This window comes from Bufo bufo, chromosome 8, assembly GCF_905171765.1.
Source record: "Bufo bufo chromosome 8, aBufBuf1.1, whole genome shotgun sequence".
Taxonomy (NCBI): domain Eukaryota; kingdom Metazoa; phylum Chordata; class Amphibia; order Anura; family Bufonidae; genus Bufo; species Bufo bufo.
Window position 1 is genome coordinate 4,774,608 of NC_053396.1, and position 138,877 is coordinate 4,913,484.

Genomic DNA, 138,877 nt, shown 5'->3' on the forward strand with positions numbered 1-138,877 from the left:
AGTGGTGGCTGCATAATCTATATACAGTGAGCTCTCCCTAGTGGTGGCTGTATAACCTGCATGTAGTGAGCTCCCTCTAGTGGAGGCTGTATAATCTGTATGTAGTGAGCTCCCCCTAGTGGTGGCTGTATAATCTATATACAGTGAGCTCCCTCTAGTGGTGGCTGTAAAATCTGTATGTAGTGAGCTCCCCCTAGTGGTGACTGTATAATCTGTATGTAGTGAGCTCCCTCTAGTGGTGGCTGTATGATCTGTATGTAGTGAGCTCCCTCTAGTGGTGGCTGTATAATCTGTATGTAGTGAGCTCCCTCTAGTGGTGGCTGTATAATCTGTATGTAGTGAGCTCCCCTAGTGGTGGCTGTATAATCTGTATGTAGTGAGCTCCCTCTACTGGTGGCTGTATAATCTGTATGCAGTGAGCTCCCTCTAGTGGTGACTGTATAATCTGTATGTAGTGAGCTCCCTCTAGTGGTGACTGTATAATCTGTATGTAGTGATCTCCCTCTAGTGGTGGCTGTATAATCTGTATGTAGTGAGCTCCCTCTAGTGGTGGCTGTATAATCTGTATGTAGTGAGCTCCCTCTAGTGGTAGCTGTATAATCTGTATGTAGTGAGCTCCCTCTAGTGGTAGCTGTATAATCTGTATGTAGTGAGCTCCCTCTTTTGGTGGCTGTATAATCTGTATGTAGTGAGCTCCCCCTAGTGGTGGCTGTATAATCTGTATGTAGTGAGCTCCCTCTAGTGGTGGCTGTATAATCTGTATGTAGTGAGCTCCCTCTAGTGGTGGCTGTATAATCTGTATGTAGTGAGCTCCCTCTAGTGGTGGCTGTATAATCTGTATGTAGTGAGCTCCCTCTTCCATTGACTGGAAGAATATGAGAATGGCTAAAATAATAAGTATGTGCCCCCCCCCCCCCCCCCCCCCATCCCCGCCGGAGGATGTGTGTTACACTCGGCCACCATTCCTATGTGTAGACCCGGGTCCACCTGGAGGAGGCTGTAATTTATGGATCTGATCGGCTCATTGGTTGCAGCTCTTCTTTCCAGTGTATCTGGGATCAGACCAAGAATCTTGTAAGATCTTTGCTTGTGATCTCAGAATCCATCCCATGTCTCATTGATAAGACACAATTAGAGCCCCTCTACCCTGTGGCCTCTCTATCCAACCCTTTAAACCAGAGGACCTGCAAGGGCTAAGAAGAGGTGGGGACCCCTTGCTAAGTGAAGGTGACCCCTTGGTGTCTGCTGCTTAGGTCTAGGCTGGCTCCCCCACATGGAATACATGGCAGTGAGGAACCTAAGGGCCACCTGCGTCCAATACATTTCCTAATTGTGTATGTGCCTGTACTGGGGGGGGGTCTAGATTGTAAGCTCTTCTGGTGACAGGGTTTGGAGCTGCAGGTATATCGCCAACCTTCCGGCACGACGACCATAAATTTTACTATTTTGGATTTTTTTTTTAATTTCCTTTGAAATTTATGGTGAACAATGTGACGAGTGAAGATGGAGCCTGTAACAATGTAACAAGTCAGGGAGCGAGCACTTACCTTGTATCTGTCGGGAGGCCTCGTAACCGCTGTGCAGGGTTCGGCCACCGTGTCTGACCGTTCCTCTCATTCTACCTCATATATAAGGGTCCAGAGACGTCACGCCGCAGAGCCTTAATGGGGGCATGAGAGGCGGACATTCCTCATGCTAGGATCCCATTGCCGGTCAGGATGGTTACAGTCGCCACCATGCACATTGCGCCGCTGATTTGTAACAATGTGAAGATTAATAGTTGTAGATAATCGAGCGGCTTATTAACTCCATCATCATAGTCACTACTTGACGGGGTCATAATCTGCACAACAGCATTAACCCTTAGGTGACTGCCCACCTGATATACCTGCAACACTGCCTGGTCGTATGTAGTGATCACATGCGTACGTAAGGGGCTCAACTGCTGTATCCCTCGTGTAAACCTCATATTGTCACAGTGGGGAGAGGGGGAAAACTCCCCACCGAACACCGTAAGTACGTGGGAGTTGAAACTAGGCCAGGACACTGGGGAAAGGGAGCAGGGAACCTCCTAATGCATCCCTAAACCTCGCCCTGACTCCGAACCGTATGAGCAAGCCCAGATGGTAGGAGGGCTCATACACAGAAACCTCGGGCCCTACTAACCCTAAAGATCCCTGGAATAGAGTCAGGACCAGAGACGACCGGTTCCTCCAAAACACGGATGAACAGAAGTCTCCCACTGTCCTAGCTGCAGGGAAATTGGAAGACAGTGAAAAGCAACTTGTTCGGCAGGTAAGAACCCAGAACAACTAGCACTTACCTGCCGCAGCAACACACCAGAAACTGCCTGGACCCCCATGCGAACCGGATACATGACGGCACCAGGCAGAGTTGCTCACTGACTTGTGGTTCCCCCTCCGGGGAACCCAGGAACCCTCTCACCGAAGGCACAGACAGACAGGGGAACGTCTAACATCCATGCAGGACAATACACACCAACGACAGTCCAGACATGGAACAACAACTAGACATACAACAGACCCTGAACATAAACCACACCAAACATATACTAGGGTAGAATACATAGAAACATAGGGAAGACACTGATGTCAAACTAGGTGGCCCTCACACTGGACAGATGGAATATCCAGGACAGGAGCATAACTCCAGCACACACCAAGGCTGGAGTACAACTAAACTCCAGGCTACCAGCCACAGGCAATATAAGCACCTAGTGACCTCACCCAGCCAGGTAGTTAACCCCACAAGCCCCAGACAGGGTAGGGGAACAAACCTTAACCACCTCCGGACCGCCTAACGCAGGATCGCGTTCCGGAGGTGGCAGCGCTGCGCAGAGTCACGCATATACGCGTCATCTCGCGAGACTTCCTGTGAACGTGCGCGCGTTCACAGAATCGGAAGGTAAGCGAGTGGATCTCCAGCCTGCCAGCGGCGATCGTTCGATGGCAGGCTGGAGATGTTATTTTTTTTAACCCCTAACAGGTATGTTAGACGCTGTTTTGATAACAGCGTCTAATATACCTGCTACCTGGTCCTCTGGTGGTCCCATTTGTTTGGATCGACCACCAGAGGACACAGGTAGCTCAGTTAAGTAGCACCAAACACCACTACACTACACTACACCCCCCCCTGTCACTTATTAACCCCTTATGAACCCCTGATCACCCCATATAGACTCCCTGATCACCCCCCTGTCATTGATCACCCCCCTGTCATTGATCACCCCCTTGTAAGGCTCTATTCAGATGTCCGTATGATTTTTACGGATCCACTGATAGATGGATCGGATCCGCAAAACGCATACGGACGTCTGAATGGAGCCTTACAGGGGGGTGATCAATGACGGGGGTGATCACCCCATATAGACTCCCTGATCACCCCCCTGTCATTGATCACCCCCCTGTCATTGATCACCCCCCTTTCATTGATCACCCCCCTGTAAGGCTCCATTCAGACATTTTTTTGGCCCAAGTTAGCTGAAATTGTTTTTTTTTTTTTTTCTTACAAAGTCTCATATTCCACTAACTTGTGTCAAAAAATAAAATCTCACATGAACTCACCATACCCCTCACGGAATCCAAATGCGTAAAAAATTTTAGGCATTTATATTCCAGACTTCTTCTCACGCTTTAGGGCCCCTAGAATGCCAGGGCAGTATAAATACCCCACATGTGACCCCATTTCGGAAAGAAGACACCCCCAGATATTCCGTGAGGGGCATATTGAGTCCATGAAAGATTGAAATTTTTGTCCCAAGTTAGCGGAAAGGGAGACTTTGTGAGAAAAAAAAAATATATCAATTTCCGCTAACTTGTGCCAAAAAAAAAAAAATTCGATGAACTCGCCATGCCCCTCATTGAATACCTTGGGGTGTCTTCTTTCCAAAATGGGGTCACATGTGGGGTATTTATACTGCCCTGGCATTCTAGGGGCCCTAAAGCGTGAGAAGAAGTCTGGGATCCAAATGTCTAAAAATACCCCCATAAAATGAATGTGGGCCCCTTTGCGCATCTAGGCTGCAAAAAAGTGTCACACATCTGGTATCGCCGTACTCAGGAGAAGTTGGGGAATGTGTTTTGGGGTGTCATTTTACATATACCCATGCTGGGTGAGAGAAATATCTTGGTCAAATGCCAACTTTGTATAAAAAAATGGGAAAAGTTGTCTTTTGCCGAGATATTTCTCTCACCCAGCATGAGTATATGTAAAAAGACACCCCAAAACACATTCCCCAACTTCTCCTGAATACGGCGATACCAGATGTGTGACACTTTTTTGCAGCCTAGGTGGGCAAAGGGGCCCACATTCCAAAGAGCACCTTTAGGATTTCACAGGTCATTTACCTACTTACCACACATTAGGGCCCCTGGAAAATGCCAGGGCAGTATAACTACCCAACAAGTGACCCCATTTTGGAAAGAAGACACCCCAAGGTATTCCGTGTGGGGCATGGCGAGTTCCTAGAATTTTATATTTTTTGTCACAAGTTAGCGGAAAATGATGATTTTTTTTTTTTACCCAAACCATTTTTTTTTACCCAAACATTTCTTTTTTATCAAAGACATGTAAAACAATAAATTTAGAGAAAAATTTATATATGGATGTCGTTTTTTTTGCAAAATTTTACAACTGAAAGTGAAAAATGTCATTTTTTTTGCAAAAAAATCGTTAAATTTCGATTAATAACGATTAATAACAAAAAAAGTAAAAATGGCAGCAGCAATGAAATACCACCAAATGAAAGCTCTATTAGTGAGAAGAAAAGGAGGTAAAATTCATTTGGGTGGTAAGTTGTATGACCGAGCAATAAACGGTGAAAGTAGTGTAGGTCAGAAGTGTAAAAAGTAGCCTGGTCATTAAGGGTGTTTAAGCTAGGGGAGCTGAGGGGGTTAAAGGAGAAGTGCACACACATGCTGCATAAACTACATGCACGGGAAACGTGTCACGGCAAACAACACAGAGACCGAGACACAGCCGTGACACACATATATTTGTATTTTAGCATGATCAGACTCATCTCCTGAAATACTCTGTGCTGCTGAGTATACACCATTGTAGCTCAGAAGTTGCCCAGTGAGACGTCTCCCTGAGCTGTCCCTTTAATGATCAGGCACAGCGCTCCTGAGTCACTCTGCCTGACCCTAGCGGAAACTGTGCGCCCTTAGAATTACAGCTGCTCCATTCTCTACACCCCCCCCCCCCCCCCCCCTCACGTCTCAATGATCAGCGCAACATGGGGGGCCGGGGCAAGGCTGGAGAGGTGAATGATCGCCCAGGTTTACAGTTTTAACTCTTCACTGCCCTCTACCAGGAATTATAACATTTCTGTTTGCATAGCCTAGACCAGGGATGCTCAACCTGCGGTCCTCCAGAGTGTTGCAAAACGACAACTCCCAGTATGCCTGGACAGCCTTAAGCTATTAGGGCATGCTGGGAGTTGTAGTTTTGCAACAGCTGGAGGGCCGCAGGTTGAGCATATCCCTGGTCTAGACCACCATATATGCTCACATTTACCCCTTCACTGCCCTACTCCGCTATAAATGCTGACATTACTCACCTCACTGCACTGGACCAACAGGGATTCTTACATTAACTGCTTCACTGCCCTACACCACCAGAGATGCTATAATTAACCCCTTCACTGCTACAGACCATCAATTATACTTCACTTAACCTCTTTACTGCCCTAGACCACCATATATATCCCATGTGGGGGGGCCTGACACTGGTGTAAATCACCGAAGGGTTCAGGTACTATACGAAATGAGGAGAAAGGACAAGGTCAGGACAGGCTGAGTACAAACATATCCAAGAAACAATACATCGGAATACAGTAGTTGTGCTGGCACCCGCTCATCTGGTGTAAACTGGAATAGGTTGTTGTGTTTAAAATTGTATTTATTTATACTTTTGGCATAAAAACAATTTGATAGACTGGTTAAATGCTTATATCGTTGATATCCAGGTGTTGTGAGCAGGCTGGATATATATATACTGCAGCTGGGGAAATAGCTGAATACACAAGAATATAAAGGATGCAATCGTATATATCTGATTGGAAGACTATCTTGGTAGAGATTCCAAGAACTAAAGTGCTATATGTAGACTGGATGCACTAAAGTGCTGCATGGACTAGAATCTAGATGTATAAAGTGCTAGATGTGGGCTGGGTGTCAGCTATTAATGTAAAAGTGCTAGTGCAAGCTGGATACACTAAGGTGCTAGATGTGGGCTGGGTGCATCATTTGGATGCATCGTTTACCTAGTGGTTTTCCTGGTTTTAAGCACCTATGCCTATTGAGCAATCTATCATTGCGTATTTTTAGATACTATTGTTTACTTTTATATACCGGTTCACTGTATTTTATATATATATTCAGCGCACACTGAACATCGTTTATATCTTATTTGTCCACAGTACTGAATATATTTAGCATATTTGTGGCTATACACCGAGCCGGCATATAGCACTTATCACACTTACCTATTTGCTGCCCCCAATAGTTAGCATTCTAATACATACCAATATATCCAGCACCTTAGTGTATCCAGCCTACAACCAACACTTTAGCATATAGCTCGCACTAGCACTTTAGTGTATCCAGCTTGCACTAGCACCTTAGTGTATCCAGCTTGCACTAACACTTTAGTGTATCCAGCTTGCACTAGCACCTTAGTGTATCCAGCTTGCACCAGCACTTTAGTGTATCCAGCTTGCACTAGCACTTTAGTGTATCCAGCTTGCACTAGCACTTTAGTGTACCCAGCTTGCACTAGCACTTTAGTGTATCCAGCTTGCACTAGCACCTTAGTGTATCCAGCTTGCACTAGCACCTTAGTGTATCCAGCTTGCACCAGCACTTTAGTGTATCCAGCTTGCACCAGCACTTTTACATTAATAGCTGGCACCCAGCCCACATCTAGCACTTTATACATCTAGATTCTAGTCCATGCAGCACTTTAGTGTATCCAGCTTGCACTAGCACCTTAGTGTATCCAGCTTGCACCAGCACTTTAGTGTATCCAGCTTGCACTAGCACTTTAGTGTATCCAGCTTGCACTAACACTTTAGTGTATCCAGCTTGCACTAGCACCTTAGTGTATCCAGCTTGCACCAGCACTTTAGTGTATCCAGCTTGCACTAGCACTTTAGTGTATCCAGCTTGCACTAGCACCTTAGTGTATCCAGCTTGCACTAGCACCTTAGTGTATCCAGCTTGCACCAGCACTTTTACATTATAGCTCACTAACAGCATCCATTGTACCCAGCCCTCATCTAGCACTATTGTATATCCAGTTCATACAGCACTTTAGTTCTTGCAATCTACCAAGACAGCTCTCCATACCGGATATACACACTGTGGGCCAGATTTATCATTAGCTCAAGACAGAATAATGGAGTGAAAAAGTCCCAAAAAAGTCCCAAACGCTAAAACTGCGCACAAATTTGCGACTTTTTTCTGCTCTGCACTATGCTCGCCAGTTTTCTGAAAGTGGGCGTGTTTTCTTATGTAAATGAATCTCTAGACAGATTTACTATTGGGACTATTTAAAAAAGTCGCAAAAAAGTCGCAAAAAAGTCCCAATTTCACTCCAGTGAAGACCATGCTTATCTTATGAGACTTTTTAATAGAACATGCGACTTTTTCATAAAAACGTGCGACTTTTTCGTAAAGATGTGCGACTTTTGTAAAGCTGCTTACTGACGGATAAACTGCTACCGTCAAACCACATTTATTACAGTCTTAAAGGGCCGATCATAAATCTGACTTGGCTAAAACTGACTTTAGCCATATGTTAAAGTGGAGTGAGCTGTCAGAGGAATGATAAATCTGGCCCTGTATCTGCAAGTTGGCCTAGATACTTTAGTGTATCCAGCTTGCACTAGCACCTTAGTGTATCCAGCTTGCACCAGCACTTTTACATTAATAGCTGGCACCCAGCCCACATCTAGCACTTTATACATCTAGATTCTAGTCCATGCAGCACTTTAGTGCATCCAGTCTACATATAGCACTTTAGTTCTTGGAATCTCTACCAAGATAGTCTTCCAATCAGATATATACGATTGCATCCTTTATATTCTTGTGTATTCAGCTATTTCCCCAGCTGCAGTATATATATATCCAGCCTGCTCACAACACCTGGATATCAACGATATAAGCATTTAACCAGTCTATCAAATTGTTTTTATGCCAAAAGTATAAATAAATACAATTTTGAACACAACAACCTATTCCAGTTTATACAGAGATACTGTAATTAACCTCTTACCTGCTAAACACCACCAGTTATACCGGCATTAACCCCTTCACTGCCCTAGACGACTAACCTCCTCACTGTCCTATATCACAATATATACTGACATTATTGCTTGACTGCCCCAGACAACCAGGGAATCTTACATTAACCCCCTTAATAGCCTAGACCACCAAAAAAAATGCAATTAACCCCTTCACTGTTACAGACGACCAGTTATACAGACGGACCTCTAAAGCCAAGACATTCCGTAGAGATGCTCAGGACTCCGAGAACAATAGAGTCTATAGGTGGCGTTCTAGAGGGGACGATGGTAGGTCCAGAACGGCATCCTTCTCCTCTACCCTCACAACAGGTGGTGAGTCAGTAACATCATCTCAATCACAGAACCGTCGTCACCCCTTCAGAAGAAGGAACCGACACAGAGGCCGGACTACAACCGGAAGGATCTCGGGAACAATCATCTCTTAAGGCAACCAACCTTTATCAGACTGATGTTCTGAATCCTGGTCTTACTTTTCCCCCTTCTGTCAATTTTGATTGTTTTACAGCAGTAAAAGATCTACATTTATTTGCCTGAAAACTTTTTTTTTTTCAAGAAGATTTTTTTTAAAACAAAGACCTTAACACTTGTGAGGAACTTGGAGGAACTAGAGACATCGGATAGAGGTTCCCGAAGTCTCTTGTTTCCCAAAATCGACGCGCTTCCCGCCTTTCATCTCCTAAATATAGATGCATTTGTTCAGCTAATTACCAAAGAGTTCCAAAAAATGAATCCCACAAATGCCACCTTTATCTGCACTTTCAGGGAGAGAAGGTCCATCCAGGAACTGAAAAAGATGAGACACGATAATGTCAGGATTGGGGACCTTGTGCGAAGCGGCTTGTAAATGTATTGATTTTATTTTGAAGCCGATGTCACCGCCAGTTCTGTGAGAAGGTCTGTTAGACGTTCTTCTCTACCTCTTGTATGACGTTCTTTGTTTTGGTTTCACTTTGTCATCTCCTTTCCTTCTCCCAGCTGTCACCTATTTACACTAATTGTCTCCCTTTATGTTCCCTCCCATACTGCCTCACTTTGCGGTTTATACTTCTTCCTGGATGAGTTGTTCACTGCTGGAGGCTGCTACTGCTGATTCCTCAGATAAGTCTTTTTCCTTTATTTGTGTTTCCTTGCTGGCTTGATTCTAGGTGACCCTGACTCCGTCCGTATTAAGTGCAGGGAGCCGGTGGTCGTGTCCCCTCACTATTATAGGGTTTTCAGGTGTCACACAGTATTAGGTACGTGGGCATGCAATCGTCTACCATAAAGACCTTTGCATGGGCTGAGCAGTCAGGGAGAGCTCTAGGGGTTTTATAGGGCTCACCCATATGCTCCTTAGTTCGTGATCAAGCCAGTCGGATGTTTATTTATAAGTTCCAGCTTTCTGCAACACCATCCGTGACAGCCGCTGGTGGAGCAGTTACCCTTATACCTAAAGGATGCCACAGATACGTCACGAAGACTCAATGGATCTCAGCTGGAACCTGACATGTTCATTGCCCCCTGTGATGGAGAAGCCCTATGTACCAGTATACCACATCCGGATGGGATGGAGGCAGCACGATTCTTCTTGATGATGTCGGATAAAGATCAAGTTTATTTTGGAAATAGTTCATTTTGTGTTGACCCACCATGATATTTGGTTTTGGGAGATGTTCTACCTACAGCTCCAGGGAATATAAAATGGGCGCCGTCCTTCGCTAATCTCTTCCTGGGGCTGTGGGAGCGGACGATCTTCCAGACATTGACAGGGTTCAGATGTGGACACTCTATATTGAGGATATGATCATCATACGGCAAGACCGACAGATTCTGTCAGTTTGTGGAGAACTTTAATAATCTTAATTTTAAACTCACTTACAAGATTGGATTGGAGGGACCGAACTTGATTTTCTCGACATCGAGATTCTGGTTGATGATGAGGGCGAGATCTCTGCAGATTTACACAGGAAAGAGACTTTCGCCAATGCATTACTCCATGCGAGGTCTTCTCACCTGATTAACAACATGCCCATGTTCCTTAGGCTGAGGTGGACATGCTCCACTGAAGAATCTTTTGAGAGACAGTCCCGTAATCTACAGCAAAGATTGAAAGAAAGCGGTTACATCATTAAGGCTGGATATAGAAGAGCACGTGGAACCAGAAGAGATGATCTACTAATACACAACGTGATCAAGGTGACGATGAGGTGGGATTTATCTCTACTTATAACCCCCAATGGAGAATGATGAGACTAGCCTTGGCAAAACATTGGGAATTTCTCCGCCTAGACCCAACCCTTGAAAAGATCCTGCCTGCAGCTCCATCTATAACCTGTAGAAGATCCAGAAATCTGAAGGACATTCTTGTCAAGAGTTATTATCCTGGTGGACGTCTGGAAAAAGCCTTTGGCTTAATGGGCCCACGGTGGGGTAGTTTAGGAAGAAACTGCTTGCCCAGAAAGAGGTAAAAGGTGGATCTACAGTTTGGATAATGTCACCCCCAATGGACTTGATGAGAACCTCAGTTATATGCCATTTTTATTATAATATTCTTCTAGGTTGGTTCTAATTACTTTTACCTATTTTTAATATTTTGTTGTGTATATTGATCTATACTTTCCACCTGGATTTTTCTGAGACTGTGAAAGGATCCATATGAAATTGGAAGATCAGATTCCCATCATGGCGCCTGCCCGTGACTATAGAATATAATTTTTCAGCACACACACACTACTCAGGAAAAGTTCAGATATTTGTCTTGTGTGAAATTTCAGGATGAACCTAAAATGCCCTCTAACCTTTACAGGAGAACTTAATGTGACCTTCTCTAACCTTCTGAATGCACATGCCCAACTGTTCAATGTTTCAGGACTTTTTACACAACTTGCTTAACGGCAAAATTCACAACAGGTGTTTGATCCGTGAATCGCCCAATAAATTTCCTGGTTCAGTTAGAATTGGTATTAAACAGTGCTCCTCATCATGCTGCTCACATTCTGACATCATGAGACCAAGACGACACCTAACAATTGATGAACAGTACCTCGCCATTGTGAGGCTTCAAGCAGGATGTTCTCAGACGGAAGTGGCCCCTGAGCTTAGAGTGTCATCAGCAGGTTGCATCAGACATACAGAGACTGGAAGAGTCACAGAAAGGCAGAGAAGTGGACGTCCTCTGGCCACATCCTACACTGATGACCGCTTTTTTGTGAACAATGCCCTGCGGAACCTGATGATGAATGCCACACAACTCCAGGCACATTTAAGGGTGATCTCCTGGACGGATGTCAGCTGTATTTTATGTATTCTTTATCACGTTAGGTGTCAGTTGTATTAATAAAGATGTCTTTATATTATCTTTTGTTAGGTGTATTTTTTGGGGTTCTACCATTGGTGATACACCTTCTTTTTTACCTTAAAGAAGAACTCCAGCAAAAATGTTATTCTCCGACCTGTTAGAAAGTTACATGATGTAATCTGCATTGAAGGTAATCTTCTTACCAGTGTCTGTATTTGTGAGTTATAACCTCCCTTCTGATCCTCAGCCGTGTCATGTGACCAACTCTCTGATCTCCACCTGACACAGGACAGAAAGTCAGTTACTTCTCTATTCGTTCCCATGAGTGACTGACATTGAGGCTCCCATAGGAATACATAGAGAGACTGACTTCCTTTCCAGACATAAGATGCTGTGGTATTTGGATGGTCAGAGTGCTGGTCACATGACACAGCTGAGGATCAGAAGGGAGGTTATAATATAACTCGCAAATATAGACACTGGTAAGAAGATTACATTCACCACATATTACATCATGTACATTTCTAACATGTCAGATAATACAAATTGCGTCCACTGTTTAAATAACAGTGGACGCAATTTGGTTTGAGTTGCTAATTGCCCCTTCAGTGCCGTAGACCACCCGTTACACTGACATCAGCCCTTCACTGCCCTAAACCATCAGAGATACTAACAACCCCCTGATTGCTTAGATCACCAGTGTACTGACATTACTTTCACTGCTGACCACTGACCTCGGCGGTCTCATCAGATAACGCACATGTCTCAGGAACAATGGAAGTGACGTCATCGCTGCAGGGACCGGAGAGGAGGGACATTTAAAAGGTGAGCAAGGTTTCTTTGTTTGATTTATACTATCCCCTTCTCAGTGTCAATTTTTGAAAAAAATCTCTGAAAACCCTTACTGCCCTAGACCACCACTATACAGAGCTGAGGCCGGTCTAGTCTTTGGTGGAGCATTGAGAAGAGCAATGACCTTGGTGATTGACCTCACCTGACCTGCATCACCATCCACATCAGTGTCTACATCCAGCCCAGGATACGTGTGAGCAGTTCCAAGTCCTGCGACTGTTATACATGCAATTCTCTGTTACAATAATGTGCAGAGCAGCAGAGAGGACCCCATGTGACGCCACATGTGCATAGTCCACTTTCAGTCGTCTCAGCAGCTTCTATATTAACTCGGAGGCCGCGGTATTGATTAGATTTAGAGCACAACGCTGCGTCCGATATTAGTAATTCAAGACAGTTCTAGTTCTCACATTGATCCGGCAACATTCAAACCTTCCACTGATTCATCTCTGCTGCATCACCGACCACAGGACCGAGAGACGGCCACAAACTAGAAGAAGGAAACTGCGGCAATTCCAGGTAAGACAGCTCTCCTACATTACATCTATATTGTCATCCACAGGGGGCAGTATTATAGTAGTTATATCCTTGTACATAGGAGCAGTATTATAGTAGTTATATTCTTGTACATAGGAGGCAGTATTATAGTAGTTATATTCTTGTACATAGGAGCAGTATTATAGTAGTTATATTCTTGTACATAGGAGCAGTATTATAGTAGTTATATTCTTGTACATAGGAGGCAGTATTATAGTAGTTATATTCTTGTACATAGGAGCAGTGTTATAGTAGTTATATTCTTGTACATAGGAGCAGTATTATAGTAGTTATATTCTTGTACATAGGAGGCAGTATTATAGTAGTTATATTCTTGTACATAGGAGGCAGTATTATAGTAGTTATATTCTTGTACATAGGAGCAGTATTATAGTAGTTATATTCCTGTACATAGGAGCAGTATTATAGTAGTTATATTCTTGTACATAGGAGCAGTATTATAGTAGTTATATTCTTGTACATAGGAGCAGTATTATAGTAGTTATATTCTTGTACATAGGAAGCAGTATTATAGTAGTTATATTCTTGTACATAGGAGCAGTATTATAGTAGTTATATTCTTGTACATAGGAGGCAGTATTATAGTAGTTATATTCTTGTACATAGGAGCAGTATTATAGTAGTTATATTCTTGTACATAGGAGGCAGTATTATAGTAGTTATATTCTTGTACATAGGAGCAGTATTATAGTAGTTATATTCTTGTACATAGGAGGCAGTATTATAGTAGTTATATTCTTGTACATAGGAGGCAGTATTATACTAGTTATATTCTTGTACATAGGAGCAGTATTATAGTAGTTATATTCTTGTACATAGGAGCAGTATTATAGTAGTTATATTCTTGTACATAGGAGGCAGTATTATAGTAGTTATATTCTTGTACATAGGAGCAGTATTATAGTAGTTATATTCTTGTACATAGGAAGCAGTATTATAGTAGTTATATTCTTTGTCAATTGTCTTTTTATTGAAAAGCATATCAAAAGAGATGTTTACATACATTGATGCACAAATCAGAGTTATTACAGACAAGTCTAAAGCGTACTTTGACAGTATAGTGCATAGTATACATATGACATATATAAAGTGCATGTCTTCAGAGCAAGGTCATCTAGAACCAACTAATTGACATTTGGTGTGTGACCTGATGTAGGTAGGTCAAACAAACATATAAAAAGGGGGGGAGGGTGGGGGATGGGGGGGGGGGGGTGTCCTTAGAACTGGACAGATACGGTCTGAGGCTGTTAAGATAACCTTCGATGATTCCAAAGGGAGGAAGAAGGTTTAGCACCCTCCATTCTCACTAATGTGTCGTTCCTGTCTGGGGGGACATTTTCAAAGTTGTTTGTCTGTTGAAAATTGTTTAAGATGTTGGTGTACCATTCGCATATCTATATGTAATCCATGGGGCCCATAGCTTTTTGTGCTTCTCATGTGCCCTAAGTTCCCAACCCGCTAGCTCTTCCATACGATGAACGTGATCTAGTTTGCTTAACCACTGAGAGGTGGTGGGGGGTTCTTTACTCAGCCACTTTTGGGGGATAAGTAGACGGGCAGCTTGAATCAAGTGTATAACAAGTTTGTTCCTTGATGGCGATAGTTCTTTTGTTGGAAGCCATAAAAGAACCAACTCTGGGGTTAATGTCAGGTTAGTGTTTAGAATTTCATTAATGGTCCGAGAGACGTCATCCCAGTATCCTCTTATTTTAGAACAGGACCAAAAAATGTGTAGAAGAGTGCCACTCTCTTCCCCACACCTCCAACACCTGTCATGATCACTCAGACCACTAAGAAATAGTTGTTTAGGGGTGAGGTACCACTGTGTGAGGACCTTATATGAGTGCTCTTGGATCTTCACGCAGCGGGAGAAGCCATGCGAGTGTGCGTGCATACGGAGAATATCTGTCTCCGAAAAGGTAACCTTAAGGTCATTAGCCCAGGTGTGGACATATTGTGGAGTAATGCGACGTTGTGGTGAGATCAAGGCCAAATATATAGTGGATATCAATTTGCGTTGAGGGGAAGGGGGGGTTGCTAATTTTTCAAACCATGTCGGGGTCATTACACATGACTTCTGAGTAGTTAGTTGTTTCCCAGCAGATTTTATAGTTATTAGGTCTAGAAAGTTAAATGTACTCCAGGCTAAGCTAAGGGGATGTTGATCCGGTAAAGTGCCGTTTACCTTTCCTATAAAGTCAGCTGTGGAGAAATCTCTTAATCTGTGCCAAATCTGCGAGACCTGAGATCCTGGAGGCTGAATCGAGTGTGGTATGAGATCTGCTGGCATTATACTAGGGGGGTTCTGTAGGAGCCCATGTGTCTTGTTGAGCTGTTTAATGACTAGGCTAGTGCCCTTTAAGAGGACATGTGAATGGAGTGATGCATTTGCCTGACCCCATAGTGCTGCTTTCTGTGGTTGGGTGAGCTGCATTAGTTCCAGTTCCGTGCCCAATGTGCGGTAGACAGGGGAATGAAGCTGCAACCACCTTTTCAGGTGTATGGCCCTGTAATATGTTTGGACATCCGGCAGTGCTATACCTCCATGACCACGCCCCAGTATCAGCCTCTGGTGAGGAGCCCTAGCCTTCTTGCCGCCCCATAGGTAAGTCATAAAAAGCCTGCGAATCCTTGTAAAATATGAGTTAGGTAAAAATATTGGCAACATCTGTAGTACGTACATAATTTTTGGGAGGACAAACGCTTTTAGTATATTCTTCCTTCCCATCCAAGAGGAATAAGGGAGGCGTAGCGATTGGAGCAGGTTTTGGACCTCTGATATTAGGGGAGTATAATTAAGCCGGAATAAATCTTCCGTGCAGGCGGAAATCCTAACTCCTAGGTAGGAAACACAGGAGGACTGCCATTTAAATGGTGTATTTGATTTCAAAATGGCTATGGAGCTCGCCGGAGCATTAACGTTTAAAGCTTCTGACTTGGTATAATTCATTTTGTAGTTTGATAGCCTACCGTACTCTTTAAACAGTGTCAAAAGATGCGGGAAGGCCTCGACCGGGTTAGAAACCATGATCAGTAGATCGTCAGCATATGCCACGTTAATGTATTCTATGGCGTCATTTTCTGTTTTCACACCACGTATATTTACATGGTCTCTAATGGCCTGAAGAAGGGTCTCCATGACCAATATATATAAGGCAGGAGATAGGGGGCAGCCCTGACGTGTCCCGTTGCGAATAGGGAAGGATGGGGACAATGTGCCATTGACCCTGATTCTAGCACTCGGATCCTTGTACAATGACATGACTGCCTCCTGAAATCTCGTCGGGATTCCAAACCTCAGTAGAGTCCTCCTCATAAAGTCCCAGCTCACCCGGTCGAAGGCCTTCTCCGCATCCACACTGAGCAGCGCCAAGGGGAGGTTTTTCTTTTTGGCCCACTGTATTGCTGTGATTAACCTACAGGAATTATGATTCCCTTCCCTCCCTGGAACAAAACCAGATTGGTCAGGGTGGATAAGTTTAGGAAGTAGATTTCCCAGACGTGTCGCCAGAAGTTTGGCCCATATTTTTATATCTACGTTAAGTAACGAGATTGGCCTAAAACTACCGCAGAGAAGGGGATCTTTCCCCGGTTTGGGGAGGATGGTTACCGTGGCCTCCAGTGATTGTTTATGAAGGGTTTCACCATTTAGGAGTGCATTGCACCACGTTACCAGGTGGGGTATTAATATATCTGAGAATTTTTTATAATAGCCCACTGGAAAGCCATCTGGGCCAGGACTTTTACCCATGGGCATAGAGGCTAGTAACTTTTTCACTTCTAGTTCAGTGACTGACTCTAATAAGGTGTCACTTTCTTGGGAGGTTATCTGGGGTAGATTGAGGCCTTTCAAAAACAAGTCTGTTGCTTCTGGTATTGATGGATCTGGGTGATTAGGGTCTGACAGGCCGTATAGTTGCTTATAGAATTTTTGAAACTCTTCTGCAATGTCAGCTGTTTTATGCAGCATATTTCCAGTACTGGATTTGATATTGGGTATGAACATGGACTCTTTCCTTTGTTTAATAAGGGAGGACGTCAGTTTAGAACCTTTATCCCCGTGTGAGTAGTGTTTAAATTGGGCATATTGATAAGCCTTTGCGTTTTGAATGTTTAAATGGTCTTTTAGTTGTGATCTTAGCTGGGTCAGTTCAGTCTGGACTTTTATTGCTCTAGACCGTTTATGGACCGCTTCTTTATCTGCTATCTGAACCAAGAGATCGTGTAGGATCTTTTGTTTCTCTTTTTTAACCCTACTACCTAAGGCTATTAACTCTCCCCGGATAACCACCTTGTGCGTCTCCCACAGTGTCGTCTGGGGCATACCTGGTGTCGCATTATCTATAAAGAAGTCCTTTAATTTTTGCTCCAGGATTGAGGTATCTGCTTGTCTATCTAGCAGCGTCTCGTTTAAGCGCCACTGTCTAACTGAGGCAGGCAAGCTGGAAAATCTAAGGGCAGCAGAGACTGGGGCGTGGTCAGAGACGGACACAACACCTATGTCAGCCGAGTCCACCATATCCACGGCATTGCTTGACAGTAGGATATAGTCTAATCTTTTATATGATTTGTGTGGGGCCGAGAAGAAGGTGAAGTCCCTAGTATCTGGGTGGGCTAGTCGCCAGACGTCCAGCAGATTCATGTCTGATATGTACCTATTGATGCACCCCAGTGCTGATTGGGTCAATTGGGAGGAGCCGTCAGAAGCATCAATCAAAGGATTCAGTGTGACATTGAGGTCTCCCCCAATCAATCTAATCCCCTCTGCAAACAGATCTAGTTTACTTAGTGTGATCTTGATCCATTGTTTCTGGCCACGGTTAGGGCTGTATAAACTAGCGAGTGTAACCTTTTGTGTACCTATGAGGCCTTTCACGAATATGAAGCGGCCCTCAGGGTCCGTCAGGGTAGATATCAATGTAAATGGTACTTTTCTAGAAATTGCAATACCCACTCCTCTTTTTGCTTTCTCAAAGGCACTGAAATACCAGTGTTGGAAGTATGGGTTCTGAATTTTAGGTACATTTGTTTCTCTAAAATGCAGCTCCTGAAAGAAGCAAATATCTGTATTGTTCTTTTTTAGCAGACGGATGACCTGAGAGCGCTTTTGTGGGGTGTTAAAGCCCCTTACATTATACGTTGTACATTTAATTGACGACATCATTGAGAAAATGGGGTGACTTTGGAACCGGAGAACTCCAGTTATTCACATCGACCGTATCTAGGGAGTGAACAAGTAACATCACAACTAAAGTTTCTGTCAACATGACAAGTATAACAGTGCAATGACTCCCATGCCAGCGACACTGCAGCAGGTCACTTAGCTGCAGTGAAGCGGGCATGAGCCGCCATTTAATCAGGCACATGTACCAGGTCTGTGCCAAGATAACCCTGGTAGGTAGGGGGGGTACAAAGTGGGACCATATCTTCATAATGGTGTCCACATTGCGCCACCTGCTGAACTGGTGCGGGATAGCACCTTACATATTATGGTCTAGGTTGAATGCAGTAAAATAACATTGCAAAGCAGAATGTCTGCTCTGCAGATTACAACAAGAACGGGAACAATTCAGGACTCATGACAGACAGGTATACTTGCAGACTTAAGATGTGATATAATCAAGTAAGAACCTGTCCCTCTATGATGTCTGTGGAGAACTTCATCTGAGGTAAGATAACTCCTCTGTATAGTCTCTAGGACTTCAAGTGTCTCTTGATCTGTGCTGGTTCCTCTTCTTCTGTGGAGCTTTAAGCCATCCTGAGGCCTCTGGGAGATCTGGCAGCTGTGTTCCAATCTCAGCAGACGGCAGCCATGATGGTACATCTAGTGGATCTGTTTGCAGCAGCTCCCAGGCCGCCTGGAGATCTTGTGGCAGGCGAATGGTGCAGCGCTTCCCATCTACAGCAAATGTGAGGCCGAAGGGGAATAGCCATTTATATGGCACCTTGTGATGGCGCAGATGGTCAGTGAGGGGCCGCAGCGCCCTCCTTTTATTCAATGTGGAGGATGCCAGGTCCTGGTAGATGGAGATTTTAGCCCCCTCATATATGATCTCCTTCATATTTCTGGCAGCCTGCATTAGGGCAGCAGTGTCCACATACCTCAGGAGACCGCATACCACATCCCTGGGGTTCTCTCTCTCTTTTGGCTTCGGCCTGAGCGCTCTATGGATTCTTTCTATTTGAATCTCGGCCGCTCTGGAGCTTCCCAGGAGCAGGGAGAAGATGGCGCCGGCAGCTTCTGGTAAGCCTTCATGTGGGGTGCTTTCAGGCAGGCCGCGGATCCGGAGGTTTTTCCTCCTATTCCGGTTCTCCTGGTCTTCTATGAGGGAGTATGCTGTGTCCAGAGAGGCTGCCAGAGCCATGGTGTGATTGCTTGCAGCTCTGATGTAATTCGAGATGGACGCCTGGTTACTTTCCAGTGTTTCCACCCTCGTGCCGATATGCTTCAGGTCAGCTTTAATCTCCTGCAGATCCTGAATCACTGGGGCCAGGGCTGCTGATAAAGCCTGCTGCAGGAACTGCCTGGATATCGGGGCAGCACTTTGTGATGTGGGGCCTGCTGTATGCTCTGCAGCAGCTTCATCTTCTCCCTCCGAATCCCTGCCCCAGTCATCTAGTTCCGGCAGCACCATCTTAGGACCGGCCGGCACAGGAGCTGTGGTTTTCTTGTTGAGATATTTATCCATGTCGGAGGCACCGCGCTCCGGTTTGCTGACTTCAGGTTTCTCTCTGGGTATATATCTACCGACTTTTCCCATTCTTGAGCAAATTAGACCGCTGAATTTACCAGTTAGCAGAGTGGTAAGGAGGAGAGCTCTCCTACATGTGTCCTGCTAGATCTGCAGCCAGGCTCCGCCCCTAGTAGTTATATTCTTGTACATAGGAGCAGTATTATAGTAGTTATATTCTTGTACATAGGAGGCAGTATTATAGTAGTTATATTCTTGTACATAGGAGCAGTATTATAGCAGTTATATTCTTGTACATAGGAGCAGTATTATAGCAGTTATATTCTTGTACATAGGAGGCAGTATTATAGTAGTTATATTCTTGTACATAGGAGCAGTATTATAGTAGTTATATTCTTGTACATAGGAGCAGTATTATAGTAGTTATATTCTTGTACATAGGAGCAGTATTATAGTAGTTATATTCTTGTACATAGGAGCAGTATTATAGCAGTTATATTCTTGTACATAGGAGGCAGTATTATAGTAGTTATATTCCTGTACATAGGAGCAGTATTATAGTAGTTATATTCCTGTACATAGGAGCAGTATTATAGTAGTTATATTCCTGTACATAGGAGCAGTATTATAGTAGTTATATTCCTGTACATAGGAGCAGTATTATAGTAGTTATATTCTTGTACATAGGAGGCAGTATTATAGTAGTTATATTCTTGTACATAGGAGCAGTATTATAGTAGTTATATCCTTGTACATAGGAGCAGTATTATAGTAGTTATATTCTTGTGCATAGGAGCAGTATTATAGTAGTTATATTCTTGTACATAGGAGGCAGTATTATAGTAGTTATATTCTTGTACATAGGAGGCAGTATTATAGTAGTTATATTCTTGTACATAGAAGCAGTATTATAGCAGTTATATTCTTGTACATAGGAGCAGTATTATAGTAGTTATATTCTTGTACATAAGAGCAGTATTATAGTAGTTATATTCTTGTACATAGGAGGCAGTATTATAGTAGTTATATTATTGTACATATTAGCAGTATTATAGTACTTATATTCTTTCACATAGGAGGCAGTATTATAGTAGTTATATTCTTGTACATAGGAGCAGTATTATAGTAGATATATTCTTGTACATAGGAGCAGTATTATAGTAGTTATATTCTTGTACATAGGAGCAGCATTATAGTAGTTATATTCTTGTATATAGGAGCAGTATTATAGTAGTTATATTCTTGTACATAGGAGGCAGTATTATAGTAGTTATATTCTTGTACATAGGAGCAGTATTATAGTAGTTATATTCTTGTACATAGGAGCAGTATTATAGTAGTTATATTCTTGTACATAGGAGCAGTATTATAGTAGTTATATTCCTGTACATAGGAGGCAGTATTATAGTAGTTATATTCTTGTACATAGGAGGCAGTATTATAGTAGTTATATTCTTGTACATAGGAGCAGTATTATAGTAGTTATATTCTTGTACATAGGAGCAGTATTATAGTAATTATAGTCTTGTACATAGGAGGCAGTATTATAGTAGTTATATTCTTGTACATAGGAGGCAGTATTATAGTAATTATAGTCTTGTACATAGGAGGCAGTATTATAGTAGTTATATTCTTGTACATAGGAGGCAGTATTATAGTAATTATAGTCTTGTACATAGGAGGCAGTATTATAGTAGTTATATTCTTGTACATAGGAGGCAGTATTATAGTAGTTATATTCTTGTACATAGGAGGCAGTATTATAGTAGTTATATTCTTGTACATAGGAGCAGTATTATAGTAGTTATATTCTTGTACATAGGAGGCAGTATTATAGTAGTTATATTCTTGTACATAGGAGCAGTATTATAGTAGTTATATTCTTGTACATAGGAGCAGTATTATAGTAATTATAGTCTTGTACATAGGAGCAGTATTATAGTCGTTATATTCTTGTACATAGGAGCAGTATTATAGTAATTATAGTCTTGTACATAGGAGGCAGTATTATAGTAGTTATATTCTTGTACATAGGAGGCAGTATTATAGTAATTATAGTCTTGTACATAGGAGGCAGTATTATAGTAGTTATATTCTTGTACATAGGAGGCAGTATTATAGTAGTTATATTCTTGTACATAGGAGGCAGTATTATAGTAGTTATATTCTTGTACATAGGAGCAGTATTATAGTAGTTATATTCTTGTACATAGGAGCAGTATTATAGTAGTTATATTCTTGTACATAGGAGCAGTATTATAGCAGTTATATTCTTGTACATAGGAGCAGTATTATAGTAGTTATATTCTTGTACATAGGAGCAGTATTATAGTAGTTATATTCTTGTACATAGGAGCAGTATTATAGCAGTTATATTCTTGTACATAGGAGCAGTATTATAGCAGTTATATTCTTGTACATAGGAGCAGTATTATAGCAGTTATATTCTTGTACATAGGAGCAGTATTATAGTAGTTATATTCTTGTCCATAGGAGGCAGTATTATAGTAGTTATATTCTTGTACATAGGAGCAGTATTATAGTAGTTATATTCTTGTACATAGGAACAGTATTATAGTAGTTATATTCTTGTACATAGGAGGCAGTATTATAGTAGTTATATTCTTGTACATAGGAGCAGTATTATAGTAGTTATATTCTTGTACATAGGAACAGTATTATAGTAGTTATATTCTTGTACATAGGAGCAGTATTATAGTAGTTATATTCTTGTACATAGGAGCAGTATTACAGTAGTTATATTCTTATACATAGGAGCAGTATTATAGTAGTTATAGTCTTGTACATAGGAACAGTATTATAGTAGTTATATTCTTGTACATAGGAGCAGTATTATAGTAGTTATATTCCCGTACATAGGAGCAGTATTATAGTAGTTATATTCCTGTACATAGGAGCAGTATTATAGTAGTTATATTCTTGTACATAGGAGCAGTATTATAGTAGTTATATTCTTGTACATAGGAGCAGTATTATAGTAGTTATATTCTTGTACATAGGAGCAGTATTATAGTAGTTATATTCTTATACATAGGAGCAGTATTATAGTAGTTATAGTCTTGTACATAGGAGCAGTATTATAGTAGTTATATTCTTGTACATAGGAGCAGTATTATAGTAGTTATATTCCCGTACATAGGAGCAGTATTATAGTAGTTATATTCTTGTACATAGGAGCAGTATTATAGTAGTTATATTCTTGTACATAGGAGCAGTATTATAGTAGTTATATTCTTGTACATAGGAGCAGTATTATAGTAGTTATATTCTTGTACATAGGAGCAGTATTATAGTAGTTATATTCTTGTACATAGGAGCAGTATTATAGTAGTTATATTCTTGTACATAGGAGGCAGTATTATAGTAGTTATATTCTTGTACATAGGAGCAGTATTATAGTAGTTATATTACTGTACATAGGAGGCAGTATTATAGTAGTTATATTCCTGTACATAGGAGCAGTATTATAGTAGTTATATTCTTGTACATAGGAGCAGTATTATAGTAGTTATATTCTTGTACATAGGAGCAGTATTATAGTAGTTATATTCTTGTACATAGGAGCAGTATTATAGTAGTTATATTCTTGTACATAGGAGCAGTATTATAGTAGATATATTCTAGTACATAGGAGCAGTATTATAGTAGTTATATTCCTGTACATAGGAGCAGTATTATAGTAGTTATATTCTTGTACATAGTAGGCAGTATTATAGTAGTTATATTCTTGTACATAGGAGCAGTATTATAGTAGATATATTCTAGTACATAGGAGGCAGTATTATAGTAGTTATATTCTTGTACATTGTGGGGCTGTATTATAGTAGTTATATTCTTGTACATTGTGGGGCAGTATTATAGTAGTTATATTCTTGTACATAGGAGCAGTATTATAGTAGTTATATTCTTGTACATAGTAGGCAGTATTATAGTAGTTATATTCTTGTACATAGGGGCAGTATTATAGTAGTTATATTCTTGTACATAGGGGCAGTATTATAGTAGTTATATTCTTGTACATAGGAGCAGTATTATAGTAGTTATATTCTTGTACATAGTAGGCAGTATTATAGTAGTTATATTCTTGTACATTGTGGGGCAGTATTATAGTAGTTATATTCTTGTACATAGGAGCAGTATTATAGTAGTTATATTCTTGTACATAGGAGCAGTATTATAGTAGTTATATTCCTGTACATAGGAGCAGTATTATAGTAGTTATATTCTTGTACATAGGGGCAGTATTATAGTAGTTATATTCTTGTACATAGGAGCAGTATTATAGTAGTTATATTCTTGTACATAGGAGGCAGTATTATAGTAGTTATATTCTTGTACATAGGAGCAGTATTATAGTAGTTATATTCTTGTACATAGGAGCAGTATTATAGTAGTTATATTCTTGTACATAGGAGCAGTATTATAGTAGTTATATTCTTGTACATAGGAGCAGTATTATAGTAGTTATATTCTTGTACATAGGAGCAGTATTATAGTAGTTATATTCTTGTACATAGGAGCAGTATTATAGTAGTTATATTCCTGTACATAGGAGCAGTATTATAGTAGTTATATTCTTGTACATAGTAGGCAGTATTATAGTAGTTATATTCTTGTACATTGTGGGGCTGTATTATAGTAGTTATATTCTTGTACATTGTGGGGCAGTATTATAGTAGTTATATTCTTGTACATAGGGGCAGTATTATAGTAGTTATATTCTTGTACATTGTGGGGCTGTATTATAGTGACCTCACTCCTATTATGCGGCTTTTATTCCTGTGTTGGTTCTTTTCATGGCGCTGTCAGTATTTCTTTGGAGGCTGGATCTTGTATAAGTGGCTCCTTGAACGCCTCTCTTCCACAATGAGAGACTCGGAGCCTTTTGTTTGCCTCATAAGTTTCTCTGAAGAGGATTCTTGGAGTTGGCAGCTAATCCACTCCAGATGGGAGCAGGTTGATGTCCCACGGTTTTACCACGGTGCTTCTCCCACGCTGGCTGACGCCCTCATTAGCTGATGGGAACGACTGTTACTGTAAATTGGGAAAGCCTCGGCTCTGCTCATTTACCTGTCTCTCATGCCCCTGGATGCTCTTAGCAGACTATATCCCGCCACCTTGTAAAAGTCTGTCACATCTTAATCTCCATTCACCACCAAAGCTGCGACCACCGTTCCGCGGGCTGACATGAATACTGGTATGTCACAATGGTGCAATAAGCGGAGTGTCTGTGTGCAGAGACCCCCCCCAGCAGAGGACGCTGTCACTGACGCTGCTCGGCACTGTACACACTGGGCAGAGGGACACAGAGCACACAGGACTCCAGGGATGGATTTTCTGTCAACATACCTTTAATTTGCACAAAAGCATTTTCTTTTCATCTAATTTCAGAAATTCTCGAAACATTGAAACGGCGTCGATAAAAAAAAACATAAACAGAAATATCTCTTCCGCCAAATGGATTTCCTACAGTTCATTGCACCTCCCCGAATAAATGGGTCCAATTCAAAAAGGACAAAGTTCTACTCCAACTGCACCTGGCCATTCTAGAAACTAAATTCTGCTCCAACTGCCCCTCAATCTCCAGGCCCGACCACTGACTTTCCCAATCTCGCCCAGCCCCATAGCAGATTCTAGCAAAGCACTGCCCTCGGCCCGGCCGCCGCTTTTCCCAGGACGCACTGCACCCCTTCCAGTAGTGCTGACTGGTAAACAAGTTTTATTTTAGAAACCAAATTCCACCCCACCCCCATCTCTAGACCTTGGCCCCATCTTCGCTGGCATTAGGCTACATGCACCGTTAAAAACGGACATTTTTAAAGGACGTTTATTTCACTGATGCCTTTCTGAGAAACAGACGTTAAAAACAGACCCATTCAGTTGTATGGGGGAGGGGGCAGTCTGTCAGCGAAAAACGGACAAGATCGAACATGCTCTATTTTTTTTAATCCGTTTTTCACGGACAGTCAAAAAAACGGCCGTGTGAATAACCCCATAGACTATCGTTGGTCTTGTACATCACATGTCCGTTTTTCACTGTCGTGTGCATGTAGCCTTCCTTGCACCATTCTAGGGTTTGCTGCTCCACCTGCAGATGAAGCCCCAGCACATACAGAATCCTGAAGGATGAGTGAAGACGGTGGCGGGCGGCGCGCCCTCCTCGGTCTCTGTCTCTCCAGCTCTGACGCTGTTCATTATCGCTCTCATCCTCCTCCATCTGCGTCTGTTCCCCCGTACGTCTCGTCTTGGTCTCTCTGCTCCATCTGTCTCCCTCCTTCCATCTGCATTTTAATTCTCTCTCAACCCCCTGTACCATAAACCCACCCTCTCCAGAATTATGTAGCCCCCCTACTCTCATTTGTAGCCCACTGACCTCATTCATAGACCCCACTCTGATTTGTGGCCCCCATTCTTATCTGTAGCCTCTTTGACCTCATTCATAGCTCCTCTGTAGCCCTATACTCTTCTTTATCCCCCCCCCCAATCAGATTTTTAGCCCCGACCTCATTTCTAGTCGACTTTATTTGTAGTCTTTCTGACCTCATTCATAGCCCCTCACTGTCATTTGTGGCCCCTCATTGTCATCCATGTGTAGCACCCCACTGTCATCCAAGCACCCCAACCCCAATTGTAGCACTACGGTCTAATCCGTAGCCCCTCACAGTCATCTGCAGCCCCTCACTCTCATCCGTAGCCCCTCACTCTCGTCCGCAGCCCCTCACTCTCGTCCGCAGCCCCTCACTCTCGTCCGCAGCCCCTCACTCTCGTCCGCAGCCCCTCACTCTCGTCCGCAGCCCCTCACTCTCGTCCGCAGCCCCTCACTCTCGTCCGCAGTCCCTCACTCTCGTCCGTAGCCCCTCACTCTCGTCCGTAGCCCCTCACACTAATCCGTAGCCCCTCACACTAATCCGCAGCCCCTCACTCTTATCCGCAGCCCCTCACTCTCGTCCGCAGACCCTCACTCTCGTCCGTAGCCCCTCACTCTCATCCGTAGCGCCTCACTCTCATCTAAAGCCCCTCACTCTCATCCGTAGCCCCTCACTCTCATCCGTAGCCCCTCACTCTCATCCGTAGCGCCTCACTCTCATCTAAAGACCCTCACTCTCATCCGTAGCCCCTCACTCTCATCCGTAGCCCCTCACTCTCATCCGTAGCCCCTCACTCTCATCCGTAGCCCCTCACTCTCATCCGTAGCCCCTCACTCTCATCCGTAGCCCCTCACTCTCATCCGTAGCCCCTCACTCTCGTCCGTAGCCCCTCACTCTCGTCCGCAGCCCCTCACTCTCATCCGCAGCCCCTCACTCTCATCCGCAGCCCCTCACTCTCCTCCGTAGCCCCTCACACTCGTCCGCAGCCCCTCACTCTCGTCCGAAGCGCCTTACTCTCATCTAAAGCCCCTCACTCTCATCCGTAGCCCCTCACTCCCCTCCGTAGCCCCTCACTCTCGTCCGTAGCGCCTTACTCTCATCCGTAGCCCCTCACTCTCATCCGTAGCCCCTCACTCTCATCCGTAGCGCCTCACTCTCATCTAAAGACCCTCACTCTCATCTAAAGCCCCTCACTCTCGTCCGTAGCCCCTCACTCTCGTCCGGAGCCCCTCACTCTCGTCCGCAGCCCCTCACTCTCGTCCGCAGCCCCTCACTCTCGTCCGCAGCCCCTCACTCTCATCCGCAGCCCCTCACACTCATCCGCAGCCCCTCACTCTCCTCCGTAACCCCTCACTCTCGTCCGCAGCCCCTCACTCTCGTCCGCAGCCCCTCACTCTCGTCCGTAGCCCCTCACACTAATCCGCAGCCCCTCACTCTCGTCCGCAGCCCCTCACTCTCATCCGTAGCCCCTCACTCTCATCCGTAGCCCCTCACTCTCATCCGTAGCCCCTCACTCTCGTCCGTAGCCCCTCACTCTCGTCCGTAGCCCCTCACTCTCATCCGTAGCCCCTCACTCTCATCCGCAGCCCCTCACTCTCATCCGCAGCCCCTCACACTCATCCGCAGCCCCTCACACTCATCCGCAGCCCCTCACACTCATCCGCAGCCCCTCACTCTCGTCCGTAGCCCCTCACTCTCGTCCGTAGCCCCTCACACTAATCCGCAGCCCCTCACTCTCGTCCGCAGCCCCTCACTCTCCTCCGTAGCCCCTCACTCTCCTCCGTAGCCCCTCATTCTCATCCCTAGCGCCTCACTCTCATCCGTATCCCCTCACTCTCATCCGTAGCGCCTCACTCTCATCCGTAGTGCCTCACTCTCATCTAAAGCCCCCATCCTCGTCGTAGCCCCCGACCTGCCATGCGTAGCAGTGGACTCTCATTTAGGTGCTCACGCTGAGTTCTGGCGCCTCATACATCTTCACGCTCATTTAAACAAGACATTGAAATCTAATTACTTCCCTTGTCAGGATTTGGTGGGGGGGGAACTTTCTTCGACGCCAGAGTGGGGGGGAGGGTCTTAATGAGAAGTGGTTAATGCGACTCTTTGGGCTTAACCAACCGGAGGAGGTCGCGCTTCATTAAGCCCCAGGTGAAATCTGCCTGGGTTCCTCTAATTTACACAACACTTGTTTACAACATCGGCCGCCACCGAGCAGAAGACGTGAAGGACGGCAGCGCGGATCCTGCTCGTTACCTGCAGTGCAGTCGTGAGGACAGTGAGACATCCATGGCTTTACTGAAGTCCCAGAAATATAACAGCTTTTTCCCAAAGGAGCAACTATCTGACGCCGAGACACCAGGGTTGCTTTATGTGATGTCTTTTTTTTTTTGTCTACACGTCCAACTCATCATCTGGTGAATGAACGTAGCGGAGGGAAGGCGGCTAAGGTTTAGCTGTGTAAATTGTGTCCTGTCTTTGGTAACTGAGCCTGTGCTGGTCCAGCTGTAGGCTTCGACTTCCTAATGTCCTCCTAGGAGATGTCTGGAGAAGCAAAAACATCTCAAGGCCCTGATGATGATGATGATGGGAAGTGACTGGTCTCTGTCAGTGCTGCTGATAGGCCAAAGCCAGGAGGATGAGGATTCTCGGGCTCGAGAAGGTCTACCGTCCATTTCAATTAAGGGCTGGTCTTGACGAGAACTTGACAAAGATTCTCAATTGTCCTTGTAGCCTTCTTATATTGATGGGTACCACGTCAAGCTGCTCAGTTCCTCACCAACAGAGACAGTATTGAAAAGTGTCAGTCAACTTTGTAAACTTGAAAAATGTTTAACTCTATGTTTTGGCCCCAATGGCTTCCTGGTCTCTACCCAACCAATCCCAATTTGCAGTTCTTTGGATGTCCTATTTGGACCCGTTCCAACGTCTCAATTTCAGATTCAAAAAGTTATCTTGTGCAAGTGTTGGAGGCAAAGACAACGTAAGAGAATATTGACAGTGCAGCGGTGATGAATCAGGGGTTATCACCAAGGTCAACGCTAGAGGAGATGTCCATCAAAGGATCCACAAAGTCACAGGAGATATTTAGCTAAGGATCCACAGTCAGGAGATGCCAGAACCACGCACAAGGAGTCATTCAGACTACTAACAATATCAAAGAACATTGCACCTAGGACGTTGAGGAGAGTGGTTTGTGCATGTAGGAGTCAAGTTGGGTCAACATTATTCAACATGGAAGAAGCCTTGAAGGTCTCTCATGGCAGAAAGTCCATCCTAAGGAGATGGCCAAGGAGATCCTCCAACCACAACTCTTTGGAAAGGAAATGGAGGCCAGTGTTGGAAAGTTCTGGCTGCCCAAAAAAAAGTGCCCCCCACCCAAAAAAAATTGGATAAGTCCATAACCCCCGGTAAAAAATGGAACAAAAGTACTAGTATACCAAGTCCAAAGAAGAGGCCATCACTTGTCTTCTCGGTGAGGACGGATCTTCATCTCTGTGAACTTGAGGGAATACTGCCAGCCAGTCCAAGACGACCACTCAATACCATCGGCATAGGAGGCGTGATGCCCACGGAGGTACTGCCCATTCAGGTTGGAGGTGTGGCAATTGCGGTACCACCAGGCCCCATGGTAGAAGCTTGCGCAGTTGTTCTCAGAGTGGTCATTGTCCAAGTCCTTGGTGGTGAATTTCATCCCCGTGTGTTTACCCAAGGAATCTCCTGAGGAGACAATGAGCATGGAGTCAATGGAGGAATGTCCCTTGGTGGGTGGTCTGACCACTTATGGAGGACTCACCTGCTGTTCCAGAGTAGTCTGACACCGTGAGCGGGTAGCCGTCGTCTTCTGGGTTCACGGAGTACAGGCCAATGCCAAACGTGTTGTACTGGGCATAGGCCGTGGAGTTCTCAAAGTCTGTCAAGTCAATGCGGAGCTGGTAATGTGTCTGCATGGTCAACAGGTGGAGCCGCTGGAGACCTAGGGTGGAAGGAGCAAGGCGTTAGTCAATAGCAAAACCATTACACCACTAATGGAGGGCCCATAGACCCAAAATGAAATTAGCTTTATATCCCCCTACGCTCTATTCAACTGCATTGCATGTGTGTCAGTCTACACTGAAGTTCTGGCATTCTATTCATGAGTGAGAGAGTGAATTAGCACTAAAAATCCATCCCAGTCCCAGTTGGGGATAATAAAGGAGTATTCCAGTATATTTACTCCCTCATTTATTGCCCTGCATGTGTGCCAGTCTACACTGAACTTTTGGCATTCTGTTCACAAGCCAGAGAGTAAACCCGGGCTATAAGTCCACCTGAGATAGGGTTAATACTACTGAAAGGAGTATTTCAGAACATTTACATTTCCCTGCTCTCACATTAGTCTACACTGAAGCTCTGGCATTCTATTCCTGACTCAGGAACCAGTACAGTGGGTTTTCTCTCTTCTGGAAGCTTCTGCTCTGTGTAACTTCTGCAGGTTCCTGGAAGATGTTCTCATTCTGTGGCCGTCGCTGTCTGCACAAAAGTCCCAGCGCGAGGGTCGGACTCCATTTTCCCCATCTTAATGAGGACATCAGGTGAACGCGGAATGTAAATGGAGGTGCCCTCCCGCCCACGGCCCCCATCCCCCTGCTACTGATTTCAATTAAGATTCTTTTACAGGGTCCAGAGAGGTTAGCGGAGAAATCCCAGAGCCGGCAGATCAGCGGACAACAATGGTGCCGCCATGAAACAGCCGCTTGTCTCCTGTCACTATGGATGGTGGAGGGCGAGAATACAGTCTATTGCCCCTGTTATCAGCCATTTCAGGGGAGAGGATGACTGTAGGACAGGAGAATACAGTCTATTGCCCCCTGTTATCAGCCATTTCAGGGGAGAGGATGACTGTAGGACAGGAGAATACAGTCTATTGCTCCCTGTTATCAGCCATTTCAGGGGAGAGGATGACTGTAGGACAGGAGAATACAGTCTATTGCCCCCTGTTATCAGCCATTTCAGGGGAGAGGATGACTGTAGGACAAGAGAATACAGTCTATTGCCCCCTGTTATCAGCCATTTCAGGGGAGAGGATGACTGTAGGACAGGAGAATACAGTCTATTGCTCCATGTTATCAGCCATTTCAGGGGAGAGGATGACTGTAGGACAGGAGAATACAGTCTATTGCCTCCTGTTATCAGCCATTTCAGGAGAGAGGATGACTGTAGGACAGGAGAATACAATCTATTGCCCCCTGTTATCAGACATTTCAGGGGAGAGGATGACTGTAGGACAGGAGAATACAGTCTATTGCTCCCTGTTATCAGCCATTTCAGGGGAGAGGATGACTGTAGGACAGGAGAATACAGTCTATTGCCTCCTGTTATCAGCCATTTCAGGGGAGAGGATGACTGTAGGACAGGAGAATACAGTCTATTGCCCCCTGTTATCAGACATTTCAGGGGAGAGGATGACTGTAGGACAGGAGAATACAGTCTATTGCTCCCTGTTATCAGCCATTTCAGAGGAGAGGATGACTGTAGGACAGGAGAATACAGTCTATTTCTCCCTGTTATCAGCCATTTCAGGGGAGAGGATGACTGTAGGAAAGGAGAATACAGTCTATTGCCCCCTGTTATCAGCCATTGCAGGGGGGAGGATGACTGTAGGACAGGAGAATACAGTCTATTGCCCCCTGTTATCAGCCAATTCAGAGGAGAGGATGACTGTAGGACAGGAGAATACAGTCTATTGCTCCCTGTTATTAGCCATTTCAGGGGAGAGGATGACTGTAGGACAGGAGAATACAGTCTATTGCCCCCTGTTATCAGTCATTTCAGGGGGGAGGATGACTGTAGGACAGGAGAATACAATCTATTGCCCCTGTTATCAGCCATTTCAGGGGAGAGGATGACTGTAGGACAGGAGAATACAGTCTATTGCCTCCTGTTATCAGACATTTCAGGGGAGAGGATGACTGTAGGACAGGAGAATACAGTCTATTGCCCCCTGTTATCAGCCATTTCAGGGGAGAGGATGACTGTAGGACAGGAGAATACAGTCTATTGCTCCCTGTTATCAGCCATTTCAGGGGAGAGGATGACTGTAGGACAGGAGAATACAGTCTATTGCCCCCTGTTATCAGCCATTTCAGGGGAGAGGATGACTGTAGGACAGGAGAATACAGTCTATTGCCCCTGTTATCAGCCATTTCAGGGGAGAGGATGACTGTAGGACAGGAGAATACAGTCTATTGCTCCCTGTTATCAGCCATTTAAGGGGGGAGGATGACTGTAGGACAGGAGAATACAGTCTATTGCCTCCTGTTATCAGCCATTTCAGGGGAGAGGATGACTGTAGGACAGGAGAATACAGTCTATTGCTCCCTGTTATCAGCCATTTCAGGGGAGAGGATGACTGTAGGAAAGGAGAATACAGTCTATTGCCCCCTGTTATCAGCCATTGCAGGGGGGAGGATGACTGTAGGACAGGAGAATACAGTCTATTTCCCCCTGTTATCAACCATTTCAGGGGAGAGGGTGACTGTAGGACAGGAGAATACAGTCTATTGCTCCCTGTTATCAGCCATTTCAGGGGAGAGGATGACTGTAGGACAGGAGAATACAGTCTATTGCCCCCTGTTATCAGCCATTTCAGGGGAGAGGATGACTGTAGGACAGGAGAATACAGTCTATTGCTCCCTGTTATCAGCTATTTCAGGGGGAGAGGACGACTGTAGGAAAGGAGAATACAGTCTATTGCCCCCTGTTATCAGCCATTGCAGGGGGGAGGATGACTGTAGGACAGGAGAATACAGTCTATTGCCCCCTGTTATCAGCCAATTCAGAGGAGAGGATGACTGTAGGACAGGAGAATACAGTCTATTGCTCCCTGTTATTAGCCATTTCAGGGGAGAGGATGACTGTAGGACAGGAGAATACAGTCTATTGCCCCCTGTTATCAGTCATTTCAGGGGGGAGGATGACTGTAGGACAGGAGAATACAATCTATTGCCCCTGTTATCAGCCATTTCAGGGGAGAGGATGACTGTAGGACAGGAGAATACAGTCTATTGCCCCCTGTTATCAACCATTTCAGGGGAGAGGATGACTGTAGGACAGGAGAATACAGTCTATTGCCCCCTGTTATCAGACATTTCAGGGGAGAGGATGACTGTAGGACAGGAGAATACAGTCTATTGCTCCCTGTTATCAGCCATTTCAGGGGAGAGGATGACTGTAGGAAAGGAGAATACAGTCTATTGCCCCCTGTTATCAGCCATTTCAGGGGAGAGGATGACTGTAGGACAGGAGAATACAATCTATTGCCCCTGTTATCAGCCATTTCAGGGGAGAGGATGACTGCAGGACAGGAGAATACAGTCTATTGCCCCCTGTTATCAGCCATTTCAGGGGAGAGGATGACTGTAGGACAGGAGAATACAGTCTATTGCCCCCTGTTATCAACCATTTCAGGGGAGAGGATGACTGTAGGAAAGGAGAATACAGTCTATTGCCCCCTGTTATCAGCCATTTCAGGGGAGAGGATGACTGTAGGACAGGAGAATACAATCTATTGCCCCCTGTTATCAGCCATTTCAGGGGAGAGGATGACTGTAGGACAGGAGAATACAGTCTATTGCCTCCTGTTATCAGCCATTTCAGGGGAGAGGATGACTGTAGGACAGGAGAATACAGTCTATTGCCCCCTGTTATCAGCCATTTCAGAGGAGAGGATGACTGTAGGACAGGAGAATACAGTCTATTGCTCCCTGTTATTAGCCATTTCAGGGGAGAGGATGACTGTTGGACAGGAGAATACAGTCTATTGCCCCCTGTTATCAGCCATTTCAGGGGGGAGGATGACTGTAGGACAGGAGAATACAATCTATTGCCCCCTGTTATCAGCCATTTCAGGGGAGAGGATGACTGTAGGACAGGAGAATACAATCTATTGCCTCCTGTTATCAGCCATTTCAGGGGAGAGGATGACTGTAGGACAGGAGAATACAGTCTATTGCTCCCTGTTATTAGCCATTTCAGGGAAGAGGATGACTGTAGGACAGGAGAATACAGTCTATTGCCCCCTGTTATCAGCCATTTCAGGGGGGAGGATGACTGTAGGACAGGAGAATACAATCTATTGCCCCCTGTTATAAGCCATTTCAGGGGAGAGGATGACTGTAGGACAGGAGAATACAGTCTATTGCCCCCTGTTATCAACCATTTCAGGGGAGAGGATGACTGTAGGAAAGGATAATACAGTCTATTGCCCCCTGTTATCAGCCATTTCAGGGGAGAGGATGACTGTAGGACAGGAGAATACAGTCTATTGCCCCCTGTTATCAGCCATTTCAGGGGGGAGGATGACTGTAGGACAGGAGAATACAGTCTATTGCTCCCTGTTATCAGCCATTTCAGGGGAGAGGATGACTGTAGGACAGGAGAATACAATCTATTGCCCCCTGTTATCAGCCATTTCAGGGGAGAGGATGACTGTAGGACAGGAGAATACAGTCTATTGCCCCCTGTTATCAGCCATTTCAGGGGAGAGGATGACTGTAGGACAGGAGAATACAGTCTATTGCTCCCTGTTATCAGCCATTTCAGGGGAGAGGATGACTGTAGGACAGGAGAATACAATCTATTGCCCCCTGTTATCAGCCATTTCAGGGGAGAGGATGACTGTAGGACAGGAGAATACAGTCTATTGCTCCCTGTTATTAGCCATTTCAGGGAGAGGATGACTGTAGGACAGGAGAATACAGTCTATAGCCCCCTGTTATCAGCCATTTCAGGGGAGAGGATGACTGTAGGACAGGAGAATACAGTCTATTGCTCCCTGTTATCAGCCATTTCAGGGGAGAGGATGACTGTAGGACAGGAGAATACAGTCTATTGCCCCCTGTTATCAGCCATTTCAGGGGAGAGGATGACTGTAGGACAGGAGAATACAGTCTATTGCCCCCTGTTATCAGACATTTCAGGGGAGAGGATGACTGTAGGACAGGAGAATACAGTCTATTGCTCCCTGTTATCAGCCATTTCAGGGGAGAGGATGACTGTAGGACAGGAGAATACAATCTATTGCCCCCTGTTATCAGCCATTTCAGGGGAGAGGATGACTGTAGGACAGGAGAATACAGTCTATTGCCCCCTGTTATCAGCCATTTCAGGGGAGAGGATGACTGTAGGACAGGAGAATACAGTCTATTGCCCCGTTATCAGCCATTTCAGGGGAGAGGATGACTGTAGGACAGGAGAATACAGTCTATTGGACCCTGTTATCAGCCATTTCAGGGGACAGGATGACTGTAGGACAGGAGAATACAGTCTATTGCTCCCTGTTATCAGCCATGCCCATCCACATATGCAACTGGTATCAGCCGCTCCACGCCATTATAAGTTCTTTAGTGTTCCCGTCCCTTTAACTATTGCCGATGGTCAGAGGTGAGAGTTGGATGTGATGCATCGTTGATCCTTACCGAGCCAATGTTCCCCCGTCAGCTTTCCAAATCCATCCCTGTACTGCTCCCACCCACGGAAGAAATTCACGGATCCGTCCTCTCGTCTCTGGAACACCTGGAAGGAGAGAGACAGTCGCATGTAACAAGAGGCATGAGGCACGCTCCACCTCCCAAAGGTGACTACTGAGCTGATTAGTCATTAGTTTATTAAACACATCAAGATAAAGGTGAAGGATGGGGGTTGTACTCCCCTGGGTGCTTCAGAATGGCTGATAACATAGAACAGTAGCTGCCGCCTGGTATCTATCTGCAGCTGCGGCCCTGGGTGACTTTAATGAGACCTCAGAAGGATGGACGGTGACGGCGAGGACAAAGCATATAATCGATCACATGACGGGATAAGCGTCGCGCGGCAGCCTGTTACGAGCGGTCTGTATTTGTCACGCATCGTCCCCGCTCCCCCGGGCGCCACACTCTGCTGGATTAATCTATAAAAAGTACGCAGGGAATTATGTATCAAAGATTTCTCGAAGCAAAGAGACTCTTCCATCCGTCAGAGAAAGCAATCTGGTGGCGGCGGCGGCGGCGGCGAACAGGGTCGTTCTTTTGATTTATCAGAGGCTGCGCTATGTGTTTAGCACCGGGGACAATGGAGATTACGTGTTGGGAGCTGAAAGGGTTAAAGGTTTATGGCACTTTAATGTGTCTGACATCGGCACTGGCCGCGTCCCTGAAGACTGTCGCGGCTTTGTGCGGGCAGGTGGGAGGCGATCAATCGCACAGGTGTCCGAGGATGGAGGCGGCGAGAGGAAAGCCCTGCTTAATCTGATCCGACCTTGTGCGGCTGAAGTAGGGCACGCTGAGGGTGCGTAACAGGGAAGACGGGGCAAGCGTGGCACTTAAAGGGCAACTCCAACCGCTAATTAGACACATTGTAGGCTCCGTCCTGATTTGTATTTGCAGATCTGTGCACCTATTTGAGATTAGAAGAGTCTGATGACATCATCGGGGCTGTTCACGCCCTCTATAGGAGTCCCTGGGAACTACTCCTGCAGAAGTGAGAGAGGTTCAGATGAAGGCACTGCGTGGGGCCGGCGGGGACTTGACTTGGCGTTTGATGTGATCGGTCGCGGCGGGCGAGGGGACGGCGCAGGGTCACGCTTGTCTGTGTGCTCCTCATTAAATATGAATCGTCCCCTGCAGCAAAATAAGATGGTCCGAGGACCGTGGCGCTAAAATATTCATACGCTCCTGAGCCGCCAGCGGACATGAACCCGGCCTCGATGTCCCAGGGCGTTAACCCCTCCTGCGCCAAAGAGCAGCACAATCCATATTTTCTACCTGTGGTTTTTCAGCCCCCGCTAAACGTTACCCCTCGTAAGGAAACAGTCACAGGGTAAGAAAAAACTTTTGGGAGTTTGCAAAAAGGTCCCTCGGGCCCCGTGTTCTACCTGCAGTAGGGCTCTCGACTCCACACTGGCTTTGTTCTATCTGCGTTACACTCATCAGGAGCTACACCCTGCAGTCTACTCTAGTCACATCCAAAGCTGCATTTACAGCTCTGCTGGCCGGGTTCTTGGAATCTGTCAACATTTTGAAGACAGGCGCAGTCTGAACTGATCTCACATCAGGGGCCATGACTTAGACCTGTTTTTTACCATTAGGATAATATATGGCAATCCTACGATTTGGGATGGCGGTGCGTTCAGTGGGGGCGTAAACGAAACGGCGAGCGGTTAAGATGGAGCGAGCTGTAATCCTCCTGTAAACTCTAAGATGGTGCCGGATTAGGCCCCACGTCGTGTAAACGGTTGGGTTTCAGCCATAGAGGAACAGGAGACTTGTCCAGAAGCCACTAAGAGTTATGCTGGGGTGGGGCAGATTTACTCGGGGGCGGGGCCTATCAATGACTGCTAGTTATAAGCAATCCTTATCACTACATGATCCAAAAACCTGCCATCACTATTGGCACCTGTACATTAAGGGGGTCTACCGGTTACCCTACTAAAGATGGCAGCCAATTAGTAGGATGGAAAATAACTTGCCCCTCCCATGAGGATCCTTTGAGCTGATCTATACAGCTAAAATAGGTCATATAACACTTTTAGCAGCCCTTTTAGTTTAGAGACTGGAAGAATCTTGAGTCTTGGTCGAAGCTGTTAAGCTGACGAATACTTACCTCCTGTTTGGCCCATAACAGCGCCCCCTAGTTCAGCCTTGAGGACGCGCACTTGATTGTGGTCAGTATAAGAATATTATATACTGTGTTTAGTGTATACATATCACGTTGAATGACTTGGATTATTTACTCACTGATCATGATTTACATGATATGCCTTCTACTCCAGTCACACCCAGAGCTGCAGTGAAATCCTGCTGGTTACCCCTGGCACTCTGTGCAGTTACACATTTGTTCTAGCTTAGTTGTGATTATAAATGCAGCTCAGGATATAACTGGAGTACAGCGGAACAGTGACTGCAGCTTTGGGTGTGACTGGAGTAAAAGAAATTAAGTAACTCGCCCCCTAAAATAAATGTTTGAGACTCACCGTCCAGCCCCCTCCGTCCGTCGTCATGTCGCAGTAGACCTGGAATCCGGTGGGATAGTGAATGGGGAAGATGGAATAGACGCCGTCCTCCTGCTGCCCGCTCATGAAGATGTCATAGCAGTCGCGCGGCTTGGAACCTGCGGGTAAAGGGGCGGCGTTATACCGTGCCAGGCAGAAAGCGATTGCGTCATCTCAGAGGCCGGTGCCGGATAATTCTCTGCCTGGTCAAATGCGCAGATTAACTCATAAAAAAAGTCCCTGGGAAAAGCTACAGCGCCGCGCAGGACTCCCCGCCAAGATTTATGATGCTGTCAAGATGGCAGAACTACCCGGAGTCGCAGTTTATGGCTTTACACTCCAGATGGGGAGCTGCGCTCTCATCTACAACATGAGCCACGGAAGGATCCAACCGGGCGCACACCGCACAACCACAGCTTACAGCATACGTGAGAAGGGAGTCGCTGCATCCTTGCCGTCACCTCCCTATTGCTACACTGTCTTCACTGCAGCTCTGTTCATGCACCAGGAAGCTCAGGATGAACTGCACTATAGGTCCCTGTCTGTGCTGGAGTCTGTAGACCCTGAGTATGGAAGCATAAAGGAGGTCTCACCATTGGTGCAGCCACGGGATCTGGAGCTCTTCGGTGGCGACCGGACGAGATCTCCCTTCCCACGGGATTTTCCATGGACCGAGTCTAGGACTTCACTCACGGAACTGACCAGCTGCGCCACGTGACTGTGACCTTCAGACAGAAGCTTGAGGAGGAAGGGAACAAATAGGACATGAGGGCGTGAGGAATTCTGCATTTTCCCCTACTCATCTACTGCCTGCCCTGTGTGTCAGTCAGTCTTCACTGCAAGTCTGGCATTCCATTCATGGCATCTATTCCCAGTACATAAAACGGCATGCGCAATTCACACCACAAGACGTTAGTGGGCTGCAGGCTCCGCCCTCTAACTCTAGGACAATCGCTGTCAAGCTCCACCCTAATGATGCTGTCTGTGCAAAGCTCCACCCTCATGACCAATGTCAGTTAAAAGCTTCACCCCTGCACACTGCCATGCTCCACCCTCATGACCAATGTCAGTTAATAGCTCCACCCCCGCACACTGTCATGCTCCACCCTCATAACAAATGTCAGTAATAAGCTCCACCCTCATGACCAATATCAGTTAATAGCTCCACCCCTGCACACTACTATGCTCCACCCTCATAACCAATGTGATTTAAATGCACCACTCCAGCACGCTGTCATGCTCCACCCTCATAACAATGTTAGCAATTAGCTCTACCCCTGCACACTGCCATGCTCCGCCTTCATGACCAGTATCAATTAAAAGCTCCACCCCTGCACACTGCCATGCCCCACCCTCATGACAATGTTAGTAAGTAGCTCCACCCCTGCACACTGCCACGCTCCACCCTCATGACAATGTTAGTAATTAGCTCCACCCCTGCACACTGCCATGCCCCACCTTCATGACAATGTTAGCAATTAGCTCCACCCCTGCACACTGCCATGCTCCACCCTCATGACAATGTTAGCAATTAGCTCCACCCCTGCACACTGCCACGCTCCACCCTCATGACAATGTTAGTAATTAGCTCCACCCCTGCACACTGCCATGCTCCACCCTCATGACAATGTTAGCAATTAGCTCCACCCCTGCACACTGCCATGCTCCGCCCTCATGACCAGTATCAATCAAAAGCTCCACCTCTGCACACTGCCATGCTCCGCCCTCATGGGATGTATTATTTCCACCCACATACTCTACCAGCACCAGACTCCGCCTTCATGACTGATGCCAGTGAATAGTTCCGCCCACACACAATTTGAGTGCCAAACTCCACCCCTGAGTAGCTCCATCCACGCAATGAACGTCTGGGTACAGGTTGGTGTCTAACAACTTTTTTTCCCACATTCCTGCTGCAGCTGACAGCAGCATCACGCCTGTAAAGACTTCATCAACCTGTATGGGGGCCCCCGGGCCCCCCTGGGTGCCTTCCTTGTCCTTGGCTGCCCAAGGTCTAATTGAAAATCCTTAATGATAAGCCCTTACTTGGCATTGGTCCTGAAGACTGTACTAAGAGCTTGTGTCAGACACTGGTTGGCATGACGGTGTGCAGCGTGCCAGCTTAGCCATGTGTTCTGCATGAAGCGGCGCCAGCGAGCAGATCCTGCCGCTTCTCATAACTTAAAGGGACATTGACCACCGGGATACAATTTGGCTTACATGATTTTGCTGCTCAAATTATTCAGAAATTAGCAAATAAAAACTTTTTGGGATTCATCAGAACTAAAGACATTAGTGATAAAGCTTGACTGTGGGGGATGGTATTTTCCTCCTGTCCTGACATCCCGCGCCCAGACCCCTTCAGACCCTGCCTACCTTCATAAAGGCTGCACCCACTTTATTTTCATTCACATTACATATATGAAAAGCCGGGTGACAACCCGTAACAGAGCTGAGGGCCGCCATGGGTGGAGGGGGGGGGGGGGGGGGGGGGGGGGTGTTACCTGTATGAGTCTCCCCTGCTCGCTCTGCAGCGCCCCAAGTTCAGACACCAGTCCATTCTGGCCTTTCCGCAGGCTCTCCCAGTCCGCCCGCTGCCGGGACACCTGTGATACCATCTGTGACACCTGGTCGGCCAGGCCCGCCAGCAGTGCCCGCTCCTTGCCCACCGCCGCTTTTATCTCCGAGTCATGGTCCGCCAGCGCGGACATCAGGGAGGACTGTAACCCGTCCAGGCGCGGCAGCGGGTCGGGGCAGTTGGGGTCGATAAATATATTGATGTGGGAGCTGTCTGCCCTCTCGATGGTGACCAGCGCGTTGGGGTCGTCCATGTTGGTGGTGATGACCGGCGGCGGTTCGGTGGATGGGGCGTGGTAGTGATTCATGAACAGGACGGCTCCGGTGACTGTGACCGCCAGCAGAACGGCCACGGACAACAGCACGGTGCACAGGATGTAACCACAGCTCGTCCTCTGCAAGACAAAGGGGACAGCAACACCTACCATCATACTCCACTCACATCCAAAGCTGCATTCACAATCCTGCTGGTTGCTCCTGGGAATCCAGTCCTTAGACAACCTCCTATAATTCATCACTACACTTTCCACAGTTCACCACTGCAAACACTGAACCAGCAGGGGGTGTGAAATCATGTGCATGACCTGCAGGAGGACATACAGCCTGGGTTTCGGGTGAAGGGCCCGGGGCCACACCATGCCCTTGCCATTGCACCTGCAAATGTATCTGCCCCAACCGCTATGGAGGGGGATGGATGGTGCTTACTAGGGGTGGAGCCAATGGTTTGGCATGTTAGTCTGGGGCAGTCCCTGTTTGGTGAAAGCCCGCCCCAGAGGATCCTGTAACATTGTGTTCATCTGATCATTCTGGAGCTTGTCTTGCTTGTTACATTGTTTCCAAAAGATTGGTGATGTCATTGGCTGTCAAAGAGGGCGGCAAAATACAGCAAAAAGTTGGCGTCTTGATGGGCCCTATCGCCATGTTCATGTGCGACCCCAATGTTGGGAAGGCAGTGTCAGTACATGAGCTGTCAGGGTCAGTGGGGGGCGCTCTCCTATGGCTCAGTATTTCGTGTGTGTATGATACAGCCTCAGGGGCTGTTCTCTGTACCGCGGGAAGATAATGTGATCTGCGGGGACTCACTGGAACGTATTAATAGCGATTTCCGCGTTCTATCCCGAGCCGCCAGCGACTCTCTATTGGGGGAGGGGGGGGGGATGTCTCAGCGCAGCAATTCCAATAATATTGGTTTTATATAACAGGCGAGGGGACGATCGGTAAATCGCAGCTTCAATATTTCTGCGCCATTTTTTATAAATATGAGCCACAATGTTGTGCTGCAGAATGGCGCTGGTCTGTGAAGAATCTGCCGCTGTCTGGCCACGCCCCTTTTGCATCTCAGTTAAAGTTTGCTGAAGGTCTGTCTGACGTACGGGTTTCATAAATATGGCGTCCATCACTTGCGCCATTTTATGCCTCTGTAATGAGGGCTGCTACTGAAAAACTGGAATTCTGACCGATTATAACATCATCACGGGATCCACCATAATTCCTGACAACCATGGATCTGACAGGTTGTCACAGCCCCACCCCCGCAGCTCTTGGACTCCATACAGTAACCGTACAGTAATCTCTATTCTTGGGAAGAATAACTCTGTGATGCAGAATTGGGGGGAGCAGTCCCAGTGGGGGTCTCTTGGAGAAATGAGAGTTGTCAGACAGGACAGTGGGGGCTTGTTTCCTAAAACACGGATCGCATACGGGCGGTGCGGCCGCCATGTGTCTCTGTGACATGTTTCATTAGTCGAGGAGTTGTCAGCGCGGAGCTGTCATGTCTGCCGCCTCTTCCTCATCTCCACATCAACAACTCTACACGCAGCCGCCGATGTCTCTGCATAACCCCCCCCATGCAGCAGCCAATGTCTCTGTGTGACTCCCCCACATGCAGCCGCCGATGTCTCTGCCTGACCCCCCCATGCAGCCGCCAATGTCTCTGCATAACCTCCCCCCCACATGCAGCCACCGATGTCTCTGCCTGACCCCCCATGCAGCAGCCAATATCTCTGCATAACCCCCCCCCCCACATGCAGCAGCCAATGTCTCTGTGTGACTCCCCCACATGCAGCCACCGATGTCTCTGCCTGACCCCCCCATGCAGCCGCCGATGTCTCTGCATAACCCCCCCCATGCAGCAGCCAATGTTTCTGTGTGACTCCCCCACATGCAGCCGCCGATGTCTCTGCCTGACCCCCCCATGCAGCCGCCAATGTCTCTGCATAACCTCCCCCCCACATGCAGCCACCGATGTCTCTGCCTGACCCCCCCATGCAGCCGCCAATATCTCTGCATAACCCCCCCCACATGCAGCAGCCAATGTCTGTGTGACTCCCCCACACGCAGCCACCGATGTCTCTGTCTGAACCCCCCATGCAGCCACCGATGTCTCTGTCTGAACCCCCCATGCAGCCGCCGATGTCTCTGTCTGAACCCCCCATGCAGCCGCCGATGTCTCTGTCTGAACCCCCCATGCAGCCGCCGATGTCTCTGTCTGAACCCCCCATGCAGCCGCCGATGTCTCTGCCTGACCCCCCATGCAGCAGCCAATGTCTCTGTGTGACTCCCCCACACGCAGCCAACGATGTCTCTGTCTGAACCCCACATGCAGCCACCGATGTCTCTGCCTGACCCCCCATGCAGCCGCGGATGTCTCTGCCTGACCCCCCATGCAGCAGCCAATGTCTCTGCATACCCCCCCCCCACATGCAGCAGCCAATGTCTCTGTGTGACTCCCCCACACGCAGCCACCGATGTCTCTGCCTGAACCCCCCCATGCAGCCACCGATGTCTCTGCCTGAACCCCCCATGCAGCCGCCGATGTCTCTGCCTGACCCCCAATGCAGCCGCCGATGTCTCTGCATAACCCCCCCCCCCACATGCAGCAGCCAATGTCTCTGTGTGACTCCCCCACACGCAGCCACCGATGTCTCTGTCTGAACCCCCCATGCAGCCGCCGATGTCTCTGCCTGAACCCCCATGCAGCCGCCGATGTCTCTGCCTGACCCCCAATGCAGCCGCCGATGTCTCTGCATAACCTCCCCCCCACATGCAGCCGCCGATGTCTCTGCCTGACCCCCAATGCAGCCGCCGATGTCTCTGCATAACCTCCCCCCCACATGCAGCAGCCAATGTCTCTGTGTGACTCCCCCACATGCAGCCACCGATGTCTCTGCCTGACCCCCTCATGCAGCCGCCGATGTCTCTGTCTGAACCCCCCCATGCAGCCACCGATGTCTCTGCCTGACCCCCCCCATGCAGCCGCCGATGTCTCTGTCTGAACCCCCCCCATGCAGCCGCCGATGTCTCTGTCTGAACCCCCCCCATGCAGCCGCCGATGTCTCTGTCTGAACCCCCCCATGCAGCCGCCGATGTCCCTGCACAATCCCCTCCCATCATCTAAATGTCTGCAGGTGACCCCCCCATCCCCGACACAAATGCCGCAAACAGATGCCGCAGTGAGTATACCCCGGGGGTCCTGTCCCGCATCATACATGCACGTGCCGCCATCTCCCTCCTCTGGCCTCTATATTGGGGCGCAGCGATGGCGCCCTGCTTCCTCCTCTCTCAGCTGCAGAGATGTAATTACTGTAATGAAGGACGGGATTTACTGTTCCGTGTGGTTTGTTTTTCACCGCTCGCCAATAATCCGCCAGGAAGTACGAGAGCGTCACTATGATGGGTATATGGCGGCGAGATGGAACTGTTCAGCAGAAAAGGATCCTGCTGCTGAGGATAGGTGTCAGGACAGCACAGTATGCTGTACATGGCGGTGTACCTGCCGAGCGGTCAGAGCGCAAGTGTCCACTGCCGAAAGTGACCACAGTGGGCATGTGAGCATAAGAGCTGGAGCAATGGAAGGCGGCCTGGTCTGAGGAATCACATTACATCATGTGGACGGCCGGGTGTGTGCGTCACTTACCTGGGGAACAGGTGGCACCAGGTGCACTATGGGAAGAAGGCGGCCTGGTCTGATGAATCAGGTTACATCATGTGGACGGCCGGGTGTGTGCGTCACTTACCTGGAGAAGAGATGGCACCAGGTGCACTATGGGAAGAAGGCGGCCTGGTCTGAGGAATCAGGTTACATCATGTGTATGGCTCGGTGTGTGTGCGTCACTTACCTGGAGAAGAGATGGCACCAGGTGCACTATGAGAAGAAGGCGGCCTGGTCTGAGGAATCACATTATGTCATGTGGACGACCGGGTGTGTGCATCACTTACCTGGAGAAGAGATGGCACCAGGTACACTAAGGGAAGAAGGCGGCCTGGTCTGAGGAATCACATTACATCATGTGGACGGCCGGGTGTGTGTGTCACTTACCTGGGGAACAGGTGGCACCAGGTGCACTATGGGAAGAAGGCGGCCTGGTCTGATGAATCAGGTTACATCATGTGGACGGCCGGGTGTGTGCGTCACTTACCTGGAGAAGAGATGGCACCAGGTGCACTATGGGAAGAAGGCGGCCTGGTCTGAGGAATCACATTACATCATGTGGACGGCCGGGTGTGTGCGTCACTTACCTGGTGAGGAGATGGCACCAGGTGCACTATAGGAAAAAGGCGGCCTGGTCTGATGAATCAGGTTACATCATGTGGACGGCCGGGTGTGTGCGTCACTTACCTGGAGAAGAGATGGCACCAGGTGCACTATGGGAAAAAGGCAGCCTGGTCTGAGGAATCACATTACATCATGTGGATGGCCAGGTGTGTGTGCCACTTACCTGGAGAAGAGATGGCACCAGGTGCACTATGAGAAGACAGCGGCCTGGTCTGAGGAATCACATTACATCATGTGGATGGCCGGGTGTGTGTGCCACTTACCTGGAGAAGAGATGGCACCAGGTGCACTATGGGAAGAAGGCGGCCTGGTCTGAGGAATCACGTTACATCATTTGGATGGCCCGGTGTGTGTGTGTCACTTACCTGGAGAAGAGATGGCACCAGGTGCACTATGAGAAGAAGGCGGCCTGGTCTGATGAATCAGGTTACATCATGTGGACGGCCGGGTGTGTGCGTCACTTACCTGGAGAAGAGATGGCACCAGGTGCACTATGGGAAGAAGGCGGTCTGGTCTGAGGAATCACATTACGTCATGTGGACGGCCGGGTGTGTGCGACTTTTACCTGGAGAAGGGATGGCACCAGGTGCACTATGGGAAGAAGGCGGCCTGGTCTGAGGAATCACATTACGTCATGTGGACGGCCGGGTGTGTGGGTCACTTACCTGGAGACGGGATGGCACCAGGTGCACTATGGGAAGTAGGCGGCCTGGTCTGATGAATCAGGTTACATCAAATTACCAGATCTCAATCCGTTTCTCATCTGCGGGATGTGCTGGATAAACATGGAGGCCGTACCTCACGGCTTCTGCTGCTCACGTCCTGGTGACTGATACCAGAGGACACTTGCGGTCAGAGGCTCTTTAAAGGGCTGGCGGCCATTGTGAGGCTCTCATCGTCTGGCGGGAATATTAATGTTGCCCGGTGCTGATGTTGTTGTGTTGTTGACTGACAGCGCGCGGTATAATATAGCAGATTATTATGGACGGATACACAGGGAAATGACCGCGCCGCACGGGGGAGAGGAGAACACCTACCGGGGGGATAAGTGACCTTGTGCAAATCACTGCGTCCTAACAACCTGCATCCATTTACTTACATTACACTTAAAGGGACAGGCCCCTATTTCCCCCAATGGAAGGATACAATGTATCAGTGCAGAAAGGATATTGCTACATATTGACTCCCGGCCGCCATGCTGAGGCAGCACGGCGCACTTATAAATAAACATGGGCGCAATCAATATGTCCAGGGAGGGCGATCAGTGGCTGTCCGTCATCCCCAACGTCGCCTATCTCCATGAAAGCTGAAGATCGTGGGTGGATCCTGCCTTCACCTGCACCTGGGAAAGCTGGGTGTCCACCGATACCGCACCCAACTTTCCAAAAACCCTGCATGCAGTACTACAATCCCCACTTTCCTCCACTGTATACTGTGACCTTCAGGGGCTTTGCAAAGCTGGGTGGCAACCCCTATGGGAGCTGTAGTGGCCATGCTGCACCCAGCTTTCCCAGACACAGATATAACTAAGGGCAGAAGAGAGCAACATGCTCAGTGGATGCTGGGGGTTGTAGTCAGTCGGTTCCATTTAGTACTGCAGTGGGTCCTGACAGCGGAGTCTTACATCAGAGGCGTTGGGGGGCCGGATTGTATAGACCCGCCATCGGCTTCCAGCGTCAGCAAGTTTCAAATCAGTTGAGTGGGTAAGTATTAATCAAAGCGCCAAACACGGGTGACGTGCGAACGCGGTGACGGTCTGCTCTGCGTAATGAGATGCAAAAATGTTATAACTAACACTTAAAGGAGAACTCCATCCTCAACACTGACCTCCACCATTAGCTCATTATCACTACATGCTACAGGTGCACTGGGTGGCGGTATTTATGCAGGTGACTGCTGAGACTTATGATGGCACCACATGACGTGGCGCCATTACGTGGGCACTATTATACTGTATGGTGCTATTATTATTACTCCTGCCCCAGGCACTTAGATAGCAGTGGACACTCTACAGATTATATGGAGGGGGTCTGATGTGCACACCCCGAAAGTTTGGTCAGGGCTGCTCCAAAGATGTCCTCTGCCCGAAACACAGATAATGGAGTCAATGTCACCGGCAGTCCCATGTAACATCACACATACTGTAGCCCTGTGGTGTTCGCTGAGCTCTGCTACATCTGCGGATTATTTCATATTCCGTTACATTGTATCTCACACACTCTGACTTTTTAATTGTTTTGCAGTTGGTGCCATATGGAGTGCGGCACGGGTGATATTTGGCGCACTGGAGCGTGGAGAGGAGGGGATGGCGCATTGTCAGTGAGAGCAATCCATCTGTCTGCTGGAAGGATCCATGACTGCTCTGTATATTGACCCATCCTCGTGCCCCCCTAGTACCCTGGCACCCTAAGGGTTAAATATTCCTTGAGGGTGGCAACCTGAGGTGCATTGAGGCCAAGGTCTCCATACTGGTACATATGGCCCCAGGACGGTTTGCTGTATAGTGTGAACCTCCCTGACGTGGGGCCCTGAGGGCGAAGGACCAAGTGTCCGAAATTGTGGTGACATACCGTGCCAGTAATTGTACCATACTGTTCATGTAATACACACATAATACTGCCATACAATAAATTTACAGTATAATACAGCCACACAGTGTACACATTATACAGCCATACAATACATATACAGTATAATACTGCCATACAGTGTACACACATATTACTGCCATATAATACATATATAATACAGCCATACAGTGTACACATTATACTGCCATATAATACATATATAATACAGCCATGCAGTGTACACATTATACTGCCATATATAACATAGAATACTGCCATACAGTGTACACACATTTTACCGCCATAGAATACATATAAAATTCTGCCATACAGAGAACACATAATACTGCCATACAATACATATATTATACTGCCATACAGTACAGGTACACATATATAATACTGCCATACAGTACACATATAATACTGCCCTACAGTACACATGTACACTGCGTGCAGAATTATTAGGCAAATGAGTATTTTGCCCACATCATCCTCTTTATGCATGTTGTCTTACTCCAAGCTGTATAGGCTCGAAAGCCTACTACCAATTAAGCATATTAGGTGATGTGCATCTCTGTAATGAGAAGGGGTGTGGTCTAATGACATCAACACCCTATATTAGGTGTGCATAATTATTAGGCAACTCCTTTGGCAAAATGGGTCAAAAGAAGGACTTGACAGGCTCAGAAAAGTCAAAAATAGTGAGATATCTTGCAGAGGGATGCAGCACTCTTAAAATTGCAAAGCTTCTGAAGCGTGATCATCGAACAATCAAGCGTTTCATTCAAAATAGTCAACAGGGTCGCAAGAAGCGCGTGGAAAAACCAAGGCGCAAAATAACTGCCCATGAACTGAGAAAAGTCAAGCGTGCAGCTGCCAAGATGCCACTTGCCACCAGTTTGGCCATATTTCAGAGCTGCAACATCACTGGAGTGCCCAAAAGCACAAGGTGTGCAATACTCAGAGACATGGCCAAGGTAAGAAAGGCTGAAAGACGACCACCACTGAACAAGACACACAAGCTGAAACGTCAAGACTGGGCCAAGAAATATCTCAAGACTGATTTTTCTAAGGTTTTATGGACTGATGAAAGGAGAGTGAGTCTTGATGGGCCAGATGGATGGGCCCGTGGCTGGATTGGTAAAGGGCAGAGAGCTCCAGTCCGACTCAGACGCCAGCAAGGTGGAGGTGGAGTACTGGTTTGGGCTGGTATCATCAAAGATGAGCTTGTGGGGCCTTTTCGGGTTGAGGATGGAGTCAAGCTCAACTCCCAGTCCTACTGCTAGTTTCTGGAAGACACCTTCTTCAAGCAGTGGTACAGGAAGAAGTCTGCATCCTTCAAGAAAAACATGATTTTCATGCAGGACAATGCTCCATCACACGCGTCCAAGTACTCCACAGCGTGGCTGGCAAGAAAGGGTATAAAAGAAGAAAATCTAATGACATGGCCTCCTTGTTCACCTGATCTGAACCCCATTGAGAACCTGTGGTCCATCATCAAATGTGAGATTTACAAGGAGGGAAAAACAGTACACCTCTCTGAACAGTGTCTGGGAGGCTGTGGTTGCTGCTGCACGCAATGTTGATGGTGAACAGATCAAAACACTGACAGAATCCATGGATGGCAGGCTTTTGAGTGTCCTTGCAAAGAAAGGTGGCTATATTGGTCACTGATTTGTTTTTGTTTTGTTTTTGAATGTCAGAAATGTATATTTGTGAATGTTGAGATGTTATATTGGTTTCACTGGTAAAAATAAATAATTGAAATGGGTATATATTTGTTTTTTGTTAAGTTGCCTAATAATTATGCACAGTAATAGTCACCTGCACACACAGATATCCCCCTAAAATAGCTAAAACTAAAAACAAACTAAAAACTACTTCCAAAAATATTCAGCTTTGATATTAATGAGTTTTTTGGGTTCATTGAGAACATGGTTGTTGTTCAATAATAAAATTAATCCTCAAAAATACAACTTGCCTAATAATTCTGCAATCCTGTATAATACTGCCTCCTATGTACAAGAATATAACTACTATAATACTGCTCCTATGTACAAGAATATAACTACTATAATACTGCTCCTATGTACAAGAATATAACTACTATAATACTGCTCCTATGTACAAGAATATAACTACTATAATACTGCTGCTATGTACAAGAATATAACTACTATAATACTGCTCCTATGTACAAGAATATAACTACTATAATACTGCCTCCTATGTACAAGAATATAACTACTATAATACTGCTCCTATGTACAGGAATATAACTACTATAATACTGCCTCCTATGTACAAGAATATAACTACTATAATACTGCTCCTATGTACAAGAATATAACTACTATAATACTGCCTCCTATGTACAAGACTATAACTACAATAATACTGCCCCCTATGTACAAGAATATAACTACTATAATACTGCCTCCTATGTACAAGAATATAACTACTATAATACTGCTCCTATGTACAAGAATATAACTACTATAATACTGCTCCTATGTACAAGACTATAACTACTATAATACTGCCTCCTATGTACAAGAATATAACTACTATAATACTGCCTCCTATGTACAAGAATATAACTACTATAATACTGCCTCCTATGTACAAGAATATAACTACTATAATACTGCTCCTATGTACAAGAATATAACTACTATAATACTGCTCCTATGTATAAGAATATAACTACTATAATACTGCTCCTATGTACAGGAATATAACTACTATAATACTGCCTCCTATGTACAAGAATATAACTACTATAATACTGCCTCCTATGTACAAGAATATAACTACTATAATACTGCTCCTATGTACAAGAATATAACTACTATAATACTGCTCCTATGTACAGGAATATAACTACTATAATACTGCTCCTATGTACAAGAATATAACTGCTATAATACTGCTCCTATGTACAAGAATATAACTACTATAATACTGCCTCCTATGTACAAGAATATAACTACTATAATACTGCCTCCTATGTACAGGAATATAACTACTATAATACTGCCTCCTATGTACAAGAATATAACTACTATAATACTGCCCCTATGTACAGGAATATAACTACTATAATACTGCCTCCTATGTACAAGAATATAACTACTATAATACTGCTCCTATGTACAAGAATATAACTGCTATAATACTGCCTCCTATGTACAAGAATATAACTACTATAATACTGCCTCCTATGTACAAGAATATAACTACTATAATACTGCTCCTATGTACAAGAATATAACTACTATAATACTGCTCCTATATACAAGAATATAACTGCTATAATACTGCTCCTATGTACAAGAATATAACTACTATAATACTGCTCCTATGTACAAGAATATAACTACTATAATACTGCCTCCTATGTACAAGAATATAACTACTATAATACTGCTCCTATGTACAGGAATATAACTACTATAATACTGCCTCCTATGTACAAGAATATAACTACTATAATACTGCCTCCTATGTACAAGAATATAACTACTATAATACTGCCTCCTATGTACAAGAATATAACTGCTATAATACTGCCTCCTATGTACAAGAATATAACTACTATAATACTGCCTCCTATGTACAAGAATATAACTACTATAATACTGCTCCTATGTACAAGAATATAACTACTATAATACTGCTCCTATATACAAGAATATAACTGCTATAATACTGCTCCTATGTACAAGAATATAACTACTATAATACTGCTCCTATGTACAAGAATATAACTACTATAATACTGCCTCCTATGTACAAGAATATAACTACTATAATACTGCTCCTATGTACAAGAATATAACTACTATAATACTGCTCCTATGTACAAGAATATAACTACTATAATACTGCTACTATGTACAAGAATATAACTACTATAATACTGCTCCTATGTACAAGAATATAACTACTATAATACTGTTCCTATGTACAAGAATATAACTACTATAATACTGCTCCTATATACAAGAATATAACTACTATAATACTGCCTCCTATGTACAAGAATATAACTACTATAATACTGCTCCTATGTACAAGAATATAACTACTATAATACTGCTCCTATGTACAGGAATATAACTACTATAATACTGCCTCCTATGTACAAGAATATAACTACTATAATACTGCTCCTATGTACAAGAATATAACTACTATAATACTGCCTCCTATGTACAAGAATATAACTACTATAATACTGCTCCTATGTACAAGAATATAACTACTATAATACTGCTCCTATGTACAAGAATATAACTACTATAATACTGCCTCCTATGTACAAGAATATAACTACTATAATACTGCCTCCTATGTACAAGAATATAACTACTATAATACTGCCATACAGTACACATATATAATACTGCCATACAGTACACATATATAATACTGCCATACAGTACACATATATAATACTTCCATACAGTACCAACTTAACAGTGTCATTCAGAGTTCACATACGCTCTATACTGCATCGGTCAGCCTCGTTGCGGTGGCGTTTGTCTGTTGGTTGTGAATAATATTCCATCATAAAGTATGTAAATGATGTAAATCGCTCATGGCGTGCATCCGCTGTGGCCTACTGCTACCTTGCCGGACGCAGCGCGGTGGTGATTGTTGTCTTCCGTAAATGGTAGTCTTGTGACAGAAGCTTTTAACTGCAGGAGAGGGGTGGCAGTGAGAGGGTTAAGGCGGCCCCCCACTGCGCCCTGACACCGCCGTCTTGCCACTCCTTGAGACTATTAGGCGGCACATGCTGGGCAAAGCTGTTATTACAGGAGCCGGACGATCAGCCAAGCAACAGGAAAGTCATCAAGCGCCCAAGTGACGGAATAATAGACGAAGAAGCTGACAAGGCGCCTGTCAGCGGCGGGGGAGGACGCCAGACAGCGCTGGTGTGCGCTGCACCGTTAAGAAGAAGCTCACCTTCATCTCCACACTCACACCGCACTTCCAGGCTAAACCGACTGAAATTTTTTTTTCTTATAGCGGAGGCATCTTGTGCCTCAAGCCTCAGTCATATCTGTCTTTAATGTTTATAAAGAAGAACTCCAACCAAAAACTGACAGCAGGAGCATCATGTATTATCTCTGGTGGGCAGAGCCATACCACAAAATCGAGGCACTTCATGCCTCACGCCTCATTACTACAGTCAGTACTGACACATCTTTGTTCCCACCCTTAACATCAAATAGAGGTGAGAAGATACAGGAGAGTAATTATGTGCATGGAGGACGCTGGGCTTCGTGTGCGCGCCGCCACTTTTAGGTGGAGTTACTTTCATGGTGGTTTTTCTCGTGCCGAATCAAGGTTTTTGGAGCCTCATGAGAAACGGATCTAAGAAATAGATATCAGTACTGTCCAAATAACTGTGTCACAGGAGGCATACAATACTGACATAGCACAGTCATATAGTGCTCACATGATACCGCCACACACTTCTTATATAATACAGCCATATAGGGGCACATTTATTAAAACCAGTGTTTTAGACCCTGGTCTTAATAAACCCTTAAGGAATAGACTGTATTCTCCTGTCCTACAGTCATCCTCTCCTCTGAAATGGCTGATAACAGGGGGCAATAGACTGTATTCTCCTGTCCTACAGTCATCCTCTCCTCTGAAATGGCTGATAACAGGGGGCAATAGACTGTATTCTCCTGTCCTACAGTCATCCTCTCCCCTGAAATGGCTGATAACAGGGAGCAATAGACTGTATTCTCCTGTCCTACAGTCATCCTCTCCCCTGAAATGGCTGATAACAGGGGGCAATAGACTGTATTCTCCTGTCCTACAGTCATCCTCTCCCCTGAAATGGCTGATAACAGAGGGCAATAGACTGTATTCTCCTGTCCTACAGTCATCCTCTCCCCTGACATGGCTGATAACAGGGAGCAATAGACTGTATTCTCCTGTCCTACAGTCATCCTCTCCCCTGAAATGGCTGATAACAGGGAGCAATAGATTGTATTCTCCTGTCCTACAGTCATCCTCTCCCCTGAAATGGCTGATAACAGGGAGCAATAGACTGTATTCTCCTGTCCTACAGTCATCCTCTCCCCTGAAATGGCTGATAACAGGGAGCAATAGACTGTATTCTCCTGTCCTACAGTCATCCTCTCCCCTGAAATGGCTGATAACAGGGGGCAATAGACTGTATTCTCCTGTCCTACAGTCATCCTCCCCCCTGAAATGGCTGATAACAGGGGGCAATAGACTGTATTCTCCTGTCCTACAGTCATCCTCTCTCCTGAAATGGCTGATAACAGGGGGCAATAGACTGTATTCTCCTGTCCTACAGTCATCCTCCCCCCTGAAATGGCTGATAACAGGGGGCAATAGACTGTATTCTCCTGTCCTACAGTCATCCTCTCCCCTGAAATGGCTGATAACAGGGGGCAATAGATTGTATTCTCCTGTCCTACAGTCATCCTCTCCCCTGAAATGGCTGATAACAGGGAGCAATAGATTGTATTCTCCTGTCCTACAGTCATCCTCTCCCCTGAAATGGCTGATAACAGGGGGCTATAGACTGTATTCTCCTGTCCTACAGTCATCCTCTCCCCTGAAATGGCTGATAACAGGGGGCAATAGACTGTATTCTCCTGTCCTACAGTCATCCTCTCCTCTGAAATGGCTGATAACAGGGGGCGATAGATTGTATTCTCCTGTCCTACAGTCATCCTCCCCCTGAAATGGCTGATAACAGGGGGCAATAGACTGTATTCTCCTGTCCTACAGTCATCCTCTCCTCTGAAATGGCTGATAACAGGGAGCAATAGACTGTATTCTCCTGTCCTACAGTCATCCTCTCCCCTGAAATGGCTGATAACATGGAGCAATAGACTGTATTCTCCTGTCCTACAGTCATCCTCTCCTCTGAAATGGCAGATAACAGGGGCAATAGATTGTATTCTCCTGTTCTACAGTCATGCTCTCCCCTGAAATGGCTGATAACAGGGAGCAATAGACTGTATTCTCCTGTCCTACAGTCATCCTCTCTCCTGAAATGGCTGATAACAGGGAGCAATAGATTGTATTCTCCTGTCCTACAGTCATCCTCTCCCCTGAAATGGCTGATAACAGGGGGCAATAGACTGTATTCTCCTGTCCTACAGTCATCCTCTCCCCTGAAATGGCTGATAACGGGGAGCAATAGATTGTATTCTCCTGTCCTACAGTCATCCTCTCCCCTGAAATGTCTGATAACAGGAGGCAATAGACTGTATTCTCCTGTCCTACAGTCATCCTCTCCTCTGAAATGGCTGATAACAGGGAGCAATAGACTGTATTCTCCTGTCCTACAGTCATCCTCTCCCCTGAAATGGCTGATAACAGGGGGCAATAGACTGTATTCTCCTGTCCTACAGTCATCCTCTCCCCTGAAATGGCTGATAACAGGGAGCAATAGACTGTATTCTCCTGTCCTACAGTCATCCTCTCCCCTGAAATGGCTGATAACAGGGAGCAATAGATTGTATTCTCCTGTCCTACAGTCATCCTCTCCCCTGAAATGGCTGATAACAGGGGGCAATAGACTGTATTCTCCTGTCCTACAGTCATCCTCTCCTCTGAAATGGCTGATAACAGGGGGCAATAGATTGTATTCTCCTGTCCTACAGTCATCCTCTCCCCTGAAATGGCTGATAACAGGGGGCAATAGACTGTATTCTCCTGTCCTACAGTCATCCTCTCCCCTGAAATGGCTGATAACAGGGGGCAATAGACTGTATTCTCCTGTCCTACAGTCATCCTCTCCCCTGAAATGGCTGATAACAGGGGGCAATAGACTGTATTCTCCTGTCCTACAGTCATCCTCTCCCCTGAAATGGCTGATAACAGGGGGCAATAGACTGTATTCTCCTGTCCTACAGTCTTCCTCTCCCCTGAAATGGCTGATAACAGGGGGCAATAGACTGTATTCTCCTGTCCTACAGTCATCCTCTCCTCTGAAATGGCTGATAACAGGGGGCAATAGACTGTATTCTCCAGTCCTACAGTCATCCTCTCCCCTGAAATGGCTGATAACAGGGGGCGATAGATTGTATTCTCCTGTCCTACAGTCATCCTCTCCCCTGAAATGGCTGATAACAGGGAGCAATAGACTGTATTCTCCTGTCCTACAGTCATCCTCTCCCCTGAAATGGCTGATAACAGGGGGCAATAGACTGTATTCTCCTGTCCTACAGTCATCCTCTCCTCTGAAATAGCTGATAACAGGGGGCGATAGATTGTATTCTCCTGTCCTACAGTCATCCTCTCCCCTGACATGGCTGATAACAGGGGGCAATAGATTGTATTCTCCTGTCCTACAGTCATCCTCTCCCTGAAATGGCTGATAACAGGGGGCAATAGACTGTATTCTCCTGTCCTACAGTCATCCTCTCACCTGAAATGGCTGATATCTAATATCCATCCTTGATATTAATCATGTGGATCAGCAGATCGCTCTGTGTGAAGATCTCAGAGGAGGACCCATTATTAAGTGGACATCTTTGGAAGAAATCCCATTTGTCCCCTCCCCCTGACTGTCTATAAATCCCCCTTTAATTAACAGTCAAGACCTAAAATCCAGTGTCATTATCCTGTACCCCGAGTGTCAGCGTCATTATCCTGTACCCCGAGTGTCAGCGTCATCATCCTGTACCCCGAGTGTCAGCGTCATTATCCTGTACCCCGAGTGTCAGTGTCATCATCCTGTACCCCGAGTGTCAGCGTCATTATCCTGTACCCCGAGTGTCAGCGTCATTATCCTGTACCCCGAGTGTCAGTGTCATTATCCTGTACCCCAAGTGTCAGTGTCATTATCCTGTACCCTGAGTGTCAGTGTCATTATCCTGTACCCCGGGTGTCAGCATCATTATCCTGTACCCCGAGTGTCAGCGTCATTATCCTGTACCCCGAGTGTCAGCGTCATTATCTTGTACCCCGAGTGTCAGCGTGTCATTATCCTGTACCCCGAGTGTCAGCGTCATTATCCTGTACCCCGAGTGTCAGTGTCATTATCCTATACCCCGAGTGTCAGTGTCATTATCCTATACCCTGAGTGTCAGTGTCATCATCCTGTACCCCGAGTGTCAGCGTCATTATCCTGTACCCCGAGTGTCAGAGTCATTATCCTGTACCCCGAGTGTCACCGTCATTATCCTGTACCCCAAGTGTCAGTGTCATTATCCTGTACCCCAAGTGTCAGTGTGTCATTATCCTGTACCCCGAGTGTCAGAGTCATTATCCTGTACCCCAAGTGTCAGTGTGTCATTATCCTGTACCCCGAGTGTCAGTGTCATTATCCTATACCCCGAGTGTCAGTGTCATTATCCTATACCTCGAGTGTCAGTGTCATTATCCTGTACCCCAAGTGTCAGTGTCATTATTCTGTACCCCGAGTGTCAGTGTCATTATCCTGTACCCAGAGTGTCAGTGTCATTATCCTGTACCCCAAGTGTCAGTGTGTCATTATCCTGTACCCCGAGTGTCAGTGTCATTATCCTATACCCCGAGTGTCAGTGTCATTATCCTGTACCTCGAGTGTCAGTGTCATCATCCTGTACCCCGAGTGTCAGCGTCATTATCCTGTACCCCGAGTGTCAGCGTCATTATCCTGTACCCCGAGTGTCAGCGTCATTATCCTGTACCCCCAGTGTCAGTGTTATTATCCTGTACCCCAAGTGTCAGTGTCATTATCCTGTACCCCAAGTGTCAGTGTGTCATTATCCTGTACCCCGAGTGTCAGAGTCATTATCCTGTACCCCAAGTGTCAGTGTGTCATTATCCTGTACCCCGAGTGTCAGTGTCATTATCCTATACCCCGAGTGTCAGTGTCATTATCCTGTACCCCAAGTGTCAGAGTCATTATCCTGTACCCCAAGTGTCAGTGTCATTATCCTATACCTCGAGTGTCAGTGTCATTATCCTGTACCCCAAGTGTCAGTGTCATTATTCTGTACCCCGAGTGTCAGTGTCATTATCCTGTACCCAGAGTGTCAGTGTCATTATCCTGTACCCCAAGTGTCAGTGTGTCATTATCCTGTACCCCGAGTGTCAGTGTCATTATCCTATACCCCGAGTGTCAGTGTCATTATCCTGTACCTCGAGTGTCAGTGTCATCATCCTGTACCCCGAGTGTCAGCGTCATTATCCTGTACCCCGAGTGTCAGCGTCATTATCCTGTACCCCGAGTGTCAGCGTCATTATCCTGTACCCCCAGTGTCAGTGTTATTATCCTGTACCCCAAGTGTCAGTGTCATTATCCTGTACCCCGAGTGTCAGTGTCATTATCCTATACCCTGAGTGTCAGTGTCATTATCCTGTACCCCGAGTGTCACCGTGTCATTATCCTGTACCCCGAGTGTCAGTGTCATTATCCTGTACCCCGAGTGTAAGAGTCATTATCCTGTACCCCGAGTGTCAGCGTCATTATCCTGTACCCCGAGTGTCATTATCCTGTACCCCGAGTGTCAGTGTCATTATCCTGTACCCCGAGTGTCAGCGTCTTTATCCTGTACCCCGAGTGTCAGTGTCATTATCCTGTACCCCCAGTGTCGGTGTCATTATCCTGTACCCCGAGTGTCAGTGTCATTATCCTGTACCCCGAGTGTCAGTGTCATTATCCTGTTCCCTGAGTGTCAGTGTCATTATCCTGTACCCCGAGTGTCACCGTGTCATTATCCTGTACCCCGAGTGTCAGCGTCATTATCCTGTACCCCGAGTGTCACCGTCATTATCCTGTACCCCAAGTGTCAGCGTCATTATCCTGTACCCAGAGTGTCAGTGTCATTATCCTGTACCCAGAGTGTCAGTGTCATTATTCTGTACCCCGAGTGTCAGTGTCATTATCCTGTACCCCGAGTGTCAGCGTCATTATCCTGTACCCCAAGTGTCAGTGTGTCATTATCCTGTACCCCAAGTGTCAGTGTCATTATCCTGTACCCCGAGTGTCAGAGTCATTATCCTGTACCCCGAGTGTCAGAGTCATTATCCTGTACCCCGAGTGTCAGCGTCATTATCCTGTACCCCGAGTTGCTGAAGAGATCCTCCCCTCTGATTTTGAGGAGCTTTGTGTCAGGATTCGAGTACTGGTGGAATTCTCCGGTATAAATCTACCCGGGGGGCAGAAAACATTTCCATTTTGCTTCAACCCATGTGGATTTCCTGCCTCATCAACAGATCCTGAAATGCGTTGGTTGCCACGGAAGAGAACAATCAGTCTTTTCCTATAAGCCGAAGCAAATCCCCCAGAAAGTTACTTCTGGCAGAGGAGGACGGGATGGCGGTGGAGGGGACGTGGCGGCAGAGATTGTTACGGATATAAGGAGGGGTTAATTTTCATGGTTTCCTCACGTTATGAATGCTGCTGTCAGTCCATTAACCCTGTAAATCTCTTTACTGCCAGAGGTGGCAGTGAAAGGACATGATGAGGGTTGTAGTGTCATTATTACTCCCATGTTCAGCAGGTAATGATGACGAATACCGGTGACTCACACAGCTGCCGGCGGTGGGGAGGGGACATATAAGCAGGACCCCCCACTGTTACCTGCAGATCCCCCCCAATTTGATTCCACATTCAGCCCTTCCCCTGACGGGCAGATTCCATCAGACGGTGATCAGTCATGGAGGACGGAGAGCGTGCTCCCTCCACCTCGTCCTCACAACCTATCGGAGAAAGGATTGACCTCCGGTGCAGATCAATAGACCCTGCAGCTCGGACTGGAAGACTCTCCACGTACTGGATGTAAGGCCCACGGAGCCCATCAGCATGGAGGACGCCAGAGCACGTTCTGCACAGAGCTCCACAACAGAAGAAGCTTCAACACCTACAGACCATACGGTGGTTGGTTACCTAGAACCCTCAGCAAAGCGGTCCTGCACACAGATCTGCACAGAACCTCACCATGGAAGAAGCTACAACTGTCTGTACAGAGCATCAGAACACACAGATCATACAGCAGTCTACCACAGAAGAATCTAGAACCTTCAGCACAGAGCCCCCCGGTGGTAGAACCCGGACTCCCTGCACAGAGTCCCCCGGTGGTAGAACCCGGACTCACTGCACAGAGCCCCCCGGTGGTAGAACCCGGACACCCTGCACAGAGCCCCCTGGTGGTAGAACCCGGACTCACTGCACAGAGCCCCCCGGTGGTAGAACCCGGACTCACTGCACAGAGCCCCCCAGTGGTAGAACCCGGACTCACTGCACAGAGCCCCCCGGTGGTAGAACCCGGACTCACTGCACAGAGCCCCCCGGTGGTAGAACCCGGACTCACTGCACAGAGCCCCCAGGTTGAAGAACCCGGACTCACTGCACAGAGCCCCCTGGTGGTAATACCCGGACTCCTTGCACAGAGCCCCCTGGTGGTAGAACCCGGACTCCCTGCACAGAGCCCCCTGGTGGTAGAACCTGGACTCCCTGCACAGAGCCCCCTGGTGGTAATACCCGGACTCCCTGCACAGAGCCCCCTGGTGGTAGAACCCGGACTCCCTGCACAGAGCCCCCTGGTGGTAGAACCCGGACTCCCTGCACAGAGCCCCCTGGTGGTAGAACCCGGACTCCCTGCACAGAGCCCCCTGGTGGTAGAACCCGGACTTACTGCACAGAGCCTCCTGGTGGTAATACCCGGACTCCCTGCACAGAGCCCCCTGGTGGTAGAACCCGGACTCCCTGCACAGAGCCCCCTGGTGGTAGAACCCGGACTCCCTGCACAGAGCCCCCTGGTGGTAGAACCCGGACTCCCTGCACAGAGCCCCCTGGTGGTAGAACCCGGACTCCCTGCACAGAGCCCCCTGGTGGTAGAACCCGGACTCCCTGCACAGAGCCCCCTGGTAGTAGAACCCGGACTCCCTGCACAGAGCCCCCTGGTGGTAGAACCCGGACTCCCTGCACAGAGCCCCCTGGTGGTAGAACCCGGACTTACTGCACAGAGCCTCCTGGTGGTAATACCCGGACTCCCTGCACAGAGCCCCCTGGTGGTAGAACCCGGACTCCCTGCACAGAGCCCCCTGGTGGTAGAACCCGGACTCCCTGCACAGAGCCCCCTGGTGGTAGAACCCGGACTCCCTGCACAGAGCCCCCTGGTGGTAGAACCCGGACTCCCTGCACAGAGCCCCCTGGTGGTAGAACCCGGACTCCCTGCACAGAGCCCCCTGGTGGTAGAACCCGGACTCCCTGCACAGAGCCCCCTGGTGGTAGAACCCGGACTCCCTGCACAGAGCCCCCTGGTGGTAGAACCCGGACTCCCTGCACAGAGCCCCCTGGTGGTAGCACCCAATCAGCCATAGTCTACAAATCATATCTGAAATACGGGCAGATCCACTTTGTGCTAAATGCGGTTGCACAGTCCCAATAAAGAACTGGAAGAGAACTGGTAATAAAGTGTATGTTGGGATCAGGTGGAGACCCCATGTACATGTATGTATGGGAACTGTTACATGCCACCAGAGGCGTGTCCCCTTTAAGAGAGAGATAATAAATAGGGGGCACAGGTGTGGTTCATGGGGTACAGGCCCCGCACTGGGAAGGGGCCAGTCTAAAGGGGGGATTCTGAGGTCATAAATGGGGGGCTCTATTCCTATATATAGACATCATGTAGTGGAGACCCCCAACAGTCAGGGCGGGTGACCTCCCCATGTAATGCCCCTTACACCGTAAACCAGGGGTGCAGCCAAAGCGGAAGACCCCTTTATAGACCCTATGTACGAGAATTCCAAAGGGGGCAATAGATGGCGGGGTGCATGTATGGCGGTAGTAGAGAGGGCACATAGGTGAGTCGGTGCGTTTCCTGCGGGGGTCTCCCCTTGTGCGGGGGTCTCCTGGAGGAGTTGTCTCTTCTTATGGGAACAGAATGATTTCTTCCCTGTTCTTTAATGGATGAAAGACGCGCATATTAATAGTCCTGTGCGATGTACAAACATGGCGGCTGTCAGTCATCTACAGCGAGCGCGGACTTAACCCTTCCCAGCAGCAACATATCCTGGGCTGATGTAGCAGAGCTCAAGCTGTCTTTTATATACATATATGTATATGAGTGTCACCTGCAGTCCTATGTAACACCACAGTGATAACTCTCTGAGTACAGATCATGTAGCAGTCGTCACCTGCAGTCCTATGTAACACCACAGATAACACAGTGATAACTCTCTGAGCACAGATAATGTAGTAGATATCACCTGCAGTCCTATGTAACACCACAGATAACACAGTGATAACTCTCTGAGTCCAGATAATGTAGAAGATGTCACCTGCAGTCCTATGTAACACCGCAGATAACACAGTGATAACTCTCTGAGTACAGATAATGTAGAAGATGTCACCTGCAGTCCTATGTAACACCACAGATAACACAGTGATAACTCTCTGAGTACAGATAATGTAGTAGATGTCACCTGCAGTCCTATGTAACACCACAGATAACACAGTGATAGCTCTCTGAGTACGGATAATGTAGTAGATGTCACCTGCAGTCCTATGTAACACCACAGATAACACATTGATAACTCTGAGAACAGATAATGTAGTAGATGTCACCTGCAGTCCTATGTAACACCACAGATAACACAGTGCTAACTCTCTGAGTACAGATAATGTAGTAGATGTCACCTGCAGTCCTATGTAACACCACAGATAACACAGTGATAACTCTGAGTACAGATAATGTAGTAGATGTCACCTGCAGTCCTATGTAACACCGCATAAAACACAGTGATAACTCTGAGTACAGATAATGTAGTAGATGTCACCTGCAGTCCTATGTAACACCACAGATAACACAGTGATAACTCTGAGTACAGATAATGTAGTAGATGTCACCTGCAGTCCTATGTAACACCAGAGATAACACAGTGATAACTCTGAGTACAGATAATGTAGTAGATGTCACCTGCAGTCCTATGTAACACCACAGATAACACAGTGATAGCTCTCTGAGTACAGATAATGTAGTAGATGTCACCTGCAGTCCTATGTAACACCACATAATATAGTGATAACTCTCTAAGTACAGATAATGTAGTAGATGTCACCTGCAGTCCTATGTAACACCAGAGATAACACAGTGATAACTCTGAGTACAGATAATGTAGTAGATGTCACCTGCAGTCCTATGTAACACCACATAATATAGTGATAACTCTCTAAGTACAGATAATGTAGTAGATGTCACCTGCAGTCCTATGTAACACCACAGATAACACAGTGATAACTCTCTGAGTACAGATAATGTAGTAGATGTCACCTGCAGTCCTATGTAACACCACAGATAACACAGTGATAACTCTCTGAGTACAGATAATGTAGTAGATGTCACCTGCAGTCCTATGTAACACCACAGATAACACAGTGATCACTCTATGAGTACAGATAATGTAGTAGATGTCGCCTGCAGTCCTATGTAACACCACAGATAACACAGTGATAGCTCTCTGAGTACAGGTAATGTAGGAGATGTCACCTGCAGTCCTATGTAACACCACAGATAACACAGTGATAACTCTCTGAGTACAGATAATGTAGTAGATGTCACCTGCAGTCCTATGTAACACCACAGCTAACGCAGTGATAACTCTGAGTACAGATAATGTAGTAGATGTCACCTGCAGTCCTATGTAACACCACAGAGAACACAGTGATAACTCTCTGAGTACAGATAATGTAGTAGATGTCACCTGCAGTCCTATGTAACACCACAGAGAACACAGTGATAACTCTCTGAGTACAGATAATGTAGTAGATGTCACCTGCAGTCCTATATAACACCACAGATAACACAGTGATAGCTCTCTGAGTACAGATAATGTAGTAGATGTCGCCTGCAGTCCTATGTAACACCACAGATAACACAGTGATAACTCTCTGAGTACAGATAATGTAGTAGATGTCACCTGCAGTCCTATGTAACTCCACAGATAACACAGTGATAACTCTCTGAGTACAGATAATGTAGTAGATGTCACCTGCAGTCCCATGTAACACCACATAATGCAGCCACACTGTACGTCTCTAGGCACAGATTACATTCTCTTACCTGGGATTTCTCCTGAACCGCGTCTTCCATTTGCGAGGAGCCTCCGATATTTTTCCACCGGTCACTTCCCATGGTCGGCTATCAGAGCAGAGAGTCCACATTAGTGATCACTACGCCCATCACCCGCTTTTACAACCAACACGTTTTAACAGTAACGTCACCATGTGATTCAGGACCAAGGATAGAGACAGCTCTACTACATAGGTATCAGCGGATGCAGCAGAGCTCAGGCTGTCAGGTGGCGGTATTCTTTTGAATGTAGCAAACTCAGAAAACAAATGCAACAGATGCAGCAGAGCCGAGATTCTTTCATGCAGCAGAGTCAGTTGGGTTTGTTGTTTGATACAGTTCTTTTGTACAATGTTGTCGGTACTTAGATTTCTTACAGCAGTGAGGCTAAGAACACAATGTCAGCTCTGCTACATCTGCAGTCAGGTCTTCCCCGGCACTTCAGCCTCGGAGCAGCACATTATCACTTCACCAGCACTTGACATAAAGCAATCAATAGAAATGAGGGGCCGCGCCACTACACCATCGGTGATCACACACTGTGCACTCTGCTACAACACAATACATGTATATGTAACATATATAGTGAACGGGGGAGGGGTGTAATAATAACAAGAAAGATACAGAGGGGTGAGACCAAGAGCACAGATAATCTCACCGGGGTCCTCACTACCCCCGGGGCGGCTCTCAGGCTTTATGTAGTCCCCGGTGCTCGGTCCGGTGGTCGCCGGGACCTATCAGCAGGACAGTGCAGCGTCCTCTCCGGATCACCCCTCTCCCCGTCCCCTGCTTCTCTCTCTTCTTGTCACCCCATCTTTTTCTCCCCTCTTATCCTGGCCCCCTCTTTCTTTCCCCATCCATGTCCTCCTGTTCCCCCCTCTTCCCTCTGTCTTCCCCCCTGTCTTCCCCCTGCCCCCTCTCCTCTCTCTCTCCCCCGTCGCCCCAAAACCTCTCCCCTTCTGTCTTCCCCCCCTGCCCCATGTCCCCCCTCTCTCTCGCCCTGCCCCCCCCTCTCTTTCCTGCCCCCCTCCCTCCCCCTCTCTCTCACTGTCCCCTATCTCCCCCCTCTTCCCTCCTGCCCCAGTTCCCGTCCCCCCTCTGTCCCCCCCTCTCTCTCTTCCCCCCTGTCCCCCCTCTCTCTCTCCCCATGTCCCCCCGTCACCCCTCTCTTCCCCCGTCTCCCCAATCTTCCCCCCTGTCCCTCTCCCCATGTCCCCCTGTAACCCCTGTCTTCCCCCCTGTTCCCCCACCCCCTCTCTCTCCCCCCTGTCTCCCCTGTCCCCCCCTCTCTCTCTCCTGCCCCCCTCTCTTCCCCCGTCCCCCCTCTCTCCCCCCTTCTCCCCTGTCCCCCCCTCTCTCTCTCCTGCCCCCCTCTCTTCCCCCGTCCCCCCTCTCTCCCCCCTTCTCCCCTGTCCCCCTCTCTCTCCTGCCCCCTCTCTTCCCCCCTGCCCCCTCTCTCTCCTGCCCCCTCTCTTCCCCCCTGCCCCCCTCTCTTCCTGTGTCTTCCTCCTCTCTCCCCATGTCCCTCGTCACCCCTCTCTCTCTTCCCCTACCCCCTGTCTCCCCTCTCTTCCCCCTCTGTCTTCCCCCCTGTCGTCCCTCTCTTCCCCCCTGTCATCCCTCTCTTCCCCCGTCGTCCCTCTGTCTTCCCCCCTGTCGTCCCTCTCTTCCCCCCCGTCGTCCCTCTGTCTTCCCCCCTGTCCCCCCTCTCTTTCCCCTGTCTCCCCCCTGCCCTATGTCCCCCCTTTGTCTTACCCCCTGCCCCCCTCTCTTTCTCCCTGTCCCCCCTTTGTCTTCCCCCTGTCCCCCACTCTTCCCTCATGTCCCCTCTCTCTCCCCCCTGTCCCCCCCTGCCCCATGTCCCCCCTCTGTTTCCCCCCTGTCTTCCCCCCGTCCCCTCTCTCTCCCCCCTCTGACTTCCCCCTGTCCCCTCTCTCTCCCCATGTCCCCCCCCTGTCCCATGTCCCCCCCCTGTCCCCTCTCTCTCCCCATGTCCCCCCCTGCCCCATGTCCCCCCCCCTGTCCCATGTCCCCCCTCTCTCTCCCCCCTGCCCCATGTCCCCCCCCCCTGTCCCATGTCCCCCCTCTCTCTCCCCCCTGCCCCATGCCCCCCCCCTGTCCCATGTCCCCCCTCTCTCTCCCCCCTGCCCCATGTCCCCCCTCTGTCTTCCCTCCTGTCCCCATGGTCCCCTCTCTTCCCCCTGTCCCCCCCTGCCCCATGTCCCCCCTCTGTTTCCCCCCTACCCCGGTCTACCCCCCTCTGTCTTCCCCCCTGTCTTCCCCCGTCCCCTCTCTCTCCCCCCTCTGACTTCCCCCTGTCCCCTCTCTTTCCCCATGTCCCCCCTCTGTCCCCCCCCCCCCGTCCCCTCTCTCTCCTCATGTCCCCCCTCTGTCTCCCCCCTGGGCCCTCTCTCTCCCCATGTCCCCCCTCTGTCCCCTCTCTCTCCCCATGTCCCCCCTCTTCCCCCTGTCGTCGCCCCCCCCTGCCCCATGTCCCCCCTCTGTCCCCTCTCTCTCCCCATGTCCCCCCTCTGTCCCCTCTCTCTCCCCATGTCCCACCTGTCCCCCCTCTTCCCCCTGTCGTCGCCCCCCCTGCCCCAAGGCCCCCCCCTGCCCCATGTCCCCCCTCTGTCCCCTCTCTCCCCCTGTCCCCCCCATGTCCCCTCTCTCTCCCCATGTCCCCCCCATCACTCCTCTCTTCCCCCTGTCCCCCCCCCTGTCCCCTCTCTCTCCCCATGTCCCCCCCCCCCCCCCCCCCCCCTGTCCCATGTCCCCCCTCTCTCTCCCCCCTGCCCCATGTCCCCCCTCCCTCACAGAACTTGCCCGGTAATCTCTGCCGCCTCAGCGGTTATTGCTCTAATCTTCTTGCCTCAGGAATATAATGAGCCGGAGCCGGAGGGGGGGCGGGGGATATGGGGGTGCCGGGCGGCTGAGGGGGCACAGTCGGGTACCAGGGGGGTCCGGGACATCCAGGACTCGGGGCTCCGCCGGCTCCTCACCCCGCAGATCCTCTGGTGCAGGAGGCCGCCACCCCGCACCCCTCTGCCCGATCCCGGGCGCCGTGGACTCGGGGGGACCGGGCGCAGGACTCACCTCAGCGCATCCAGCAGCCGGGAGCTCCGTCCTCCATCAGCGCAGCCTCCTCTGTCCCGGCTCCCGTCACACAGGCGGCGCTCACCGGCAGGGGGCAGCACTGAGACGGCGGAGGAGAGGCGGTCAGCACAGCCCGCAGATGTAGCAGAGCCGGGCGGCGATTAACCCCTCACAGGCCAAGAGCACGACATGCAGTCCTAGGTAATAACACAAAGATTGATCTAATGAATAATGTAAATCTCACCTGCAGTCCTATGTAACACCACAGTGATAGATCTCTGAGTACATGTAATGTAATAGATTTCACCTGCAGTCCTATGTAACACCACAGGTAACACAGTGATAAATTTATGAGTACAGATAATGTAGTAGATGTCACCTGCAGTCCTATGTAACACCACAGATAACACAGTGATAACTCTCTGAGTACAGATAATGTAGTAGATGTCACCTGCAGTCCTATGTAACACCACATAATATAATGATAATCCTCTGAGAACAGATAATGTAGTAGATGTCACCTGCAGTCCTATGTAACACCACAGATAACAGTGATAACTCTGAGTAAAGATAATGTAGTAGATGTCACCTGCAGTCCTATGTAACACCACAGATAACACAGTGATAGCTCTCTGAGTACAGATAATGTAGTAGATGTCAACTGCAGTCCTATGTAACACCACAGATAACGCAGTGATATTTCTCTGAGTACAGATAATGTAGTAGATGTCACCTGCAGTCCTATGTAACACCACAGATAACACAGTGATAATCTCTGAGTACAGATAATGTAGTAGATGTCACCTGCAGTCCTATGTAACACCACAGATAACACAGTGATAAGTCTCTGAGCACAGATAATGTAGTAGATGTCACCTGCAGTCCTATGTAACACCACAGATAACACAGTGATAACTCTCTGAGTACAGATAATGTAGTAGATGTCACCTGCAGTCCTATGTAACACCACAGATAACACAGTGATAATCTCTGAGTACAGATAATGTAGTAGATGTCACCTGCAGTCCTATGTAACACCACAGATTACACAGTGATAACTCTCTGAGTACAGATAATGTAGTAGATGTCACCTGCAGTCCTATGTAACACCACAGATAACACAGTGATAACTCTCTGAGTACAGATAATGTAGTAGATGTCACCTGCAGTCCTATGTAACACCACAGATAACACAGTGATAACTCTCTGAGTACAGATAATGTAGTAGATGTCTCCTGCAGTCCTATGTAACACCACAGATAACAAAGTGATCACTCTCTGAGTACAGATAATGTAGTAATGTCACCTGCAGTCCTATGTAACACCACAGATAACACAGTGATAATCTCTGAGTACAGATAATGTAGTAGATGTCACCTGCAGTCCTATGTAACACCACAGGTAACACAGTGATAACTCTCTGGGTACAGATAATGTAGTAGATGTCACCTGCAGTCCTATGTAACACCACAGATAACACAGTGATAACTCTCTGAGTACAGATAATGTAGTAGATGTCACCTGCAGTCCTATGTAACACCACAGATAACACAGTGATAACTCTCTGAGTACAGATAATGTAGTAGATGTCACCTGCAGTCCTATGTAACACCACAGATAACACAGTGATCACTGTCTGAGTACAGATAATGTAGTAGATGTCACCTGCAGTCCTATGTAACACCACATATAACACAGTGATAACTCTCTGAGTACAGATAATGTAGTAGATGTCTCCTGCAGTCCTATGTAACACCACAGATAACACAGTGATAACTGAGTACAGATAATGTAGTAGATGTCACCTGCAGTCCTATGTAACACCACAGATAACACAGTGATAACTCTCTGAGTACAGATAATGTAGCAAATGTCACCTGCAGTCCTATGTAACACCACAGATAACACAGTGATAACTCTGAGTACAGATAATGTAGTAGATGTCACCTGCAGTCCTATGTAACACCACAGATAACACAGTGATCACTCTCCGAGTACAGATAATGTAGTAGATGTCACCTGCAGTCCTATGTAACACCACAGGTAACACAGTGATAACTCTCTGAGTACAGATAATGTAGTAGATGTCACCTGCAGTCCTATGTAACACCACAGATAACACAGTGATAACTCTCTGAGCACAGATAATGTAGTAGATGTCGCCTGCAGTCCTATGTAACACCACAGATAACACAGTGATAACTCTCTGAGTACAGACTATGTAGTAGATGTCACCTGCAGTCCTATGTAACACCACAGATAACACAGTGATAACTCTCTCAGTACAGATAATGTAGTAGATGTCACCTGCAGTCCTATGTAACACCACAGATAACACAGTGATAATCTCTGAGTACAGATAATGTAGTAGATGTCGCCTGCAGTCCTATGTAACACAACAGATAACACAGTGATAACTCTCTGAGTACAGATAATGTAGTAGCTGTCACCTGCAGTCCTATGTAACACCACCGATAACACAGTGATATCTCTGAGTACAGATAATGTAGTAGATGTCACCTGCAGTCCTATGTAACACCACAGATAACACAGTGATACCTCTCTGAGTACAGATAATGTAGTAGATGTCACCTGCAGTCCTATGTAACACCACAGATAACACAGTGATACCTCTCTGAGTACAGATAATGTAGTAATGTCACCTGCAGTCCTATGTAATACCACAGATAACAAAGTGATCACTCTCTGAGTACAGATAATGTAGTAGATGTCACCTGCAGTCCTATGTAACACCACAGATAACACAGTGATAACTCTCTGAGTACAGATAATGTAGTAGATGTCACCTGCAGTCCTATGTAACACCAGAGATAACACAGTGATAATCTCTGAGTACAGATAATGTAGTAGATGTCACCTGCAGTCCTATGTAACACTACAGATAACACAGTGATAACTCTCTAAGTACAGATAATGTAGTAGATGTCACCTGCAGTCCTATGTAACACCACAGATAACACAGTGATAAGTCTCTGAGTACAGATAATGTAGTAATCTCACCTGCAGTCCTATGTAACACCACAGATAACACAGTGATAACTCTCCAAGTAATGATAATGTAGTAGATGTCACCTGCAGTCCTATGTAAATGGCCTGCTTTGAGTTGTTATACATTGTTTCCAGGCTTCTTATGGCGCCATCACCAGGCCGCAGCGTCTCTCGCGTCATCTGGACTGCTGTAACGTCCCCCTCCCTCATCAAGGACAGACAGGAGGCGGTTGCGGCGCGCAGTGGAGAGGACGCAGTGTCTGGCTCTGTCCGGTCGGTGCCGCAGCAACAAGTCGTAGCAAATATTTGTTTTATCGATTGTGAGGAGATCCGGATATTCCTGGTGTCACCGCGACCGGACGAGGAGGTGACCGCCATTTATAAAGCGCACTGCAGGCAGGACGTCCCCACTGCCATCATCCCTGACTCCAGGAGCTCACAGTCTAGTCTCCCTACCTCACACACAATGTATCACTCCCATCATCCCTGACCCCAGGAGCTCACAGTCTAGTCTCTCTACCTCACACACAATGTATCACTCTCATCATCCCTGACCCCAGGAGCTCACAGTCTAGTCTCCCTACCTCACACACAATGTATCACTCTCATCATCCCTGACCCCAGGAGCTGACAGTCTAGTCTCTCTACCTCACACACAATGTATCACTCTCATCATCCCTGACTCCAGGAGCTCACAGTCTAATCTCTCTACCTCACACACAATGTATCACTCTCATCATCCCTGGCTCCAGGAGCTCACAGTCTAGTCTCCCTATCTCATACACAATGTATCACTCCCATCATCCCTGACCCCAGGAGCTCACAGTCTAATCTCCCTACCTCATACACAATGTATCACTCCCATCATCCCTGACCCCAGGAGCTCACAGTCTAGTCTCCCTACCTCACAGACAATGTATCACTCCCATCATCCCTGACCCCAGGAGCTCACAGTCTAGTCTCCCTACCTCACACACAATGTATCACTCTCATCATCCCTGACCCCAGGAGCTGACAGTCTAGTCTCTCTACCTCACACACAATGTATCACTCTCATCATCCCTGACTCCAGGAGCTCACAGTCTAATCTCTCTACCTCACACACAATGTATCACTCTCATCATCCCTGACCCCAGGAGCTCACAGTCTAATCTCTCTACCTCACACACAATGTATCACTCTCATCATCCCTGACCCCAGGAGCTGACAGTCTAGTCTCTCTACCTCACACACAATGTATCACTCTCATCATCCCTGACTCCAGGAGCTCACAGTCTAGTCTCCCTACCTCACACACAATGTATCACTCTCATCATCCCTGACTCCAGGAGCTCACAGTCTAGTCTCCCTATCTCACACACAATGTATCACTCCCATCATCCCTGACCCCAGGAGCTCACAGTCTAATCTCCCTACCTCATACACAATGTATCACTCTCATCATCCCTGACCCCAGGAGCTCACAGTCTAGTCTCTCTATCTCACACACAATGTATCACTCCCATCATCCCTGACCCCAGGAGCTCACAGTCTAATCTCTCTACCTCACACACAATGTATCACTCCCATCATCCTTGTCGCCAGAAGCTCACAGTCTAGTCTCCCTATCTCACACACAATGTATCACTCTCATCATCCCTGACTCCAGGAGCTCACAGTCTAGTCTCTCTACCTCACACACAATGTATCACTCTCATCATCCCTGACCCCAGGAGCTCACAGTCTAGTCTCTCTACCTCACACACAATGTATCACTCCCACCATCCCTGACCCCAGGAGCTCACAGTCTAGTCTCCCTACCTCATACACAATGTATCACTCTCATCATCCCTGACTCCAGGAGCTCACAGTCTAATCTCCCTACCTCACACACAATGTATCACTCCCATCATCCCTGACCCCAGGAGCTCACAGTCTAGTCTCCCTACCTCATACACAATGTATCACTCTCATCATCCCTGACCCCAGGAGCTCACAGTCTAATCTCTCTACCTCATACACAATGTATCACTCTCATCATCCCCGGCTCCAGGAGCTCACAGTCTAATCTCTCTACCTCACACACAATGTATCACTCTCATCATCCCTGACTCCAGGAGCTCACAGTCTAGTCTCCCTATCTCATACACAATGTATCACTCTCATCATCCCTGACCCCAGGAGCTCACAGTCTAGTCTCTCTACCTCACACACAATGTATCACTCCCATCATCCCTGGCTCCAGGAGCTCACAGTCTAGTCTCCCTACCTCACACACAATGTATCACTCTCATCATCCCTGACCCCAGGAGCTCACAGTCTAGTCTCCCTACCTCATACACAATGTATCACTCTCATCATCCCTGACCCCAGGAGCTCACAGTCTAGTGTCCCTACCTCATACACAATGTATCACTCTCATCATCCCTGACCCCAGGAGCTCACAGTCTAGTGTCCCTACCTCACACACAATGTATCACTCCCATCATCCCTGACTCCAGGAGCTCACAGTCTAGTCTCCCTATCTCATACACAATGTATCACTCTCATCATCCCTGACCCCAGGAGCTCACAGTCTAATCTCTCTACCTCATACACAATGTATCACTCTCATCATCCCCGGCTCCAGGAGCTCACAGTCTAATCTCCCTACCTCACACACAATGTATCACTCTCATCATCCCTGACTCCAGGAGCTCACAGTCTAGTCTCCCCATCTCATACACAATGTATCACTCTCATCATCCCTGACCCCAGGAGCTCACAGTCTAATCTCTCTACCTCATACACAATGTATCACTCTCATCATCCCTGACCCCAGGAGCTCACAGTCTAATCTCTCTACCTCATACACAATGTATCACTCTCATCATCCCCGGCTCCAGGAGCTCACAGTCTAATCTCTCTACCTCACACACAATGTATCACTCTCATCATCCCTGACTCCAGGAGCTCACAGTCTAGTCTCCCTATCTCATACACAATGTATCACTCCCATCATCCCTGACCCCAGGAGCTCACAGTCTAATCTCTGTATCTCATACACAATGTATCACTCCCATCATCCCTGGCTCCAGGATCTCACAGTCTAGTCTCCCTACCTCACACACAATGTATCACTCTCATCATCCCTGACCCCAGGAGCTCACAGTCTAGTCTCCCTATCTCATACACAATGTATCACTCTCATCATCCCTGACCCCAGGAGCTCACAGTCTAGTCTCCCCATCTCACACACAATGTATCACTCTCATCATCCCTGACCCCAGGAGCTCACAGTCTAGTCTCCCTATCTCACACACAATGTATCACTCCCATCATCCCTGGCTCCAGGAGCTCACAGTCTAGTCTCCCTACCCCACACACAATGTATCACTCCCATCATCCCTGACCCCAGGAGCTCACAGTCTAGTCTCCCTACCTCACACACAATGTATCACTCCCATCATCCCTGACCCCAGGAGCTCACAGTCTAGTCTCCCTACCTCACACACAATGTATCACTCCCATCATCCCTGACCCCAGGAGCTCACAGTCTAGTCTCTGTATCTCATACACAATGTATCACTCCCATCATAACTTAGTATGTGGGATGATGGTTGTTGGCATCCTGAGGTAGCGGTGCAGATGATGGGGGTCGCATTTTGAAAGCTAGATCCTGACAACCTGTTCTGATCTAACACGTCTCACAGCAGAGGGTTCGTTACAGTTGTATCCAGGCTGGACATTCAGTCCTGTGCTTCGCATAGTTCGCTACAATGTATCAGTGCAGGTAAAATGTATCAGTTTGTGGTCCAGTGTGTGTAGCTCAAAGAGAATTGCAGCAAACCCTCAGCTGTAAGGAATATTAGGCTGTGGGTATAAACAAATAAGGTTTCCATTCACTGACAGCAAGCAGAGAACTTGAACGGAAGTTGCAGAACTGTTCGTCGTTGTGTTGTTGCCGTTTTTCATGTCTGATGGATTTTTCACAGTTTTTTCTGATCATGTGACCATACACAGGGAAGACCGGGGGCAAAGGTGAGAGAAAAGTGCTCCGGCACACTGTGACAAAACCGCAGACACGTAAAACCTGCGGCCGCGACACTTCTCTTTTGCTCACATATACGAATGGTGTTCTGTTGTGAAAAGCATCAACCTTTAAAGCATTTCTATACTCTAGTCACAGCCAAAGCTGCTGCTGGATGCAGCTGTGGGAGGATTAACCCTTTCAGGGCCATGATGTCGCTGCCACCCAGCTTTCCCAGAGTCAGACAGAACTAAGAATCATTCAAACTGAATTTTTCCATTTTTTTATTTCTTTAAACTTAAAGTGGAAGCGCTCTTTTGCTGACGTCGGCAGCTTCGCTTTGTCCGTTGCAAATGTCTTCACGCCCCGGTCCTATACCTGAAATGGGATGCAGATTTTATACTGCACGCGGCCTATGAATATTTCAGTAAAGGCGCGGGCCCCCGGGAGAAAACCGCTGACAGTCCTTTTAATGGGGTGACGCCATGATAAAAGGTGAGGGTTAAAGGTCGGGGCGTATCATCCAGATCGCGGGCGCTGCTCCCGCGCTGATTAGATGAATGGACCGCTGAGTCCCCCCCCGCGCCGGCTGTGCGACCCTCGCCGCCCCGCGCCATCCTGCAACTAGATGCAGATTGCAGAGGACAAAAAAAGCTGAATCATGAGACATCCGGCGGCTGCAATCTTTAGAGCGTCCGCACCCGCCGCGCGCAATCACATCCAGAATGGCGTCCCCGGCGATAAATGGCTGCTGATGCCGCGCCAGTCCTGCCACACTTGACGAGGCCGCATTCTGCTACAGGGAGAGAGAAAGTCTGGAATTTTTTTATTTTTTTTAGACCTTTTTTTTCAGGTTGATCGTCTTTTGCGGCTCCGTTTACAAGGCCCACAATGGCGCAGCGCCTGGGCGCCGGTACAGCGCGATGCTCCAGGTGAGCGGTGTGAAAACAGATGGCGGCAAATAAAGAGGGCGTCAACCATAGCAGACTGCAGCGCGATATAAATCCACTTCTCCTTCTGTGCTGCCTGTGTCAGTCTTTACTGCACTTCTTGCATTCTGCCTGTGTCAGTCTTTACTGCACTTTGCATTCTGCCTGTGTCAGTCTTTACTGCACTTCTTGCATTCTGCCTGTGTCAGTCTTTACTGCACTTCTTGCATTCGGCTTGTGTCAGTCTTTACTGCACTTCTTGCATTCTGTTTATGAAGCTGGACCGCGTGTGTCAATCTTTACTGGATTTCATGCATTCTGCTCATTAAACAGGACTGCCAGTATGTCAGTCTTTGCTGTACTTCTTGCATTTGCTTCTTAAACCAGGACAGTGTCAGACTCCACTATACTCTTTTCATTCTGTTCATGAACCATTACCCCAAGTGTAAGTGTCAGTCTTTACCATACTTCTTGCATTCCGTTCATGAACCAGGACTGCTAGGGTATCAGTTTTTACTGGGGCCAGGATTGCCTCTGTCAGTCTCCACTGTACTTCTTGCATTCGGTTCTTAAACCAGGACAGCCTGTGTCAGTGTCAGTCTCCACTGTATTTCTTTTTTATTCTGTTCATAGACCATTACCACATATGTGTCAGTCTTTGCCTTACTTCTTGCATTCCGTTCATGAACGCTGTATGTTTCAGTCTTTACTGTAGCTTTGACATTCTGTTCAGTACCACTCGTGTGTCGGTCTCCACTGTACTTTTTCATACCGTTCACAAGCCAGGATCGCCTGTGTCAGTCTCCACTGTACTTCTGGATGTTCTGTTCATGCACCAGGCAGCTCTGGATTAATAGACATGGCAGAGTTCAGGAGTCTGGGAAAGATGGATGACAAGCACATAGGAAAACATGGAGGTCAAAATGTGCGCCGTATGTAGAAACGGATTGCACTAAAGGGGCGTGGCCCTATCGCATGGTCCCAGGCGCTGCTCCAGATGTTAAACCTGTCACGCACCCGCCATGTTTGCGGAGGAGATCTCCCGGCGTCAGCGCTTTCGTCTCCCGACCCCCGTCTTGCGCCTGTCTTGCCGCTTGTTTCCCCGCAGCGTCACGCCTGTCTGTACTTTATATTCAGGAGATCGCTCGGCAGACGACTTTATTACGCTCCGGCTTCGCTGACATCAATCTTGTGATTGGGTCAACTCAATCTCTCCTCGGAGGCGCAATTCCCCTGCGAATCCGTCCGCTCGTCCCTGGCAGGTGATTCCTTAAAGGGGCAGAACATGAAAATGTTAACATTCCTCCCGTGGTGTCCCAAGGGGTGGTCCCCCAGCTGTCCATAGGCCCTGAGTGGAGATCATTCCTGCCCCCTTCCTTAGCTAGGTATGTGTCAGTCTTTACTGTCACTCTGGCATTCTATTCATGAACCGGGAAGCTCAGGATGAACACTGCTCCCAGGGTTTATAATGCTTACGGTACATTGTACAATTCTTTGTATACCGTCTGTTATGGCCGCCAGCTAGTGGGGGGGGGGGGGGTGTAGGGTATAGGGCCGTCTGGTGGCGGGGGCGCGTTCTGTGTGCTGTATTTAGGAGTAGTACTCCCATCCTCTTCGCCGCCACCCCGTCCTCATCTCATCTGTGACTCATTTTCCGTAAATGACATGAAATTCCTCTCCTTGATATTTTCTACCTGCGGCCCCCAATTACCGACCCGATGGGTCGCCCCCGATAATCCTGCTTTGGCGCATTTTCTCGCCCGGTGGGGGGGTCAGCACCTCGCTCAGGAAGGGATTTTAGTCTCGGTTCCAGCAGCTTCAATTTAAGATCAATGGCGGCGGATGGAGCGATAATTTCCTGATGTTCTGATCATCTTTTCAAAAGTCTTTACCCCCCCATAATTACCGCCCCCGCTATCATGGACGCCATCTTATCACCGCCGTGCGCTGGAAATGACACCTGTGGAACGTCCGATCTGCTTATTGTAGTCAAGGTGTCTGGCAGGTGTGGGGTTAAACGCTGATGCAAACAGCTGGAGCCCGTCCGATGGCGAGCACCCAACCCGGGGAGCGGCGGTGCACCCTGATGTGTGCTCCACGGGGGTGATGGGGGGGGGAGGGGGGGCAGGACAGATGACAGATCTGATTTTCTTCACTGTGGACAGCTGCTGACGGCCGAGATCGGGGAAGGACGCCATCACTGGGGGGTCCTCAGGCCATGAGGGGCAGAGGGTGGGAGACAATAGATAGTCAGAGAGCATAGAGCCCCCGCCACAGGGAAGATCTGCCGCAGCACATCGCACCACCAGAGGGAGAAATGTTCATATCACTGCTGAAGGAGGAAACAACACTGCACCGTCCAGATGTAGCAGAGCCGAGTTATAACCCTGCACATCTATAGATTGTCAGCTCTTGGGAGCAGCGCCCTCACTTTATTATTATTACTACCGAATATGATGGCGCCATATAAATAAAGATTAATAATATAACGGTCATAGTGGTACCACTGTATCTAATCCTATCCTGTGTGATACTGACTGCTGAGCTGTGTATCTAATCCTATCCTGTGTGATACTGTCTGCTGAGCTGTGTATCTAATCCTATCCTGTGTGATACTGCCTGCTGAGCTGTGTATCTAATCCTGTCCTGTGTGATACTGTCTGCTGAGCTGTGTATCTAATCCTATCCTGTGTGATACTGTCTGCTGAGCTGTGTATCTAATCCTATCCTGTGTGATACTGTCTGCTGTATCTAATCCTATCCTGTGTGATACTGTCTGCTGAGCTGTGTATCTAATCCTCTACTGTGTGATACAGTCTGCTGAGCTGTGTATCTAATCCTATCCTGTGTGATACTGTCTGCTGAGCTGTGTATCTAATCCTATCCTGTGTGATACTGTCTGCTGAGCTGTGTATCTAATCCTATCCTGTGTGATACTGTCTGCTGAGCTGTGTATCTAATCCTATCCTGTGTGATACTGTCTGCTGAGCTGTGTATCTAATCCCATCCTGTGTGATACTGTCTGCTGAGCTGGGTATCTAATCCTATCCTGTGTGATACTGTCTGCTGAGCTGTGTATCTAATCATATCCTGTGTGATACTGTCTGCTGAGCTGTGTATCTAATCCTATCCTGTGTGATACTGTCTGCTGAGCTGTGTATCTAATCCTATCCTGTGTGATACTGTCTGCTGAGCTGTGTATCTAATCCTATCATGTGTGATACTGTCTGCTGAGCTGTGTATCTAATCCTATCCTGTGTGATACAGTCTGCTGAGCTATGTATCTAATCCTATCCTGTGATACTGTCTGCTGAGCTGTGTATCTAATCCTATCCTGTGTGATACTGTCTGCTGAGCTGTGTATCTAATCCTATCCTGTGTGATACTGTCTGCTGAGCTGTGTATCTAATCCTATCCTGTGTGATACTGTCTGCTGAGCTGTGTATCTAATCCTATCCTGTGTGATACAGTCTGCTGAGCTGTGTATCTAATCCTATCCTGTGTGATACTGTCTGCTGAGCTGTGTATCTAATCCTATCCTGTGTGATACTGTCTGCTGAGCTGTGTATCTAATCCTATCCTGGGTGATACTGTCTGCTGAGCTGTGTATCTAATCCTATCCTGGGTGATACTGTCTGCTGAGCTGTGTATCTAATCCTATCCTGTGTGATACTGTCTGCTGAGCTGTGTATCTAATCCTATCCTGTGTGATACTGTCTGCTGAGCTGTGTATCTAATCCTATCCTGTGTGATACTGTCTGCTGAGCTGTGTATCTAATCCTATCCTGTGTGATACTGCCTGCTGAGCTGTGTATCTAATCCTATCCTGTGTGATACTGTCTGCTGAGCCGTGTATCTAATCCTCTCCTGTGTGATACTGTCTGCTGAGCTGTGTATCTAATCCTATCCTGTGTGATACTGTCTGCTGAGCTGTGTATCTAATCCTATCCTGTGTAATACTGTCTGCTGAGCTGTGTATCTAATCCTATCCTGTGTGATACTGTCTGCTGAGCTGTGTATCTAATCCTATCCTGCTGTGCTGTGTATCCCATTCTATAATGTGTGACATCACAGAGGAGGCGTGGCCAGATCCCGCCTATCAGACTCTATAGTTGTGCAGCAGCACGCAGCGTGTCACAGGCGTCACCTCCACCTCCTGCAGGTTAGGGCGGAGTTCATTGCCTGCTTACAGGATGACATCATCTGCAGGAAGCCGCCTGGAGGAGATTCGGTGACAACAGCAAAATACACAGGGTTATGGAGATCTGTGGTTGTCACTCGGTGAATTCCTGCAGTGCTGCTGTGATTTTCAGCGGAGTTGCCCTCTAAGCTTTAAAGTGAGCCTCGTGTGTGTAGCCCCCTGGTTATATGTGAGTAGATTAGCGGCTCCTCTCTGCGCCAGCCGCCATGATCCCCTCGTTATAGCCGACATCGAGGAGGTGAAGGTTAATATGTTAATAAAGCACTTACTACCTGCCACTCGCTATCTGTCACAGCGATGTCGCCATGGAAACTCGACTCACTCTACATGGTCACTCATTTAGGCATTTTACGGTAAAATTTATGCACCAGCGTTGTGTGCGTGTGGGGTGCTTCCCGCGCCTGTACCCCTCCCCCATCATCACCGCAGACTTTACATTAAACCTGGACGAAAAACTGAGAAATAACTGTCATGGCGGAGATTGCACGCACAGGAAACGGAATTCTGCACTAAAAAAATCGTGACTTTTTGAATTTGCTGTGGCTTTTTTTGTGGGTGGGGCTTAGCAGGAGGGCGGGGTCACCAATGGTCAGATTTAGTATAATTTATTCTGGAAAGGAATGTCAATTATATGGCGTAAACTTACACCATTTGCATTTAATTCAGTTCCGTGTCATTTTCTGCTTGCTGTCAGTGAATGGGAACATTTTTCTTTACATTCTGAGGCCTAAAAAATACAACGCGATCTAATATTTCTCACAGCTGAGGGTTTGTTACAGTTGCATCCAGTCTAGGCAATCCTCTGTGAAGGGTTACCACCTTCCCCAACAAAAAAATACCTGCCAAATTAAAGGGAACCCGTCATCAACTTTAAGCTGCCCCTACTAGCGGCAGTAGAGAAGACAGATGACTTGATGACAGGTTCCCTTTTTAAGGCTTAACATGGGGTATTAAGTAGCTGTCATACTGTGGCTCCCAGTAATGGTAATGCCCCCATTAGTGCGTCCCAGAATTAGTGCCCCCCCCCCCAGTAAGAATAATGCCCCTATTAGTGCCCCCTTCTCTGCTTCTGCATAAAGAAAGCACTGCCCTCCTCCATTTGCTGGCGCGGCTGTAAACACTCGCTGCTGACTGGAAGCTCAGGACAGGACCGGGGCTCCAGCGTGAGGACGTCTCGCAGGTCCTGTCCTCCAGTCAGTATGGGGCGTTCACTGCGGCGCCATCAAATAGAGGAGGTGAGTAAAGGCTGTACTAATTAGCGCTCCGCAATGGAAGTGCTCATTATGAACAGGCCTTGTCGAAAAATACCGGCAATTAATATTGCTGGTAGATAAAAACGTACAATTAATACCGGCTTTGCGGGTTAGATACCGGCCGGGTGGCAACCCTATCTAGTTGGTTGCTAAGGTCATCAGGGAGAATGCTCACAGCAACCAATCAGATTCCAGCTGTCATCTTCTCCAGGGCACGACAGAAATGTTAGCAGTGATCTGATTGGTTGCTAAGGTCTTCTTCTTAATTCAGAGGGAGAATGCTCATAGCAACCAATCAGATTCCAGGTGTCATCTTCTCCAGGGCAGGATAGAAATGTTAGCAGTGATCTGATTGGTTGCTAAGGTCATCTTCTTAATTCAGAGGGAGAATGCTCATAGCAACCAATCAGATTCCAGGTGTCATCTTCTCCAGGGCAGGATAGAAATGTTAGCAGTGATCTGATTGGTTGCTGTCTGTATTTCCTTTACATTATAATATATCCAGATATTTTTCTCCCTCCATCTTCTTTCTGCCTGTAGTAAAACTTTATCGGCAGCACTTTGATTAGAAGCATGAGTAACGGTAACACGGCGGTCTGCTAAATAAGTCATGAATTAAAGGCCCGGGGATTACAATTATGGTTTAATCCATACGTGGGGGTTGGCGCTGCTGTTAATCTCGCTGTTTGGTGCGGGGATGTTTATGCGTATTGTTAGCAGAGCTGTCGGCGCGGCTCCCGCTGATAATTATCCTAAGATATTGCCCAATGTACAAAGTACAGATAACCGTGGCGCTATTCCAAGCAGCGATGTGAGTGATGTCAGAGAACGCAGCAACAAACCGCCAATACGTCCATCAGGGGCCTGGGCGAGCGCGTACGCTTTAAGTTTGGGGGATAGTGATCCATTCCTGGATGGCTGCCAGATTCTGGATGATGCATGGATCGACAAAACATGGAAATATACGGCGAACGTCTGAACTGTGTGACGCCGGACCGAAACACGGCGCGGGCCTTTTCTGCAGAAGAGCCTCATGGAGGACGCCGGGATAGTAAAAACGTACAGGAGATGCCACTGCCATGAGCTACTTCTAGTAATAGGGTGACGCCATAAGTGTCGCTGCAGGTGTTTGATAACGGACGACGCAGCGCCTATGCGGGGGGGGGGGGGGGGGGGGGGGTTTAGACTCCCAATAAAAGGTTATCAATACCAGGGGGTCCTCCCAGGTGCCGCCAAACATAACCCTAACACCCAAACACACAGTAAGGGGGTAACGTCATGTAAAAAGGCATTCTTAAAGGGGACGTGGTTTGTAAAAAAGGGGGCATGTCAGGTCAGAATATATATATATATTATACATACAGTGAGGTGTTCTCCCCACCCAAGGACTGCGTGGCGGCCATACTAAAGCCTGGAAAACGCCCTTCTGAACGCTCGGCCTGACAACCTCATATTTCTTCTAGAGGCCCATGGTGGATCTGGGGGTCATTGTTCTGAAACGGCGACCCGTTGATGATGGTGGCGCCGCTGCGTAATGGAAAAGAGCTCCGGTGTCAGCAAAATTTCATGGGTGGGGTGCCAGTCTACCCCGGTAATATTACAGAGGGTTGTATTATGGGGGCACTCTGACTCTGTTATGAGGCGTGGCCTGCATTTAGAGGCGGGGCTTCTACATAGTCTGCCTTTAAGGATTTATTAGAATAGACATCTAGGTTTCTGGGGCGCTGGATCTGAGTCCGAATACTACATTTTTGGGGGGTCTTGGGTCCCTGGCGGGAAGTTTTTATGAAGTGAGATTTGGGGGGAGGGTCCAGATGATGGACCCTTATATACTGTTACGTCGTGGTCCGATGTAATGTATCATGGATCGTGTCCTCCGAACAAACTACACCTAAATCACAATCCGTGAGCCGCTCCTGCTAATAGATCAGACAATAATCCGCGCTCGTTAGCCGCTCAGCGGAGCACAGAATTCAATTTCTAGCGATTCTTCAGGATTTTTCCTGATTATACAACAAACAGCAATTTTATTTTTTATTTGAAAAGCAAAAGGAAATTGGAGGTTTGGTGACTGCGACGGGCGCTCGTTTACCTGGGCAGGAAAGGGTTAACGCCTTAATTGCACGGCGGGTACAGCGGTGTTCTTGTACCCGTCACTCAGTCACAGAAGGGTCCAATCGCTCTGCTCCAGAGAGGCCGTATGGGAGGGAAGGCGGTGAGCGTAAACCGAGGCAAAATCACAGCGCTGCGATTTATACAGCAAAACAATAAATATATCATTACCACCCATATAATTATGTACACAACTCCAGCTCCTCACAGCAGCACAGAGGATTTATTTTCCTTTTTTTTTTTTGGGTGTTGCTCTCAAACCAAGAATCACAAAGTAAGAATTCTCATTAACAGACGTACAGACAGGATCAGATACACAGCTCAGCAGACTGTATCACACAGGATAGGATTAGATACACATCTCAGCAGACAGTATCACACAGGGTAGGATTAGATACACATCTCAGCAGACAGTATCACACAGGGTAGGATTAGATACACATCTCAGCAGACAGTATCACACAGGGTAGGATTAGATACACAGCTCAGCAGACAGTATCACACAGGATAGGATTAGATACACAGCTCAGCAGACAGTATCACACAGGATAGGATTAGATACACAGCTCAGCAGACTGTATCACACAGGATAGGATTAGATACACAGCTCAGCAGACAGTATCACACAGGATAGGATTAGATACACAGCTCAGCAGACGGTATCACACAGGATAGGATTAGATACACAGCTCAGCAGACGGTATCACACAGGATAGGATTAGATACACAGCTCAGCAGACAGTATCACACAGGATAGGATTAGATACACAGCTCAGCAGACGGTATCACACAGGATAGGATTAGATACACAGCTCAGCAGACAGTATCACACAGGATAGGATTAGATACACAGCTCAGCAGACGGTATCACACAGGATAGGATTAGATACACAGCTCAGCAGACAGTATCACACAGGATAGGATTAGATACACAGCTCAGCAGACAGTACCACACAGGATAGGATTAGATACACAGCTCAGCAGACAGTATCACAGGATAGGATTAGATACACAGCTCAGCAGACAGTATCACACAGGATAGGATTAGATACACAGCTCAGCAGACTGTATCACACAGGATAGGATTAGATACACAGCTCAGCAGACTGTATCACACAGGATAGGATTAGATACACAGCTCAGCAGACAGTATCACACAGGATAGGATTAGATACACAGCTCAGTAGACAGTATCACACAGGATAGGATTAGATACACAGCTCAGCAGACAGTATCACACAGGATAGGATTAGATACACAGCTCAGCAGACAGTATCACACAGAATAGGATTAGATACACAGCTCAGCAGACAGTATCACACATGATAGGATTAGATACACAGCTCAGCAGACAGTATCACACAGGATAGGATTAGATACACAGCTCAGCAGACAGTATCACACAGGATAGGATTAGATACACAGCTCAGCAGACAGTATCACACAGGATAGGATTAGATACACAGCTCAGCAGACAGTATCACACAGGATAGGATTAGATACACAGCTCAGCAGACAGTATCACACAGGATAGGATTAGATACACAGCTCAGCAGACAGTATCACACAGGGTAGGATTAGATACACAGCTCAGCAGGCAGTATCACACAGGATAGGATTAGATACACAGCTCAGCAGACTGTATCACACAGGATAGGATTAGATACACAGCTCAGCAGGCAGTATCACACAGGGTAGGATTAGATACACAGCTCAGCAGACGGTATCGCACATGATAGGATTAGATACACAGCTCAGCAGACGGTATCACACAGGATAGGATTAGATACACAGCTCAGCAGACAGTATCACACAGGATAGGATTAGATACACAGCTCAGCAGACGGTATCACACAGGATAGGATTAGATACACAGCTCAGCAGACAGTATCACAGGATAGGATTAGATACACAGCTCAGCAGACAGTACCACACAGGATAGGATTAGATACACAGCTCAGCAGACAGTATCACAGGATAGGATTAGATACACAGCTCAGCAGACAGTATCACACAGGATAGGAATAGATACACAGCTCAGCAGACAGTATCACACAGGATAGGATTAGATACACAGCTCAGCAGACAGTATCACACAGGATAGGATTAGATACACAGCTCAGCAGACAGTATCACACAGGATAGGATTAGATACACAGCTCAGCAGACAGTATCACACAGGATAGGATTAGATACACCGCTCAGCAGACAGTATCACACAGGATAGGATTAGATACATGGCCCAGCAGACAGTATCACACGTGATTGAGATGTTCTGCACTTTGGCAGTCTTTCCCTCTTATCCTGGGCACTAGTAACATTGTTGCTTACAGTCATGAGTACCCCTATTATGTAAGTATGTACCAGTTCAGCAAGTAATGTAACCATCCCCATGGCAACAACCCCTTTCTAGGATGTAACTCCTAGTAACCATTTGCTGCAGCTCAGGGCCACACATATATTTCATGTTGTTGCTGATATTTGGTACATGACAGTCCTTTACCTGTAAAACAGAAAACGGCAGAACAATCTCCGCAGCAGATACAGATCTGAGCGTCCTGGCACCCGGCCCGCTGCAGATGATACCAGGTGAACCCTATAAAATGTGCAGATGAGGGGGCACCGGTTAATTAAAGGGTTTAACACATCGGTGAAATGAACCACCGCCGCTGCACCACCGAAAGGGAGTCCCATTAGTTCTCATTACTAATAGAACGGGATAAGGAGGGGCACAGACTTTTGGCCATAGGGTGTGTGTATATTCACAGAGAACAGCTCCTCACACAATCCTAATACTATCCGGGGATGTGAGGGAAAGGGGCGGGGCTGTGACAACTGCTCATTCATCTCCATAATACAAAGGCTGTTACTGGGAGTGTGGATCTAATAGCTGTGTGATTAAGGGCTCATGCACACGGCCGTGGCCGTATTGTGGCCTGCATATGGCGGGTCCGCAATACATAGGCACCGGCCGTGTGCACCCCGCATTCACTTAAATGGGTCCGCAATCCGGGAGATGCGGTGCGGAACGGAAGCATGGATCGGAAAGCACTACGGAGTGCTTCCATGGTGTTCCTGTCTGTGCCTCCGCACTGCAAAAACATAAAACATGTTCTATTATTTTACGGTGCGGACAGATCAGGACCTGTAGGAAGGAGGATGTCCAGGATAAGATGGTATTGAAGCTCAGCCCCATCCACTGCAATAGATCTGCAATACCGCAGACGACCATGGACAGGAGTGGAGCTGTTTCTGTAAGAAATCATCTGTGTGTTTCCAAATCCAGTACAACCCCTTACAATTTTACATCGTCATTTAAACTTAGAGGCAAATACAGCTTTTTCCAGACACGGCGCCCCCTGTAGCTGCCCCCGTGAAATGTGGGTCCAAACCTTCATTTGGAGATGATTTCTTCAGATTATATCACAATTCCCAATATTGTTTTTTCACTTGCAGTACCGCAGTTCACCACCGACAGCAGCGTATTCTCACCATGACCATCCAAATAACAGCGCCCCCTGTGATATCCTAGCCCTAATGTAGAGGGGCACTACGGGAGAGATTGACTCTCATTACAATCATTGTCACCCAACTTTTCCGGACTCCTGAATGGCTGAATCCTGAAGAAATTTGCCCAAAAGTCTTGAATGACAAATCGTGTTAGAATGCGTCGGTCCCCTATTAGTACATAACGAGGAAGGTTTTCCATTCAGGACTCCAGAAAAGCTGAGTGACCACCAGTCCATGGCCTTGGCTGGCACTGGGGTGTTCACTCATGGTATAAGAAGAGCCTTTTTGCCATTCAGGACTGAAGACAAGCATACCAGTTGCCACCCAGCTTTTCCAGGAGCAGATATCACTAAGGGCTCGTTCACACAAACGTATTTTGCATTCCGTATACAGGCTGTTTTCTGCGTTCCGCATACGGTCCGTATACGGAACCATTCATTTCAATGGGTCCGCTAAAGATGCGGACAGTACTCTGTGTGCTGTCCGCATCCGTTGCTCCGTTCCGCGGCACCGCAAAAATGATGAGTCCTGTCCTATTCGTTTTGCGGACAAGAATAGGCATTTCTATTCCTGTTCCGTTCCACAAATTGCGGAAGGCACTCGGGCGACATCCGTTTTTTGCGGATCCGCAAAAGCGTCACGGTCGTGTGAACAAGCCCTAAGAATGGAACTGGTGACACCTTGAGAAGAGAACCTTTGTATTTTCGAGGGAATGTCTCCGATTTTCCACTATGATCTCCCTTTCAGGGAGTCGCACGCGGCCATTTCGCAGTCTCCGGTGTGCAGGTATTTTCAGAGCGAAGCTAAATAAACCCGGAGGATTAGAGCAGATTATCGGCGCTCCCAGTGGAAAGGTGGCGTCTCCAGCAGCTACTGGAAGGAGGGGCTGTCAGGAGAGGATCCAGAACGTTCCGTCACCTCGAAGCCCCCTGTAAATGGAGGCAGCGGCAAAGTTAAGTGCGACAGTGACAGCGATGATGGCGGCTGTTTACCGCACAGTTGTCACAGTTTGTTTCTCCGACACAATGTACGGAGACAAAGTGACAGCTCCACAATCCAACGCATCCATTTATTTTATTGAGGCAAATAACCCGTCTTCAGAACTTCACCAAATCAGCCGCTAATGCGCGGGGATCGTCAGGCGCCTCCGTCTAATCTCACCCGGGCTTTACACAAAATGGCAAATAAATCTCCCAGATATCAGGATCTCTGGGGTGTCTCAGGATGCTGTATAGTGAGGGATTACCAGGGCGGCAGCCATAGTGTGTGCGAAATTAAAGGGAAGGTTGGTATTTGGCAAGCTGCATGTAAAACCTATGCTGAAATCAAGTGCAAAGCTTCCCTAGTATACCGCTATAATCTGTGTGCATAAACAGTGCCAGCCATGCCCGTGCAGTGCTATGAAATGTTCCAAATAACCGTGCCCTAAATAATCACTCTTAGCACCCAGGGCACAAGACCACCCAACAGTGCCATAAAGTGACACATACACATCTAAATAAGTAATACTGCCATACAGTAGCCTGTGCAAAATGTACCGGTGCCATACAGTCCCATTTACCGGTGCCATACAGTAGCAGATATGGATAAATAATGCAGGCATACAGTGCTATAACTCATAATGTAAGAGCCATAGAACTGCCCAAAAATACTACAATACAATGCTACATGGTGCCAAGCAGCAGTGCCACAGACAGGAGCGGGGAGGCGTTCCTTCACCCCAGGCAAAGATGCCCTGTAACTAAACATCCTCGGTGGCGCCACCCCTGGCACCCGGGGCACACGACCGCCTGCAGTCTGCCCCGACAGTACCATAATGTGAATAACGGCATCCTACAAATATTAGTGCCCAACTTGCCCTCCTCAGACGTCCCACCACAGCGACACAGCGGAATCTGGATGTCCAGATGGTAGGAACCCCAGGGGCAGTTTCTCTATAATCCTGGGAACAACTCCATATTTCCTAAGACGCCGCGTCTGGTAAAGGAAATCTAATATTCTGCTCGCCGTATCATGACTGAGGGGAGGAAACAAATATTTCTGGACGGGGGCGGCTGTCATAAAATCAATCTCTTTATTAAACAGAAATAATAGAATTTCAGCTAAATTTATTACAGCCGGCGAGTAAACTTCTTGTTTCACCTGCAAAAATGGAAATATAAATAGTGAGAAGTAAATAATTCTGTGATGTCATCATCCTGGCTGTGATGTCATAAGAGCTGCAGTGAAGCTTATGGAGAGCCCACCTGGAATCATATGACCTGTGGGGCCCCGTTCCAAGCACATTCTTCACTAAGACTAAAAAAATCTTAAAGGGTAGTTCCATCTGGTACAGATGTATATATAGACACATTCAGATTTTATATAGACGTACAGGATTAGGATAATAAATTTTTTATTTTTAAGGTATTGCATTTTTATAGTACCATGATGCTTTGCAGCTGTATTCAAACATCTTCCAAGCCTGGGAGGGTCCAGCAGTGTAAAGCTCCGCCCATTTTCCAGCTCCATATAAGGAACTGCAACAGCAGAAAATGTTACTTTTAAATTCCGCCTAGACCATTGCACTGAGGAAAAGGGGGAGCTTGGTCCAAACCATCTGGTGCTAGGGGCCTGTGATTTCTCATCTCCTTGTCTTGAACGCGGTGTTGATTGATGTCAGGTTTATTGCGTGACTGTTAGTGTAGCGCCGTGTGTAATGTACAGAGGAGAGATCCCTGCGCGGTTTATTATTCCGCCGTGCTCTGAATAGCGAATGAGAGATTTATGGCAAATCGCTTCTTGGCTGGGGCTGCGGCGCAGTGCACACTGTATGATGTGTGACAGCGGACTGTAAATAAAGTTATCTTCTATCTAAAAATGAAGTTTCTATCCAGAATCCCAAAAGGAGAGACGGCAAGGCTTCATACATTGATAAATAGAATGCCAGAACTACAGTAAATACTGACACAGGGCAGTAACATAGACAATGCAAGATGGAAAACACGGTGCAGACAGATACTGGATATCAGGATCTGTAGAAAGCTGAGTGACAACCATCAGTGTAGAGGCCGCCATTAACGGTTTTTACAGGTTGATCATGGCGGTTATTTCTTCTCCATATAATATGAAAGGAAAGGCGGAGAAGAGCTGGGGCTGAGCTATAGGGGTAGAGGTACAGTTACAGCCGCACCGGGACAGAAAAATAGAAAACGTCCAGCAAAGGACGTGAAATAAATAAAGAAAAACGACCATTGCCCCCGAGGACTCCGAGCGTCTATTCTACGGTACTTCCACATTTGTCAGGGCAGTAACATCCACCTTATCATTTATTTAAGCCGCTCGATAGATTCCCGTTCATTAAAGCCATTAATCTGATCAATGGGGGAAGACCGCAACGTGAAGGAAAGTTTAGTTACAAGCGCAGGAAACGGCAACTTATTCTGTATCTGATGCCGACCGTCTGCTTATCAGCCCTCCCCGTCCTGCGCACCCAAGCCTCAGATACAGGCACCCAAGACGCTTATCACAGGGAGGACGAGCGGCCGACACACACAGCGGAGAAAGAAATTCCCTCAGTGATTGCGGATTAATGTTCAAGGATTAAGAGAAATGGTTCTGTCAACTGCGTCCGGAAGGCACAAATATGGAGGACAGATGAGACTTATAATAGGTGCTTCCTTGTAAATGACTCCTCTTCTAGAATCCTGCCCCCTATGTAAAAGAATATAACTGCTATAATACTGCTCCTATGTACAAGAATATAACTACTATAATACTGCTCCTATGTACAAGAATATAACTACTATAATACTGCTCCTATGTACAAGAATATAACTACTATAATACTGCTCCTATGTACAGGAATATAACTACTATAATACTGCTCCTATGTACAAGACTATAACTACTATAATACTGCCTCCTATGTACAAGAATATAACTACTATAATACTGCTCCTATGTACAAGAATATAACTACTATAATACTGCCTCCTATGTACAAGAATATAACTACTATAATACTGCTCCTATGTACAAGAATATAACTACTATAATACTGCTCCTATGTACAAGAATATAACTAACTATAATACTGCCTCCTATGTACAAGAATATAACTACTATAATACTGCTCCTATGTACAAGAATATAACTACTATAATACTGCCTTCTATGTACAGGAATATAACTACTATAATACTGCCTCCTATGTACAAGAATATAACTACTATAATACTGCTCCTATGTACTAGAATATAACTGCTATAATACTGCTCCTATGTACAAGAATATAACTGCTATAATACTGCTCCTATGTACAAGAATATAACTACTATAATACTGCCTCCTATGTACAAGAATATAACTACTATAATACTGCTCCTATGTACAAGAATATAACTACTATAATACTGCTCCTATGTACAAGGATATAACTACTATAATACTGCCTCCTATGTACAAGAATATAACTACTATAATACTGCTCCTATGTACAGGAATATAACTACTATAATACTGCTCCTATGTACAAGAATATAACTGCTATAATACTGCTCCTATGTACAAGAATATAACTACTATAATACTGCTCCTATATACAAGAATATAACTACTATAATACTGCTCCTATGTACAAGAATATAACTACTATAATACTGCTCCTATGTACAAGAATATAACTACTATAATACTGCTCCTATATACAAGAATATAACTACTATAATACTGCCTCCTATGTACAAGAATATAACTACTATAATACTGCCTTCTATGTACAAGAATATAACTGCTATAATACTGCTCCTATGTACAAGAATATAACTACTATAATACTGCTCCTATGTACAAGAATATAACTACTATAATACTGCTCCTATGTACAAGAATATAACTACTATAATACTGCCTTCTATGTACAAGAATATAACTACTATAATACTGCCTCCTATGTACAAGAATATAACTACTATAATACTGCCTCCTATGTACAAGAATATAACTACTATAATACTGCTCCTATGTACAAGAATACAACTACTATAATACTGCCTCCTATGTACAAGAATATAACTACTATAATACTGCTCCTATGTACAAGAATATAACTACTATAATACTGCCTCCTATGTACAAGAATATAACTACTATAATACTTCTCCTATGTACAAGAATATAACTACTATAATACTGCTCCTATGTACAGGAATATAACTACTATATTACTGCCTCCTATGTACAAGAATATAACTACTACAATACTGCCTCCTATGTACAGGAATATAACTACTATAATACTGCTCCTATGTACAAGAATATAACTACTATAATACTGCTCCTATGTACAGGAATATAACTACTATAATACTGCCTTCTATGTACAGGAATATAACTACTATAATACTGCTACTATGTACAAGAATATAACTACTATAATACTGCTGCTATGTACAAGAATATAACTACTATAATACTGCTCCTATGTACAAGAATATAACTACTATAATACTGCTCCTATGTACAAGAATATAACTACTATAATACTGCTCCTATGTACAAGAATATAACTACTATAATACTGCTCCTATGTACAAGAATATAACTACTATAATACTGCCTTCTATGTACAAGAATATAACTACTATAATACTGCCTCCTATGTACAAGAATATAACTACTATAATACTGCCTCCTATGTACAAGAATATAACTACTATAATACTGCTCCTATGTACAAGAATACAACTACTATAATACTGCCTCCTATGTACAAGAATATAACTACTATAATACTGCTCCTATGTACAAGAATATAACTACTATAATACTGCCTCCTATGTACAAGAATATAACTACTATAATACTTCTCCTATGTACAAGAATATAACTACTATAATACTGCTCCTATGTACAGGAATATAACTACTATATTACTGCCTCCTATGTACAAGAATATAACTACTACAATACTGCCTCCTATGTACAGGAATATAACTACTATAATACTGCTCCTATGTACAAGAATATAACTACTATAATACTGCTCCTATGTACAGGAATATAACTACTATAATACTGCCTTCTATGTACAGGAATATAACTACTATAATACTGCTACTATGTACAAGAATATAACTACTATAATACTGCTGCTATGTACAAGAATATAACTACTATAATACTGCTCCTATGTACAAGAATATAACTACTATAATACTGCTCCTATGTACAAGAATATAACTGCTATAATACTGCTCCTATGTACAAGAATATAACTAGTATAATACTGCTCCTATGTACAAGAATATAACTACTATAATACTGCCTTCTATGTACAAGAATATAACTACTATAATACTGCCTCCTATGTACAAGAATATAACTACTATAATACTGCCTCCTATGTACAAGAATATAACTACTATAATACTGCTCCTATGTACAAAAATATAACTACTATAATACTGCTCCTATGTACAAGAATATAACTACTATAATACTGCCCCCTATGTACAATAATATAACTACTATAATACTGCTCCTATGTACAAGAATATAACTACTATAATACTGCCTCCTATGTACAAGAATATAACTACTATAATACTGCTCCTATGTACAAGAATACAACTACTATAATACTGCCTCCTATGTACAAGAATATAACTACTATAATACTGCTCCTATGTACAAGAATATAACTACTATAATACTGCCTCCTATGTACAGGTATATAACTACTATAATACTGCCTCCTATGTACAAGAATATAACTACTTTAATACTGCTCCTATGTACAAGAATATAACTACTATAATACTGCCTCCTATGTACAGGTATATAACTACTATAATACTGCTCCTATGTACAAGAATACAACTACTATAATACTGCTACTATGTACAAGAATATAACTACTATAATACTGCTACTATGTACAAGAATATAACTACTATAATACTGCTCCTATGTACAAGAACATAACTACTATAATACTGCTCCTATGTACAGGAACATAACTACTATAATACTGCTCCTATGTACAAGAATATAACTGCTATAATACTGCTCCTATGTACAAGAATATAACTACTATAATACTGCCTCCTATGTACAAGAATATAACTACTATAATACTGCTCCTATGTACAAGAATATAACTACTATAATACTGCTCCTATGTACAAGAATATAACTACTATAATACTGCCTCCTATGTACAAGAATATAACTACTATAATACTGCCTCCTATGTACAAGAATATAACTACTATAATACTGCCTCCTATGTACAAGAATATAACTACTATAATACTGCCTCCTATGTACAAGAATATAACTACTATAATACTGCTCCTGTGTACAAGAATATAACTACTATAATACTGCTCCTATGTACAGGAATATAACTACTATAATATTTCTCCTATGTACAAGAATAGAACTACTATAATACTGCCCCCTATGTACAAGAATATAACTGCTATAATACTGCCCCCTATGTACAGGAATATAACTACTATAATACTGCTCCTATGTACAAGAATATAACTACTATAATACTTCTCCTTTGTACAAGAATATAACTACTATAATACTGCTCCTATGTACAAGAATAAAACTACTACAATACTGCTCCTATGTACAAGAATATAACTACTATAATACTGCCTCCTATGTACAAGAATATAACTGCTATAATACTGCTTCTATGTACAGGAATATAACTACTATAATACTGCTCCTATGTATAAGAATATAACTACTATAATACTACCTCCTATGTACAAGAATATAACTGCTATAATACTGCTTCTATGTACAGGAATATAACTACTATAATACTGCTCCTATGTATAAGAATATAACTACTATAATACTACCTCCTATGTACAAGAATATAACTACTATAATACTGCTCCTATGTACAAGAATATAACTGCTATAATACTGCTCCTATGTACAAGAATATAACTAGTATAATACTGCTCCTATGTACAAGAATATAACTACTATAATACTGCCTTCTATGTACAAGAATATAACTACTATAATACTGCCTCCTATGTACAAGAATATAACTACTATAATACTGCCTCCTATGTACAAGAATATAACTACTATAATACTGCTCCTATGTACAAAAATATAACTACTATAATACTGCTCCTATGTACAAGAATATAACTACTATAATACTGCCCCCTATGTACAATAATATAACTACTATAATACTGCTCCTATGTACAAGAATATAACTACTATAATACTGCCTCCTATGTACAAGAATATAACTACTATAATACTGCTCCTATGTACAAGAATACAACTACTATAATACTGCCTCCTATGTACAAGAATATAACTACTATAATACTGCTCCTATGTACAAGAATATAACTACTATAATACTGCCTCCTATGTACAGGTATATAACTACTATAATACTGCCTCCTATGTACAAGAATATAACTACTTTAATACTGCTCCTATGTACAAGAATATAACTACTATAATACTGCCTCCTATGTACAGGTATATAACTACTATAATACTGCTCCTATGTACAAGAATACAACTACTATAATACTGCTACTATGTACAAGAATATAACTACTATAATACTGCTACTATGTACAAGAATATAACTACTATAATACTGCTCCTATGTACAAGAACATAACTACTATAATACTGCTCCTATGTACAGGAACATAACTACTATAATACTGCTCCTATGTACAAGAATATAACTGCTATAATACTGCTCCTATGTACAAGAATATAACTACTATAATACTGCCTCCTATGTACAAGAATATAACTACTATAATACTGCTCCTATGTACAAGAATATAACTACTATAATACTGCTCCTATGTACAAGAATATAACTACTATAATACTGCCTCCTATGTACAAGAATATAACTACTATAATACTGCCTCCTATGTACAAGAATATAACTACTATAATACTGCCTCCTATGTACAAGAATATAACTACTATAATACTGCCTCCTATGTACAAGAATATAACTACTATAATACTGCTCCTGTGTACAAGAATATAACTACTATAATACTGCTCCTATGTACAGGAATATAACTACTATAATATTTCTCCTATGTACAAGAATAGAACTACTATAATACTGCCCCCTATGTACAAGAATATAACTGCTATAATACTGCCCCCTATGTACAGGAATATAACTACTATAATACTGCTCCTATGTACAAGAATATAACTACTATAATACTTCTCCTTTGTACAAGAATATAACTACTATAATACTGCTCCTATGTACAAGAATAAAACTACTACAATACTGCTCCTATGTACAAGAATATAACTACTATAATACTGCCTCCTATGTACAAGAATATAACTGCTATACAGGGAGTGCAGAATTATTAGGCAAGTTGTATTTTTGAGGATTAATTTTATTATTGAACAACAACCATGTTCTCAATGAACCCAAAAAACTCATTAATATCAAAGCTGAATATTTTTGGAAGTAGTTTTTAGTTTGTTTTTAGTTTTAGCTATTTTAGGGGGATATCTGTGTGTGCAGGTGACTATTACTGTGCATAATTATTAGGCAACTTAACAAAAAACAAATATATACCCATTTCAATTATTTATTTTTACCAGTGAAACCAATATAACATCTCAACATTCACAAATATACATTTCTGACATTCAAAAACAAAACAAAAACAAATCAGTGACCAATATAGCCACCTTTCTTTGCAAGGACACTCAAAAGCCTGCCATCCATAGATTCTGTCAGTGTTTTGATCTGTTCACCATCAACATTGCGTGCAGCAGCAACCACAGCCTCCCAGACACTGTTCAGAGAGGTGTACTGTTTTCCCTCCTTGTAAATCTCACATTTGATGATGGACCACAGGTTCTCAATGGGGTTCAGATCAGGGGAACAAGGAGGCCATGTCATTAGATTTTCTTCTTTTATACCCTTTCTTGCCAGCCATGCTGTGGAGTACTTGGACGCGTGTGATGGAGCATTGTCCTGCATGAAAATCATGTTTTTCTTGAAGGATGCAGACTTCTTCCTGTACCACTGCTTGAAGAAGGTGTCTTCCAGAAACTGGCAGTAGGACTGGGAGTTGAGCTTGACTCCATCCTCAACCCGAAAAGGCCCCACAAGCTCATCTTTGATGATACCAGCCCAAACCAGTACTCCACCTCCACCTTGCTGGCGTCTGAGTCGGACTGGAGCTCTCTGCCCTTTACCAATCCAGCCACGGGCCCATCCATCTGGCCCATCAAGACTCACTCTCATTTCATCAGTCCATAAAACCTTAGAAAAATCAGACTTGACGTTTCAGCTTGTGTGTCTTGTTCAGTGGTGGTCGTCTTTCAGCCTTTCTTACCTTGGCCATGTCTCTGAGTATTGCACACCTTGTGCTTTTGGGCACTCCAGTGATGTTGCAGCTCTGAAATATGGCCAAACTGGTGGCAAGTGGCATCTTGGCAGCTGCACGCTTGACTTTTCTCAGTTCATGGGCAGTTATTTTGCGCCTTGGTTTTTCCACACGCTTCTTGCGACCCTGTTGACTATTTTGAATAAAACTCTTGATTGTTCGATGATCACGCTTCAGAAGCTTTGCAATTTTAAGAGTGCTGCATCCCTCTGCAAGATATCTCACTATTTTTGACTTTTCTGAGCCTGTCAAGTCCTTCTTTTGACCCATTTTGCCAAAGGAAAGGAAGTTGCCTAATAATTATGCACACCTAATATAGGGTGTTGATGTCATTAGACCACACCCCTTCTCATTACAGAGATGCACATCACCTAATATGCTTAATTGGTAGTAGGCTTTCGAGCCTATACAGCTTGGAGTAAGACAACATGCATAAAGAGGATGATGTGGTCAAAATACTCATTTGCCTAATAATTCTGCACGCAGTGTAATACTGCTTCTATGTACAGGAATATAACTACTATAATACTGCTCCTATGTATAAGAATATAACTACTATAATACTACCTCCTATGTACAAGAATATAACTACTATAATACTACCTCCTATGTACAAGAATATAACTACTATAATACTGCTCATATGTACAAGAGTATAACTACTATAATACTGCTCCTATGTACAAGAATATAACTACTATAATACTGCTCCTATGTACAGGAATATAACTACTATAATACTGCTCCTATGTACAAGAGTATAACTACTATAATACTGCTCCTATGTACAAGAATATAACTACTATAATACTGCCTCCTATGTACAAGAATATAACTACTATAATACTACCTCCTATGTACAAGAATATAACTACTATAATACTGCTCCTACGTGCAAGAATATATCTACTATAATACTGCCTCCTATGTACAAGAATATATCTACTATAATACCGCCTCCTATGTACAAGAATATAACTACTATAATACTGCTCCTATATACAAGAATATAACTACTATAATACTGCCTCCTATGTACAAGAATATAACTACTATAATACTGCCTTCTATGTACAAGAATATAACTACTATAATACTGCTCCTATGTACAAGAATATAACTACTATAATACTGCCTCCTATGTATAAGAATATAACTACTATAATACTGCTCCTATGTAAAAGAATATTACTACTATAATACTGCCTCCTATGTACAAGAATATAACTACTATAATACTGCTCCTATGTACAAGAATATAACTACTATAATACTGCCTCCTATGTATAAGAATATAACTACTATAATACTGCTCCTGTGTACAAGAATATAACTACTATAATACTGCTCCTATGTACAGGAATATAACTACTATAATACTGATCCTATGTACAAGAATATAACTACTATAATACTGCTCCTATGTACAAGAATATAACTACTATAATACTGCCTCCTATGTACAAGAATATAACTACTATAATACTGCTCCTATGTACAAGAATATAACTACTATAATACTGCTCCTATATACAGGAATATAACTACTATAATACTGCTCCTATGTACAGGAATATAACTACTATAATACTGCCTCCTATATACAAGAATATAACTACTATAATACTGCTCCTATGTACAGGAATATAACTACTATAATACTGCTCCTATGTACAAGAATATAACTACTATAATACTGCCTCCTATGTACAAGAATATAACTACTATAATACTGCTCCTATGTACAGGAATATAACTACTATAATACTGCTCCTATGTACAAGACTATAACTACTATAATACTGCCTCCTATGTACAAGAATATAACTACTATAATACTGCTCCTATGTACAGGAATATAACTACTATAATACTGCCCCTATGTACAGGAATATAACTACTATAATACTGCCTCCTATGTACAAGAATATAACTACTATAATACTGCTCCTATGTACAAGAATATAACTACTATAATACTGCCTCCTATGTACAAGAATATAACTACTATAATACTGCCTCCTATGTACAAGAATATAACTACTATAATACTGCCTCCTATATACAAGAATATAACTACTATAATACTGCTCCTATGTACAGGAATATAACTACTATAATACTGCTCCTATGTACAAGAATATAACTACTATAATACTGCCTCCTATGTACAAGAATATAACTACTATAATACTGCTCCTATGTACAGGAATATAACTACTATAATACTGCTCCTATGTACAAGACTATAACTACTATAATACTGCCTCCTATGTACAAGAATATAACTACTATAATACTGCTCCTATGTACAGGAATATAACTACTATAATACTGCCCCTATGTACAGGAATATAACTACTATAATACTGCCCCTATGTACAGGAGGTGACTGTGCAGTGCAGCAATGTCCGGTCTCTCCCCTCCCCCTCCTTACATTACAGGTGCGCCGGTTGGCATGATGGAGTTCGCCATTTCGGCTGCTGCTGTCTAAAAGCACCAGGAATAGCCATAGTGACATGTGTCTCTGGGGGCGTTCCCTGCTGAGACCTCTCACAGAGCAGACAGCTGGCCGCCAAGTCGGGTTTATATATTTTACAACAATTTTCATCATTAACCCTTCCTTTGCCCTGATAGATGACTGAACACAGCGCCCTCCGGCTTCAGATGTAGAACTGGTGGCTGAAGCTCTGTATTTGGGTAATTTTTGGGGCCTATTTGGTTACAATGTTGCAGCAGATGTATCAACCTGTGATGCTGAGAAGCAGACGGGTCACAGGCTCCTCCCACTATCGGGCTACATTGCTATATTTGAAAGATTTGTTGTCGTTAACCTCATTTTATGAAACTTTGTAACGACCTTTACAGCACTGAAGATACATTGCATCGATACCTGTCCAGTGCGAAGCGGTTGCAGCGCGTCCTGTCCACCCCTCCCCCCGCCACAGGAAGGTGGACCTGTCACCAAGACGGCGAGAAGCTGTCATGCCGTTACATTTACAGTTTTATCCCAAACTGTAATTTTTCCCTCAGATGTCTCTTTACACAATGGAGACGAGCGGTAGAGACAGTTACCAGAATATCGCCGCTCGTCTCATGTGGTTATTTTTATTTCCGAGCACAAAAATGATGGAGAATTTGGTCATTCACACGTCTGTAGTGTATTGCGGATCCGCAATACACCTGGCCGGCACCCCCATAGAACTGCCTATTCCTTTCCGCAATAGGAGATTGTGAGGAATATGGATTATTTACTTTCAGCCATGTCTTCACACCCACCATTTGCTGAAAGATGGCAGAGGAAATCAAGCTCCTCCTAGCAGGCCACATTTATTTACATTTCACACCTCCAGTCAGACAGCACGGATCCTGCTGGAAAACCCCCAGCAGGAGGTATCAGCCCTTGCCAGGATTAATGATACCTCCCAGACATGTTGGCACCTACATTTCATAAGGAATTATGAATCGCCCGGCCATCGCAGGAGCAAACCGGGTACATATTTGCGTCCTGGTGGCCACGATGAACATGCCCATGGTCTTTGTTTGATGGTGGGATGCCAGAGAAGGGAGATATCCATATGTCCCCACAGAAACCTAATAGTGGTACCATGTTTGGACTCTACTTGTAGCCGGAACCCAGGCGGATCCGTTGGCCCCAGAACCATCTTCCTGTGACCTTCTAGCCTGGAGTTATGAACCCTAAAGTGTTTTGTGGGACATTTCCTGCCAGCCCAGCAAGAGGGGGTGTGGACCCCTCCCAAAGGCCGGGAGGGACCGGCCACAGGTTAAAAGGCTTGTGCCAGCAAGCGGGCGTGTCTTTCTCTGAAAGGGGGTCACATCGTGCAATGTGTTTGGAGAGACCTGCAACCAGCTGACATCACTGCCTCTGACGTGAATACAGCAAAGAACTCATCACTACCCAAAGGACTCATATATCACATAAACTGACTTATTGTTCTGCTTAACCCTGTAGTACCCATATCACCTGTATCTGTAACCTCAGACCACTGTATATATTCTCTGTGTATATTGTTATTTCTAGTGAGTCCTTAAGGCGATTAAATATATAATTTAATCTTGTGCTGTCTTGTATCTCGATCACGAACCCCTCGTCCGTGTTTCGGCCTAGTTATAAGCTACCGCGGGTTGGTTTCTCACCCTGTATAATCCTGTTAGCGGACCGGGCTTATATCAAACGAGAAGCTGGTGGCAGATACCCGGGCTGAGGACGCGCTGTCTCACTGGGGCAGTGACCAGGCTCTCTCAGCTTGTTGCCTCTCTGTGCCCACGTGGACAGGAGGTGTCTGTGAACACTGTACCAAGCTGACCTCACCTGCTCCTCTAGAGGGCGTAACGTCAGGCTTTGGTAACCCGTGACCATACCGTGTCTCATGAGCTCAACGTAGATGACGTCAAGCGGGCACGAGGCGTGGTATTCGTCACAGACATTTCCTATCTATTCCGGAGCTGCGGACCGGAAGATCGGGGGCGTGCTCCGGAAATGCGGATGCCCCATAGATAATGGACGTGTGAATGGACCCTAACTGGTGCTATACACAGACCAGCACCCACACAATGGTACTATACACAGAGCAGCGCCCATACAGTGGTACTATACACAGAGCAGCGCCCATACAGTGGTACTAAACACAGAGCAGTGCCCATACAGTGGTACTATACACAGAGCAGTGCCCATACAGTGGTACTATACACAGAGCAGTGCCAATACAGTGGTACTATACACAGACCAGCGCCCATACAGTGGTACTATACACAGAGCAGCGCCCATACAGTGGTACTATACACAGAGCAGCGCCCATACAGTGGTACTATACACAGAGCAGCGCCCATACAGTGGTACTATACACAGAGCAGCACCCACACAATGGTACTATACACAGAGCAGCGCCCATACAGTGGTACTATACACAGAGCAGCGCCCATACAGTGGTACTATACACAGAGCAGCGCCCATACAGTGGTACTATACACAGAGCAGCGCCCATACAGTGGTACTATACACAGAGCAGCGCCCATACAGTGGTACTATACACAGAGCAGCGCCCATACAGTGGTGCTATACACAGACCAGCGCCCATACAGTGGTACTATACAGAGAGCAGCGCCCATACAGTGGTACTATACACAGAGCAGCGCCCATACAGTGGTACTATACACAGAGCAGCGCCCATACAGTGGTACTATACACAGAGCAGCGCCCATACAGTGGTACTATACACAGAGCAGCGCCCATACAGTGGTACTATACACAGAGCAGCGCCCATACAGTGGTACTATACACAGAGCAGCGCCCATACAGTGGTACTATACACAGAGCAGTGCCCATACAGTGGTACTATACACAGACCAGCGCCCATACAGTGGTACTATACACAGAGCAGCGCCCATACAGTGGTACTATACACAGACCAGCGCCCATACAGTGGTACTATACACAGACCAGCGCCCATACAGTGGTACTATACACAGAGCAGCGCCCATACAGTCATACTATACACAGAGCAGCACCCATACAGTGGTACTATACACAGAGCAGCGCCCATACAGTGGTACTATACACAGAGCAGCGCCCATACAGTGGTATTATACACAGAGCAGCGCCCACACAATGGTGCTATACACAGAGCAGCGCCCATACAGTGGTACTATACACAGAGCAGCGCCCATACAGTGGTACTATACACAGAGCAGCGCCCATACAGTGGTACTATACACAGAGCAGCGCCCATACAGTGGTATTATACACAGAGCAGCACCCATACAGTGGTACTATACACAGAGCAACGCCCATACAGTGGTACTATACACAGACCAGCGCCCATACAGTGGTACTATACACAGAGCAGCGCCCATACAGTGGTACTATACACAGAGCAGCACCCATACAGTGGTACTATACACAGAGCAGCGCCCATACAGTGGTACTATACACAGAGCAGCGCCCATACAGTAGTACTATACACAGAGCAGCGCCCATACAGTGGTGCTATACACAGAGCAGTGCCCATACAATGGTGCTATACACAGACCAGCGCCCATACAGTGGTACTATACACAGACCAGCGCCCATACAGTGGTACTATACACAGAGCAGCACCCATACAGTGGTACTATACACAGAGCAGCGCCCATACAGTGGTACTATACACAGAGCAGCGCCCATACAGTGGTACTATACACAGACCAGCGCCCATACAGTGGTACTATACACAGAGCAGCGCCATACAGTGGTACTATACACAGAGCAGTGCCCATACAGTGGTACTATACACAGAGCAGCACCCATACAGTGGTGCTATACACAGAGCAGCGCCCATACAGTGGTACTATACACAGAGCAGCGCCCATACAATGGTACTATACACAGAGCAGCGCCCATACAGTGGTACTATACACAGAGCAGCGCCCATACAGTGGTACTATACACAGAGCAGTGCCCATACAGTGGTACTATACACAGAGCAGCGCCCATACAGTGGTACTATACACAGAGCAGCGCCCATACAGTGGTACTATACACAGAGCAGCGCCCATACAGTGGTACTATACACAGAGCAGCGCCCATACAGTGGTACTATACACAGAGCAGCGCCCATACAGTGGTACTATACACAGAGCAGCGCCCATACAGTGGTATTATACACAGAGCAGCGCCCATACAGTGGTACTATACACAGAGCAGCGCCCATACAGTGGTACTATACACAGAGCAGCGCCCATACAGTGGTGCTATACACAGAGCAGCGCCCATACAGTGGTACTATACACAGAGCAGCGCCCATACAGTGGTACTATACACAGAGCAGTGCCCATACAGTGGTACTATACACAGAGCAGCGCCCATACAGTGGTACTATACACAGAGCAGCGCCCATACAGTGGTGCTATACACAGACCAGCTCCCATACAGTGGTACTATACACAGAGCAGTGCCCATACAGTGGTACTATACACAGAGCAGCGCCCATACAGTGGTGCTATACACAGACCAGCTCCCATACAGTGGTACTATACACAGAGCAGTGCCCATACAGTGGTACTATACACAGAGCAGCGCCCATACAGTGGTACTATACACAGAGCAGCGCCCATACAGTGGTACTATACACAGAGCAGCGCCCATACAGTGGTACTATACACAGAGCAGCGCCCATACAGTGGTACTATACACAGAGCAGCGCCCATACAGTGGTGCTATACACAGACCAGCTCCCATACAGTGGTACTATACACAGAGCAGCGCCCATACAGTGGTACTATACACAGAGCAGCACCCATACAGTGGTACTATACACAGAGCAGCGCCCATACAGTGGTACTATACACAGAGCAGCGCCCATACAGTGGTACTATACACAGAGCAGTGCCCATACAGTGGTACTATACACAGAGCAGCGCCCATACAGTGGTACTATACACAGAGCAGCGCCCATACAGTGGTACTATACACAGAGCAGCGCCCATACAGTGGTACTATACACAGAGCAGCGCCCATACAGTGGTACTATACACAGAGCAGTGCCCATACAGTGGTACTATACACAGAGCAGTGCCCATACAGTGGTACTATACACAGAGCAGCGCCCATACAGTGGTGCTATACACAGAGCAGCGCCCATACAGTGGTACTATACACAGAGCAGCGCCCATACAGTGGTACTATACACAGAGCAGCGCCCATACAGTGGTACTATACACAGAGCAGCGCCCATACAGTGGTACTATACACAGAGCAGCGCCCATACAGTTCTGTACCACCGTCCTCACGTAATTCAGTGTAATTAGGTCGGGATGTCGCCGGCTCTCCAGCTGGTTCTGGTAATGACCGTCCTGACTGGCGAGGCCGCTGACTCTGCACAGAGCAGGATCATCAACCATCCCGACTCAGGAAAACTGCCACCGCCATGAGCTTCCGGCCAATTAACTAATAGATGTGTGAGGAACGCCGAGGAGACAGCACTAATGACCCTGCAGGATCCCCATCATCTGCAGGACCGCCCGCAGTGCCCAAATCCAAGAACACCGGCAAATGCGCCGTGTCCGACAAGCAGCTTCCGGCAGTTACACTGCGCTGTTATATTTTCCTATCTGTTTAAAAAAACTAATTTTTTTTATTTAAAATTAATTCCCTAAATAAAGTCATCTCAGACCCCACCCCCTCAATATAAACCCTAGAACAGACCCCCGACCCGACCCTATTGTAGGCACGCCCCTTTCTGCTCCCCCTTGTCTTGAGGACCTGCAGAGGTCATGTGACCAGGTGCGGGTCCTTCAGACGTTGCACGGAGCAGCTTGGTAGAGTTTTTGCCTCAACTTCTAAAAAAAATAACAAACACAAAAGAAACACAAAGTGGTTTAAGCCTAAACCGCCATATTGTAAACCTCCACTGGGGCCCACTGTCCCCTCTGCCAGTATTATAAATGGCACCTGGTAGGTGGGGCCCTACTGGGGCCCAGGAGCTTCCTGCGGCCACGTATAGACATCTGTATGTCCAACTTCTCGTCGCCATCTTGTCAGTAAATCTGACCTGCAGGGGTCCTTAGCGCCTGGGTGTGATAACTTCTGCAAACCCAATAGCAACCTCACTCATTGCTAAACAGAACTGCATAGCTATTCACACCTTCCATGCCAGTATTTAGCAGAGCCATCTCCCGCGGGCGACTTTTGGCGGCGTTGCTTTTAGGCACTGTAACCCCGCCCCTTTAACCCACCATGATACAGCTAGCGGGTGTAGGTAGATAACGGATTTCTGTCCGCTATTTCACGTCTTCAAGGGACACTTCAGAGAAATAAAAAAAATTAACTGATACATTGAATCACTGCCATAGCAACCAATCCCAGCGCAGCTTTCATTACTAGACCTGCAATGGAAATATAAAATCTGGGCCGTGATTGGTCGGTACAGACAACAAGCGTGTTATGCCTTGCTCAGGGCCTGAAGGGGAGGAGCATGACACAAAGCAAATCCAAGAGGATTCCTGTGTCATGCTCTGCCCCCTAGGACCCTCTGTATGGCCTGGAGGGAGATGTTATATGTGTAATGGCAAATCACCAACCAGAATTTACCATCGCCGGAAAGCTGGTTAGCGCCCCTCATTAGCACTCGGTGGCAGTGGTGGACGGGCAAAGGGTTAATCTCGGCAGTGCCCATTGTTTCTCCATGGTCCCGGCGCACGCGGCACATGCTAATTGTATGAATAATGAGCGCCGCGTGCGTGGAAAGATCTGAGACCTTTAAGCTTCACTGCCGGTAAAAGCCCAGAATGCAAAAAAGTCTGTTCTGCAGGCGGCGCGGGGCGGGAGGAGAAGCACCACGGATCGGGTTTATTTTTATCTGGAAGTTTTATTCTCTGTCACGTCTCGTCTGGCGTCCTGCGTTCTCATCACCGCCCGCCATTCAGGGGAAGCATCGAAGTCTGGAGTCGTAAGAAGGAAGGGGGGCATAAAGTGAGAGGCTGCAAAATGCCGGCTGCACTAATCTGTTATTACACGGAGCAATGCTAACCCCCGGGGGCAGCCCATAACCACTGAGCCACCAACCTGTGTAATGTCCCCTTTAAATAGAAAGAGTGGGGGGAGGGGATATCATTATAGCAACAGTCCGATGTGAATAGACACCAGCGGTTTACCTGGCAGATGTGTGTGCGGGTGGTCAAGGGCCAGCAGTGCTGGGAGGTTTTGATGCTGCTCAGGGGCCGTCCATCTTTGGTGCCCGCCCCCGCTGTGCTCCGCACCCCTGGTTTCTGCCTCCAGAGTCACATTAGATGAAATGTTAAGATGAGGCGAAATGTAGGCAACCGTGTATCTAATCCTATCCTGTGTGATACAGTCTGCTGAGCCGTGTATCTAATCCTATCCTGTGTGATACTGTCTGCTGAGCTGTGTATCTAATCCTATCCTGTGTGATACCCTCTGCTGGGCTGTGTATCTAATCCTATCCTGTGTGATACTGTCTGCTGAGCTGTGTATCTAATCCTATCCTGTGTGATACTGTCTGCTGAGCTGTGTATCTAATCCTATCCTGTGTGATACTGTCTGCTGAGCTGTGTATCTAATCCTATCCTGTGTGATACTGTCTGCTGAGCTGTGTATCTAATCCTATCCTGTGTGATACTGTCTGCTGAGCTGTGTATCTAATCCTACCATGTGTGATACTGTCTGCTGAGCTGTGTATCTAATCCTATCCTGTGTGATACTTACTGCTGAGCTGCGTATCTAATCCTATCCTGTGTGATACTGTCTGCTGAGCTGTGTATCTAATCCTATCACGCAAGAAACTGTCTGCTGAGCTATGTATCTAATCCTATCCTGTGTGATACTGTCTGCTGAGCTGTGTATCTAATCCTATCCTGTGTGATACTGTCTGCTGAACTGTGTATCTCATCCTACCATGTGTGATACTGTCTGCTGAGCTGTGTATCTAATCCTATCCTGTGTGATACTGTCTGCTGAGCTGTGTATCTAATCCTGTCCTGTGTGATACTGTCTGCTGAGCTGTGTATCTAATCCTATCCTGTGTGATACTGTCTGCTGAGCTGTGTATCTAATCCTATGCTGTGTAATTCTGTCTGCTGAGCTGTGTATCTAATCCTATCCTGTGTGATACTGTCTGCTGAGCGGTGTATCTAATCCTGTCCTGTGTGATACTGTCTGCTGAGCTTTGTATCTAATCCTATCCTGTGTGATACTGTCTGCTGAGCTGTGTATCTGATCCTACCATGTGTGATACTGTCTGCTGAGCTGTGTATCTAATCCTATCCTGTGTGATACTGTCTGCTGAACTGTGTATCTCATCCTACCATGTGTGATACTGTCTGCTGAGCTGTGTATCTAATCCTATCCTGTGTGATACTGTCTGCTGAGCTGTGTATCTGATCCTATCCTGTGTGATACTGTCTGCTGAGCTGTGTATCTAATCCTACCATGTGTGATACTGTCTGCTGAGCTGTGTATCTAATCCTATCCTGTGTGATACTGTCTGCTGAGCTGTGTATCTAATCCTACCATGTGTGATACTGTCTGCTGAGCTGTGTATCTAATCCTATCCTGTGTGATACTTACTGCTGAGCTGCGTATCTAATCCTATCCTGTGTGATACTGTCTGCTGAGCTGTGTATCTAATCCTATCACGCAAGAAACTGTCTGCTGAGCTATGTATCTAATCCTATCCTGTGTGATACAGTCTGCTGAGCTGTGTATCTAATCCTATCCTGTGTGATACTGCCTGCTGAGCTGTGTATCTAATCCTATCCTGTGTGATACTGTCTGCTGAGCTGTGTATCTAATCCTGTCCTGTGTGATACTGTCTGCTGAGCTGTGTATCTAATCCTATCCTGTGTGATACTGTCTGCTGAACTGTGTATCTCATCCTACCATGTGTGATACTGTCTGCTGAGCTGTGTATCTAATCCTATCCTGTGTGATACTGTCTGCTGAGCTGTGTATCTAATCCTATCCTGTGTGATACTGTCTGCTGAACTGTGTATCTAATCCTACCCTGTGTAATACAGTCTGCTGAGCTGTGTATCTAATCTTATCCTATGTGATACAGTCTGCTGAGCTGTGTATCTAATCCTATCCTGTGTGATACTGTCTGCTGAGCTGTGTATCTAATCCTATCCTGTGTGATACTGTCTGCTGAGCTGTGTATCTAATCCTATCCTGTGTGATACTGTCTGCTGAGCTGTGTATCTAATCCTATCCTATGTGATACTGTCTGCTGAGCTGTGTATCTAAGCGCAGTGATACAGCCCAGTCCTGTATTTCTGGCGGTTCCGGGGCTCTTCCGGTATTCCGCTCTTTGCTTGGCGTCTGGCGGATACTTCTGGCGGCGTCTGCCGTCGCCGGCTTTGCCCTTTGACCCCGATAATGACATTAGACGCTTCTACCATGCCGCCGTGTATATTTATAGCGCTGCGCGGCGGTGCGGGCCACGGACGTCTCTCTCTCTTTCATGCTCTGTCTTTGTCCCTGTAAAGCTTTGCCTTAGTTCCCTTTGTTGTCTATAAGTCGCCCCCACGCCGTGCGCCCCCCATTTGTCTCCCCCTCCAATGACATCCATGTTCTTTCCTCTATCGCCAGTAACTTCTACAGTAAGGTTCAATAGGTTTATACTCCAGTCACATCCAAAGCTGCATCTACATTCCTCCAGCGGTGATCAGCAGCTCTGTGCCCTACATCCTTAGAGCTTAGATACACTAGTTGAGCAGACAGTATCACACATGAAAGGATTAGATACACAGCACAACAGACAGTATCACACAGGATAGGATTAGATACACAGCACAACAGACAGTATCACACAGGATAGGATTAGATACACAGCACAACAGACAGTATCACACATGACAGGATTAGATACACAGCTCAGGAGACAGTATCACACATGATAGGATTAGATACACAGCTCAGCAGACAGTATCACACATAATAGGATTAGATACACAGCTCAGCAGACAGTATCACATAGGATTAGATACACAGCTCAGCAGGCAGTATCACACAGGATAGGATTAGATACATAGCTCAGCAGACTGTATCACACAGGATAGGATTAGATACACAGATCAGCAGGGAGTATCACACAGGATAGGATTAGATACACCACTCAGCAGGCAGTATCACACAGGATAGGATTAGATACACAGCTCAGCAGACAGTATCACACAGGATAGGATTAGATACACAGCTCAGCAGACTGTATCACACATGATAGGATTAGATACACAGCTCCGCAGACAGTATCACACAGGATAGGATTAGATACACAGGTCAGCAGACAGTATCACACAGGATAGGATTAGATACACAGGTCAGCAGACAGTATCACACATGATGGGATTAGATACACAGGTCAGCAGGCAGTATCTCACAGGATAGGATTAGATACACAGCTCAGCAGACAGTATCACACAGGATAGGCTTAGATACACAGCTCAGCAGACTGTATCACACAGGATAGGCTTAGATACACTAACCCTGGACACTTACTATGTATATAACTATATTCCTCTTGTTCCCGTTTGCTATGTGAGATAAAGTTGCCCCCCCCATCAGGTATCTAAGCTGTGATACTGCCTCCTCATTCTTCTCTCGCCGTCTCCGCTGAATATTGATCTCGCTGACTTGTATATCTTTGTTACTATGGAAATAAAACCTGATGTTTCCCCCAGGATCCGCCGCGTCCTCCGCATCACACACGCAGACGGGGAAATCTCATGAAAAGAGCCGCCATCCAGAGCGCAGAAGGAGGGCTCCTCGCCTGCAGAGCTTGCACTCTAAATGAGCTCACCTGCAGAACAGGAAACAATGTGTCAAAATGTAATCTCTGATGAAAGTCCTGCACCTTTATAACAGACTCTGCCTTTTAGTTTCTTGCCATTGTCAACATCTCTGATTGCTGTCAGTGAATGGGCTTCTTTTTTTTTTACACCCAGAGACTAAAACCCAGAGACCAAAACCCCCTCCTGATCTAGTCCTGATCCCATAACTGCAGGTTTGTTACAATGTATCAGAGTGAGCTTGTCTACCTCACAGAGGGGACCCGTGCTCTGATGCAGTATGTTAAGATTTGATTGCATAAGTAATGGCGCCCTGAATTCACCTCCCAGTCAAAAGTTCTAGGAAAGGTAAAGAGAAGTCTAAGTGACTGTGGGGGAGTCGCAAATGTCACGGCAGATTGTACTAAGTGCTGATGTTTTCCTTCCTGCGCTGTCTTCTTTATTCGGAGCTGCAGCGGTCGTGCTCAAGCAATGCAAACCGCGCTCTGTGCCTCCGGTAGGGATCAAGCACATGTGAATAGAGATGTCCCGAACTATTCGCCGGCGTACAGTTCCCGGCGAAGATCGCTTGTTCACGTTCGCCGCGGCGGGCGAACATATGCGATGTTCGGTCCGCCCCCTATACGTCATCATTGAGCAAACTTTGACCCTGTACCTCGCAGTCAGCAGACACATTCCAGCCAATCAGCAGCAGACCCTCCAGATAAAAAAGTCATTTCATTTTTTCTCTGTAATATAATCACAGTTGCCTGCCAGTGAGTGTCAGGCCCACTGACTGTACTGTGCCCACTGCCCACCACTCATATCGGGTGGCACAGTACCTTGCACGCATAGTACCACTAATCTAAAAAAAAATGACAGGCAGAGGCAGGCCACCCCGCAGGGGCCGTCGTGGTGCTGTGATTTCCTTTGGCCCTAGAATAATGCCCAGTGTTCAGAGGCCACGTACCCTGAACTCGAAAAGTTCTGAGGACATAGCTGACTGGCTAACACAGGACACCCAATCTTCTACAGCTTCCGCCCGGAACCTTGACGCACCATCCTCCTCCTTGTCGGAACTCTTAGCCCGCCAGCTTTTACCATACAAGCTGGTGGAGTCTGAGGCCTTCAAAAAAAAATTTCGCCATTGGGACACCGCAGTGGAAGGTACCCGGACGAAATTTTTTTTCACAAAAGGCAATCCCCAACCTGTACTCTATTGTGGAAAAGGAAGTCATGGCATGTCTGGCACACAGTGTTGGGGCAAGGGTCCATCTGACCACTGATACCTGGTCTGCAAAGCACGGTCAGGGCAGGTATATCACCTACACTGCGCATTGGGTAAACCTGCTGACGGCTGCCAAGCATGTAATACGTGGCTCTGCAGCGGAGTTGGTGACACCGCCACGACTTGCAGGCAGGCCTGCTGCCACCTCCTCTACTCCTCCTACTCCATCCTCTTCCATAACCTCCTCGGCTGAGTCCTCTTCTGCTGCTGAGTCTTGCTCCACATCAACAGCACCCCCCCAGCTCCCCAGGGGCTATTCTACATCCCGGATACGACAGTGTCACGCGTCTTGGGGTTGACTTGCCTGAAAGCAGAGAGTCACACCGGACCAGCACTCCTGTCCGCCCTGAACGCACAGGTGGATCAGTGGCTGACTCCGCACCAACTGGAGATCGGCAAAGTGGTGTGTGACAACGGAAGCAATTTGTTGGCGGCATTGAATTTGGGCAAGTTGACACATGTGCTGTGCATGGCACATGTGTGTAATCTGATCGTACAACGCTTTGTGCATAAGTACCCAGGCTTACAGGACGTCCTCAAGCAGGCCAGTAAGGTGTGTGGCCATTTCAGGCATTCCTACACGGCCATGGCGCACTTTTCCGATATTCAGCGGCGAAACAACATGCCAGTGAGGCGCTTGATTTGCGACAGCCCGACACGTTGTAATTCAACACTCCTAAATTTCGACCGCCTGCTCCAACAAGAAAAAGCCGTCAACAAGTATTTGTATGACCGGGGTGCTAGGACAGCCTCTGCGGAGGCCATGTTACTGGACGCTCATGCGCAATGCCTGTAGGCTCATGCGTCCTTTTGAGGAGGTGACAAACCTAGTCAGTCGCACCGAAGGCACCATCAGCGACCTCATCCCATTTGTTTTCTTCCTGGAGCGTGCCCTTCGAAGAGTGCTGGATCAGGCCGTAGATGAGCGTGAAGAGGAAGAGGAAGAGTTGTGGTCACCATCACCACCAGAAACAGCCGTATCATCATCGCTTACTGGACCTGCGGCAACGCTGGAAGAGGAGTCAGAGGAGGAATGTGGCTTTGAGGAGGAGGAAGACCAACCACAGCAGGCATCCCAGGGTGCTCGTTGTCACCTATCTGGTACCCGTGGTGTTGTACGTGGCTGGGGGGAAGAACAGACCGTCAATGAGATCAGTGAGGACGAGGAACGGGACATGAGGAGCTCGGCATCCAACCCTGTGCAAATGGGGTCTTTCATGCTGTCATGCCTGTTGAGGGACCCTCGTATAAAAAGGCTGAAGGAGAACGACCTGTACTGGGTGGCCACGCTACTAGACCCCCGGTATAAGCAGAAAGTGCCTGAAATGTTATCGAATTACCGGAAGTCGGAAAGGATGCAGCAGTTCAAAACAAGTTGAAAAGTATGCTTTACACAGCGTATAAGGGGGATGTCACAGCACAACGGGAATCTAACAGGGGAAGAGGTGGAAGTATTCCTCCTCCTACCACGACCACGCCAACAAGGAGAGGACGCTTTACAGACGTGTTGTTGATGGAGGACATGCAGAGCTTTATAAGTCCTAGGCATCGCCACAGCCCTTCGGGGTCCAGCCTCAGAGAACGACTCGACCGACAGGTAGCAGACCAGGCCCGGTGCTATAATAAGGCAGACCAAGCGGCCGCCTTAGGGCGCTGAGAAGGGGGGGCGGAAAAATGAAACTTTTTTTTTTTTCATTAATCACTTGCATGCCGCCGGCCTCCTGCGGCTGTTCTCCTCTGTGTGGTGGTCCTCATATCTTCTCTCTCAGCTCCCGAATCCTGACAAGTTGTTTGAGGACCTTTCCCACTCTGCCAATCAGTGGCCGCAGCTGTGTCACATGTCAGGGCAGTGATTTCCCGCTGAGTCAATCACTGTTCTGACACATGACTCAGCTGCAGCCACTGATTGGCTGAGTGGGAAAGGTCCTCAAAGTCTTGTCGGGAGCACAGAGAGAAGATACCAGGACCACACAGAGGAGAAGGGGAGCAGACGGGACCAGGCCCAGGTGAGGAGCATAATGTTTTACTCATTAATAGAGGGGGGAAATGTGCCATGTTGGGGGGGTGATGTGACATGGGGGGATAAATGTGCCATGGAGGGGGTTGAAATGTTACATGGGGGGGAGAAATGTGACACAAAGGGGGTGATGTGACATGGGGGGATAAATGTGCTATGGAGGGGGAGAAATGTGACATGGAGGGGGGAGAAATGTTACATGGGGGGGAGAAATGTGACACAAAGGGGGTGATGTGACATGGGGGGATAAATGTGCTATGGAGGGGGATAAATGTGACATGGAGGGGGGAGAAATGTGACACAAAGGGGGTGATGTGACATGGGGGGATAAATGTGCCATGGAGGGGGAGAAATGTGACATGGAGGGGGGAGAAATGTGACACAAAGGGGGTGATGTGACATGGAGGGGGAGAAATGTGACATTTCTCCCCCTCCATGTCACATCACCCCTCTATGTCACATTTCTCCCCCTCCATGTCACATCACCCCCCTATGTCACATTTCTCCCCCTCCATGTCACATCACCCCCCTATGTCACATTTCTCCCCCCTCCCTGTCACATCACGCCCTCTTTTTTACATCACCCCCACCGAGTTGTGGGGGGGAGCGCCGAAATGCGTCCTTTTGCGGAGGTGACTAACCTGGTCAGTCAAACCCAAGGCAACATCATCGACCTCATCCCATATGCGTTTTTTCTGGAGCGTGCCCTGCGAAGCGTGCTGGATCAGGCCGTAGATGAGCATGAAGAGGAAGAGTTGTGGTCACCATCACCACCAGAAGCAGCCTTGTCGTCGTCGATTGCTGGACCTGCGGCAACGCAGAGAGAGGAGTCTGAAGAAGAGGAGTCAGAGGAGGAAGGTGGCTTTGAGGAGGTGGAAGACCAACCACAGCAGGCGTCCCAGGGGGCTTGTTGTCACCTTTCGGGGACCCTTGGTGTTGTACGTGGCTGGGTGGAGGAAGAGACCTTCAATGACGTCAGTGAGGACAAGGAACGGGACATGGCTAGCTTGGTATCCAACCTTGTGCAAATGGGGAGTTCGCGGTTGTGCAAATGGACTGTTTGCGGTTGTTTGCGGTGCGTTAAACGGGGAGTTTGGTCTGTCACTGTGAAGCGGGCGTAACCCTTTCACTACCTGATCGATACAACATCATACCTGATCGTATACACACACTGGATGTTTTAAAGCACGTTATTCCAAACAATTTAGGATTGTTAGGTGATTTATGCCCTTAATGGATTAAAACCCGACTCTGCGTCAACCACGTAATTTTCCATGGGAGTTTTGCCATGGATCCCCCTCCGGCATGCCACAGTCCAGGTGTTAGTCCCCTTGAAACAACTTTTCCATCACTATTGTGGACAGAAAGAGTCCCTGTGGGTTTTAAAATTTGCCTGCCTATTGAAGTCTATGGCGGTTCGCCCGTTCGCGAACACTTGCGGAAATTTGCGTTCACCGTTCGCGAACGGAAAATTTTGTGTTCGCGACATCTCTAAATGTGAATAAAAAGGGCGTTTCTATGGAGGATTGGGGGTCCCAAAACAGAATGTGGGAGGGGCTTAAACTTCAGACCGATTCTGGCGCGATACAGAAGAAACAGAATTTTACTGCACGCAGCATATACACCTCTGCTACATGTGATCATACCAGATGTCAGGGTGCAGTTTAAAGGGGTTGTCCCACCCAAAATGAAGCCTCGTGTGTGGCCTCCCAAATCACAGCGACCCCCCCCACGCAAATACGGCACGTGTAATTACACCTTTTTTTTTCTCTGGCTGACAGCCAGACAAGCAAGCAGAGATATTGAAGTGGTGAGCAGTTTATATACAAAATGTATCAGAAAGCTGCAGAAGTTATAGGGGGTCTTGGGGTCACTATCTATTATCTGTCTTATTTGCAGGGACGGTGCGGTCTTGGGGGAATGGTGCGGTCTTGGGGGACGGTGCGGTCTTGGGGGAGCAGTGCGGTCTTGGGGGGATGGTGCGGTCCTGGGGGACGGTGCGGTCTTGGGGGACGGTGCGGTCTTGGGGGAGCAGTGCGGTCTTGGGGGGATGGTGCGGTCCTGGGGGACGGTGCGGTCTCGGGGGACGGTGCGGTCTAGGGGGAGCAGTGCGGTCTTGGGGGGATGGTGCGGTCCTGGGGGACGGTGCGGTCTTGGGGGGACGGTGCGGTCTTGGAGGACGGTGCGGTCCTGGGGGACGGTGCGGTCCTGGGGGGCGGTGCGGTCATGGGGGACGGTGCGGTCCTGGGGGACGGTGCGGTCTTGGGGGACATTGCGGTCTTGGAGGACGGTGCGGTCCTGGGGGACGGTGCGGTCCTGGGGGACGGTGCGGTCTTGGGGGACATTGCGGTCTTGGAGGACGGTGCGGTCCTGGGGGACGGTGCGGTCTTGGGGGACGGTGCGGTCTTGGGGGACGGTGCGGTCTTGGGGGAGCAGTGCGGTCTTGGTGGGATGGTGCGGTCCTGGGGGACGGTGCGGTCCTGGGGGGCGGTGCGGTCATGGGGGACGGTGCGGTCCTGGGGGACGGTGCGGTCTTGGGGGACATTGCGGTCTTGGAGGACGGTGCGGTCCTGGGGGACGGTGCGGTCTTGGGGGACATTGCGGTCTTGGAGGACGGTGCGGTCCTGGGGGACGGTGCGGTCTTGGGGGACGGTGCGGTCTTGGGGGAGCAGTGCGGTCTTGGTGGGATGGTGCGGTCCTGGGGGACGGTGCGGTCTTGGGGGGACGGTGCGGTCTTAGGGGATGGTGCGGTCTTGGGGGACTGTGCGGTCCTGGGGGGCGGTGCGGTCATGGGGGAGGAGTGCGGTCTTGGGGGGATGGTGCGGTCCTGGGGGATGGTGCGGTCTTGGGGGGACGGTGCGGTCTTGGAGGACGGTGCGGTCTTAGGGGATGGTGCGGTCTTGGGGGACGGTGCGGTCCTGGGGGGCGGTGCGGTCATGGGGGAGCAGTGCGGTCTTGGGGGGATGGTGCGGTCCTGGGGGACGGTGCGGTCTTGGGGGGACGGTGCGGTCCTGGGGGGCGGTGCGGTCTTGGGGGACGGTGCGGTCTTGGGGGACGGTGCGGTCTTGGGGGACGGTGCGGTCATGGGGGGCGGTGCGGTCTTGGGGGACGGTGCGGTCTTGGGGGACGGTGCGGTCTTGGGGGACGGTGCGGTCATGGGGGGCGGTGCGGTCTTGGGGGACGGTGCGGTCTTGGGGGACGGTGCGGTCTTGGGGGACGGTGCGGTCTTGGGGAGTGGTGCAGTCTTGGGAATGGTTTTGCAGCCTTGTTGTCTGCAGACGGCGTCCTGCTCTCAAATCCCAACTCTCCACCAAATTAAGACCGCGCCACCAGAGGCTGCGACAGAATCTATGTCCCACTGTGGCGGCACGAGGGTTAATCTTCCTAAAATAGAGCTGTACAGTTAGCATGCGGCTCCCCAGAGACCCCGTTACAGTCCCAGTCACCGTCGCCTGCCTCTCCCCCCTCCTTTACCCTGTCAAATAAACGGCGCCCAAAGCCAATAGTGCGGCGTAATCTGCATATAATCGTATCATCCCCGGGGTCCTTATATTCCTGGAGATATTACTCTGGACCGGCGCTGGCGGTATAACTGGATACAGGGGGGGGCTGCACGCAATCTAATTACCGGAGGAATTTGGTACAGTCAGCAAGGATGGGGGGGTAGACTATTACCCAGAATCCCCCTGAGAGGTGAGTAGGTATGGAGGAACCAGGGGAGATGGTTGGGGGGACACAGACAGCTTTGGGCCCCTGCACAAGAACTGTATATGGGGCCCCATTCTCCCCAGTAGCTCAGGGTAGAGTACCCCCTTATGTCTCTATAATCTAATGGAAGAAGTTTCCTTATAGTCTGCGGTGCCCCTGCTTATATACGGGCCCCTGTACAAGAACTGTATACGGGGCCCCATGCTCTCCATTTGCTCAGGGTAGAGCACCCCCTTATGTCTCTAACAACTCATGGGCCCTCACATGTAATCTAATGCAAAAAAAACTGCTTTATAGGTGACGGTGTCCCCCCTTATATACTGGGCTCCTGTACAAGAACTGTATACGGGGCCCCATGCTCTCCAGTAGCTCAGGGTAGAGCTCCCCCTTATGTCTCTAACAACTCTTCAGTCCTTACATGTAATCTAATGGAAGCTGCTGCTTTATAGTCTGCGGTGCCCCCGCTTATATACAGGCCCCTGTACAAGAACTTTATATGGGGCCCCGTTCTCCCCAGTAGCTCAGGGTAGAGCGCCCCCTTATGTCTCTATAATCTAATGGAAGCTGCTGCTTTATAGTCCGCGGTGCCCCCGCTTATATACGGGCTCCTGTACAAGAACTGTATAGGGGGCCCCATGCTCTCCAGTAGCTCAGGGTAGAGCTCCCCCTTATGTCTCTAACAACTCTTCAGTCCTTACATGTAATCTAATGGAAGCAGCTGCTTTATAGGTGCCAGTGGCCCCCCATTATATACCGGGCCCCTGTGCAGCTACACATGATGCCACCAATATGGCTACAACTCCCACCCAGCTTTCCTAGAGTCCTCCCGATCTGTAGCAATGCAGGAGCCGGGATGTGGCCCCGGGGAGTGATAATGGCGGCCAGTTTGGTTGTCACCCAGCTTTCTGGGATGCAGATATTACGGAAGAATGCAGAGCGGATGATCATGATCACTCTTATAAAGTTATAATAGCGCCACTATCTCCGGGGACGGCGGTCTGGCGTGGGGGGGAGGGGGATTCTGCGGATTTGCGGTTGGAGTAATTATTCGCTGTGTACACAGAACAATGTTGTTAGCCGAAAATAGCAATTTACGACGTCTTTTCAAGCTACACGCGGACCACGGGCTCCGGAGACAGGTAATTGTCCAATGGGAGGTAATCTAATTAGCATGCAACACAAAGACCCTGCCAGCTAATTACTGACTAGCGCAAATTTAATTTCATTATGTCGGTGCGGAACGTAACGGAGTGGGCGATTCATCAGTGACTCGGCGTGCACCGCAGACCTCGGGCCTGGACATCAGCTGGGAAATACTGCCTAATATTCCCGATTCCATGCTCCAGTCACATCCAAAGCTGCACCACAATACCACTGATCTCACGTATCTGTGCATGTGAGAGAGAGGACAGAGACCTAGTCAGAGCTGAGTTATCAGGTCACATCTACCAGAGGGGAGGAGCTAAAGCGGTTATTGTATGGGCAGCCAGAAGAATTCTGAACGCAGCTTTGGATGTGACTGGAGAAAAAATTAATTGTTTTGCATCTTTTTTTATTTTTAACCCCATCCCAACCGTGGCTTATTATCCCCATAGTTCATATATGATGACAGCCAAAGGCTAATATCTGTCTGTCGCTGCCCCATTGAGGAGAGCCTGATGATGACGGAGAAGCCGCCGCCGCCAGCGCCGCTCTCCACCAAAATTGTTCAAGCTCCATTGATACTCAATTTATTTAATGTGGAAGCGGCACATTCATTTTTATTTAGACACATGGTTCCTGCCTCCTCATCTGCATAAGGCGCCAGTGGCTCTGAGTAATGGCGAACAGGGAGGCTGATCACAGCGCAATCTATAATGATCTAAAAAAAAAAAAAAAATAAGACAATTAATCCTAAAATTAAAAAAAATACATGAAAGTAAACATTTAAATAAATAAATAAAATGAATCAAAAAGGAACACGATCAAAAATAAACAATCAAAACCTATAGGACAAAAAAGGAGAGAAAACCGTACCATTCAACGCGCATGAAACATCGGGAAAAAAATGGAATAGAAGAAATAATCGAACTATAATAAAAAAAAAAATAATTAAGAAAAAAATAATAAACATAAAAAAGTAATACATAGAAAAATGTAATAGAATAAATAATCTAATAACTATATAATACATTAAATGTACATCAATGAACAAAAAAGGAAAAAAGAAAATAAATATAAATGAGAGACAAATCTGTCATTAAAAAAAAGCCAATAATGGCATAATAAAAATAAAGGAAAAGAATAAAAAAATAAAATAAAAAAAGAAATCTAAATACATAAAAAAATAAATGAAAAAGTTATAAAAAAAAATATAGAACTGAATTGTAAGTCATAAAACATAGATATGCCCGTGTTGTAGAGTCCATATTGCGGCGACGAGACCTGGACCCCCCCAACCCCCCAATGTATTTACTGAGCTGCACCTAGCATTGAACATTATGGTGACCAAAAGTTGGCCCTGTAGAAAGGTGGGAGGGTTGTATGTGCAGAATGACGCTAAAGTGGCGCTATATGACATCCACATGGATCCAGGCGCAGGCCGCAGCCGCGATCCGGGGCTGTATCACGTACATGCGCTGTCGCACACCCTGCACCTGGCTGTTTTCGGCCGGAGGCCCCTTATATATCTGGATATTTACTTCCCCTGTTCTCGCCACAGACCATTACCCCCAGAGGACGGAACGCCACCTTACACCTGCTGGAAGAGGGAGAGAAAAAAATAAAGATTGATATCTCGCCACAACCGCCATGTGCAGCATTAACTCTTTCAGCTCCAGAACTGGTATTTCAGATGTCACATTCAGATTTCAGGTGCAGGGAAATGGTTAATGTGATACTACAGGCAGGTAGGGAGGGAGCGGCGCACTGCAGGATGTAGGGAGATGATCGTCAGTGGCGCGATATTAAAGGTGCCGTCCCCGCTTGTCTCAGTTTTATTAAATGCCCTCCTCACCTAATGTTTTCTGATGAAATGGACGTAATCCCCCCGCATCGCCGCAGACGTCTTATGGAAATCTCAATGCACACTTCATATCATCTCTGGAGGCAGCTGCACACAGAAATGCGAAATTAGGAAGAGCATGGGGGTTTAAACGAATGCAGGAATCCAAAATCTGCAGCTTATGGCGTAATAAGAGGAGCGGCTGATACCAGTCACATACATTACATAGAGAGGAGTATCGGGCTCCACGTCTTAATCATTGACTTCAGGTGTTTCATTCAATGCCATTACCACAGTGTATAACATCCAGCCCCCAGCCATGTAGTCTACCATTACTACAGTGTATAACATCCAGCCTCTAGCCATGCAGTCTACCATTACCACAGTGTATAACATCCAGCCTCTAGCCGTGCAGTCTACCATTACCACAGTGTATAACATTCAGCCTCTAGCCATGCAGTCTACCATTACCACAGTGTATAACATCCAGCCTCTAGCCATGCAGTCTACCATTACCACAGTGTATAACATCCAGCCTCTAGACATGCAGTCTGCCATTACCACAGGTGTATAACATCCAGCCTCTAGCCATGCAGTCTACCATTACCACAGGTGTATAACATCCAGCCTCTAGCCATGCAGTCTGCCATTACCACAGTGTATAACATCCAGCCTCTAGACATGCAGTCTACCATTACCACAGGTGTATAACATCCAGCCTCTAGCCATGCAGTCTGCCATTACCACAGTGTATAACATCCAGCCTCTAGCCATGCAGTCTGCCATTACCACAGGTGTATAACATCCAGCCTCTAGCCATGCAGTCTGCCATTACCACAGTGTAAAACATCCAGCCTCTAGCCATGCAGTCTACCATTACTACAGCGTATAACATCCAGCCTCTAGCCATGCAGTTGCTTTTACAGACATTGGCGACAGAATGACTCGTAAATATCCATGCCCTAAGTCACTTTCTGATATGTCTTCCCTGTGGGTGGTATTTTTGCAAAGTAAAAGGAACCACAGCACCTCACTGACGAAGTGGAGAACACGTAAAGTTACAAAGTGGGGTCGCCGAGTGCTGAGGAGCAAGTGCATAAAATTCCCCAAAGTCCTGCTGAATCCATAACTGCAGAGTCCAGGCCTCCTCTGCCACTGACATCAGTACAAAAACTGCTGTGACGAGAGCTTCAAGTCTTGGGTCTCCATGGCTGATAACAGGGAGCAATAGACTGTATTCTCCTGTCCTACAGTCATCCTCTCCCCTGAAATGGCTGATAATGGCTGATAGGAGTAATTATTTCAGAAGACTTAAAGGTGGGAAGACAATGTAATAGAGCAGCACGAAATGCCAGCAGAATGCTTGGATGTATAGGGAGAGGTATAAGCAGTAGAAAGAGTGAAGTGCTTATGCCGCTGTACAGAACACTGGTGAGACCTCACTTGGAGTATTGTGCGCAGTACTGGAGACCATATCTCCAGAAGGATATAGATACTCTAGAGAGAGTTCAGAGAAGAGCTACTAAACTAGTACATGGATTGCAGGATAAAACTTACCAGGAAAGGTTAAAGGACCTTAATATGTAGAGCTTGGAAGAAAGACGAGACAGAGGGGATATGATAGAAACTGCTAAATACATAAAGAGAATCAACTCGGTAAAGGAAGAGAGCATATTTAAAAGAAGAAAAACTACCACAAGAGGACACAGTTTTAAATTAGAGGGGCAAAGGTTTAAAAGTAATATAAGGAAGTATTACTTTACTGAGAGAGTAGTGGATGCATGGAATAGCCTTCCTGCAGAAGTGGTAGCTGCAAATACAGTGAAGGAGTTTAAGCATGCATGGGATAGGCATAAGGCCATCCTTCATATAAGATAGGGCCGGGGGCTATCCATAGTATTCAGTATATTGGGCAGACTAGATGGGCCAAATGGTTCTTATCTGCCGACACATTCTAGGTTTCTATGTTTCTATAACAGGGGGCAATAGATTGTATTCTCCTGTCCTACAGTCATCCTCTCCCCTGAAATGGCTGATAACAGGGGGCAATAGACTGTATTCTCCTGTCCTACAGTCATCCTCTCCCCTGAAATGGCTGATAACAGGGAGCAATAGACTGTATTCTCCTGTCCTACAGTCATCCTCTCCCCTGAAATGGCTGATAACAGGGGGCAATAGACTGTATTCTCCTGTCCTACAGTCATCCTCTCCTCTGAAATGGCTGATAACAGGGAGCAATAGACTGTATTCTCCTGTCCTACAGTCATCCTCCCCCTGAAATGGCTGATAACAGGGGGCAATAGATTGTATTCTCCTGTCCTACAGTCATCCTCTCCCCTGAAATGGCTGATAACAGGGGGCAATAGACTGTATTCTCCTGTCCTACAGTCATCCTCTCCCCTGAAATGGCTGATAACAGGGAGCAATAGACTGTATTCTCCTGTCCTACAGTCATCCTCTCCCCTGAAATGGCTGATAACAGGGGGCAATAGACTGTATTCTCCTGTCCTACAGTCATCCTCTCCCCTGAAATGGCTGATAACAGGGGGCAATAGACTGTATTCTCCTGTCCTACAGTCATCCTCTCCTCTGAAATGGCTGATAACAGGGAGCAATAGACTGTATTCTCCTGTCCTACAGTCATCCTCCCCCTGAAATGGCTGATAACAGGGGGCAATAGATTGTATTCTCCTGTCCTACAGTCATCCTCTCCCCTGAAATGGCTGATAACAGGAGGCAATAGACTGTATTCTCCTGTCCTACAGTCATCCTCTCCCCTGAAATGGCTGATAACAGGAGGCAATAGACTGTATTCTCCTGTCCTACAGTCATCCTCTTCCCTGAAATGGCTGATAACAGGGGGCAATAGACTGTATTCTCCTGTCCTACAGTCATCCTCTCCTCTGAAATGGCTGATAACAGGGGGCAATAGACTGTATTCTCCTGTCCTACAGTCATCCTCTCCCCTGAAATGGCTGATAACAGGGGGCAATAGATTGTATTCTCCTGTCCTACAGTCATCCTCTCCCCTAAAATGGCTGATAACAGGGGGCAATAGACTGTATTCTCCTGTCCTACAGTCATCCTCTCCCCTGAAATGGCTGATAACAGGGGGCAATAGACTGTATTCTCCTGTCCTACAGTCATCCTCTCCCCTGAAATGGCCGATAACAGGGAGCAATAGACTGTATTCTCCTGTCCTACAGTCATCCTCTCCTCTGAAATGGCTGATAACAGGGGGCAATAGACTGTATTCTCCTGTCCTACAGTCATCCTCTCCTCTGAAATGACTGATAACAGGGGGCAATAGACTGTATTCTCCTGTCCTACAGTCATCCTCTCCCCTGAAATGGCTGATAACAGGGGGCAATAGACTGTATTCTCCTGTCCTACAGTCATCCTCTCCCCTGAAATGGCCGATAACAGGGGGCAATAGATTGTATTCTCCTGTCCTACAGTCATCCTCTCCCCTGAAATGGCTGATAACAGGGAGCAATAGACTGTATTCTCCTGTCCTACAGTCATCATCTCCCCTGAAATGGCTGATAACAGGGGGCAATAGACTGTATTCTCCTGTCCTACAGTCATCCTCTCCCCTGAAATGGCTGATAACAGGGAGCAATAGACTGTATTCTCCTGTCCTACAGTCATCCTCTCCCCTGAAATGGCTGATAACAGGGGGCAATAGACTGTATTCTCCTGTCCTACAGTCATCCTCTCCCCTGAAATGGCCGATAACAGGGGGCAATAGACTGTATTCTCCTGTCCTACAGTCATCCTCTCCTCTGAAATGGCTGATAACAGTGAGCAATAGACTGTATTCTCCTGTCCTACAGTCATCCTCTCCCCTGAAATGGCTGATAACAGGGAGCAATAGACTGTATTCTCCTGTCCTACAGTCATCCTCTCCCCTGAAATGGCCGATAACAGGGGGCAATAGACTGTATTCGACTGTCCTACAGTCATCCTCTCCTCTGAAATGGCTGATAACAGTGAGCAATAGACTGTATTCTCCTGTACTACAGTCATCCTCTCCCCTGAAATGGCCGATAACAGGGGGCAATAGATTGTATTCTCCTGTCCTACAGTCATCCTCTCCCCTGAAATGGCTGATAACAGGGAGCAATAGACTGTATTCTCCTGTCCTACAGTCATCCTCTCCCCTGAAATGGCTGATAACAGGGGGCTATAGACTGTATTCTCCTGTCCTACAGTCATCCTCTCCCCTGAAATGGCCGATAACAGGGGGCAATAGATTGTATTCTCCTGTCCTACAGTCATCCTCTCCCCTGAAATGGCTGATAACAGGGAGCAATAGACTGTATTCTCCTGTCCTACAGTCATCCTCTCCCCTGAAATGGCTGATAACAGGGGGCAATAGACTGTTTTCTCCTGTCCTACAGTCATCCTCTCCCCTGAAATGGCTGATAACAGGGGGCAATAGACTGTATTCTCCTGTCCTACAGTCATCCTCTCCCCTGAAATGGCTGATAACAGGGGGCAATAGACTGTATTCTCCTGTCCTACAGTCATCCTCTCCCCTGAAATGGCTGATAACAGGGGGCAATAGACTGTTTTCTCCTGTCCTACAGTCATCCTCTCCCCTGAAATGGCTGATAACAGGGGGCAATAGACTGTATTCTCCTGTCCTACAGTCATCCTCTCCCCTGAAATGGCTGATAACAGGGGGCAATAGACTGTTTTCTCCTGTCCTACAGTCATCCTCTCCCCTGAAATGGCTGATAACAGGGGACAATAGACTGTATTCTCCTGTCCTACAGTCATCCTCTCCCCTGAAATGTCTGATAACAGGGGGCAATAGACTGTATTCTCCTGTCCTACAGTCATCCTCCCCCCTGAAATGGCTGATAACAGGGGGCAATAGACTGTATTCTCCTGTCCTACAGTCATCCTCTCCCCTGAAATGGCTGGTAACAGGGGGCAATAGATTGTATTCTCCTGTCCGACAGTCACCCTCTCCCCTGAAATGGCTGATAACGGGGGCAATAGACTGTATTCTCCTGTCCTACAGTCATCCTCTCCCCTGAAATGGCTGATAACAGGGGGCAATAGACTGTATTCTCCTGTCCTACAGTCATCCTCTCCCCTGAAATGGCTGATAACAGGGAGCAATAGACTGTATCCTCCTGTCCTACAGTCATCCTCTCCCCTGAAATGGCTGATAACAGGGGGCAATAGACTGTATTCTCCTGTCCTACAGTCGTCCTCTCCCCTGAAATGGCTGATAACAGGGAGCAATAGACTGTATTCTCCTGTCCTACAGTCATCTTCTCCCCTGAAATGGCTGATAACAGGGAGCAATAAACTGTATTCTCCTGTCCTACAGTCATCCTCTCCCCTGAAATGTCTGATAACAGGGGGCAATAGACTGTATTCTCCTGTCCTACAGTCATCCTCCCCCCTGAAATGGCTGATAACAGGGGGCAATAGACTGTATTCTCCTGTCCTACAGTCATCCTCTCCCCTGAAATGTCTGATAACAGGAGGCAATAGATTGTATTCTCCTGTCCGACAGTCATCCTCTCCCCTGAAATGGCTGATAACAGGGGGCAATAGACTGTATTCTCCTGTCCTACAGTCGTCCTCTCCCCTGAAATGGCTGATAACAGGGAGCAATAGACTGTATTCTCCTGTCCTACAGTCATCCTCTCCCCTGACATGGCTGATAACAGGGGGCAATAGACTGTATTCTCCTGTCCTACAGTCATCCTCTCCCCTGAAATGGCTGATAACAGGGGGCAATAGACTGTATTCTCCTGTCCTACAGTCGTCCTCTCCCCTGAAATGGCTGATAACAGGGAGCAATAGACTGTATTCTCCTGTCCTACAGTCATCCTCTCCCCTGACATGGCTGATAACAGGGGGCAATAGACTGTATTCTCCTGTCCTACAGTCATCCTCTCCCCTGAAATGGCTGATAACAGGGGGCAATAGACTGTATTCTCCTGTCCTACAGTCGTCCTCTCCCCTGAAATGGCTGATAACAGGGGGCTATAGACTGTATTCTCCTGTCCTACAGTCATCCTCTCCCCTGAAATGGCTGATAACAGGGAGCAATAGACTGTATTCTCCTGTCCTACAGTCATCCTCTCCACTGAAATGGCTGATAACAGGGAGCAATAGACTGTATTCTCCTGTCCTACAGTCATCCTCTCCCCTGACATGGCTGATAACAGGGGGCAATAGACTGTATTCTCCTGTCCTACAGTCATCCTCTCCCCTGAAATGGCTGATAACAGGGGGCAATAGACTGTATTCTCCTGTCCTACAGTCATCCTCTCCCCTGAAATGTCTGATAACAGGGGGCAATAGACTGTATTCTCCTGTCCTACAGTCATCCTCTCCCTGAAATGGCTGATAACAGGGGGCAATAGACTGTATTCTCCTGTCCTACAGTCGTCCTCTCCCCTGAAATGGCTGATAACAGGGGGCTATAGACTGTATTCTCCTGTCCTACAGTCATCCTCTCCCCTGAAATGGCTGATAACAGGGGGCAATAGACTGTATTCTCCTGTCCTACAGTTATCCTCTCCACTGAAATGGCTGATAACAGGGAGCAATAGACTGTATTCTCCTGTCCTACAGTCATCCTCTCCCCTGACATGGCTGATAACAGGGAGCAATAGACTGTATTCTCCTGTCCTACAGTCATCCTCTCCCCTGAAATGGCTGATAACAGGGAGCAATAGACTGTATTCTCCTGTCCTACAGTCATCCTCTCTCCTGAAATGGCTGATAACAGGGGGCAATAGATTGTATTCTCCTGTCCTACAGTCATCCTCTCTCCTGAAATGGCTGATAACAGGGAGCAATAGACTGTATTCTCCTGTCCTACAATCATCCTCTCTCCTGAAATGGCTGATAACAGGGGGCAATAGATTGTATTCTCCTGTCCTACAGTCATCCTCTCTCCTGAAATGGCTGATAACAGGGGGCAATAGACTGTATTCTCCTGTCCTACAGTCATCCTCTCCCCTGAAATGGCTGATAACAGGGAGCAATAGACTGTATTCTCCTGTCCTACAGTCATCCTCTCCCCTGAAATGGCTGATAACAGGGGGCAATAGACTGTATTCTCCTGTCCTACAGTCATCCTCTCCCCTGAAATGGCTGATAACAGGGGGCAATAGACTGTAGTCTCCTGTCCTACAGTCATCCTCTCCCCTGAAATGGCTGATAACAGGGGGCAATAGACTGTATTCTCCTGTCCTACAGTCATCCTCTCCCCTGAAATGGCTGATAACAGGGGGCAATAGATTGTATTCTCCTGTCCTACAGTCATCCTCTCCCCTGAAATGGCTGATAACAGGGGGCAATAGATTGTATTCTCCTGTCCTACAGTCATCCTCTCCCCTGAAATGGCTGATAACAGGGGGCAATAGACTGTATTCTCCTGTCCTACAGTTATCCTCTCCACTGAAATGGCTGATAACAGGGAGCAATAGACTGTATTCTCCTGTCCTACAGTCATCCTCTCCTCTGAAATGGCTGATAACAGGGAGCAATAGACTGTATTCTCCTGTCCTACAGTCATCCTCTCCCCTGACATGGCTGATAACAGGGAGCAATAGACTGTATTCTCCTGTCCTACAGTCATCCTCTCCCCTGAAATGGCTGATAACAGGGAGCAATAGACTGTATTCTCCTGTCCTACAGTCATCCTCTCTCCTGAAATGGCTGATAACAGGGGGCAATAGACTGTATTCTCCTGTCCTACAGTCATCCTCTCTCCTGAAATGGCTGATAACAGGGGGCAATAGATTGTATTCTCCTGTCCTACAGTCATCCTCTCCCCTGAAATGGCTGATAACAGGGAGCAATAGATTATATGCTTCCGTTTAAAACACTTATGGCTATAAGATCAGGACTCCATAAGAACCAAAGACATAAGAAGACTTGTTAATGAAGGGATGTCGCTATGATTGCTCTTTCTCTGCTCAGCTTCACTGTATGGATATGGACCATTACCACATATGTTACATCACACCTGAGCGCGTCTCCTGCAGATATCAACCATAACTCTCTGTCTCTGATAAGGATCTGTATCCGCTGGACAAGATTACACCTCGGTAGGATATTACAGGATTTTATTCCTTCTGCCTTCTATGTACACACACACAGAACTGAGCGGGATCCAGACGTCTGGAACAATTTCATGTGAATTCTACTGTTTTCTTTCTATCAAAAAAGATTAAAAATGTAATGCTAATTAATAAAATATTACATACAGTATTTAGAGAAATTAGAGCTCCAATATCTGAAGCAGAATTCTCTGTATCAGTTGCAAAATAAAGTTCCCTCTGTCTGCAGCCACCACTAGGGGGAGTGCACTACATCATAATAAATACTGTAATGCCACCCCCAAGAATATAACTACTATAATACTGCTCCTATGTACAAGAATATAACTGCTATAATACTGCCTCCTATGTACAAGACTATAACTACTATAATACTGCCTCCTATGTACAAGAATATAACTACTATAATACTGCCTCCTATGTTCAAGAATATAACTACTATAATACTGCCTCCTATGTACAAGAATATAACTACTATAATACTGCTCCTATGTACAAGAATATAACTGCTATAATACTGCCTCCTATGTACAAGACTATAACTACTATAATACTGCCTCCTATGTACAAGAATATAACTACTATAATACTGCCTCCTATGTTCAAGAATATAACTACTATAATACTGCCTCCTATGTACAAGAATATAACTACTATAATACTGCTCCTATGTACAAGAATATAACTACTATAATACTGCTTCCTATGTACAAGAATATAACTACTATAATACTGCCTCCTATGTACAAAAATATAACTGCTATAATACTGCTCCTATGTACAAGAATATAGCTACTATAATACTGCTCCTATGTACAAGAATATAACTACTATAATACTGCTCCTATGTACAAGTATATAACTACTATAATACTGCTTCCTATGTACAAGTATATAACTACTATAATACTGCTCCTATGTACAAGAATATAACTACTATAATACTGCTCCTATGTACAAGAATATAACTACTATAATACTGCTCCTATGTACAAGAATATAACTACTATAATACTGCTCCTATGTACAAGAATATAACTGCTATAATACTGCTCCTATGTACAAGAATATAACTACTATAATACTGCCTCCTATGTACAGGAATATAACTACTATAATACTGCCCCTATGTACAAGAATATAACTACTATAATACTGCCTCCTATGTACAAGACTAGAACTACTATAATACTGCTCCTATGTATAAGAATATAACTACGATAATACTGCTCCTATGTACAAGAATATAACTACTATAATACTGCCTCCTATGTACAAGAATATAACTGCTATAATACTGCTCCTATGTACAAGAATATAACTACTATAATACTGCTCCTATGTACAAGAATATAACTACTATAATACTGCTCCTATGTACAAGAATATAACTACTATAATACTGCTCCTATGTACAAGAATATAACTGCTATAATACTGCTCCTATGTACAAGAATATAGCCGGGTAGTGTGAGTTGATGGATATTTTCAGCTCCTTTGCTTCCTAGTGTGATAAGTGACTGCTGGGATGACATGCCCCTGGCACTGGTTTGGTGCCCGTCTGGTTCTGTTCTCCTGTTACTGGCAGGCGGCACAGGATGGTGTTGCTCAGTTTGTTGAGTTGAGGTTGCAGGATTTGGATTGCGCCTGACAGAAGCACAGGGAGATCAGTGCCCCTTCCACTCCTCTCCACCAGCATGCCAGCTCAGGGCAGTACGCCAACTCTCATTATAGCCTCTCTCTGCCCCCAGCAGCCGGTTACCTGCTTCACTGCATCTTCCCAGGAATACTAACACAGCCGCCGGCAACACTCTGCCAGCAGTACCGCTCTCAGCAATACCGCACTGCCCTCCAATCAAACCCTGCCGAAGCTCGGGCAGCCAGGACCACTGTGAAGGTCGTGTGAGAACATCAGGGACTGACTTCTCTTGCCCCGCGGCCCTGCAAGTGGACCGAAAGAGGATTCTCAGCCTTAAAGGGGAAGCTTCACCCAAAATTCCACACATTCCCCATAACAGTGTCATCCACAGATCCCCCATAACAGTGTCATCCACAGATCCCCCATAACAGTGTCATCCACAGATCCCCCATAACAGTGTCATCCACAGATCCCCCATAACCGTGTCATCCACAGATCCCCCATAACAGTGTCATCCACAGATCCCCCATAACAGTGTCATCCACAGATCCCCCATATCAGTGTCATCCACAGATCCCCCATATCAGTGTCATCCACAGATCCTCCATAACAGTGTCATCCACAGATCCCCCATAACAGTGTCATCCACAGATCCCCCATAACAGTGTCATCCACAGATCCCCCATAACAGTGTCATCCACAGATCCCCCATAACAGTGTCATCCACAGATCCCCCATAACAGTGTCATCCACAGATCCCCCATAACCGTGTCATCCACAGATCCCCCATAACAGTGTGTCATCCCCAGATCTCCCATAACAGTGTCATCCACAGATCCCCTATAACAGTGTCATACACAGATCCCCCATATCAGTGTCATTCACAGATCCCCCATATCAGTGTCATCCACAGATCCTCCATAACAGTGTCATCCACAGATCCTCCATAATAGTGTGTCATCTACAGATCCCCCATACCAGTGTGTCATCCACAGATCCCCCATAACAGTGTCATTCACAGATCCCCCATATCCGTGTCATCCACAGATACCCTATAACAGTGTCATCCACAGATCCCCCATAACATTGCCATGCACAGATCCCCCATACCAGTGTCATCCACAGATCCTTTATAACAGTGTTTATCCACAGATCCCCATAACAGTGTCATCCACAGATCCCCCATATCCGTGTCATCCACAGATACCCTATAACAGTGTCATCCACAGATCCCCCATAACATTGCCATGCACAGATCCCCTATACCAGTGTCATCCACAGATCCTTCATAACAGTGTTCATCCACAGATCCCCATAACAGTGTCATCCACAGATCCCCCATAAGTGTCATCCACAGATCCCCTATAACAGTGTCATCCACAGATCCCCATAACATTGTCATCCACAGATCCCCCATAACATTGCCATCCACAGATCCCCCATAACAGTGTCATCCACAGATCCCCCATATCAGTGTCATCCACAGATCCCCCATATCAGTGTCATCCACAGATCCCCCATATCAGTGTCATCCACAGATCCCCCATATCAGTGTCATCCACAGATCCCCCATATCAGTGTCATCCACAGATCCCCCATATCAGTGTCATCCACAGATCCCCCCATATCCGTGTCATCCACAGATACCCTATAACAGTGTCATCCACAGATCCCCCATAACATTGCCATGCACAGATCCCCTATACCAGTGTCATCCACAGATCCTTCATAACAGTGTTCATCCACAGATCCCCATAACAGTGTCATCCACAGATCCCCCATAAGTGTCATCCACAGATCCCCTATAACAGTGTCATCCACAGATCCCCATAACATTGTCATCCACAGATCCCCCATAACATTGCCATCCACAGATCCCCCATAACAGTGTCATCCACGGATCCCCCATATCAGTGTCATCCACAGATCCCCCATATCAGTGTCATCCACAGATCCCCCATATCAGTGTCATCCACAGATCCTCCATAACAGTGTCATCCACAGATCCCCCATAATAGTGTGTCATCCACAGATCCCCCATAACAGCGTGTCATCCACAGATCCCCCATAACAGTGTCATCCACAGATCCCCCATAATAGTGTGTCATCCACAGATCCCCCATAACAGTGTGTCATCCACAGATCCCCCATAACAGTGTGTCATCCACAGATCCCTCATAACAGTGTCATCCACAGATCCCTCATATCCGTGTCATCCGCAGATACAATATAACATTGTCATCCACAGATCCCCCATAACATTGCCATCCACAGATCCCCCATAACAGTGTCATCCACAGATCCCCCATATCCGTGTCATCCACAGATCCCCCATATCCGTGTCATCCACAGATACCCTATAACAGTGTCATCCACAGATCCCCCATAACATTGCCATCCACAGATCTCCCATAACAGTGTCATCCACAGATCCTTCATAACAGTGTTCATCCACAGATCCCCCATAACAGTGTCATCCACAGATCCCCCATAACATTGCCATCCACAGATTCCCCCATAACAGTGTCATCCACAGATCCCCTATAACAGTGTCAGCCACAGATCCCCCATATCAGTGTCATCCACAGATCCCCCATATCAGTGTCATCCACAGATCCCCCATATCAGTGTCATCCACAGATCCTCCATAACAGTGTTATCCACTGATCCCCCATAATAGTGTGTCATCCACAGATCCCCCATAACAGTTTCATCCACAGATCCCCCATAACAGTGTCATCCACAGATCCCCCATATCCGTGTCATCCACAGATACCCTATAACAGTGTCATCCACAGATCCCCCATAACATTGCATCCACAGATCCCCCATAACAGTGTCATCCACAGATCCCCCATATCCGTGTCATCCACAGATCCCCCATATCCGTGTCATCCACAGATCCCCCATATCCGTGTCATCCACAGATACCCTATAACAGTGTCATCCACAGATCCCCCATAACATTGCCATCCACAGATCCCCCATAACAGTGTCACCCACAGATCCTCCATAACAGTGTCATCCACAGATCCTCCATAAGTGTCATCCACAGATCCCCCATAACAGTGTCATCCACAGATCCCCCATAATAGTGTCATCCACAGATCCCCATAACAGTGTGTCATCCACAGATCCTCCATAACAGTTTCATCCACAGATCCCCCATAACAGTGTCATCCACAGATACCCCATATCCGTGTCATCCACAGATACCCTATAACAGTGTCATCCACAGATCCCCCATAACATTGCCATCCACAGATCCCCCATAACAGTGTCACCTACAAATCCTCCATAACAGTGTCATCCACAGATCCTCCATAACAGTGTCATCCACAGATCCCCATAACAGTGTGTCATCCACAGATCCCCCATAACAGTGTCATTCACAGATCCCCCATAACAGTGTCATCCACAGATCCCCCATATCCGTGTCATCCACAGATCCCCCATATCCGTGTCATCCACAGATACCCTATAACATTGCCATCCACAGATCCCCCATAACAGTGTCATCCACAGATCCTTCATAACAGTGTTCATCCACAGATCCCCCATAACAGTGTCATCCACAGATCCCCCATAACATTGCCATCCACAGATTTCCCCATAACAGTGTCATCCACAGATCCCCTATAACAGTGTCAGCCACAGATCCCCCATATCAGTGTCATCCACAGATCCCCCATATCAGTGTCATCCACAGATCCCCCATATCAGTGTCATCCACAGATCCTCCATAACAGTGTTATCCACTGATCCCCCATAATAGTGTGTCATCCACAGATCCCCCATAACAGTTTCATCCACAGATCCCCCATAACAGTGTCATCCACAGATCCCCTATAACAGTGTCATCCACAGATCCCCCATAACATTGCCATCCACAGATCCCCCATAACAGTGTCATCAACAGATCCCCCCATATCCGTGTCATCCACAGATACCCTATAACAGTGTCATCCACAGATCCCCCATAACATTGCCATCCACAGATCCCCCATAACAGTGTCACCCACAGAACCTCCATAACAGTGTCACCCACAGATCCTCCATATCAGTGTCATCCACAGATCCCCCATATAAGTGTCATCCACAGATCCCCTATAACAGTGTCATCCACAGATCCCCCATAACATTGCCATCCACAGATCCCCCATAACAGTGTCATCAACAGATCCCCCATATCCGTGTCATCCACAGATACCCTATAACAGTGTCATCCACAGATCCCCCATAACATTGCCATCCACAGATCCCCCATAACATTGCCATCCACAGATCCCCCATAACAGTGTCACCCACAGATCCTCCATATCAGTGTCATCCACAGATCCCCCATATCAGTGCCATCCACAGATCCCCCCATATCCGTGTCATCCACAGATACCCTATAACAGTGTCATCCACAGATCCCCCATAACATTGCCATGCACAGATCCCCTATACCAGTGTCATCCACAGATCCTTCATAACAGTGTTCATCCACAGATCCCCATAACAGTGTCATCCACAGATCCCCCATAAGTGTCATCCACAGATCCCCTATAACAGTGTCATCCACAGATCCCCCATAAGTGTCATCCACAGATCCCCTATAACAGTGTCATCCACAGATCCCCATAACAGTGTCATCCACAGATCCCCATAACAGTGTCATCCACAGATTCCCCCATAACAGTGTCATCCACAGATCCCCATAACAGTGTCATCCACAGATACCCCATAACAGTGTGTCATCCACAGATCCCCCATAACAGTGCCATCCACAGATTCCCCCATAACAGTGTCATCCACAGATCCCTCATAACAGTGTCATCCACATATCCCTGGTAATAACATATATGCTTACATCCTGACTGTAAAAAAGCAGGGTGACAACACCACAGACAGCTGTGATGGCAGCCATGTTGGTTGTCAATGGCTGTGGTTTCAGAATTTCCTTGGGCTCAACAATCAGAAGATTAAAGGACCTTGATGGAAATGTATAACAGGATGATATCACAGGACAGGAGCGAGAAGAAGATCAGAGGAGACAGATGAGACTCCTAAGGGTTGGAGGGATGGCCCTGGAGGGGGACCTGGTGGCCTCTGCCTCCATCCTCTGATCAGACGTCAGCACTGGCACAGACACTTAATTCTGGGTGACAGGAGATGACACTGCCAGGCAGACCCACAGCCATCACCGTCCTGTCCGCTACAGGGACAGTGTGGAGGTCACAGAGATATAGAGCTGCTACACATCAGTATATAATTGAAAAGGAGGGACGGGAGCATGTATATATATATATAAAGAGAGAGAGAGAGACTTACTGTATATGTACAGATATAAGTCACAGAGTCACTGTGTACAGTCGTGGCCAAAAGTTTTGAGAATTAGATAAATATTGGAAATTGGAAAAGTTGCTGCTTAAGTTTTTATAATATCAATTTGCATCTACTCCAGAATGTTATGAAGAGTGATCAGATGAATTGCATAGTCCTTCTTTGCCATGAAAATTAACTTAATCCCAAAAAAACCTTTCCACTGCATTTCATTGCTGTCATTAAAGGACCTGCTGAGATCATTTCAGTAATCGTCTTGTTAACTCAGGTGAGAATGTTGACGAGCACAAGGCTGGAGATCATTATGTCAGGCTGATTGGGTTAAAATGGCAGACTTGACATGTTAAAAGGAGGGTGATGCTTGAAATCATTGTTCTTCCATTGTTAACCATGGTGACCTGCAAAGAAACGTGTGCAGCCATCATTGCGTGGCATAAAAATGGCTTCACAGGCAAGGATATTGTGGCTACTAAGATTGCACCTCAATCAGCAATTTATAGGATCATCAAGAACTTCAAGGAAAGAGGTTCAATTCTTGTTAAGAAGGCTTCAGGGCGTCCAAGAAAGTCCAGCAAGGGCCAGGATCGTCTCCTAAAGAGGATTCAGCTGCGGGATCGGAGTGCCACCAGTGCAGAGCTTGCGCAGGAATGGCAGCAGGCAGGTGTGAGCGCATCTGCACGCACAGTGAGGCCAAGACTTCTGGAAGATGGCCTGGTGTCAAGAAGGGCAGCAAAGAAGCCACTTCTCTCCAAAACAAACATCAGGGACAGATTGATCTTCTGCAGAAAGTCTGGTGAATGGACTGCTGAGGACTGGGGCAAAGTCATATTCTCCGATGAAGCCTCTTTCCGATTGTTTGGGGCATCTGGAAAAAGGCTTGTCCGGAGAAGAAAAGGTGAGCGCTGCCATCAGTCCTGTGTCATGCCAACAGTAAAGCATCCTGAGACATTCATGTGGGGGGTGGCTTCTCATCCAAGGGAGTGGGCTCACTCACAATTTTGCCCAAAAACACAGCCATGAATAAAGAATGGCACCAAAACACCCTCCAACAGCAACTTCTTCCAACAATCCAACAACAGTTTGGTGAAGAACAATGCATTTTCCAGCACAATGGAGCACCGTGCCATAAGGCAAAAGTGATAACTAAGTGGCTCGGGGACCAAAACGTTGACATTTTGGGTCCATGGTCTGGAAACTCCCCAGATCTTAATCCCATTGAGAACTTGTGGTCAATCCTCAAGAGGCGGGTGGACAAACAAAAACCCACTAATTCTGACAAACTCCAAGAAGTGATTATGAAAGAATGGGTTGCTATCAGTCAGGAATTGGCCCAGAAGGTGATTGAGAGCATGCGCAGTCGGATTGCAGAGGTCCTGAAAAAGAAGGGCCAACACTGCAAATACTGACTCTTTGCATCAATGTCATGGAATTGTCGATAAAAGCCTTTGAAACGTATGAAGTGCGTGTAATTATATTTCACTACATCACAGAAACAACTGAAACAAAGATCTAAAAGCAGTTTAGCAGCAAACTTTGTGAAAACTAATATTTGTGTCATTCTCAAAACTTTTGGCCACGACTGTACATAGAAACATAGAAACATAGAATGTGTCGGCAGATAAGAACCATTTGGCCCATCCAGTCTGCCCAATATACTAAATACTATGGATAGCCCCTGAGTTGCATCCTGCATTATACTCCAGAGCTGCACTCACTGTTCTGCTGGTGCAGTCACTGTGTATATACATTACTTATCCTGTACTGATCCTGAGTTACATCCTGTATTATACTCCAGAGCTGCACTCACTATTCTGCTGGTGTAGTCACTGTGCACATACATTACTTATCCTGTACTGATCCTGAGTTACATCCTGCATTATACTCCAGAGCTGCACTCACTATTCTGCTGGTGCAGTCACCGTGTACATACATTACTTATCCTGTACTGATCCTGAGTTATATCCTGTATTATCCTCCAGAGCTGCACTCACTATTCTGCTGGTGCAGTCACTGTGTACATACATTACTTATCCTGTACTGATCCTCAGTTACATCCTGTATTATACTCCAGAGCTGCACTCACTATTCTGCTGGTGTAGTCACTGTGTACATACATTACTTATCCTGTATTATACTCCAGAGCTGCACTCACTATTCTGCTGGTGCAGTCACTGTGTACATACATTACTTATCCTGTATTATACTCCAGAGCTGCACTCCACCCCTGCATGGCTCTGTCATGTAGACACTTTATAACATAGGTGCTCAGTTGATGGCGGTCGTTATGTAGCCACTTTGCGGCAGTATGATGATGGGATGTGTAGATTTATTTTGCATTTTCTCCATATGGCAGTATGATTTTGCCACTGCATAGTACTGCTTAGTGGCATTTCATGGCAGTGTAATTTACAGACTGTATTATTTATTACTATATGGAAGTATTAATTAGGTATTGTATGACACTGTTCATTGCTGCAGTCTGGTGGTATTCATGCACTGTATGGCTGTATTAACTGGGTACTGTATTGTTTTGGGGGCTGAGTATTATTGGTTGGGAGTCATATGAAGGCTAGTATTTATGGGCACTAGGACCCCCCATTACCCGGCCCCCTCATGTAGTGTTTATTGGTGCTCTGACTACATCCCCTCCTGTCAGCGCGGTTGTCACCCCCCCCCCCCCCCCCCCCCCGTACAGTAATAATATCAGGTAATGGCTTCCTGCCGCTGACACAAATAGCTACAAAGTAACGGTAAATCTGCAGTAAATTTCGTTATGTAAGTATCTGAAGAGAAGTGCGATTTCCTCTCCAGTATGTAAAGTAACACAATATTATCTCATTTTAATACCACATCAGGCATGTGCAGGCGGCGGCCGCGCAGCGAAATTACACCTGCCGAGAACCGTCGCTGTGCAAACTTCCATTAGGCAAATGGAAAACGGCGTGTATTACTTGTGCGGAAGAAAGGGCCATTTATCTAATCTTTCAACATGGCCGCCCATCCCAGTCAATCGACAGGCATCATTTTTGGACGCGCGCCCTGATCTTTTATCTCCTAGTCGTTATTCCTAATCGCGCCATTTTTCACCCGGCCCTGATGCTGTTTATGCGGCTACGCTTAACCCTGTGGCGTGATAACGCAGTGATACCGTGTATTATGATCCTGGACGGGAGGGGGAGGCTACAGATACCTGACAGCTACTGCTCGCTGTTATCAGCCGCATCTCTATGGAGAGACACCGGTGATTACACGTAAATCGTGTCAGTCCGTGTTCAGACACGATTCTCGCCATGATGTGACTTCTGTGTTTCATGTTTACCCCCTAATCACTTACAGTGAGGAACAGAAGTATTTGAACACCCTGTGATTTTGCAAGTTCTCCCACTTAGGAATCCTGGAGGGTCTGACATTCACATTGTAGGGACATTCCCGCTCTGAGAGACAGAATAAAAAACATTTCAGGAAATCCCATTGTATGATTTGTAAAGAATGTCTTTGTCTCGCTGCTGAACAGAAGTATCTGAACACCTGAGAAACAGCAAGAATTCGGGCTCTCGAAGACCTGTTACTGCGCCTTTATAAAGTCCACCTCTACTCCACCCGTCTGAGCTCTGTAAAGACCCCACAGTCAGTCAGACGCCAACTACTACCATGGGCAAGACCAAAGAGCTGTCAGAAGACACCAGAGACATAATGGTGGACCTCCACAAGGCTGGAAAGGGATACGGGGCAATTGCCAAGCAGCTTGGTGAAAATAGATCAACTGTTGGAGCAATTGTTAGAAAATGGAAGAGGCTAAAGACGACTGTCAGTCTCCCTCGGACTGGGGCTCCATGAAGATCTCACCTCGTGGGGTATCACTGATGGTAAGAAAGGTGAGGAATCAGCCCAGAACTACAAGGGAGGAGCTGGTCAATGACATGAGGAGAGCGGGGACCACAGCTTCAGAGGTCACTGTCGGTAGAACACTAGGCCGTCATGGTTTCAGATCATGCATTGCACGGAAGGTTCCCCTGCTCCAGTCATCACAGGTCCAGGTCTGAAGTTTACCAATGACCATCTGGATGATCCAGAGGAGGCCGGGGAGAGAGTCATGTGGTCAGAGGAGACTAAAGGAGAACCATTTG

The 138,877-nt window shown here is 46.6% G+C and overlaps 1 protein-coding gene across 1 annotated transcript; it reads right to left on the reverse strand.

Moving 5' to 3' along the window:
* Positions 1 to 29,554: 29,554 nt before the first annotated feature.
* Positions 29,555 to 67,021, reverse strand: FIBCD1 (fibrinogen C domain containing 1). Its single transcript, XM_040405631.1, has 8 exons — positions 66,970 to 67,021; positions 63,868 to 63,945; positions 40,606 to 41,073; positions 38,695 to 38,839; positions 38,084 to 38,220; positions 35,553 to 35,649; positions 29,891 to 30,070; positions 29,555 to 29,814 (listed from the first exon to the last, which is right to left on the reverse strand). Exons 2-8 carry the CDS (start codon positions 63,937 to 63,939, stop codon positions 29,555 to 29,557), a joined length of 1,359 nt encoding a protein of 452 aa, XP_040261565.1. The 5' UTR covers positions 63,940 to 63,945; positions 66,970 to 67,021.
* Positions 67,022 to 138,877: the final 71,856 nt, after the last annotated feature.

Bases quoted from the DNA above. Each gene is read 5' to 3' on its own strand.
- FIBCD1 (XM_040405631.1), bottom strand. From the start codon at position 63,939: ATGGGAAGTGACCGGTGGAAAAATATCGGAGGCTCCTCGCAAATGGAA. The intron at 41,074-63,867 runs GTAAGAGAATGT...TTTGTCTTGCAG, and splicing joins CGGTTCAGGAGAAATCCCAG to AGGACGAGCTGTGGTTACAT. The intron at 29,815-29,890 runs GTGAGTCCTCCA...TTGTCTCCTCAG, and splicing joins AGACTACTCTGGAACAGCAG to GAGATTCCTTGGGTAAACAC.